At 40.7% G+C, this 132,714-nt stretch overlaps 4 protein-coding genes and 1 long non-coding RNA gene across 10 annotated transcripts; 3 read left to right on the top strand and 2 right to left on the bottom strand.

Annotated features, from left to right (window-relative positions):
* Positions 1-11,237: 11,237 nt before the first annotated feature.
* On the bottom strand, positions 11,238-45,311 carry traf2a (Tnf receptor-associated factor 2a). Its single transcript, XM_083912489.1, has 11 exons — positions 45,055-45,311; positions 31,558-31,636; positions 29,287-29,385; positions 25,820-25,981; positions 22,808-22,882; positions 22,609-22,683; positions 18,962-19,444; positions 12,930-13,107; positions 12,660-12,808; positions 11,633-11,851; positions 11,238-11,347 (listed from the first exon to the last, which is right to left on the bottom strand). Exons 1-10 carry the CDS (start codon positions 45,240-45,242, stop codon positions 11,633-11,635), a joined length of 1,707 nt encoding a protein of 568 aa, XP_083768615.1. The 5' UTR covers positions 45,243-45,311; the 3' UTR covers positions 11,238-11,347.
* A 4,588-nt stretch (positions 45,312-49,899) lies between these two features.
* On the top strand, positions 49,900-73,903 carry rabl6b (RAB, member RAS oncogene family-like 6b). Of its 5 annotated transcripts, none has more exons than XM_083912598.1 (18): positions 49,900-49,947; positions 51,587-51,682; positions 52,979-53,373; positions 53,506-53,640; positions 53,993-54,040; positions 54,146-54,217; positions 54,610-54,662; positions 56,290-56,378; positions 58,566-58,706; positions 62,004-62,109; positions 62,536-62,639; positions 63,085-63,470; positions 64,849-64,996; positions 67,626-67,829; positions 68,417-68,663; positions 68,791-68,977; positions 69,680-69,738; positions 69,823-73,903. In XM_083912598.1, the coding sequence occupies exons 3-18, from the start codon at positions 53,244-53,246 to the stop codon at positions 70,006-70,008; spliced, it is 2,295 nt and encodes a 764-aa protein (XP_083768724.1). In that variant the 5' UTR covers positions 49,900-49,947; positions 51,587-51,682; positions 52,979-53,243; the 3' UTR covers positions 70,009-73,903. The 5 variants fall into 5 exon arrangements, 3 of the variants coding, with proteins under 3 accessions (XP_083768724.1, XP_083768725.1, XP_083768726.1); XR_014593180.1 differs by lacking the exon at positions 49,900-49,947 and having other exon boundaries at positions 51,570-51,682; positions 69,823-70,129; positions 70,753-73,903; XR_014593181.1 differs by lacking the exon at positions 49,900-49,947 and having other exon boundaries at positions 51,570-51,682; positions 69,823-70,129; positions 72,076-73,903.
* Positions 73,904-74,885: 982 nt separating this feature from the next.
* imp4 (IMP U3 small nucleolar ribonucleoprotein 4) lies at positions 74,886-83,605 on the top strand. Its single transcript, XM_083911813.1, has 9 exons — positions 74,886-74,977; positions 75,568-75,676; positions 75,803-75,886; positions 76,082-76,191; positions 78,898-79,030; positions 80,688-80,842; positions 80,912-81,006; positions 81,105-81,178; positions 83,316-83,605. The coding sequence occupies exons 1-9, from the start codon at positions 74,975-74,977 to the stop codon at positions 83,426-83,428; spliced, it is 876 nt and encodes a 291-aa protein (XP_083767939.1). The 5' UTR covers positions 74,886-74,974; the 3' UTR covers positions 83,429-83,605.
* A 2,536-nt stretch (positions 83,606-86,141) lies between these two features.
* On the top strand, positions 86,142-112,393 carry zfr (zinc finger RNA binding protein). 2 transcript variants are annotated; one of them, XM_083912303.1, is made up of 20 exons: positions 86,142-86,262; positions 86,424-86,505; positions 88,291-88,567; positions 89,384-89,522; positions 90,426-90,644; positions 92,574-92,809; positions 93,906-94,109; positions 95,078-95,396; positions 97,309-97,490; positions 97,589-97,708; positions 98,113-98,258; positions 101,288-101,441; positions 101,774-101,976; positions 103,467-103,617; positions 103,910-104,051; positions 106,095-106,192; positions 107,039-107,134; positions 108,357-108,468; positions 109,471-109,568; positions 111,303-112,393. In XM_083912303.1, the coding sequence occupies exons 1-20, from the start codon at positions 86,226-86,228 to the stop codon at positions 111,483-111,485; spliced, it is 3,198 nt and encodes a 1,065-aa protein (XP_083768429.1). In that variant the 5' UTR covers positions 86,142-86,225; the 3' UTR covers positions 111,486-112,393. The 2 variants fall into 2 exon arrangements, 1 of the variants encoding a protein (XP_083768429.1); XR_014593171.1 differs by lacking the exons at positions 106,095-106,192; positions 109,471-109,568; positions 111,303-112,393 and having other exon boundaries at positions 108,357-108,396.
* Positions 99,591-100,486, bottom strand: LOC310946021. The gene is made up of 2 exons (XR_014593172.1): positions 100,138-100,486; positions 99,591-99,861 (listed from the first exon to the last, which is right to left on the bottom strand). It is a non-coding gene; the product is annotated as an uncharacterized lncRNA (long non-coding RNA).
* Positions 112,394-132,714: the final 20,321 nt, after the last annotated feature.

The following is a 132,714-nucleotide window of genomic DNA, read 5'->3' on the forward strand; positions in this document are numbered from 1 at the left end:
TGCCCGGACGGGTCCTTTCTGGCCAGATACATCCTGGATAGATGTTAAAAGTGAGATACATGACAGGTAACAAGACGGGACTGTTGCTCATCATGATGGACTAATATGGACACTATGTCTGTTGGTCTGTCTAGAGCTGGACAGCAGTTCTGACTACAGCTTGCTGTTAAAACATGTTATGTTAATGTCCTAAGAAAAATTGTATGAAGCAGATAACGTATTCTGTGGGTAACGGAGGCGTGACTAGATAAGATAAGAATAAAAAACAGGGAACTTTTAAATATAAAAATTTTAAAATAAGAATAGTACACTATTTTACATTCACATTTACGCTTACAAATTGTGCTAAACTTTATGCATTTAAATGTGTAAACAAGTTGGTAACGTTTCCCTTATATTGTATTCATCATGACGGAAGTGAAATGTGGCCCCGCCCTTATTGCCAGATAGGCACCGTGTCTTATTTTGCCTTGATTGGTCGTCTCACCACAGTTATCTCCATTACACAGGCTCAGTTATGTTGCCCAGAGTTAAGTTTCCCACTATTTTTTTATGTCAACTGATGCTGATGTTTTCTGTCTTTTTGAATTTTATTTGACCTTTTTTATGATTTCATGAGCCCATCTGCCTCTTTGTTAAGGTGACAACCAATCCACTGCCTCTCTGTAAAGGTCCTTGTGTCATGAACGGTACAGGGATATAACACAAAGAGACTGAACCTAAATGCAGACACGGACACGGGATAAAAGTACAAACAAAAACTTTAAACACTACAGGGTAACAGGAATACTAGGAACGAGACGGTTAAGGAAAACAGGAACGGGGAAACGACTGACAATCAGGGAACAGGATGAGGAAACAGGAACACGGGTACTACGGAGAAACAAAAACACAACAACGATTAATACAATTACCAACGAGGAGCGCAAAAATCACAAACGAGTAACGGGAGCCAATCCGGAGGAAACAGTTTACCAAGGGAAGGATAACAACGGTCCAGCGCTGCATGCCTGTCAGCTCAGGGTACTCCATCAGGTGATTAGTGTAACAGGCTGCAAGTGGGGGGAACACACCTACCGGACCTGGACGACAAGAAACAAGAGGGAGACACATGCAGGGAAAGACAGACAGAGGGAGACAAACTCACACAAAAGGGAGAGAGGAGGGTACTGACAGAACCGACTCTTGACACCTTGGGCCATCAGCCAAAAACTCTGTACTGTTCAATTTGGAATCCAGTTTCTTTTTTTGTTTTTTATTGTTCATTCATTTTTTCAGTCTTCACTTGTGTAATAACTTGTTTCTCAGGCCCTTCCATGGGAGCTCTCTACTTTTGTGAAGCATCCTTGGGTTTCTTGTATTGTGCTATATACAACCAAGCTACTATTATTAAGATGTACATTGTCAATAATTCCAGGTTGCTCTGTCATTTTTTAAATGTGGTGTTAAATCTCTCTCAAAACTATGGTATTTTCACAGGACTTATTGTGATTTAAAATGTGTATTTTGTAATTGAGTTACAGTTTAAGTATATGAGTGTGAGAAACCTAGAGCAGTTTTATATAGGCTATATATTACAAAAGTATTTTGTACATCTATAACCTCACCCTGAGTCTTGACAAGGTCCCTGTGCTGTGGAAGACATCCTGCCTGGTACCAGTACCAAAGAAGGTGCGTCCCAGCACCTCCGAAGACTACAGACCGGTGGCGCTGACGTTGCACCTGATGAAGTCCCTGGAGAGGCTGGTCCTTTCACTTCTTCGGCCCCTGGTCAGCTCATCACTGGACCCTCTACAGTTTGCCTACCAGCCGAGACTAGGTGTGGAGGACGCTATCATCTTCCTGCTCAACCGTGCCTTCGCCCACCTGGACAGACCGGGAACCACAGTGAGAATCTTGTTCATGGACTTCTCCAGTGCATTCAATACCATCCAGCCTGCTCTGCTGGGACGTAAGCTGACGGCAATGCAGGTGGACCCTCCCCTGGTTTCCTGGATTACGGATTACTTGACGGGTCGACCACAGTATGTCAGACTGCAGGACGGAGTGTCTGACACTGTGGTCAGCAGCACTGGAGCTCCACAGGGTACTGTCCTTTCCCCATTTCTGTTCCCCCTGTACACCTCAGACTTTCAGTTCCTCTCTGAGTCCTGCCACCTGCAGAAGTTTGCTGACGATTCTGCAATTGTTGGCCGTGTCAGTGAGGGGAAGGAGGAGGAGTACGGGGCGTTGTGGACTCCTTCGTCGACTGGTGTGCAGCTAATCACCTGATTCTAAACCCCATCAAGACTAAGGAGCTAGTGGTGGATTTCCGCAGGAGTAAATCTGCCATCACACCCATCTCCATCAACGGCGTGACTTTGGATGTTGTCCAGGATTACAAATACCTTGGAGTATACCTGGACAACAAACTGGACTGGTCCAAGAACCCTAAGGCTGTTTACAAGAAGGGCCAGAGTCGTCTCTATTTCCTGAGGAGGCTCCAGTCATTCAATTTTTGTAACACCATGCTGAGGATGTTCTGTCAGTCGGTGGTAGCCAGTGCCATCTTCTTTGCTGTTGTGTGCTGGGGCAGCAGACTGAGGGCAGCAGACGCCAAGAGGATCGGTAAGATCATCAGGAAGGCTGGCTCCGTCCTGGGGGTCAAACTGGACTCTTTGGTGGCGGGGTCTGAGAGGCGAATGCTGTCTAAACTGCACAGCATCCTGGACAACAACTCTCACCCTCTCCACCATCTGCTGACTTCCAGCAGAAGCACCTTCAGCCACAGACTCATTCTCCCCCGGTGTAATACTGAACGCCGGAGGAAGTCTTTTCTTCCGGCGGCCATCAAACTTTATAATTCATCTCCCCCTGGTCAGGTAAGGAACAGTGGAGACACTGTATCCTGAAAATGTCACTTTGTCACTTATATCATCACTGCACCACTTTATTCAGTTGTACTGTCACTTACTTCAGTAAGAAATGCTGCTATACTTTACAGTCACTTTATACCACCACTACATCACTTATTTTGTGGTACTGTAACTTACTGCTGCTACACTTTACACTGTCACTTTATATCACCACTACATCACTTAATTTAATGGTACTGTAACTATCTGCTGCTACACTTACTATGCTTTAGGACATGCTGCTACATTTCACTGTGGTTTACTGTAACTTACTTCAGTAAGAAATGCTGCTACACTCCACTGTGCCATACTGTCACTTAGTTCTGTAGGAAATGCTGCTACATTTTTAACACTTATAACTTATAGCTCCTTCTCACTTATTTAGTTTGTACTTATTTAATTTCAATCTGCTGCTTAACTGCACAGTGCGTATTGTTGTATATTGTATATGCCTACGCTTAACCACGATGTCTGTTGCACTCTGTCACACAGTTCATTGCTTGATTTATTTTACGTTAACTTTGTTTTTGATTATGTTTTATGCTTATTGTTACTCTGACCCTTTCCCACCTTTGTATTGAAACTGTTGCACAATAATTTCCCTCGGGATAAATAAAGCTTCTTGAATCTTGAATCTTGAATCTCATAACATGTTCCTATTTTGTATTATTGCACTTATTATTTATATGTGGGAATTTCATCTTATTGAGAAATGTAAATATTTCTGAGAAGATGCTGGAGCTGGCCAAGATGCTGGAGCTGGCCGAGAGTGCTGTGTGTTGAGGACTTATGAACAATGCTGTTTTTCTTCTCTCTAAAACACTGAACAGCTTGCAGCAGCAATAAATTTCCTGTGCCAAAGCCAGAGTTGCCAGTCGTCTGCTTCACACGTTAGACACAACGCAGGTAACCAGTACTGAGGCCAGGCCAGTAACAGTCACACAATGTTGCTTTACCAACTATGTTTTCTTTAGTACATGATCAGCAGAAAATAAGAATAGTCGTTATTTTGTAAGCTTCAAATGAGCTGTTTATATCTACATATGGGGTGAGTCCTCTTTCCCAGAGTCCGCCATGTTGCACCGCCATGTTTCTACAGTAGCCCAGAATGGACAAACCAAATTTTGGCTCCAGATAGGGCCTCTAACATTTTCATGTTAGTCACCTACGTAGTTCTCCTTCATGCTTGGAACACCATCTATGCTGGAAAAGTTTCACTAGATGCCACTAAATCCTACACTCTGGACTTTTAAAGTGTCATCATCCCATTGTCTTTTCAACACTTGCATACATCATATAAGCTATCGAGACAGTTTTTTTCGTGTATTAACTATTAAAGAAGAAATCCTAGAAAGTCCATAGCAGTCACTAACAGCCCGACGTGTCTATAACTGATTAGCTCGGGGCAGTACAGTGAAGGCATTAAAATGTCTTTTTTAACCACTAATACTGCTAAAAATAACAGCAAACCTCTGCAGTAGCATGAGAAGAGTCCCTACACAAAAAACAAAGCACCAACAACGTAGTTAGTGAACTCAAAGTTTATTAAAGAGTGTTTTAAAGAATTACCTACTGGCCCCTGTACCAGCTCCTCTCATAGTAAAGTCCATGTCTGCAGAGGTTTGCTGTTATATGAGCAGTATTAGTGGTTAATAAAAGACATTTTAATGCCTTCACCGTACTGCCTCGAGCTAATCAGTGTTAGCCACGTCCGGCTGTTAGCGACTCTCCTTGATTTCTTCGTTAATAGTTGTTACACGAAAAAAACTGCCTTGATAGATTATTTGATGTATTCAAACTAAAAAAGAGCTGGAGATGATTTTACGCCGGAATTATACTTTTGCAATTCATGTTTACATGTAATGGAGTGTTTTTGCATTGTTTTGTTACGTTTTACTCAAGGATCTGAACACTTCCTCCGCCAAAGGGTTTTTATGGCTTTATTTGACTGAATGTGTTCTTACCAAGTGCATTGCGGTTGCCTTAGTCTGGTAAGAACAGGTTGGCTGAAGTGATCTGTGTGCTGCAAGGCCAGTTTAAGAACATATACAGTAAAAGGTAAACTTTTTCTTAAATTGACAATGAGTTTCTCCTTTTATCAGGATGCTCAAAAAGAAACAGTGCACTAGACTTTTACTCCTGTTGCCATTGAAAGGCTGAATCTCTTAATTTAATGGAGAGTTACACCACAGCACTTTGTTTCTGTCTGTCTGATCTGTGACTTCTCCAGTACGTGATTGAAGTTTGTTCTTAAAGCGTTCACTTGTCTATACTGTATGATTGATGTTCAAATACTGATGTTTTAATAGGTAATAAGGGTTTTTACTTACTTACTACTTTAATGAAGCAGTGTAGCTTTTTTTTTTTTTCTACAAGAGAAGAAATCCAAGCCATGTAATACTTATTACATCGATGGCTCTGTGAAGTGTCCCAGGCGCCTGAAACTGAAGCAGATAAATGGAAATCAGCCTTCTCTCATTTTAACTTTTACACCAGAGGCCTCATCTTCCCACTGGAGAAGTAATTTCTAAACTCATGTCTGAGTCCTATCCTATCTCAGACCTCCTATTTTTTCTTAAGAAATCTCAACTATAACTCTAAATGGGATTCTTCAATCGGCACTCATTCTGTCATGACTTTATCCATTAGAATGTACGAGTACAAACCATAATATCAGCAGCGCTCACTTGTCCCTGGTTAGCTAGCTTGCTATAATGGACACACAGAAAAAGAAGTGATGTTCAAATTTAACTATGAGGAGTTGGATCTAAAAGAACCCCACCGACTTCTCAATTATCGTTCAGGACAAAATTAAAAGTAATTTTATCTAAATGAATTAGAATTTAAATACATTTCATTGCAAAATTAATTGAATTCAAATTAATATATATGCCCATTATGGTCTAGGAAATTTAAAGCGTCATCATGCAGTTTGAGTATCCTTCCCCAGTCCTTATATTTCAGTTTTCATGTTGTTCCCAACTCCAATGGCATTGCCATACAGACCTTACAACAGTGCTGCTTTTGGCAGTTACTTGTAATTTAGGAACGACGCTGTCATCCACTAAGATTCAATACCGAAAATCCTAAATGTCACCATAAACCAAGATAAGATAGCATTCCAGGATAGGATGTTCTCTGAAATGACAAAACATGGCATGTTGCTGCCTTATGTGTATGCATTAGCAGTGTGCGCCCCCGTGTGGTAAAACTGTGTTAACTGTGCTGTAGTCATTTTCAAGGAAATGTTCACATTACAAAATTGATAAAACATTGAACTTCTTTGCCCAGAGGGCATCTTAAAACCTTTAATAAAACAAAACTAAATACAAATATGGAACCAATTTCTGGTAGTACAAAGAGTTTACTAACACACACATTACTATCCACACAATGCAGCAGAGAGAACAAGTAGATTGCAGTTTGAGGTCATTGCTACGGATGAAAGATTTTCATCTTAATCTCAACATGGGCTTAAGAGAGGAAACAGATATGTAAATAAAGCAAACATCAAACTGACCTCTTTCAGTTGAAGTGTTATTTGAAAAACATACATCACGTCAACATACATTAATTTATTCTGTTGCAATAACAGTGAGGCAGTGTGGCATTTCCTACAAGTCAATATCGCTGATACAGCATAACATCAACTGGCTCAAGTGTGATGTGGTTTCCCCGGCTGGAGTCTTGAGAAGGTTCTGTCAGATCCATTCAACAGATCACGCTACAGACACATGTATGTATGCCATTTATGACATTTAGCAGATGGAAATGAAATGTGAAGCCCTTTTGTTATGTTAACCAGCTATGAATGATAAAGTCCACAGCCCACATCAGGTAACACATTTTACAAGAAAGAGAAAGAGAAACATCCACACAGTGTTGCAAGGCTGCGTCTGAGCACCAAGCAGCACACAGGGCCCAACAAATGTAGCAGCTAATTTATTTGAGGGCCACAGTTTCACATGCAAAATGTCGTCTACATAATGTGCAACAATAACAACAGATGCTAAAGAGAAAAATAACAGAGGACACAGGAAAACAAGCTGCACCTGCTGAGGTCAGACTTTTTACAAACCAACAAAAGCTTTTAAACCGTCTCAACATACACGATTACCTTTTTCTTTCTTCAATAAATACAATTTATATATTATTCAGATATGTTTTACTTTTTCACAGCAGCAAATCCCACTCTGAGTATCATGCTCATATGCTGTATATATTTATCATAAAATCATGAAGAAATTAAATGCTGGTCTACATTATGAACTAGTGTTTGATATATGTATTCTCCTACTGAAACCTCTCATGCACAGAGAGCTTTCAGTATTTGTTGAGAGGTTTAAAAACATGCTGGGTGTTCATGATATTCTGACCTCATTGATCACAAAGTAAAACTGTAACATTCACTGGTTTTATGTAAGCAAAGGGGAACATTCTTAGTCACTTAGATTTCATTACATCAAAGAGTTCAGAAAAAGGGGCTCCTCCAACAACAAAAGACAAAATCAAAACCTTCACATCTTGGTTCATCTTGGTTAGGTTCAAACTCACAGGAGAGTACATTCACAACTAAGTAGGCTCATGGAACATAAAAAAAATGTACAGGCACTTCATTTTCTGTAAAAAAGTAGGTCACATCAAAGCTGTAAGGAAAGCCAAAAATAGGACAATATTACAATAATATCAACCTTTCCTCTTTTAATACCTCCACTCTGCTGCCATCCAGAGGCCTCCACGTCTGTGTCTAAGCACAGCCAAAGGCTACACCCATATGGAAATAGAACTGTCTTCACAAAGGGTTTAACTTTATTACAAGTTTAATATCCACACACAGCTGACACAATTATGCACTTCTATTAAAATGGAAACATATTTGGATATGTCTCCAATGGAAAAGATTCTGTGATACATGCAGTGATTATCTGAAGAATTGGGAACTGTAACAAAGGTTGTTGTGGGAGTAACCTGTGGACATTCAAGTATGGAGTATGGAGCCCAGGACAGCAAATGATCAACCAACCCACATCACTCATTTGTATAGCCCCATGCTCTGACTGCTGAGGCACAAAAAGGTTTACACATTACAAAGACATTTGGAGAACCACATTTAGGCAACACCTTACACTGCAGAAAGAAGTGCACCCTTTGTGAAGACACAGCAGTGGAAATATTTGTATTATACATGTAGGTAGATACACAAAATCATCAGTATTCCATTTTGGCCGTTTCAATATTTTTACATATGCATCTTATTAAAGATCCCCTCCAGATATGTTTTAAGTGTATATACACTGCTCTGCTTCATTAATAATAACCATAATCATAACCATGGTGCTAATAATAATGATAATGATATTACTACTACCACTACTACTTCTACTACTAATAATAATAATAATAAAAATAATAATAATAATAATAATAAGTTCATTTCCAGATCTTCTATCTTGTTAAAATCCTTAAAATGACATCTAATCCTTTTCCTTTATTTAAAATTCAGAAGCCATGCTAGCATTGTATAAGGGCCGGAGGCTTCAAGTTTATTCATCACACATTTGCAAGTTAAATATTGCAAATATTTGTGATGCCACAAATCGAGCTTATAGGCCCAGCTCTAAAAATTTGATTTTCACTTCTAGCAGATGAATCGAACTACAAAGCAAGGAATCGCTGTCTGTCTGTCTGCCTGTGTAATTTGCATATTATAGGAATCGTCCATTCCATCTACTTCACACTTGGCAGGTGTCAAAGGTGGTGCGGTTTGTTTTTTTTAAAGATCATTTTTTGGGGACTTTTGCCTTTATCTTAGGTAAAGCTTATGGTAGACGGAGAGGACTCAGCCTTTTTGTACGTGGGTCCCCAGCTCTCTGGGGCCCAAAGGTGGTGCAATTTGGACACAGTGTTTCCCACAGAGCAGGTATCAATGTGTGGTGCAGGGCCATACGGAGACATTTGAGGGGCAGGGGCTCTGACCTCTCCCCTGTACAGACTCCTATAACAGATATGTGAACTGCTTTTATCTGAATCATAATATGTAAATATACATAACTTTATGTCTGTGGGTAAAGCAAAGGTAGTCTTTTTTTAAACTTCAATGTTTCTTGAAACTGAATAATCACAATAATCCCATTTGAAGTTTATAGCGTGATGGGGCTGACATTTATGTCATTAAGACATCTATTAGCCTATACCTGTATATACTTATGTGGTTCCTTTTGCTTTATTATCGTGTTTGTTTGGACAATCTTTAACCAGGTCAGGTGCCTGACAACAGTAACAGTAACAACGATAACAATACTGCAGCTGGACCAGAAGCCTGTTATTAAACACAGTTTAAGGAGACTGATCAGTAGGGATGGAAGGATACACTGACTCGACTCACCATTGGATTCAACAATACTGAGTTCAAAATACGATGTTTTTAACAAAAAGTGATCAAATCTACAAATTTATAGGCTATTCTCTTCTTCACATAAAAAAGAATGATTATTTCTGAGGTATAAACTGCAAAACTCCTTTTCTTTGTAAAAGTTAAACTGAGCACAAAACAAAGAAACTAAGGCTTTGCCTGTGTTCCTACACTTGTTAGGAATTTACATGTTTTTTAGAGAATATCATATCTATATTTTCAGAAGCTCTCTGCACATTCAGAGGCGCTGTTTACAGAAACAAACCGGCGTCAGGAAATATGAAACATTTACTAAAACGTAACAACTTAACTGCTATTTTCTTCTCTGCTCCAACCATCAGCAGCTACAGCTTTCTGGTTTGAGTTCATACTCCGTCTCTCTTCACCTGCACACACACAGACTAGCCTCCGTAGATTACTAAGGCATTCCTGAAATGATCTACGTAATAACTTCCTCCGCACCGCTGCCAGCCTGTGTCGCTGCCAGCCTGTGTCACTGACAGCGTGTAGGACAGGAAATCAGTGGATGAAGATACACAACTTCTTTCACTTCCAAAGGACAAAACTGAGTTAGAGCCTCAGATTAAACAGAGCGGAGTGACCTGCTGCGGCTGCCCCATCTTGAGAGACTGACGGAGAACTTCAACAAACAAAGTCAAAAGTAGGTAGCGCCATCTGATTTATTTTTCATCCCAACCTATTTGAATCGCACACACACCGCAGACTGCCAGCACACAAGCAGGCTGCAGTGAGGTGTGGGTGTGTGTGTGTGTGTGTGTGTGTGTGTGTGTGTGTGTGTGAACTAGAATGACAGGGAGAAATATGCAGATATGAATTAATGGAACAATAACTTTATTTAAAATCGCGTTGCAAAAAAAACGGAATCAATCTGTGGTGCTCAGTGTTGATTCTGTGGCGCAGCGCCACACATTGGTCTATGTATGGGAAACACTGCGGACATGTGACACCTTTAATATTAATAAACATTGCAGTGAGTAAAAAGCAAAAAAAAAGTAGAATTTGAAGCTGAGTGAAACCTCTTCCTGCAAAGCGAAAGTGTTAATATGCGGATAACAAATATTGAAAAAAAAAAAAAAAAAAAAGCCAAAGTTTAATATCAAAAGATATTTATTGGCTCTGTCAGAACTTGTATGCAAATATACCAAGTGTTATTTTTTATTTTTTTTAAATAAAATATGTCATATTTCCATTTGGGAAAATCATCTTGATTACCATCACTGTCCTGGACAAACAGAGCAGTAACTGTTGCAAGCTAAGGTGCATCTTCCACAGAGCCAACATGCAAACTAACAGCAAAGAAATGACACACAAACACACACACACCGACACACACACCCACACACACACACACACACACCCACACACACACGCACACACAGGCACACACACACACACACGCACACACACACACACGCACACGCACACACACGCACAGGTCATGGAATAAAAGCAATGTCCACCACCACAAATGATTACCATTGAACACAGGACTTGAGAGTTGGAGGCATAGACGTTCAGAAACAGTAAACTAGACAAACTGCAATACAAACTGGGAGCTGAGCGGTTCTCTGAAGGCTACATGGGTGTCACGCTGTTATTGGAACTCCATGGTGTAAATGCAAAACACAATTAAAAAAAAAAAAATGGTAACCACATGTGAAGCAGGACGATGAAAACAAGTGCAGAGACCTGCTTGATCCATCGCTGTGTTTGTAGGCTGTTTAATCTACATAGCAATGCTGTCACTGATCTGAAGCTCATCATTTTCACTTTTTCATGTAAAACAAAATCTGGAAAGTTATTGGCGTTCAAAATTTCAAACGTTAACAATACAAAAATACAAATCAGATCAGAGAAAAAGAGAATTATGGTGTGCACTTCATCTCAGCTCAGCGTTTCAGCCTCTTTTAGCTCATTGTTGATTTGATTTGACTTGACTCTTTAGGTTCACTGCTCTCATCCAACGGGCTGTTCACAGCAGCCCTCAGCTGTTTCCAGTTACAAACCAACTGTACACAACCTGCAGACAGAAAATTAGTGACTAAATGATGAATATAGTTAAGCATTTAGCAGCTAAGAAGCCAGATATTGGAGGTGGAGACCAAAACAGAACTAAAAGTAGAGAATAATGGAATTTCACTCATCAAGTTTCCATAGACACGACTGTTATTGAATGCTAATGTTACTCTGTGTATGCTGGACGTGTAAATAAGTAATAGTTTGCCAAATTGTTAGCCATATCAAACTATCAAGGCCAGAATATGTAAAACATGTCACTTTCATTAGATTTGCCCTCATCCTTTACCTAGAGTCCAGTGAGGTCGACGATGGCCTTGATGAAGATGGTGTCGTCCCGTATGTAGGAGTTCTTAGAGTCCAGTTTGGAGAGCGGACAGAAGAGTGGGCAGCCACTGGCGATGTTCATATCGCTGACGGGCCTCTGGAAGGATGAGGAGGAGATGTCGGGCCGGAAGGCATCAATGATGTGCTCCCTGTTGTTCTGGTCGAGCAGCATTAGGGTAACCTGGGCACAGATGTGAGAAGCCGTAATGTGCTCTGACACAAACACTGGAGCTGACCCACTAATACAGCTACAGTCTGCAGCAGGGGTGTCAAACTGATCCAGTAAAGGGCCGCTGTGGCTGCACGTTTTAATTCCAACCAAGCAAGAACACAGCTGACCCATGCTTGGTTGGAATGAAAACCTGCAGCCCTTTACTGGATCAGTTTAACACATGTGGTCTACAGCCTGAGGACATTGTCAATAGCATTAACAAAAATAAAAGGTTCTGTGTGTATTCATTGTTGTTTTTTTTATTGCCACTGGGCAAACAGGTTGTAACATTAATTAAAAAATGAGACCTTCCCTGACTTTTATGGTTGCCTATAACACTTCTATGTAAAGGACCCAGGACCTCACATACCACAACAGCCCCCACATGCATATGTAGTGGAGGCACAGCATGTTGTGGTCCAATAACACACTAAATCTGAAGCTAAGTATACAAATAATAATAAGTAATAAATATATATCTGTATATATGTATAAAAATGAACCAACATGTTGCTTTGGGATTTTAAAGTTAGAAACTGGCAAAAAAAATAGCCATAATATACTTTGCATTTTATGCAATTACCTGCTTTCTTTTTTTTAAAGGCTAAATGAGAAAAAAGCAATCCAATTCTTTACGTGTCAGTTTGAAGCTGGAATAAGGATGTGGTTAGCCTCACTTAAAATAAGATAACTTTTTCTTCTTTTTTTTTTTTAAAGAAATAGCATTCCTCCTAAAGTATTGATTTTATGTGGATTTTCTGTGCATAAAGAGTGTTACCTTCTGATTAAAAGGCCATTTGAGGAGTGCGTCGCTGTGTCCTCTCATCACCACAAAGAACAGAGACAGGTGGGTGCCTCGGCCTGTCCCGTCACCATTCAGGTAGATCCGCAGGCACATCTTGTAGCCGTATTTACTGGTATAAAAGGCTGGAAAACACAACACCAAAAAGTGTAATGATGTCTTTTATAAACTACGGAAGTGGAAATCCTTAATCCGACGTATACAGAGATATCTGTCTGGGTGGTAGTCATCTTATGAGGTGGTTACCAGGAGAGAACATTGCAGGAGCACGGCCTGCCACGGCGTCCTGCCTCTTCTTGGTAAAATCCGAGATCTTCCAGACAAAGATGCCGTCATACGTGGCTGCAGACATCTCCCTCATTTTCCCCTCCATCTCCACGATGGACAGGTCCCTCAGACTCACCGTCCTCTCAAGCTGACGAACCTGCAGCACAGTGACACATGAATAGACACTTTACTCATATTAAGAAAATCTCTTTGAGAGCTGTAACTGTGATGAGCAAACACCTCATCATGCTTTTAGCAGTGATTCTATTGAGCTAACTACGGTTAAAATAAATAAATGTAAATGCACTCCCGGCGTGTTTTGCTGAGGCTCCGCTGGAATGTGGCATCCTCGGTAAGTTTGAAACCACCATCTCAGCAGCAGTTAAAAGAGAGATTGTGGCAGCTTTGGAGCCCTTTGAGAACAGACTTGCTTCCTATGGCGATAGAGCTATACGACCTCCGAGCTAATGTTAGCAAGCTAACCGCCACTGTTGACTCCCTGTCGAAGAAATGTGGGAACCTCGAGGGTCGTTTAAGGTAGAATAATATTCTTCTAGTGGGCCTGCCTGAGGGCACAGAGGGTCCTCGTCCCACTGAGTTCACTGCCCAGCTCCTACAAGACATACTCGGTCTTGGCGACAAACCTACGCTGGACCGGGCTTATCGCACTCTACGCACCAAGCCCAAGAACAGCGAGCACCCTCGTCCATTGGTCATTCGAGTAAACCTGTTTCAAGACTGGAACCAAATTCTACGCTGACCCGGAGAGGCTGCCCCGCTTTCCTACATGGGCAAAAGGATCTTGATCTACCCCGACTTCACCCCGGGCAGTGGCTAAGAAGCAGGCCGCCTTTGCTACAGTAAAGCTCCATTCCTGTCCTAACGTCAAGTTTGGCCTTCTCTACCCGGCAACGCTGTGCATCACTCTGCCCAGCGGGCAGACACACAGGTTTGAGGATCCGGCCTTAGCTTCGGACTTTTTAGGGAAAACATTAAGAAGGGAATCACGCCTGATTCTATTTAGAGGACATGTTAACCTGCTATTCAGCTGCTATTGCTGATAGTAGCCTTGAGGTCTACTTTTACTACTCACCCTGGATGCCTTGTTTTCTTTAAGCGTTCAGTGGGCTGCAGCTCTGATGTGATGCTGACTTTGACTCTGTTCATTCCCTCAATTCTTGATTTCCCATAACATGGCTCATTGTGATAATTTGAGTGCAGAATACCTCAGATGAAAACGCTTTCTGCTTGCTATTGTTCAGTAAATTCTCCTTACCTACAAAGCTCATATTGGTCAGGCTCTGTCGTATCTTAAAGAGCTCATAGTACCATACCACCCGACTAGATCGATCTGAGAATGCAGGGCTACTTGTCGTTCCTAGAGTCTCCAAAAGTAGAATGGGAGGCAGAGCCTTCAGCTACCATACTCCTCTCCTGTGGAACCATCTCCCAAGTGTTATTCGGGTGGCAGACACTGTCCCCATATTTAAGAGTAAACTTAAAGCTTTCCTTTTTGATAAAGCTTACAGCTAGGACTTACGTTAAGATTTTGTTCTGCTTAATTATGCTGCTATAGGCCTAGTCTGCCGGGGGATAATACTTTTCCAGATACTCAGAGCTTCTTTCCTCTCTGTCTGTATCATTCATGTCTCATCAATGCATGTTACAAATTCAACATCTTCCCCGGAGTTGTTTGTGCTTTGTCGTCTCGCAGGTCTCTGCTGACCGTGGTGGTGCCTGCTGCCGTGGTCCTGCATGAAGCTTCCTGCTACTATTATAATCTATAACCTTAGCTGTGCTTGTTTCTACTATTCTGCTGTATTAACTGCCATAACATACAAGTCATATTCACATTACTATAGATATTATTATAGTTACTGGAAGTGTGTCTGTCTCTGTCTTTGTGTCCGTCTTTGTGTCTCTCTGTCCATCTGTCTGTCTTTTCTCTCTTTCTCTCTCCTTTTCTTCCTCCCCAACCGGTCAAGACAGATGGCCGTCCTCCATAGAGCTGGGTTTGTATGACGTTCCTGCCTGTAATAGGGAAGGTTTTCGTTGCCACCGTACTCCACCGGGGAATTGTTGGGTCTATGTAAATCATAAATAAGACATATAGTGTGGTCTTTACCTAGTTTGTAAAGTGTCCCGAAATAACTTTTGTTATGATTTGGCACTATAAATAAAATTGAATTGAATTGAATTGAATAAGACTGTTTCATGTATGGATAAATTGGTCAACCTTAGCTACCCGGCTTAGTTATAAGTACATTTATTACAGTGTAATCTCAATGACTTAACTCCATGTCACATTTCCCACGCCTAAGTAGTTGTAGTTCTTTAGTAGTTTAGCGTAGGCTCTCTTTAGAGCTATAAGAGGTGTGAAAGTTTGTTTGTCTGACGGGGCACATTGCGCTCATCCCATCTGGATATTTTTGCTAAAGTTCAACCCAAAGTTGGGTTTATAAGTGGGAGGGAAAAGGTATGCGTGTGTTCTTATGCATTTGTTTCTGTTTGTTTTCTGCACATGCATCAGTCACGTTTACCTAGCTGTAACCCCATCAAATGTAACATCACCCAGTGGGTGTGCCATTAGATTTACGAACATAAACTGTAAAGGGCTCAATAATCTGATATAACGAAGTAAGATACTGCACCATCTTTTACCATCTCTCAGTCCTTAACGGAGGAATTTGCTGATACTAACGTCTGGCGTTTTTTTGAACCCGTCTAATGTGGAATATTCATTCTTTTCTCATGTCCATCACACCTTCACCCGCATTGACTACTTTTTGGTTGATTTGGACTGCTCTCATCGGTATCTACTTGTAAATATGATGCTATTGCTATTTCTGACCACAACCCTATTTCTAAGAATATATGCTTTAAGAACTTTACTTCTACGCATGTGCCATGGCCTCTTAATACACGCCTGCTTTTAAATGATAATTTTGTTAACTTTGTTTCTCAACAAATGGATTACTTTGTGAGCTTAAATAATAAATAATAACACCCAATGTGTCTGCCTCGGTACTATGGGAGGCCTGAAAGGCATACATCAGAGGAGAGATTACAATTATGCCAGAAATCCTCATCTCACCTTATCCCACAAATTCATACTAACTCACATAATATTGCTGAACCCATGGAAATTAATAACGTGTTTAAGGGATTTACAGACACCACTCCTGACTTTTTTTTGAAGACTTGGACATTCCATCACTTGATCAATCAGCTGTGGATTAGTGAGAGAGGCCAATCACTACTGCGGAACTTAATACAGCTGCATCATCTCTGCAAAATGGGAAAAGTCCTGGGCCAGATGGCTTTCCTTCTGAATTTTTAAAAGGTTTTGGCACAAGCTTGCCTCTCTGTTATTGGACATGTTCAATGAGTCATCTGAATTGGGACGCCTTCCTCAAACTCTCAATCAGGCCTCCCATCTCCCTTCTCTTAAAAAAGGCAAGGACCCGCTAGCCTGCACCTCTTATCGCCCAATAAGTTTGTTGAATGTTGATTTTAAGTTGTTATCCAAACTATTAGCACTACGTCTGGAATCCTCCCTCCCTTATGTCATTTCCTTGGACCGAAAGGGGTTCATTCGAAATAGACACCCATTCTCTAACAGTAGACCAAACGTTCAATGTGCTTTACATTGTCCCCTCTTCCAACACCCAAGAAGCCGTAACATCACTAGACACCGAAAAGGCACTTGACAGAGTTGAGTGGGATTTACCTCTTCTATGCGTTGGAGAAATTTGTTTTTTTAGAATAACTTTTCTTTATGTATTAAGTTGCTCTATTCAGCTCTCCAAGCCTTAGTCAGGACGAACAATATCCAATCAGAGTATTTTCACCTGTATCGCTCCACTAGGCAGGGCTGCCCTTTAAGCCCCCTATTATTCACCACTGAAGCTCTCTCGATAGCCCTTCGGTCTAACCCCTCTGTTGAAGTAATATTTAGAAATGATACTCAGCTGAAAGTCTCCAACCTGTCCGTTTCGGTTCCCGCCGCTCTTGCCACCCTTTGTTCATCCGGTCAAATTTCTGGGTTCAAACTGAATTTAAATAAGGGTAAAATATTTCCCATTAACCCTGCTGCCAAGATGTATCCCCTGAAAAATTTCCCCTTTAAAGTCGCCAATTATAGTTTTGTATATCTTGGAGTCCATGTTACCCACAAATTTGAGTTAGTTAGCTAGTTTTGCCCCCTTATGGACATGAATCCAGAAAGACTTTGAACAATGGTCTCTGCTTAACCTGTCTTTAAATGCACGTGTCAACTCTCTTAAAATGAATATACTCCTAAGACTCTCCTACTTGTTCCAGTGCATGCCCCTCTTTCTCCCTCATTCTGTTTTTTGTAAAATAAATAAATTTCAGATTTCATCTGGAATAAGAAGTTTCCTAGGCCGCGCAAATAATATTTGCATAGACCAAAGCCATTGGGAGGGCTAGCCCTGCAAAATTTTAGGTTCTATTAATGGGCCACCAATATCCGGATTCTTAAACATTGGCTTCATTATGAGGATTTTGATCACCCCCCAACATGGCAAGTTATGGAGGCAAGGTCAGCAAGTCCTGTCTCCTTGAAAGCCTTAGTGCACTCCCCTATTCACTCGTCCACTCTTACACCCCTACACCAAAAATGTGATTGTTGAGACCATCTGGGTCCAGTGTTAGCGCTACTTTGGCCTACACACATTTTCCATTTACGCTCCGCTAGCAGCTAACCATGGTTTTCCTCCTTCCCTCATAGATGGTGCTTTCTTACGGTGGACAACATTTTTTATTATTCATAACTTTAAAGACCTGTATATTGTCTTTGCAACTTTTCAGCAACTTTCAGATAAATTCTTACTTTCTAAGCAAGTCCATAGCTTACCTAATTTACCTTCTGATTCAGCTGTGGACAGTTTCCTGGCACCAATCCCTACTCTTAAAGGCTCTAACTCATATATCTATAATCAAATGGATATTTTATGCTCAGAGCCCCTAGGCTTAATTAAGACACACTGGGAGGAGGACCTGGGGGTGGCAATATCTGAGAAAGTCTGGACAGAGATTTTGAGATGGGTACATAAATCTTCTATTTGTGCAAGACACAGTCTTATTCAGTGCAAAGTTGTAAACTGTACCTATTATACTACGGCTCAACTGGCTAAGATTTATGAAGGTGTGACTCCAACTTGTGATAGGTGTAAGCAATCTCCCGCAAACTTAATTCACACACTCTGGCAGTGTCCATCTCTACATAATTATTGGATTGAGATTTCCAATTCCCTGTCAGAGGTAGTTGGGGAGAAAATAAAGCCAAATGCTCTGAGTGCACTCTTTGGGACCTTTTATTTTCTTAAACTGGAGAAAATCAGACTGTCTTTATGTGGCTGCACCAGTAAATTTGGGAAATTGTGGGGACCATTCTTACAATTTGTTAAGATGAAAAATCTTCCACTCACCCCTGACTGACAAGATGGAGGCAACTTAGAGGGGAAGATATGTTTGTTGTGTTGAGGGTCACATGCTGCTAATCTGATTTAGGATGTCTGTTGCTATCTCAATTGCAGTTTATTATTACCTGACTGATGTGTCTGTTTCTCTTTTATTATTTCCTCTTCTTATTTTTAAATTTACTTTTATTTTGATTTATTTTTTTTTTCAATTTCTATTTCTGTCCCAGTCCTACCTTTTTGTTTATTTATTTATTTTTTGTATGGCTGTTCCAGTTTTGTGAGTAATACTTTTATGACCACTGTTTTCGATTGTTTGTTTTTTTCTAGAAAAAAGGACCACTTTACTCTCTGTCAATGTTTTGAGAGTTCACCTGGAAAACCCAATAAAAAAACTAAATATAAATATATATATATATATATATATATATATATATATATATATATATATATATATATATATATATATATATATATATATATAATATATCAGTACATTACAGTTGTATTATGTTACCCTTACTTAATCTGTCAGATCACAGCTGGACTGCAGAGGTCATGTGTCACCTTGTTGTTGAGGATCTCAATCTTGTCCTGGTCCAGTCTGTGTTGGCGGTTGTAGGCCTCCATGGTGGTGCAGGAGCGCTCCATCTCTCGGTTGAGGACGCAGACGATGTTCTCGAACGTGTTCACTTTGAGCTCCAGCTCCTGGCAGCGTCGGCTCAGCTCAGCTACCTTGGTCTTTTCGCTCTGGAGCTGCAGCTCTAGGGCAGCACCTATGGCACTTGGCAGCGGGGTGAAGGAGGTGGCCAGGGTCGAGGCGCATGCACCCTGCACGGAAGCCACACCACCCCCACCGAGCTGGCTCATCTTCAGCTCCAAGTCCCTGAGGGAACGGTGGAGCTCTTGTAGCTTGTGGCTGGCCACCTCCAGAGTCTGGGGCTGCAGGCTCTCCAGGCTCATCTTGATGCCCATGATGAAATGCAGGAGCAGGTTGAGGTGCTCATACGAACACTGCCGCTCATGATCGTGGATCTTCTCTTTCTCCACCTCCACTCAAAGAAAGATACAAGCAGAAACACATTTAGAACACAGACGACAGTCCTCATCCATGACATATAAACGGAAGAAAAAATGTTATTGTGCCACAGAAGAAGAAAAGAGTAAAAGCATACAGCAAAGAAAAATTGGGGCTAGTAATGGAAATATACACTATACAAAGTGTTCATCCCTGCAATTTTTCATGCTTTACCATTTAACCACACTGACACTGAACAACAGAAACAATGCTTTGACATCATAGTGAGTGCAAGTATTTAGATCTTTGATATAGATGATACAGTGTCAGAAATCACATACTAAGTATTAAGCTGAATGGATAATTACACCTGATTATTCTGTTTCCTGTCAAAAACCACAGGATGAAGACAAAGACATTGCAAAAAACAATCCAAAATACTGGTAACGAAAAGGACCATCAGTGTTTCCCACAGAGCAGGTATCAATGCGTGGTGCAGGGCCATACAGAGACATTTGAGGGGCAGGGGCTCTGACCTCTCCCCTGTACAGACTCTGTACCCTGCTTTTATCTGAATCATAATATGTAAACATACATAACTATATGTCCGTGGGTAAAGATATGTCTTTTTAAACTCCAATGTGTCTGAATAATCAGGATCCCATTTGAAATTTATAGCGTGATGGGGCTGACATTTATGTGATTAAGACATCTATTAGGCTATACCTGTATATATTTACGTGGTTCCTTTTGCTTTATTATTGTGTTTGTTTGGACACTCTTTAACCAGGCCAGGTGCCTGACAACAGTAACAGTAACACCGATAAGAATAATGCAGCTGGACCAGAAGGGATGGAAGGATACACTGACTCAATTCACCATTGGATTCAACGATACTGAGTTCACAATACAATGTTTTTAACAAAAAGTGATCAAATCTACAAATATATTGGCTATTCTCTTCTTCACATAAAAAAATAATGATTATTTCTGAGGTATAAACTGCAAAACAGTGCATAACTCTTTTCTTTGTAAAAGTTAAACTGAACAGATATATGTTTTTAAATAACAAAAGCAATAATTGAATTAAAGAAGCAAAGAAACTAAGGCTTGGCCTGTGTTCCTGCACTAGTTAGGAATTTACATGTTTTTTAAAGAATATCAGCATATTTATATTTTCAGGAGCTGAGATCTCTGCACATTCACAAATGAGTGCGTTTACATGGACATGAATATCCTGTTTATGAGGCTTATGATCATAATCAGGATATGATGTTTACATGAGCACAGAGAACTCAGGTTATTCATATTCCCCAGACACATGATGAATACCATTCTGTTAGCAGAGGCAGCTTCTGGAAATATGAAATATTTACTAAAACTTAAGTACTTAACTGCTAATTTCTTCTCTACTCCGAGGAAATCAGTGGATGAAGATACACAACTTCTTTCACTTCCAAAGGACAAAACTGAGTTAGAGCCTCAGATAAAACAGAGCGGAGAGACTGATGGAGAACTTCAACAAACAAAGTCAAAAGTAGATAGCGCCATCTGATTTATTTTTAATCTCAACTAATTTGAATCGTCAAGCATTTGAATCGATTTTAACTGTCTCAAGATGCATCGGTACATCCCTAGCTCAGATTTCAGCACCAACCAGAAGTTAGAGCAAAACTGTGCGCACGCACCGCAGACCGTCAGCACACAAGCAGGCTGCAGTGAGGTGTGTGTGTGTGTGTGTGTGTGTGTGTGTGTGTGTGTGTGTGTGTGTGTGTGTGTGTGTGTGTGTGTGTGTGTGAACGAGAATGACAGGGAGAAAGAGTGCTATGCAGAGATGAATTAACGGAACAATATCTATATTTCAAAATCGTGCTGAAACCCCCCCCCCCCCCCCCCCCAAAAAAACATGGGTCTACGTATGCGAAACACTGGACTATTCAAGGGAAGGAATCTAACTATAAAGCAAGTAATGTCTGTCTATCCATTTGTCTGTCTATCTGTCCGTCTCATATCTAGAGACTGTCAATTGGTGCAAAGTTGGTGCCATTTAGCCAATAGGTGTAGCTGTAGCAGCATCATCTAACAATAAAGGAAGGAATCTATCTGTGCGTGTACACTGGAGATCAAAATTAGAGAACAAGTTATTAATACGTTATTAATATTTTTTGTGTCTTTGTTTTTTTTTTAAACATGCTAGTACATCAGTGGTATAGCCACAGCTGATATTCCATCAAATTCTGAATAATAAAAAATAACAATATTTTTAGAATGAATCCATTTATTTTTAATTTGTAATCTTATTTTCATCTACAATGATGTATGACTGTCCTTCACATGTCTCAAAAATCTTTCATCTAATTACCTTCACACCTTACAGGTGTATTGCTAAGGACAATGGAGTGCAATGTTGAGTGTGAAGTTGATTGAATTAGCAGTCTTTCCAGAAAGCTGCACTTTAGGGGACCAGACAATTGCCACACCCCAAACGGGCACAAGCTCTTAAGAGGCACTGCACTTGTATCCTTCTGAGTACTGTAAGGTCAATCATAACTAAACTGCAAAGACGTGGCACAGGCTGTTAGACCTTCCAACAGCACTTTAGCTGGACTACAGTGGAGCCTTATGAGGCCTGTGGACGCTGTCGATTTACGGCTGCAGAAAAAACTTAAATAACCTCTGGACCAGTGTTCATGGTGGCACCTGACTGTGATTTAGTTTTTGTCTTTTGATGAAAATGGATGAAAAACTTGTTTTTGTCAAATTAGGTTTTTACTTAGTTTAATTTTTGCACTTGTTTATGTTGATCAGTGTCAAACAGACTAAACACACCTGTTCCATATGTTATTATAAAATAGTAATACTTTCAAAATTCCAAGTCAGGTGAATACTTCCCACACACGGGCTTCATACTCAACAACACAGGATTCATTTACAGGCATGCAGCAACAAATTTTATAATAACAGTTGAATTATGTGTTGCTTTTGCTAACTAAAGAAAATGTAATATAGCATCTAATTTTAGTTGATGTACTAGGACAGATCATGTCATTCATACCTTTTTAGTTAAATCATTGGTCTGAAAATGTAATCGATAAACTCTTCCTGTCCACTAGACAGTAGTTATTAGATGATCCAATGGTTATTACAAGAACCAGTTATTATTACATATATAGCAAAAACAAAAATGTCTACTTACAGATGTATCGCAGCCAACAACATGAAATCTGCATGGTGCTTTAAATTTACTGCAGAACTTAATATGGTCCGAATACTGCAAAACAACAAAAAAATGGAAAAAGCTGATGTATCGAGCACTTTGTAGAGTTTGATCCCTAGCTAAATGGTAAATGAGATCAATCCAACAGAATTATGAGAAATCACTCGATGTGCAATACCTTTTCTCTTGGGATCTTTTTCTTCGCACAGCCTTCACAAATCATCGGGTACTTTGGACAGATTTCATCATGAGCCTGAAAAAAAAACATGTAAGAGTTCACAAAAACAGAGATATCAGAGGCAGCCTTTTATTTACAACATTTGAACTAATTATATGCTGTATGTAAGTACAGTATGTATGTACATATGTATGTTTGAGTGTTGATGTATACATAAGTCTAGATGAAGAGATATATATTTTAATTTCCCTCTGTCTTGCTCTGTAGTATATGGAAGGTTGGGAGGTGTGCGATTAGTCGATTAAATGATGCTACCCTCGTTGCTAATACCAGAGATACTAGTCCGTTAAACTAAATACTATTAAGATTTTTGTGTACACATTTAAGTTAAAATATTGACATAATTGGCACTGAAACAGTGTGTCTGTCTCGTCAAATATTGCCTTGCCTAAAAAACAAGCATATGTTACCTATTAACGTTAATAATGTTTATTTATTCATAATGCCTGTGAATGTTCTCATTCGTCCAGGTCATCGTTATCCTCAAAGCAATTTCAGTCAAAAACAACTGGACTGGTTGTTTGTCTAGGAAGACGTTTCACCTCTCATCCAAGAGGCTTCATCAGTTCATGTACGCATCTGACCAGGCTGGGACTGGTCCAACTAACTGGTGTGGAGATCCAGGTATTTAACCTCTCACAAGGCCGATGATGTCACTGAAACCCTTTGTGCTCCAAGTGCCCACGCCCGTCGTTAGAGTGACAGTCGATGGTGGGCAGTTGGTTTCGACGTCGTTAGTGCTCTATTGAGTCTGAACGACAGTCGTTGGGGTCACCCGAGCCATGTGTGAACAGTTGTCCTTTGAGGTTAGATTGTTGAATCTCCTGGGAAGGGACGAAAGGGCGGCATTGTAAATTGGAGATAAGTGGTGTCTCAGACCCCCTCCTCTGTTTAGCGATGGTTTCTCCACTTTAACATAGATGGCTTCTTTTACTCCTCTTTCAAACCATCTGTCCTCTCTGTCCAAGATTTGGACATTGCTGTCATCAAAGGAGTGGGCTTTCTCCTTGAGGTGTAAGTGGACAGCCGAGTCCAGGCCTGAGGAGTTAGCTCTCCTGTGTTGGGCCATGCGTTTATGCAGTGGTTGTTTTGTTTCTCCTCCTGGAGTTTCGTCCCTTCCCAGGAGATTCAACAATCTAACCTCAAAGGACAACTGTTCACACATGGCTCGGGTGACCCCAACGACTGTCGTTCAGACTCAATAGAGCACTAACGACGTCGAAACCAACTGCCCACCACCGACTGTCACTCTAACGACGGGCGTGGGCACTTGGAGCACAAAGGGTTTCAGTGGCATCATCGGCCTTGTGAGAGGTTAAATACCTGGATCTCCACACCAGTTAGTTGGACCAGTCCCAGCCTGGTCAGATGCGTACATGAACTGATGAAGCCTCTTGGATGAGAGGTGAAACGTCTTCCTAGACAAACAACCAGTCCAGTTGTTTTTGACTGAAATTGCTTTGAGGATTTATTCATAATATATATTTTCCTTAAGAATATTGCTTTCAATAAATGATATTTGTCAACCTATTAAGTGTGTTCCTATCTTGTTGTAGGATATTGTGCAATGTACATAATGCACAGTGCCACACATTTCAGTGGCATCAGTGGTGGGAATTAACTAAGTACATTTACTCAAGTACTGTAGGTACAATTTTTACCTACTGTACTTTACCTGGGTATTTCCATTGCCTGCTTTTACTCCACTACGTCTTGGATCAACATACTTTTTCTACCATTACATTTATCTGACAGTAAAGGTTCCTTTTTATTAAAAAATGGGGAGCGTAGACATTTTATCCAAAAGCAATTCCCACATTTTGCGAACCGCCCCCCTGAAGCTGAGATGGACCAATTCCTCTCTCAACGTACAACACAAACGACTGATATCTGTCATTTATAATAAGATTGCTCTTCTGAGCCCAGTCCCCACTGTATCGCCTAGAAATGCATGGGAAATCTGTCATCTCTTTTTAAATATAAATTTACATTATAACCACCATTTTAACCTTTAACAACTGACTCAGGTCTTTTTAAGGAGATTTTTAAAGTATTCTAATGACACACAAAGTCCCCTTGTGCCCGTGCCCCCCATAGTGCCCATCTTGGGCACCACGCTTCACGCCAAAACCTAACCATAACCTCTAGCCCTAACAAAATGCTGAATTAAATCTGCATAGTCTTATTCAACCAGCGAAAATACTGTAGGACCAGGGGAACATAGAGATGACCCCCCAAAATGATAGGATGCAGTACTCTACTACACTTCCTATTTATTTATGAATCCTATAGCCCTAAAAAAACAAAACATTGTTGAAATCTTCTCCACTGACACAGGTGTTACTGTTCTTTAATTTTGATCACTGTTTTTTTCACAAAATAAAGGTTTTTGTTGAAGTGCCTTGGTTATTGAAAAAAAACATGCTAGTACAGCATAGTACATTTTTTTAAATTCTGAACTATAAAAAAGTAACAGTATTTCAGAATAAATCAAGTATTAATAACTAATTCTCTAATTTTGATCTCCAGTGTAGGTGAGGGTTTGTAACCCTTCTTCCGAGGGGGACAGTGTGGGTGATACATATCCCTTTCCAAAGTATTCAGTGGTTAGAACAACCCATTAAATAACCCCGTTAGACAGGAACTCCCCTGTTCGAGCCATTGTGTGACTGGGGAAAGATCATAGAACCTGTTATCATGACACCAAAGTTCTGTACTTCCATCATGTAATGACAAATGAGGTACATTTCCAGAGGATGGCTGTGAGATATGGCTGAATGCTTTGGGAAAGCTAATACCTGAACCTTATCTTATTACATATCCCTGGATTAAACAGGCCTGCAAGTATCATGATTCAAGTTAGGATATTTAAACACAATATGAAACCCTGAATGATATCATATATGGTGAAACACTTGAAGGTGTTTGTTTACATTGATAGCGAAGGCTGACCTTGATGTTCTTTAAGAGGAAGGGTTCTTTGCAGTATTTGCAGTTGAGTGTCCTCTCTGGACATTCTCTCTCGTTGTGGCGCTCCTGTTCGTTGGCTCTCATCAGCTCTTTGCAGGAGGGGCACAGGATGATCATGAAGTCACAGTTGCCCTCATGGCTGGCCTAAGAGGAACCAACAAAAAAACTTGAACATTTTTCATAATGTTCACTTATTGTTTGAGGAACTTGATGATGTCCAACGTATACAGATGTATCTGACCCTTTCACACCTGTAGTTGGTTTAATCTGGTCCGAATCAGTGGATGAGTTTGTAAACTTGGTTTTGCCATTCTGTTTCACCTCCTCTGATTCTCCACTATCCCTAACTAGTTTTTTACTTCCAAACTCCTTAAAGGAGCTGTCCTAGAAATACAGAAAGAAAAAAAATGGTCGACTGGGATTGCCTCCACACGGACTGCTCCCAAATACAGTGTCTATAGAAAGTCATGGTACCCTTTTGAAATAGTCACTTTTTTTGTTTTACAGCCTGAAATGACAATGCATAATAGCAGTGTTGGAAAAGTGATGAGTCCCCAGATGTAATCCTTTGTGGAGGCAGCCATCAGTCTGTTTGGATCTGTCTCTACCAGCTTTTTGCACTTAGATTGGAAATATTTCCCCATTCTTCCTGCAAAACTGTTGGAGTTCAGTCAGATTCTGTGGTGAGCGGTGATGGACTGCACTCTTCAAGTCCATCAACAGATGTTCTGTAGGATTCAGGTCAGGGCTCTGACTTGGCCACTCTAGGACATTCACCTTCCTGTCCTTTAGCCACTGTGTTGTTTTTATGGAGGTGTGTTTTGGGTCGTTGTCATGCTGTGAACCACCTGCCCATTTTCAAGAATTTGGGTGGACTTGGCAGCATCCATTTTCCCTTCAGTCCTGACCAAGTGCCGAAGTCCCTGCTGAAGAGAAACAAGCCCACAACATAATGCTGCCACCACCATGCTTCACTGTAGGGATGTGGTGTTCTGGGTGGTGTGCTGTGTTTGGTTTTTGCCAAACATAGCTCTTGTGTTGCATTCACACCAAATGCGAATACAATCGCTTCAGACACTCTAGACGCTTCATTCGCACTGCATCTTGTCACGCCAGACGCTCCATTCGCGCCGCCTCCACCTGAATCGTGTCATCGCGCCATTTACATTGATTTTCAATGTTGAGTTGTCGCTCAATTCGCGTCTATCAAGTTTGGTGTGAACGCCCCATTAGAGTTCAGCCCAAAAAGTTCAATTTTGGTCTCATCTGAACATATAACCTTTAACACATGGCATCAGAATCTTCAGTATGTTTTTTTACGAGACTCAGTGTGACATTTTTTCAGAAGAGGCTTCTTTCTTTCCACTCTGCCAAACATGTAGAACTTGTGAAATTGTTGTCACATGCACAGATTGACCAACCTCTGCCATTAAGACTTTAACTCCTTCAAGGTCACCATGGGCCTCTTGGTAGCTTCCCTGATCTTTTCCTGGCTCGGTCCTCCAGTTTGGAGGGGCCGCCCGATCTAGGCCAGGTCTGGGTGGATCCATATGTATTCCACTTCTGGACAATACTCTGAACGGTCCTCAGAGGGACAGTTAAAGCCTTTGAAATCTGTTTATATCCTTCTCCTAACTTGTTCCTATCCACAACTTTATCCTGGAGCTCTTTTGAAAGCATCTTTCCAACCATGGTGAATTCTTTGTGTTACCATGCTCTACTAGGAGTGGAATCCTCAAGGAACAGCCGATTTTATTCTGAAGTAAAATTAAAACACCACAGGTGATGTCAGGTGGAGGTCAATTAACTTGGTGTTTACTATTAATATTTTATATTTATTTACCTTTTTTTGTTATTTTTTAATCTACATGTATTTTAATAACACAAGTTGCACACAATGTTCTCGCTTTTAAAGTTAGTTATGTGCTGTGCTGAAGAATGTGTCTGTTTGAATTTATTGCATTTGACATGTCTTTTTACTCTACATGCCTCCTAATTGCCCCCTCGGGGACCAATAACGTTTTTTAATTGAATTGAATTGGTGTGTAATCTTGAAGGTGATTGGTTATACCTGAGAATTTTTATAATGGTTATTCCAAGTTGGTGTCATATAACGCAGAAATATGTTGAATAAAAGTACAGCAAATGTTGGGTTGATTGTAGGGGTGGAAAAAATAAATCAATCACTACACGTAAAAAGAAAAAAAATCGCAATTCTTATCTTCTAAGATTCCAAATCGATTTATAACTTCCAAAATTAGATTTTCCCAAACTCTTTTTCTCGTCTTACGGTGCGCACTTCGCAGCTTCTGTAGAACACCGTTGCAGAAAGCTACTGGCTAGTCAGCTCCTGCTAGCCCGCCCATCATTGCTGGAGATGACTCATTCAATATGCAAGGTTTGCTCAATGAAAGTCAAGCACTTTGGCAGCACTATGAACGGCCACTGCAGTCAAGTGAGTCTCCATTCACTTCTCCGTAATCAAACCTGCCAGCCCTATATTTTTAATTCGCTAGTATTCTGACATTTATGGTAAATGCATTAAAACGGCTCAGAGGAGCTGACATGAAGGTAAACAATTTACTGTCGTTCTGTCTCACTCTGCAGTATAAAACTCTGACATGAAGGTAAACACTTTACTGTCATTCTGTCTCACTCTGCAGTATAAAACTCTGACATGAAGGTAAACACTTTACTGTCATTCTGTCTCACTCTGCAGTATAAAACTCTGACATGAAGGTAAACACTTTACTGTCATTCTGTCTCACTCTGCAGTGAGTATATACATATACATACATATACATACATACATATACACATACATATATACATACATACATACACACATACACATATATATATATATATATATATATATATATACACACATACATACATATATATATATATACATACACATATATACACATATATATATACATACGTATATATATACATATATATACAGTATATACACATACATATATGTATAAACATATTTATTTATTGTTCATAATTTGACAGAGTAACAGCTGTGTCTATACCACTGCTATCCTAGCATGTCTTTTAAATAACCAAGGCACTTCAACAACAACCTTTATTTTGTGAGCAGTGAACAAAATTACAATACAATTACAATTAAATTAAAAACAGTAACCATTGTGTCAGAAGAGAAGATTTCACCAGTCTTTTCTTCAGTCTTAAAGATTGAAAATTGAACAGGAAGTTTAGAGGCCCTGGCTTTGAATGACTTCAGCACATTTAGTAGAAGTAGGTTCCTGCCTACTAAATCTCTTTTATATAGTCTATAGTCCCTGATCTGTCTCTCATTCAGGTAAGAGGTCAAAAAAACCATTAAAGACCCTTGCAATAAAAATAAAAATTGTTTTTAAAAAGACAAGACTAAAAGGATGGGTTAATTTCCTTTCCTGCTTTGCATAAGTGCGCACCTCAAATTCTTTGATAGTTCCCGTCCACGTGCATCCTTCATTGGGACAGACAGCTGCCAAAGCCTCCACTTCTCTTCGAGCTGCGTTGTCAGGGAAAGCCTGCATGGAGAAGCAGAGGTTGTTGTCTGGTTTGTGTCTTCAGTTACAGTCGGAGGGGTAGTGTCAGGTGGAGCTCACTTTTCTCCCCCGGCTCTAATTTCTCCAGCACAAACAGTCATTCTAGAGACACAGGACTATAGCTGCTCCATCTATTATCTATGCTGCCAAGAATTATAGTTGTATTGGCTGTATCCTCCAGCACATTGGATATGAAAACAAACAATGACGCCACAGTGCTGACTCTACAGGGTTTTTACATCCACTAAAATGTTGCAGTCAGTCAGTTACAAAGTTACAAAGTGTCAGCTGGTCAAAATAGCAGTTTTGGACGGAGACTCAACGTCGGAGTTGTTTATTGTTTATGTATGCGTTTATTCTCATGACTACTTATTATATGATTGTTTATTATTATATTATTGTTTATTATTTTACACACAGATCCCTACACAGAAAAAAGAATGTACACACGCACACATTCCTTTTTTAAGTTTTTATGTTATTATTTATAAGTTTTCATTATACCTATGAAATTTGTATAGTTGTTTAGTTTCATTGAATCTATGCTGAGAGTGAGAGAGAGAGAGAGAGAGAGAGAGAGAGAGAGAGAGAGAGAGAGAGAGAGAGAGAGAGAGAGAGACAGAGAGACAGAGAGACAGAGAGAGAGAGACAGAGAGAGACAGAGAGAGACAGAGAGAGAGAGAGAGAGAGAGAGAGAGAGAGAGAGAGAGAGAGAGAGAGAGAGAGAGAGAAGCTTGAGATCCTTGATACACGAGGGTACAACCTCCGGCACAACTTTCAAAATAAAGCCGGGTTTATTTTGAATTTTGAGAGAGTTGGTCCAGTCCCAGCCTGGTCAGTTGCGTACATGAACTGATGAAGCCTATTGGATGAGAGGTGAAACATCTTCCAAGTCCAGTTGCTTTTGGACTGAAATTGCCTTGGGGAGAGAGAGCGTGCACGGAGCCTGCACGCGCTCCATAGTTAACTTCCTTTAGTTCACTCAGTAGCTGGAAATAGAACACTGGACGCCTCTGTCGTCTTGAGAAGCTGTGGCATTTATTAGCTCAGTGCACAATACTTTATATTCACTTGGTCTAAACTTTTTCTACTAGCATTAACAAAACTCCACTCCGACCTGCATGTACACTCATTCTGCATCCAACTTCACTTTCTAAACAGCCCACCACTTACTCTACCTGCTATTTACCTAAAGACATACGCTAGTCTGAAAACAGCCGAAATCAAGAGCAAAACAGGGAAATAAACGGTATTTTCACCGTTTCATCACTGCTAGAAACGCAGCTATGTCACGTTTCTCACTGTCTCTGTCCTCATTTATATTTTATGATGCTACAAATTATATCCACCCACGAAGTTAGAACGGAAGTACAGAGATTTGTTGCCATGGAGATGTTACACCGTCTCGTCATTAACTGGCAGGTTTCAAAACGCTGCAGACCAGAAGTTTCAAGTCCAGTGCATTCTGTTTTTCCTAAGTTTTCTCTGTAAAATATCAGACAGTGATCTGATTAACATAAAGGGAATTTACGGTGTTATTCATGAAGACAATTTATTTGATCAATAATTAGTTGTGGTTTCAGAAAATAAGCAATGCATTTAAATAATATAGGAAGTGTGTGTGTGTGTGTGTGTGTGTGTGTGTGTGTGTGTGTTCTTAAATGACTTGTCATTTGCATTTTCACCTAAAAGACTATGACTCACTTTTCTATGGGTGACTCATAGCTGCTTGTTTGTCACATTACATGGTTTAATTTCCAGATGAGTAGAAATCTGGCTGATCCAAAGTAAGTGCAGTGACGACCATGGGGAGAATGAGGTTACATAGGTTAGGTCGGGTCAAGTTAGGGGGGCGTGGGGTTGTGCTGTCAGGCAACAATGTTTCCAAAGGGGGGCAAACAGACACACATGTATGGACATTACAAGTTTTAAGTAGTACGCTAGACATTTTCCCATTACTGTGCACCAAAGTACTGTATGTACTGAGGTCCAAAGAGCCCTTCCTGGCAGGGCGTGCTTTGCAGGCTCACATTTGTTTCTCACATGCACGCTTCATTCCTGCTGCTTCAAATCCATCCAAAGAAACACTGATAATGCAGTATTTAATGTAAATGTGAGAAAAAAAGATGCAATATAGTAAAAGAGTGGACTTACACCGCCTTGCTTGAGAATAGAGGTGGGTTCCTCAAACAAGTCTTCTTTGATGCAAGCATTGCATTTCTGTGGTCCAGAACTGGAAAAGAGGAAAGCAAATATGGCATTAGTATGGATACTGTCCATCTATCATGTGTCAGACAATATTATGCTTGATATTACTATGACCCCCATCCAAATACTGTTAAAGTCAGTCATGTTCACTTTCGAACCTGGAATCAGTGATTATAACAGAAAAATTTCAACTCAAGGCTTTGTCTGAGCTTTCAACCGCATCTCTTGGTGATAAAGTGATGACAAAACCAAAAAAACTATTTTTGGGGATTATTAGTTGACTGAGCAATTACTCAATCAACAAAAAATGACAATTATTAAAGCAAAATCGACAAATATTGACTGGTTCCAGCTTCAGCAGTTTAGTATCATTATAAATTGAATATCTTTGGGATTTAAGTAGTTGGAAGAACAAAACTAGTCATCTGAATGTGTGTGACTTGGCTGACATTTTAAAGACAAACGAGTGAAAGTGAAAAATATTGACAGACTAATCAATAATGAAAGTAATCTTTAGCTGCAGCTATAAACCTATATTGTTAGAGCTAGAGCCAGACCAAAATTGGCCTATCACAGACATATCGGTATCTATCAGTATTGACGTACATGTTTTTCCAATATGAAAACCTTTTTTACTGAAATAATGCAGAAAATGAAATTCAGAATTGGTATCACAGATATTTATATCTGTATTTTTTATTCTTCATGGTCAGCAATTGACTGATACTGAACATGGTGTTTATTAAGCTATTAATTTTATTTATTCTTTATTTTATTTTAGGGGCGGCTGTGGCTTGGTGGCAGAGTGGGTCGTCCTCTGTTCGAGAGATTGGTGGTTCGATCCCCATCTCCCCCTGGTCCACATGTCGAAGTATCCTTGGGCAAGACACTGAACCCCGAATTGCTCCCCGTGCTGCGCATGGGTGTGTAAATGTGGTGTGAATGGTTAGATCAGATTAGATGGTATGTAGATGTCCACTGCCATCAGTGTGAATGTCTGTGTGAATGGGTGAATGTGACAGACACTGTGAAGCGCCTTGAGTAGTCAGATGACTAGAAAGGCGCTATATAAGTACAAGTCCATTTACCATTTACCATTTTCATGTACACTGTATGTATATGTAATAATGTTGAATATTCTTTTATAAAAGTAATTTGTTTTTATTACTTATTAGTATCTTTACAGAGTCATATTGGTGCACAATCCAAAAGTAATGGTCTACTTTCATTACAGTTCAAAAAATGTATTATATCAGCCGCCATATTTGCGTTAAGTGAATTTTTCCCTCTAAACTCTGTATCGTCTAAAAAATCCCACATCTGAAGTGTCATGGTTTGGGAATGTTTCCTGCAGCAGGAGTTGGGCCTCTTGTACAGCTACATGGCAGGGTGAATGCAAATGTTTATACCTTCACTGCAACTGTCTCCAAATCAGCTGCAATTTTCATAGAAGACAATGTCCCCTGTCACACTGCAAAACAGGTTAAACAGTTCACTGAAGCTCAGAATATTAAAACAATGAAATGTCCAGAGTCCAGATCTAAACCCCATAGAGTATCTCTGGAAAACCCTTGTCTACAAAGTAATGTGTAAGAAACCCACTCCAGTTAGTGAACTGTGGAAGAGACTGAAGAAGAATGGACCAAGATCAAACCAGAGCAGTGTGAGAAACTAGTGATGACTAGTGATGATTCAAGATGGCCACAGCAAGAAACAATAGGCATGTTTCCATTAGCCCTATAAAGTGGCCTCCTGGAAAGTTTCCGGCCACGGCCTCTCAAATGGCCATTCACTCACCGTGTTTCTTTATAAAAAAAGGCCCCAGAGGGATTTAGGAGACTCTGGAGGTGATGTATCACTCTGAGGACGCACTCACACTGTCCATCCGTACCGTGCTCAAACAGGTTTCACGGCTAAAGTCTAGTTCGTTTGACCAGTGCGAGTGGAACCGTACGCTTGCCGGCCATGGCCTGTTTGGGAGAGGTGGGCTTTTGTAAAGCACGTTTGCACATGTACGAGCATGAGTGTGCGCACGTGTACGAGCACGAGGACTACGTTGGTTCTGAGGTAATTTTATATGCGCCTGTTCAGACATAGAAAAAAAGACGGACCTTGTGCGGACATTTAAAACAATGGCGGCGAAAGGTTCATGTTGATGTGATGCGGAGTTGGAGTGTTTACTGAAGATTTGGTCTGATGAAAATATTCAAAAACAGTTGAACAAAAACTCCAAGGTCTATGGAAAGATTTGTAAACAAAGCGACACATCGTGATGACGTCATCAATGCGTGTGACATGTTACGCCGTGATGACGTATAGGCAGCAAGAAGCATTCCGCCGAGGCCCAGGTAGTGTGAGTGCAAACGGGCCTGGGGAGAGGGAGGGGGGGACAAGTACCCTAAAGCACGGGGCACGGTACGGATGGACAGTGTGAGTGCACCCTGAACATTCCACCTTAAATTTTCATGGGGCTGTAAAAGTGTTTGTTTATAGACTGTCACCCTGCTGTAATACATGGTGTGTGTGTGCGCACATTTATGTGTAAATGGGAGAGAGAGTAATGGAGCATACAGCAAAGGACCACAGGTCCGAAATTCAATCCAGAATCCGTGCACAGATCATTTTCTGTGCTGTGTTCTTCTTCACCACTGGATAAAAGTGTCTACTCTACTTCACCGTGTTGTTCCGGCGTCTGTACGACCACACGTCACATCCCGCTGAGAGCTACATCCAATCAGCAATCAGGTAAATCTCAGGGGACAAAAGAGACCTTGCCTCTTTCTACCCTGTCAAACAGCCTCCTGAGCAACTAACATGCAAATTACAGGCGTTTTTGGCAAGATGGACCCACCTCATTCAGGGTAGTCCATCATAGTGGAAACGCACCTAAAAGGCTAAGAAAAGCTCAGCCAGTTTGTCCCAAATTTATCATACTAAATGGATAATTATGTCCTCTTACACACTGTCATAACAAGGGAATAATTATGACTTTGTCACAGGTGTAGAGTGAACCCAATTGCAGCACAGATGAACCAGGTATTCGTTTTTAAACAGTCTTTATTCAGCAGGCAAAAGCAGGTACCAGGGGAGAGCAGAAACAGGCCAGGCGCCAATCAGCCACAGGCAGACGAGGAACAGAAAACAGGCAGGCAATACTCATGGTCAGGGACAGAAGGCAGGCCAGGCGCCAACCAGCCACAGGCAGACGAGGATCAGAAAACAGGCAAGCAATACTCGTGGTCAGGGACAGAAGGCAGGCAGGGCGCCAACCAGCCACAGGCAGGCAGGGCGCCAACCAGCCACAGGCAGACGGGGAACAGAAAACAGGCAGGCAATACTCATGGTCAGGGACAGAAGGCTGGTGGATTTACCGGGGCTTGGACGAGAGGCGAAGATCAGAGGCAAGTCAGGTCAATACCAGGTAAGTAATCTGGGAACAAGTGCTGGAGAGTCAGGCATGAGAGCGAAGACAATCGGGCAAGGAGTGAGGCTGCATATATACTGGCTTGATTGGAGATGGTGAGCAGGTGAGAGCAGCAGGTGAAAGCTGTAGACTTATCAGGGGTGTGGCTGAGCAGCAGAGCAGGAGCTGAGCAAACTGACATACTGGCTTGATTGGAGATGGTGAGCAGGTGAGAGCAGCAGGTGAAAGCTGTAGATTGATCAGGGGTGTGGCAGAGTTGCAGAGCAGGGGAGGAGCCGAGCAGACTGACAGATTTGAACATCCTGGGGTCCGTTTCACAAAGCAGGTTCAACAAACACTGAGTCTAACCCTGAACTCTGAGTTGATCTACTCTGAGATAGGAAACTCTGAGTTTTCAGTTCCAGAACAGCAGATTTGCGTTAGGCTGATCAACTCAGAGTAGTTTGACCTGGAGATAAGCGCGTGCACCACAAGTAAAAAAAGACAGCATCAATGGAGCCCTGATTCGATGAGTCACCATAGCAACGGGGAAGGGGAGGGCTACGCTACAACTGGAACTGTAAATATTAATGCGCTCATACGGGAGTTTGAGCATGTTTTTCGCCGAAAGTGTAACATCGCTGAAGCAGCTAAAGAGAGGGAGACGGTGCGGGAGGACATTGCTGCTCGGGTCAGTGCGTAAGTTTAAATGTAGTCCTGTTGCAATCACAGTAATATCACAGGGGGAACTGCTTGAGTGGTAGCCTATTATAATTTATTTAATTTAGGTGCTTCACACGGGGGAGAAGCGCACTTGGCAGCAGCTTAAGATGAAACATAAAAACATTGTTCAAACAGGTAAAACATCGGCACAATCTCATGGTGACGCCTCATTTTGAGCATGTTTTACATGGTAAAGTAAATATTACTGTAAGTGGCTGTTTTTATATGTTGTATAAAAAACTCCCATTTGCAAAAAAACGCAGCGCAACACACAATATCTGCTGTGATATGAAACGGTACCGCTCAAAAAGAGAATTGCCTGGAAATGCAGGAACATCTATAATCAATAGTTTGATAATCATCTCCCGACGAATATTTAATTCTCTGCGCAGTAATGCTGCACCTTCATCCACGGGATCATTATCAAAAGGACATGCCATGGTAGTGAAATAGTTGCCACCTAATATAACTTCTAATGTAGGCCTACTGACTGATTTTTGCAATGATTTTCTGAAAAAAACAGACGGAACAACTGTATACTACGCCAAAACTCGCCCGCTGACTGAATGAATGAGGAAATCAAAAACCGTGTGTGGCTGAAAGAGGGCGGAGACAGAGAGAAACTCAAGGTTTTCTGAGAAAAACCTGGTCCCGACCAGGTTAGTTTCAGAGAGCATGGTAACTGACCGAGAGGTTAAGTTACCTCTCTTTGTGAAACAGGCTAGAGTTACCCCTCTGTCTCTGGTTTGAGTTACCTCCCTTTGTGAAACGGAAAACTCAGAGTTTCCCTCATTTCAGGGTTAACAGACTCAGAGTTTTCACTAAACCTGATTTGTGAAACGGACCCCTGAAGAAGTGGCAGATGAACTAATTTTAAACTCAAAACAGACAAACAAACAAAGGTGAACCCACCTGGCCTGATTAGGCTACCTGCCTGATTTCTGTTTTTCCCTTTGCTTCTTAAGACGTTGGACAATATTGCCCAGTGCCTTGTCACTAATATTTGGAGTAACATTTGGAAGAATGACTAAAAATAAGGGACAGGACTCTAAATGCATCAGAAGTGCTCTGACTTCAAGTGATTATGATGACATTACATTCACCGCGGAGGATCGGGAGATGTTACAAAATATTTCACACTAACTTCAAAAACTGGACATCCTAAAAGAATTGAAGGCTCATGTGACTGAATTAAAACAGCGGAGTACAACATGGAGCTCATGGAAGAACTTAAAAAAGAACAGACTGTGTTGAAAGAGGACGATGCTAAATTAAAACATGGAGCAACAACCCTCGCAGAGGAAAATGTTAAACCCAAAAGGTTGCTGTTGGGCCTCCAGTTCAGAAGCATGAGAGACAATTTGATAATCATGGGAATCGAAGAAGGAGAACAAGAAGATTACGAGATGTCGGAGGCCCCTGTGATGATATTTATGCGGGATCAACTTGGAATTCCAGAGGAAGAATTAAAAAAGATCCATGTAGAACGAGCCCACAGACTTGGGCATCGCAAGAAACAAGGTAAACTAAGGCCTCTTGATGTCAAGTGTGTAAGTTCAAAATGTTAGAATCACACTCTAAGTCTTACATTCTCAATATCCCGTGGAAGTGGTTGAGAATCGGCGCAGGTTATTTCCAGTTCTGAACGATCTGTGACAGACGGGACAAAACTTCGGCCTGGTGGTTGACAAAATATACAGAAACGGCAAACTTTACAGAGATGACGGACAATAACTGGGAGGAAAAATCAAAAACAACACTGGCAAAGTCGAAAAAGTTGTACTGTAATGGAAAAGTGGACGGTATTAATTAAATTTTTTGTGTGGTTTATGTGAATGTTTTTGTTTTGTGTCTATTGTGTTGGATCAGGCTTAACCATAAGGGAGAAACCACATTTTATTTTGTTTTTAATTTCTCTGAGGTGATAAATAAATATCATTTTTAGATTTTGAGCATTAATATGTATGAATAATGATGAAATAGGAATTGCTAGTTATAACTGTAATGGTCTCGCAGATAGTAAAAAAAAACAACCTTGTACTGTATAGAGTTGGATGAAAGAGTTTGGAAAGCAGCGTGGGAATGAAATGACTTTTCACATGGCCACAGAAATACAAAAGGTGTCATAATAATGTTTAGGAAGCAATTTCATTTCCAGTTAATGTTCAACATGTTTGGCTCTAAGGGAAGATGGTTACTATTAAATGTTGTAGTTCAAGGAGAAAAACTGCATTTTTATGGACCAAATATAGATGATCCATTATGATGACCCATTATGTTTTGAAGACATATCTAACAAGTTGCGAGACATATATGGTCAAATTATTTTGGTGGGAGACTTTAACATTGCTTTAAACAATAGATTAGAGAGAAAAGGAAGTTTGCGTATTAACACTCACCAACATGCCTTTTAAGAAAATTCAAAAGATTATAGACACATTTGATTTAGTTGATATTTGGAGATTTAAAAAAAAATCCCAATCTGATCAGATATACTTGGAGGAGACAAACTCAAGCAAGTTTACCTTATACCCAATGTAAGTGGTGTATCAATAGAAGATAAATTACAATCTGATCATAATATTATTGGATTAAATCTTTCAATACTGGGAAATGTACGTGGATATTGAGAGTTTAATCAGACTCTTCTTCATGATGAAGAATTTCTTAAGAAAACTAAGTTATTCATTAGTGATTTTTTTGTGTACAATATTGGTTCAACGTATCCTCGAATAGTCTGGGAAGCATTCAAATTTGGTTTTAGAGGACATGCTATTAACAAACTTTAATAGCAGGAGTTGAGCAATTAACCCACAATATAGATAATTCTACTGATGCGTCGAGAGATCAGCTGAATGATTTGAAAAGTAAAGAAAGTGAACTTCACAGTCTAGTGGAATCTATGATTCTGAATGGATGGGAAAATGAGAAAAATGTTCAAAACTCTTCAAAATAGAAATCCAAAAAAAACATCTCTAAAATCATTTGAATAACGGAGAGGTTTTGTTTCAACAGAAAGATATTATAAAGAAGATAGAAAACTCTTTTAATTTCACTCCTCCATTTCATTCAACTATGAAAAGTTCTGTCCACAGAATTACAAAAATAAACTATTGGATTTGCAAAAAGATATATGTGAAGGTTCGATTATAGATAATGAACTTTTTTTTGCAGTAATGTCCTTTAAGCATGGGAAAACACCTGTGATGGATGGAATACCCACTGAGGTGTATCAAACCTTTTTCATTTGCTTAACAAAAACATCCCTTTCTTGTTTTCATTTTTCATATCTATCAGATTCTCAGGAAGAAGGTCTGATTTCTCTTTTACTCAAACAGGAACCCAGTGGACAGTTTAAGGATCCTGGGAACCTTAAGAATTGGAGACCAATCACATTACAATGTTATGATACTAAGATACTTGCAAAATGTACCACTCATAGAATAAAGAGTGTACTAACAAATAGTATTCACCAAGATCAGTCAGGATTTATGCAAGGTCCTTATGTCGGTAATAACATTAGACAGCTGCTGGAGATAATGGAAAATGATGAGTTGAACAATAAAAATGGGTGAAAAATGATTTTCATTGCTGATTTTGAAAAAGCCTTTGATAAGGTCCGGTTAGATTTTATTTTTCAACGTATGGGTTTTTTCCAATTTTGGTGAATCCTTAATTAATTGGGTTAAAGTATTGTCTAATGAAACCAGTTGTAGAATTGTGAATAATGGTTATATTTCTAAATCTGTGCCTTTAGCAAGAGGAGTCAAGCAACCATTGTCTCCATATTTATTCATAATAGCTATGGAAATACTGGCCATAAAAGTAAGATCTAATGTAGATATAGAGGAACTTACAAACAATACGAACAAAAATATCAATGTATGCGGATAACACCAGTTTCCTACTAAATCCAAAACCTTCCTGTTTTGAAACTCTACTTGAAAATTTGGAATAATTTTCACTTTAATCTGGTTTGAAGCCAAATTATGTCAAATGTAAAATTCTTAGGATTGGGGGTCTAAAAGGGACAGATTACAAAATATCATGTAAATTACCTATTATCTGGACTGATGGGCCAGTCCATGTTTTAGGTATTGTGATTCCAAACAACTTAGAAGACCACTGCACAGTAAATTACAAGAATAAGATGGAAAAGATTTTACAAACATGGTGGGGGAAATCATTAACATTATATGGGAAAATTTCACCAATTAATTCTCTGGTTGTACCACAATTTATTTATCTCTTTATGTCCCTTCCAACTCCTGTACACTCATTCTTTAAGACACATGGAAAAACATATTATTGAGTCTGGAGGCTTTACATTTCTCTTCGAAAGCATCTTTTATTCAAAAAATGTATTTAAATTAGGGCTGGTTTTCAAGCTAAATATTAGAAAGCAGCCACCCAATATTCCAAAAAAGATTATACCCTTTTTTACAGATCCAACCTTCACATATAAAATGTTTGAATAATCTCATTGACAATGTATCCATGTTTCTAAAGGAAGCAATTCAGTGCTGGCTGTGTTTTCAGTTTCATCCTCCAGAAAGCCGGGATTAAATCTGGTACCAAATGATATGGTTAAATTCTAATATCGGAATTGAAGGAAATCCAATATTTTGGAAGAATATATTTGATCATGGTGTTTGGTTTCTAAATGATATTATTTGTGAAGAAGGGACACTTATGAATTATAACTATTTTACTGAAATGTATGGGGCAATTTGTCCCCCTCACTCATATAATCAACTGATCTCAGCTATAGGAGGAAACTGGAATAACAGTATTAACTGTGGGAGGTCTAAGTTGTTAGTGTGCCAGCCCATTACAAGAAACACAAGGTGATTAAAAGGCATGAAGATAAACAAATTGATCACAAACTTTTATTTAAGCTTAAAATCTTGCTCAAATGATTCAATATGGTGCCTTTACAAAATGGGAGGATACTTTTGACTGCCCTTTACCATGGACACACGTTCATATACAAAACAACAATTTACACTTTTATAAGATCCTTCCAATGAAAAATAATTTATAATTTTTTGTCTACTAGAAAAATGTTCAAGAATTGGGGAATTACTGATTGGGATGAGTGTCGTTTTTGTTCGATGAATCTGAGTCAACTGTACATCTTTTCTGGTATTGTCATGTTGTTTTTGCTTTTTGGAGGGAGATGCATTAGATGTGTAATTCACTGAGTTTACGTTTTAAACTGGATTTCATTTATGTTATACTTGGTGATGTAAAAGAGACAAATAGTCATATTACTCATCTGACTCTGTTAGGAAAAAGTTTTTTAAAGCTGATGGTGTGGATTCATTAAATATCAACCAATTTAACAGATTTATTAAATATTATTTTAGAAGGATTGATTGTAAACACAAGTGAAGAGATTAAAAAACATCCAGAGAGGTGAAAAGGATGTGTTGAGGTATGGGGTTGGTGAGGCTTCCTGAAGAAGGATTAGTGGGAAGTTTTCCCGTCTCGAGCTGTGTCTTATAGTTTTTAGATGGAGGTTGTTGTTCTTTCATCCCTTTTTTGTCTGGTTGTATTTGGAGACCATTGAGTTTGTCATTATTATCTTTATTGCTGGTTTTTATTTATTTTTTTATTGTCTGTAATTGTGCATTCTTTTTTCTCCTTTTTTTCCCGTTTCTTTGGTTTGCCTTGAGTCGTGATGTGTATATTATTTGTGTCTGTTTTTATTTGTAAAATACAAACAATAAAAAAATAAAAGAAACTAGTGATGTCCTGTGGGCGCAGATGTGCTGAAGTCATTCAAACTGTGGCCCCTTCACTTCCTGTTCATTTTTGAATCCTATAGAAGAAAACATTGTTGAAATCTTCTCTTCTGACACAATGGTTACTGTTCTCTCATTTGGATCACTGTTTTTTTCACTAAATAAAGGTTTTTGTTGAAGTGTCTTGGTTATTTAAAAAACATGCTAGTACAGCAGTGGTATAGACATAGACACAGCTGATATTCTATAAAATTCTGAACAGTAAAATATTTCTGTAATTGAGGAAGGGATTAGAGTCAAGCCTGATTTCTTTGCCATATGTACTTAATTTCATTTGTTTATCTTTTATGTAGTGTGTATTTATTGCAGTCACTACACTGATAATCATCACTATTAATGATATAGAGAGTTTGTCTGTTATTGTATTGTTGTTTCAGAATAAACAAAAAGAAAGAAGGAAAACCAGGTTGAATGTATTGGACAGAGCCCCTGAGGTACACATGGATAAAGGTCATCCAAAACTCCGGTCAGAAAATGCGAGTAGCATCCAGCTGCAGACCCGGAGTACAAGCCCCTCACTTGACACAGGTCCCTCACTTGACAAAGCCCCTTGCTTGACGGAAGTGAATCAGTAAGGGGGCAGGAATTTTAGCGAACTTGCTGTCACGGCTGAACATGATGGAGACGTTTAAAAACAACGTAAGCTGTGCTATGTTGATAATGTTGCTAACTACGAACTAACTAGCAATCTTTGATGCGCGGGAATTTGAGGATAGTGCTGTCACTCTGTGGCAAATACATTTCTGATAGTTTTTTTGCAACCTGTTAGATGTGTAAGGGATTTTCCTGCGCTGAGATTGTTGTGTCGGCCGCTAAAGGCTTATTAAACTGCCAGTGCTAATGAAAACCATGAGCACCACAATGATGAAAAGACAAGCCAGCCTTGGCATATTTCTCTTTAACCCGTATATGGATGCACCATTTGACTTCACTGTTGTAAGGAGACATTATCAAACAGAAATATCTCTCTGGACTCATGAGGTTACCGTACAACATAGAAAAATACAAACATGCACTTTGTATTTGTGGCAATGTTCTTCCTTTAGGATGACATGGCAGCTCTGCGGAGATGGTGGTGTGCAGTGCTAGTGGAAAACCTGCACCTGGAGGGGTCTGTGTCTGTTTTTGTCTGTGTCATATTTTGACTATTTGTTTGTTCTACAGACATGGCAGAAGGTTTGCCCATTTTTCCAAGGAGGCAGAAAGCATGCTGAATGGTCTTCTTCCACCAGTCTTTAGACTAAAACGAAAGACAGGTGAATTAATTAATTAAGTGTCCGATATTATAAAAGGCTATGTATGTTAATCACCATAACTGATTGATTTCTAACTGTTTGACATGGTAAAAAAATAAATACTTTCCTCAAAAGGACACAGCTGTTTTTAATGTCCAGGAGGAGGTGACAAGCCAAGGGGAGGACAAAAATGGAAAGGTTTGAGACATTATTTGTTTAAGAAACTAATGTGTACAATTTTAAATAGTGGTAGTAATGTAAATTTTCATGACATTACTATAAGTTCATTATATTATAAATGTGGCCAACAGGAGCCAACACAGGATGATCACGTCATCAGGGAGCACAGTGACTTAAAGAGGCCATGCACAATCAACCTGGCTCAGTTGGTTAGTATGTGATTTAGTTATTAGTATCAAGCATGCTATCTAGTCTCCCCAATTTATATCAAGCATTTACTAAACATAACTACATTTTAAAATGTTTACTTTTAGGACAATGCATCAAAGGGAGCATGAAAAGACTAGAGGTCAGTAAAAAGCCATCTAAGTATCTGGAATTAACTGTGCTTAGTATTATTTTAATATTTGCTCTATGAAATTACAGGAAATGGTAAAAGAGGCACAGGAGAAGCGTAAACAGCAGTGTTCAGTACTGATTGACTTCATAACAGGGAACACTAAACTAAGACAACACCTCGAGGTATCTATATGGCACTTAATTCATTAGCAGTTATGGCATTCACTGGATGTCCATCTTAAAGCATTTATCAGAAGCTGATCAATGCCATGTCATTTTAAAGTGATGTTTATTTGCAGGCCATCACCACCGGCCATCTGCATTTGCTGTGGGAAGGAAAAAAGCAAACGGCCACCATCTGCTTTGATGACACGCAGCTTGATGAAGTGGTCTCTTTTCTTTTTGGAATCCTTAAAGACACACCAGGAGCGAGACAACCTATAGATTCTGTTGCCTTTGTCTTTAACGTGCTTTTGCCTGAGGTAAAATGTCAGTGTTCATCATTCAGATCCAGATTGGTAGAAACTGGTATATTGCCTTACCATACATGACTATTGGTGTTAAAGATTTGAACAGTGTAGATGTGAACCCAGTGTAAACTCTGTACCATCTCACAATTTGTCTGCTTTAACATTTACAGTTTCCATTTTGTGATTTCTTTAAAATGAACTGACCTTTCACATTACATATATATAGTCATTTATTAATATAAATTTATATATTTTTCAATTTTATTAATATTTATTGGCAGTCACAGGACTGTTGTGCTCGTGGACTGACTAAGTATCGTCCTTTCCTACAGCCCACTACTTTTATTTTGAAATCTCATGTCACCCTGTTACAAAGGGCCTTAAAATTTTTGTTTATTAAAGTTGCATTTAATTGTAGTTTCCATTAAAACTTTGCAGATGTTTATCTTCACTAAAACATCCATATTGTAATATTTGATTTTAAACTTTATCTTTGGAATGTCACAATATTCAGGACTAAATCAACTGTAAAATACACTGATGAATATACACTAACTGTGTATAAAGGACTGAGACCTGACTGAGGGGAATTGTATGTTCTCTTTCAAAAAAACGAAAACTTGTTTTTTCAATAAAGTTAAAAAAACGATTTCCTTTAACTTGCTATGTTTTGTGCTTTTTCAAAAAACTTTAAATAACCTATTAAATAAAACTATTGCGTGACTTTGCATAAAGTAAAAAAAACTACATTTTCACTTCCGTCAAGCAAGGGGCTTTGTCAAGTGAGAGGCTTGTACTCCGGGTCTGCAGCTGGATGCTATTGGAAAATGCCCACTTTATTGTCGGCTCGCTTAAAGACGATACACACTGAGAGGGATGTACTGTAAAGATTTTAACATTTGCCCGACCATTATGTTAAATTCGGCATACATGTCAAATTGATAATTTAATAAAATAGCCTGTACTTCAAAGTTCATCTCTTCGGCATACACTGACATACAACCGAGGTTAGCGGGACTAGGCGACGAGGACACCTGGCCAACCCATCCCACAAATTAACATTGGATTTGGATCGAGCGCTGATTGGTGAATAACCTGTAAGCCGAATTTTCCGCTGGGTCTTTGTAATAAATACATGGTAGCTTGTCTTTGTATTCGTATAAAGCGTTACCTGTAAACGGCAGGGCAGTGTTAAATTGAAAGCTATTTAAATGAAGGCTGGTGATAAGCTCTGGTTGCTCATATAGGCTACACATCCAGTTAGCTAGCTCAATGACACCACTCACCTCACAGTTTTGTTGAAACAGAAGGAACAAAAGCGATGGCCACACTGAGCTTGCAGGGGCCTCCTCAGGACTTTCTGGCACGAATTGCACAAATGCTTGTCTTCGAGGTTGTTGGCCAGAATTTTCTTTGGGAAGCCCGGTTTGTTTCCTTCCAGGGAAGATGGTGGAGACGGCTCTTGTGCAGCCATTATTCCCCTTGAACAATACCGAGGTACTCAGTGGGGTGTGTTCAAGACAGCAAACAAAGCGGAGTAAAATCATTGTAGAAAGAATCGCCAGCAACGACCCATTGCTCTTTGGCGATGTGTTCAAACATACGGTCCTGCTTACGTTAAGCACGCATATTTAGTCTTCATATGCAGCCTATCGACAAATACGAGAAGGCGCGTTCATGTCATAAATGTGACAGCTGAGGATGCTGTGCGTGCACGTGTAAGTGTCTACGTCCACCGCCAGGCGTCGCAAGCACGATACAAGAGTACCACCAGGAAGCAGGTTAAGCTGGACCCGGACCACCAGACCACCAGGCAAAGCGGTGGTAAGCATAGACATAAAGAGTAGACGCCTCATCGAACGTTGGGCCTATTGGCGCTGACGAGCGGTGGAGCCGCCATCTTGGCCCGGTCGCCCGCTCCACTCAGTGTAAGGACAGGACACGGTTCAGCGTATTTTAATATTCACAGTGAGATTAACAGTAATAGAATATTCTGATATATGATATATGTGATGTATGATAGGTGTTTTGCAAACACTATAAATATAAACACAACAAGAGAAATCATTTATAGAGTATTAATAGGCTATATTTCATACATGAATACATAAATCTCTCTCTCACTCACTCTCTCTCTTTCTCTCTCTCTCACACACACACACACACACACACACACACACAAACACACGCAAGCACACACACACACACACACACTCAGAGAAAATTAAAATACATATAAATCAAGAGTATCAATACAATTAGGTCAGAGAGAGAGATGACATTTTGGACACATCTAAATACAAGTCAAACAGACACACTTTCATTTAAAGCACTAAAAAAAAAGCAAGAGCCGAACCCTATATGTTTATAAATATTTAGAAATGATCCATGCTCTGCCAGTCGCATAGTCGTGGTAGTGGAGAGGAGAGGGAGGGTCCACATTTGAGCGAGTGTGTGTGGTATAAAAATATATATAAAATTTTGTTAAATCGATCATTTTCACACTGTTTTGTTCTTGCACAGTTACCAATGAGAGTGTAGCTCTAATTGGTAAAGAAAGTGATGTTGTAGGAGTACTTTGTATAGTATCTAAAATGACTGTGTCCTTTGTTTTTGGGCAAGGTCTAATTATGTGAATGTCTTCTTTATTACATATTTTAATTATGTAGTAATTGTATTTAATGTGCAAACAAAAACACGGGGCATAGTTCAGTAATATCCATTTTAAATTATACAAACCATTTAAGATTTTTCCTTAGTTAAATAAATGTATGATTTTTTCTTTTCAGACTGTTTCAACTTCTGTGGTACAACTGAACCAAAAAAGCCTGGACTCATCAGTTCTGCTTTACAAACATGTGACGTTCGTCCTGCTTTAAGTGGAGATGTGGAGAACCAAGTAAAAATGTATGGAACATTTTGTTCAGCTGTGAGAATATCGGGCACAGAGTGGAAATACATGTTCACGCTTGCCTCGTAAATCTCTGATTCATTCTTTATAATAAACCCCACATCATGTTGCTCCTGTTTGATGAAACAGTTTAACAGCAAAGGATATTGGTCAGATTCTGCAACTTCTGGTGGTAAGACCATAGACATATAAAGAGTAGACGCCGCATCGAACGTTGGGCCGCGAGAAATGCGGCCGCCATCTTGGACCGGTCATCCTACCAGATAAGTTCTATGATTGACTAGTTGAGCCTATGAGTTGAGCAGCAGAAGGAACAAGATGCCAGAGCACTGTGCAGCGTATTCCTGCTCTAATCTAATATTACAATATTACAATTCATAATCAGTACGGTACAGTACAATTTTAAACAATTATACATAAATCCATGCATTTTTGAATGTTATAGTGACTCCCTCAGGCTGTGGCAGGTAGATACATATTTAGCTGCCAGAGGAGCTGCTGTCCCTTATTATATTATTATTATCTCGTCACAGTAGAGGCATGGAGATTAGCCTCTGTGGGAATGTTAGTTAATTCACCCCCCGGCCAGATGTGTGTGTGCATGCCTGTGTAGATATGAAAGGAGAAGCAGGGAGGAGAGGGGTTGTCGTACATGTGGTCTAGTGTAAATGGATTGCACATTTCCAGCAGTAGGTCAGCGGAGGATGTGCTGTGGTTTCATGAGAGGAAGACACTTCAGAGACAGTTCATCTCAGGTCACCTCAGATATTCTCAGTTTTTTTTTTTTTTTAAATTGAACATGACATTTACATGAATTATGAGATAATTTTTCATGTCATGTCACTTTTTTTTTTAAAGTTTAGACTATCAAAGGAGAAGTGACAGAATCTGATCAATATCCTTTGCTGTTAAACTGTTTCATCAAACAGGAGCAACATGATGTGGGGTTTATTATAAAGAATGAATTAGAGATTTACGAGGCAAGCGTGAACATGTATTTCCACTCTGTGCCCGATATTCTCACAGCTGAACTAAATGTTCCATACATTTTTACTTGGTTCTCCACATCTCCACTTAAAGCAGGACGAACGTCACATGTTTGTAAAGCAGAACTGATGAGTCCAGGCTTTTTTAGTTCAGTTGTACCACAGAAGTTGAAACAGTCTGAAAAGAAAAAATCATAAATTTATTTAACTAAGGAAAAATCTTAAATCGTTTGTATAATTTAAAATGGATATTACTGAACTATGCCCCGTGCTTTTGTTTGCACATTAAATACAATTACTACATAATTAAAATATGTAATAAAGAAGACATTCACATAATTAGACCTTGCCTAAAAACAAGGACACAGTCAATTTAGATACTATACAAAGTACTCCTACAACATCACTGTCTTTACCAATTAGAGCTACACTCTAATTGGTAATTGTGCAAGAACAAAACAGTGTGAAAATGATCGATTTAACAAAATGTTATATATATTTTTATACCACACACACTCGCTCAAATGTGGACCCTCCCTCTCCTCTCCACTGCCACGACTATGCGACTGGCAGAGCATGGATCATTTCTGAATATCCATTAACATATAGGGTTCGGCTCTTGTTTTTTTTTTTAGTGCTTTAAATGGAAGTGTGTCTGTTTGACTTGTATTTAGTTGTGTTCAAAATGTCATCTCTCTCTCTGACCTAATTGTATTGATACTCTTGATTTATATGTATTTTAATTTTCTCTGAGTGTGTGTGTGTGTGTGTGTGTGTGTGTGTGTGTGTGTGTGTGTGTGTGTGTGTGTGTGTGTGTGTGTGTGTGTGTGTGTGTGTGTGTGTGTGTGTGTGTGAGAGAGAGAGAAAGAGAGAGAGTGAGTGAGAGAGATTTATGTATTCATGTATGAAATATAGCCTATTAATACTCTATAAATTATTTCTATTGTTGTGTTTATATTTATAGTGTTTGTAAAACACCTATCATACATCACATATATCATATATCAGAATATTCTGTTACTGTTAATCCCACTATGAATATTAAAATACGCCGAACCGTGTCCTGTCCTTACACTGAGTGGAGCGGGCGACCGGTTCAAGATGGCACTCCTGCATTTAGCCAGTATCATGTCGGAAGTGTCGTCATGTGTCTTCAAAATAAAAGCCGGGATTTCTTTTCATCAGTTTTAGGGTGTGCCGTATCAGCATGTAGACTAAACTTTAAAAACGTTAAAGCTAGTTAGTTTAAAACTAAGGAATCAGCTGGTAGGCTGCCAACCATGTCACAGTCACCTCAGCCAGGAGGCGAAACAACGCTGCGAAGTTAGGCTAAATGTTGGCGAGGGAAAAACTGGCATGTCCATTTTCAAAGGGGTCCTTGACCTCTGACCTCAGGATATGTGAATGAAAAGGTTCTGTGGGTCCCCACGAGTCTCCTCTTTATAGACATGTCCACTTGATGATAATCCAGACAGTTTGGAGATTTTAAAAAAAACATGCAGTTTTTCTACTGAAGTACAAATGTGTTACTTTCACCTGTTCTAAATGGGAAAAAAAACAGTCTTGAATTACACAAAGCATTTTTCTTTTTTGTCTAAATTGAGCTGCTGTGACCTCCAGGATCATCACAGCCTCATGAAACTTTACAAACCAAACTACAGACCTAGAGCATTCAGAGGATGGAGGGCTTTGTAACGTATATATTCACAATAAATGGTTTTCTGAAGAGTTATACAACACAAGTGCTCGCCATCCGATCGAAGAAAATTAAATCCTTGCAGAAATCTCCAAATGTCAAGGGTTTTTTATTTCGATTCACAACATGGATTTTTCTATGGTGTCCCTCAAAGTCTGGGTGAATATGCTGCTTGCATAAGGATTCATACCCATTCACTTTGGCAAATTCTCATTAGGGGCTGAGCCCCTTCACAGGCTGATCCTAGATTCAGCCCTGAATAGGTGATTTATTGTCTTCTGTTAGAGGAAGCCTGTTTGCATGCTCATTTGCACTAAACATGTTTATATATTTGTATCTTTCATCTTGTCTTCTTTGGTAAATATTTTATTTTTATTTTGTATTCTTCTGTGCTTTTTGTATTTTTGTGTATTGAAAAAATCCGGAGTCAAATACCTTGTATGTTTGCACATACATGGCGAATAAAGCTGATTCTGATTCTGATTCTTATTTCTATATAGAGGGCAGTAATGGCAAATGGCACGAAGCTCTGACTGGGAGCAGAGGGAAGCCTGAGTTCAGCGGATGACTGCTGTCAAATGCCATGGTGAGCACTGGGCAGAGTTAATGAGAAGCGGGAGGTTGGGAGTAGGGAGACTAGGATTTGTGTGTGATTTGAAGGATTTTTTTTTCCTTTAAGTAGTATTTTAGTATAGTATATGTGGAGCAGGAGAGGACGGCTTCGAAGAAAGCTCATAGCAGTACACTATGGTAGAATTTAGGGTCTCCTATTGAAATGATGTGTTAAATGAATGAAAATGATGATGATAATGAAAGGGTCAGTTTATCCAAATTACACAAAGGCACATTTTACATTCACTGCTGGTGGTACTTATCATTTGCTATTATGTGCCAAGACTTTCAGATATCTCCCTCTGGGATTTTTGCTGCTCCTCCAATCTTCCCAAGAAGTACTTTAAAATTCCCTCATACCTTCAATCTCTTCTCTTCATCAGTCAAAAACATTTGAAATGTTGTAAAAGGCAGAAAGCTCATCAGGGCTCCAGTCCTCTCTTTCCCCCTGGAGGCGCCTCAGTCAGCCACTGCTGCTGAAAGCTGTGCAGGGAACCCATGTTACAGCTGAGGCTCAAATTTGGGTTGCACCCATTTATCGGATGAACATCAGTATTGGCCAATATAAAAAATAAAACTTTTGAAAAATGAAAAAATGTTATGTTAAATGTTGTTTTATGATTGAATTTGTGCTTATAGTTGGTACAATGAAGTTTCATATGGCTTCTTCCCTTACACATATCAAAACAATAGATAAAATCAAAGTAGAAACAAACACTAAGACAAAGGCAGTCGCCAGCAGTTGGCAAATAGTGTGTGAATGTACAAAAATGCTATAAAAAAAGGTTGTTTTAAAATGTTTTAAATATACATGCATACTAAAAAAAGGGCACATATAGCACGTCCTTGACACTGAAGAGGGCACTTAAGCACGTGTTTATGCTCCTACAGGGCACTTTAGCACACATTTTGGCTTCCAGGGGGCACTTAAGCACATGTTTTTCAACAATTGGGCCACAGGGGGGGCACGGCAGTCCAGAGAGCACAGCTCTGGGATAATGAATATTGTAGATAATAATTTATTCGAGATAGAATGCTGAATGACAAAACATCTCTATCGACATTAGCTATCGGCCAAATTGTTAAACATCGGTATTGGTATCAGTCCAGAATTTCATTATAGCTTCATCCGTAGTTCAAATATCACTTCATCTTGTGAAAATTGTGTTATACAGTCAACAGCACCAGAACATACTGAATTTATAGTGCCAAATCATAACAAAGGTTATCTCAGGACACTTTACAGACTAGGTATAGACCACACTCTATGACTTATTTAGGATTTACAGAGACTCAAGGTCAAGAATGTGAAACTTTTCTTTTGCCAATGCTCTCGTGAAAAAAACCTACTGTAGAAAAGTTCAAAATAAACCCAGCTTTATTTTGAAAGTTGTGCCGGAGGTTGTACCCTCGTGTCTCAAGGGTTTCAAGATTGACTCTCTCTCTCTCTCTCTCTCTCTCTCTCTCTCTCTCTCTCTCTCTCTCTCTCTCTCTCCCTCCCCCCTCCCCCTCTCTCTCTCTCCCCCTCCTTCACTCCCTCCCCCTCTCTCTCTCTCCCCCTCCTTCACTCCCTCCCCCTCCCTCTCCCTCTCCCTCCCTCCCTCTCCCTGCAGAGGAATGTCGCTGGTGTCTCTCTGCTGGATGGACGGCTGACAGATGTGTTGAGACAAAGATGTCGGGACTGCAGAGTCTTCTCTTTTTAAATAATCGTGAGTATTTGTTGCCGAGAGCACATAAAGAAAACACGAGTGTAGCTGCAGTCCAGTGTCACCGAGTAACGTGACAGGGGGAAGCTAAGATGGCTAACATCGGCTGGAGAGCTAACAGAGCCGGCGGATAACGTTAGCTTTGAGCCCGGGCAGGGGACAGACCGGACTGCCTCATCACCGTTTCAACCCTCACGACCACCGGACAGGATTTGGCTTCAACCGTTAAAGCGTAATTGCTTCAAATATCCCGACAAAGCCCTCTCTGCGGCGCTAGCAGCTCGGGCAGCTAATGCTAGCTTGATAACGTTAGATTGAGACTGTGTTGTTATTGACGCAATGTTACAGTGCTGAACAGCTCCACTTGAATGTGAGCTTTAAGCTGAACAAAGACAGCCACTGCACTGATGTCCCGAGCCCGAGACACTGTGACAGCTCAGGACTCCATGGACCATGGAGCCGCTGACAGCCTTCGTGTATCACTCACACATCTCTTATATTCAACCATGCAACAGCAATATAAACGGATCCAACTGTTCCTAGAGCTTTGGACAGGTTGAGACAGACTGTCATTCAGGCTAGCCACCTTATTTTGAATAAGGAAACAATGGCACGAATACAGTCAGAATCAGAACAACATGATAAATAATCTGAGGGGTGTTTTACTGATCATCGTGTAATTACTTTGTCCAATTATTTAGCAGAAAAATGGATTCTTAGCTCTGTGACTCGAATCATAGCCAGGGGCTACATCAAACTGTCTGAATGCTGTTATTTCCATCTTCATATTTATTGAGTGTTCCTTCCAAGTTACAAGGTCTGGCTGCACATTTCTTTAGAGATGGTCTAATGCAATATATCCCTAATACAATACCAGTATTTTAGACAGTATCTGAGGTATTTCTGATACTGGTGTCGGCATCAGAACCACTCTACATTTCTTTCACAACCCGTAACATTTTTATGGGCTTTTGGGTTTAACATACCTGCTTTTTTTATCCATGCCATGGAAGTACATTTCCAAGCATAACAGTTGCCAACCATTTTGAGATATTGGCAACCAATTCTTTGGTTGCCATCAGTGGCAACTTCTTTCTAATATATAAAAATGTCAAACAGTGGCAAATGTGCACCCCAAAATAAATATTTTTTGCTGTTACAGTCAGGAAATATTACAACTGCATGTGATAAAACTGCACATGCATTGGAGTGTTTGCTCACTGGCAATGGCAAAGCAAAAGTTTGAATAACCAGTCACTGTATCTCTGCTGTCTTCCTGTTTTTTGTTTTTTTTTACAGATGATGCTCAAAACAACATGATAGTCACCTCCCCCTCTCACCGGCGACCAAGAACATCTAGTCAAATTTAGGAGAACTGCTGCTAAATTCAGGCTAAATTTTTGGTAATTTGGCATCATATTTGCTTCTAAGCATGGACCCTTAACTTCCTCAGCCACCAGGACACACTGTTACACTTTTCCCTCAGTTTCTCTGTGACAAATTGTCAAGGGAGTTCCACTGCACTACTGCGTGTGATTGCTCAAGTTTGTGAATCCTCGTCAAGATGTTTTCAGCACTTAAGAAGCTGGTGGGGTCCGAGCCAGGGCAGCTCAGGGACAAGAACATTCCGGCTGGCCTGCAGTCGATGAACCAAAGTTTGCAGCGACGCTTCGCCAAAGGGGTCCAGTATAACAGTAAGTAATGCAGCCAATCAGGTGAACGACCTTCTGCAGTCTGTCCCATTAAAAATTCAATTTTATCTTCCTAGTGAAGTTGACAGAAGGGTTTCCTGATAAACTAAATATACAATCTCTTTCCCACTCAAGTGAAAATAGTGATCCGGGGAGATAGAAACACTGGAAAGAGTACTTTATGGCATCGACTGCAGGGCAAGAAGTTTGTGGAGGAGTACCTTCCCACTCAGGAGATCCAAGCCACAAGTATCCATTGGAATTACAAAAGTAAGTCATTGCAACTCATGTAATGTCTGAACATTACAACTTATTTGCTCCGGTCATGTTTTAGTTTGGTGAATATTTGACATCTGCTGTTTGTGCCTCTGTGATTGATTCCAGTGGCTCCATATCAAGGTAAAAAAACAGACTGTATTTAGATGTAGCTTAAGCTAGCCGACTTTAGAATAGGTGTCCTGTATTTGTAACAGTCATTCCATACCAAGCAAACCTTTTTCCACCACAACTTCTTCCAGTGTTTTCAGTTACTGGATCCATATTAACAGCCTGCACATCTGAATTCATTTCGTCTGTGGCCCAGGAACATGAATAATGAAAACACCATTTCTGTTTCTCTCAGCTACTGATGATGTGGTCAAAGTAGAGGTGTGGGACGTGGTAGACAAAGGTAAGTGTCGTCACACATGCCTGTCAAAGAAGCAGACTTTCCCCCGAGGATGACCTTGCTCTCAGAAGTCTATCTACTGTTGCTTGTTTCTTTTTCTGTTCTCAGTGTTGATGTTGTCTTTTTGCACCTCTCTTGCACTCATCTCAGGCCAAAAATATCCTCTTCCTGAAGGTGTAGGTGAGCGCCACCATAGTGTGTAGAAATGAAAGTGGCTTGTGTGCTGTGGGTTTGGCCCTCCTCGTTCCACTCTTATCTGAATGTCAATATATTTTCAAGGTTTGCTGCGTGGCTATGTTTCTGAGTTTGGCTGAGTTTTCTGCTGTGTAGAGCTAGAGCCTGAGTGTCTGCACCGTGTAAGCCATGACTTAATGCCAGTAGTGTGTACTTAAAGGATAATGTGTGTTAAAGTTAGGCTTCATGATGCTTTTCCTCAAGAAAAGCGGCTGTGCTGCTCTGCTTGTTTTACTCACTATAATCTAACATAAAGCAACAAACTAAGCTGTAAGCTGTAGGTTGTGATGTTTTTTTCTTTTCTGCTCGGCTAAACTTGTGAATACTTCTTGTTTCAGGCAAAGGCAAAAGGCGCGGAGAGAATTTGAAACTGGAGAATGAGCCCCAAGAGGTGATTATCACATGACTGTGATGTGTTAAGGAAACAGGCTCATTTATAGAATGTGGTCAGAGGCCAGAGGTATGCTCAGAAGCATGACATTTCTGTCCTCAGGGTTCCCACGGTCATGGCAAAACCTCATTTTCCAGGCCTGGAAAACATATGCAATAAATATAATCCTTGACAAGTCATGGGATTTTTTAGTGTTTAATGAAATTGATTGTAACAGTAATCTTCTGTGGATAACCTTCCATGAATGTCGCTGTTGATTCAAAATAGCTTTAATATGCATCAGTGCATGACATCGTTTACCTTCAAGTACGTTTCTTACTACGTCTCCCCACGTTCTGTCTTTCCCTCCATGTATGCCACTTAGCTGAAACTATGTTTGAGTTTGAAAATGGAGAGGAAGAATAACATAACACAGTAATACTGAAAATGAATGCAATGCAGGATGACTAAGCAGACTTTTTCTTTGAAAATCCTGATTACAAAAGAAAGCTGTACAAATATTCTTTAATTTCATCCACACTGTGTTCAGACTTATAAGAAGATAATAAAACATGCTGTGTAGGCCGACTTTTTTTCCACACAGAAAATTGATCAGGAATCAATAAAGAATAAAGCAAATGAGCAGAATCTATAGCAGCATTGGTATCAATAGAATCTTATCAATTCCCATCCCTAGCAGCAACACAGAGTTTCAACAATTGACATAAAAGCACGTGGATTTGAGAAATATTACATAAAACATGTGCACACAGCATGGACTCAAAAGATTTGACCATAAAACTCATTCCGTTTTTCTGTTTTGAAGCTTCATATCAGTCCATGCAGCAGGTGCAGAAAACTTAAAAGCTTTCCTTCCAAGTTCAGTTCTCAGGAACAGTAAAAAGCAGAATGTCCTGTGAACAGAGGTTGTAACTTCTGTGATTAAAAAAATAGAATATATTGTCATGTTGCCAAATTGTTTTTCAGACTTGTATCTCTCATACTTGAAAGCCAGTGCCAGACTAATATAAGGGCTCGTAAAGCTTTTAATTACACTATGTATTGACTGGGCCCTCAGTTTGAAATATTTTGAGTGAATCCGGTTGTTAAGTCTGACGTAACACCCTTTCAAAATACGATTTCCGGATCCAAATGCTCCATTGAAACAAAACAGACAACGGTCGAACATGTGAACATCACCTCAATCACCTCTTTCATTGGATCCGGAATCTTTTTCATCGATAAGAAAGAGGTAAAATGACAATTATGTTGTCTTTTTAAAAACTCTGATCTTTTCAGACAACGGGGAACACAGCACTGCAGTGTTGCAGAAATACGAGGCTCCGTACAGCTTGGACCCGGAAATCATGTTTTGAAAGGGTGTTACGTCACGTCTTAACAGCCGGATATGAACATAACCAACTATTAGAGATTGGAAAGTTTGAAGTTTATTTTCATAAAATGATTACCATTTGTAGTAAAGTAAAATATACAGTTCTGTTTGTGTCCTTTGTTGTGAATGGTCATGGGAATGTTATTATGGGACCTTGAAAAGTGATGGAAAAGTTTTGAAATGGTGATAAAAATGTGTGGGAACCCTGTTTGCTCTAGCATGTGATTAAAACATTTGTTTGATTCGATGTTGTAGTCGGATGAGGTGGCCCTGGATGCAGAGTTCCTGGACGTATACAAGAACTGTAACGGAGTCATCATGATGTTTGACATTACCAAGCAGTGGTAAGAGTCGTCTCTCTGAGCTGTGTTCTCGTCACTGAGCTCTAATGCTACAATATGCATGGGCAGATTAGGTTTCAGCTGAGAGCCTACACTGGGGGATTTTGTTCAGCTTCAGAAGCAGAAACCTTCAAAGACTTTTCAGCATTGGTATTTTAGGCATTATGTCTGCGGGAACAGATAGACTCTTCTTTTTTTAAAGACTAGACTAGACGTGACCCACCAGTGTGTGTGTGTGTGTGTGTGTGTGTGTGTGTGTGTGTGTGTGTGTGTGTGTGTGTGTGTGTGTGTGTGTGTGTGTGTGTGTGTGTGTGTGTGTGTGTGTGTGTGTGTGTGTGTGTGTGTGTGTGTGTGTGTGTGTGTGTGTGTGTGTGTGTGTGTGTGTGTGTGTGTGTGTGTGTGTGTGTGTGTGTGTGTGTGTGTGTGTGTGTGTGTGTGTGTGTGTGTGTGTGTGTGTGTGTGTGTGTGTGTGTGTGTGTGTGTGACCTACCTAGCTCCCTCCCTCCCTCCCTCTTATGTCCACATTGTTGCACTGGTGACATGTTCCTTCATAACCATGAACTCACACAATGAATGGATTGATCTGCTACTAAAAATATTCCCCAGCAAATGCACTATTTCCTCCTGTTTGTTTGGTTAAATACTACAGTGCCAGTCTTTTTAGGAAAATGATTCAGTCTTATTTAAAATGCAAGAATACTTCAGTGGGACATTTTAGAGATGTAAGTCTTCTGAAGGAATCAGTTAGAGCCACAGACAGGATAGGGAAGAACAGTTACATATTGTCAATTTTGGTCTTTTCATGAGATTTATTGACGATAATATAGAGCGTTACACAGACCACTTGGCGATATGATGATACATGTTGTCAAAAAGATCTAAAAATGTCTATCATATTTTTCAATATCGTTTCTATTACACAAAGTGTGTTTCAGCAATCTTTAAATCCTTTGAATGCTTTAAATTCTTGAATGTTAAGTTCATTTTGCACTAAAGTTGTTAATAAAATGAGAAAGATGCCATTTCATTCATACAGGAGTATACAACAAATAGGCTTTACCATGTGGTTATTTCATACTGTTGAATTACCAGAAAACACGCTATATCGTGATATATAACGTTGTCCAGATATGAGATGACCGAATTTGGGATAGAACATTTTGGCCATATCGCCCTAGCCAGACTTCTCCTCTGGCTAGGGCGATATGGTTAGTTAAGTATAGAATGTGCATATTTAGAGCTTCTTACCTTAAAGTGAAATTCCGGCATAAAATCATCCCAGGGTCTTTTTCGGCAAATACACTCATCAAATAACGAGACAAATTTTTTTGTGTATGAACTATTAACAGAGTTATCCCAGAGAGTCGCTAACAGACGGCCGTGGCTAACACTGATTAGCTCGGGGCAGTACGCTGAACGCATTAAAACAGCTTTATTAACCACTAATACTGCTCCAAATAACACCAAACCTCTGCAGCAGCATGAGAAGAGTCCCTAAACAGTAAACAAAGCACCAACAACGTAGTTAGTGAAACCAGAGTTTATTTAAATAGTGTTTTAAAGACTTACCTACTGGCCCCTGTACCAGCTCCTCTCATAGTAAAGTCCATTCAAGTGGATTACCAAAGTCAATCCCAAAGGAAGGAGCCCATTGGTGCTTTCTTCCAGCAAAACACGTAAACTTTGTGGTTTTAGGCAGTTTGGTGAAATATAAGTTAATAATAGATGTAAAAGGTTTTAAAGATCTCCATACTGGACAGACTCTGGAATGTAATCACTCGAGAAATCAAAACTGCACTTTTCAGCAACATTTTGATATTTGCACATTTAAACAGAGTGAACATATTATTCTTCACAGAATGCGGTGCAGGTGGGACAAAAAACAAAGTGCCTGAGCGTGCTTGGTAGATGATGACAGGCTTATTGTTGATATGGCACACTGATTTACATTTACACATTTAAAATTGGCACTTCAAATCAGAAAGGTTGCAGATCCATGTGTTAGGTAAATATAAATATGTACCTAGATTAAATAAGTTGTAAACAACCAAAACAAATCAAGCACATTTGGAGAATTCTTTAAATCCCTCTATTTCAACCTCCACTGAACTGAGCCGTCTCTAATTCCTGTCGAAGTTTTTCTTTACCCTCCCTCAAATCAATGTTGTGTTGTGATTGTGTCAATTACAGGACTTTTAACTACATCCTGAGGGAACTGCCCAAAGTACCTACCCATGTGCCGGTGTGTGTGTTGGGAAACCACAGAGACATGGGCGAGCATCGCGTCATCCTCCCTGATGATATTAGAGATCTGATTGCTGGACTTAACAGGTTAGAGATTAGCGCTTATCTGTATGGTAATGATGGTGGAACGAAGCCTTATGAAGCTTCAGGGCTACAAACCAAGTTTGTAAGACGTAGACTGGAGCCAAATTACTATCTCCAGGGTTCCTACCCAGGATGAAAAAGTATGGGATTTCATTTGAGTCATTTCCAGGTCTGGATAAGTTTAGAAAAAGAGAAAAGGGTTTCCAGACTATTATCTCACTTTCTAAAATAAAATATATTCATGTATACAAATCCAAACAAGTTTACTAACACAACACAGCCGACCTGTAGATGTTCTGAAACTAATCAAGCTGCTGTAGAATGGTGTCGGGTCACCACGCCTACCGTTCGCTGTGCGACTGCGATTCTCTATTAATTATTTCACAGTTATTAATTTAATTATCCATCTCTACTGTTCCTGTCTGTAGAGTTACAGGTTCACAGTTATTCATTTCACTCTTTTAGCATTTAGCTTGAATAAAATGCTGTGCATTAAACAGAGTTCATTCACTAATATGAGCTACAATACGTATGTAAAATGTCTTGTAATTACTTGGCAACATAATGGCATACATAGTCTGAATTTAACATACGTATTAAAAGTTGGAATTTAAAACCATTTATCTACATAATGAGCATCTAACAATTGGTATTCAGATGTTTAATATTGACTGAAAAATCCACAGAGAAGTCTAGAAATTTGAGTCTGAAAAAGGGACCCTGTACCTCTCTGAGTCATGGCCACAGCTTGGTAATGTTTCTGAGGTGTATGTGATAAAACTACTATTGACTGAATGAAGACCCTCAGGTGTGTTGGGATTCAGTCCCTTGATCTTCTGAAAGTCCATCTCTGTTATAGCTTGGTGGTGGAATGTTTTGTGGCATCCTTCTCTGCGGAATTGCTGCTGGTGGTAAATTCCGGATCTGTCAGCAGACACCCGGATCTGCTAATTGGTGGATCGTTTATGTAATGGTTAATCCCTGCCTGTGGACTGATATAACTGCTGAAGCTATATGACACACCTTTCCCGTTTTTCCCGGGAGCATAAAATTCAAGTAAAAATCCGGTTTAGCTCCACTTTTGAAACTAATTCAAAAGCAATAGCCAGATGTTTCTCAGTTCGCAAACAGTGAACGGACCACGTTTGCTTAACGGTCCCAGCTTTGTTTCTAGATTTTTCCAGATTTTTAACTTCTTTCATTCATTTCTGCTTGTCTTCTCCCCTTTTTTTCCTCGTCTTCTTCCAACCACTCCTCCGGGCTTAGTCCGCCCATTAAATCAAAATTTGGCACAAAATCTGACATTTTCAAACCGATGATTACAGCAATGGCAGGTCAAGACCACAACGGTGTGTGGCGGAGTGATACTGCATGCAGTTCCACCTGTAAGGTCACAGAGTATTTTACAAAGGGTTCCATCGCCTGTTTAGCCAAACAGAATCCAGGGGGAAAAAAAGACCCATTTTATAATATGCTGTTCTGTAGTCACTGATGATGCAAGTTATGATGTTACTGTTAGAAGATTCATGAAGCACAATAACAGGATTACTATATGATGTTATGTTGGTTTACTGAAGTGTATACACTGGGTTAAGTGAGAAAAACAGGCCGCCAAAAACACTAGTTAAGTCTGTTCATTGTTTTACTGTAAAGACACATTTCAGTCATTAGACTGATCCCAAAGTAGTTGCACTAAGTGATAAGCTAACTAGCTAGCTCCTTTAGCTACCTTGGAATGTTCTGGTAATGTGGTTCAATGTGTTTTTATAACATTATAAGAAGGGACATTATTCTCTTTTGTGTTTAATACTGATGCAGAAAAGATGCAGATTTAATTATTAGTCCTTAAGTGCTTATATAATGCTGGACATAACTCAGTAATAATAACTCAGTTATTCATGCATCTGTTTAGTGTTTAGTATAGTGTTTCAGAAACCGTACGTGCACCAATAAGTTTATCATTTGTACTGCTTGTATTTAGTATTACTCTGGGACTAAAAGACTTAAATCAACTAATAAACCGGTGCAGACAGATGTCCGACCTCCTCAGAGCTGGGTCTGTCTGACGTTCCTGCCTGTAATAGGGAAGGTTTTCGTTGCCACCGTACTCTACAGTGGAATTGTTGGGTCTATGTTTATCATAAATAAGTCATAGAGTGTGGTCTTTACCTAGTTTGTAAAGTGTCCTGAGATAACTTTTGTTATGATTTGGCACTATAAATAAAATTGAATTGAATTATTAATGACTCTCTCCGACCGCAGCCCACAATCACATCTCACTAACCAGTTTCAGGGGCTGTTTCCCCAACAGCCCCAGATCACAACGGAAGTCATTTAAGGATACCGTTCCTATGGAACAGTCCTTGTCCTTCTATTAAACAAACTAAATAGCCTTATGGTATTTTATTTACATGACGGCATGTCAAAACTGTATTTCCCTTGCGGGATACATAAAGGAATTCTTCTTCTTCTTCTTCTTCTTCTTCTTCTGTCTCTATGTGGTCGTGCATTTACAATTGCCCTCTGTATCACGTACGATGTAGTCCCACTATGTACACACATGAGCAAACTCCCATTAGCAGACAGAGATGTAGGAAAATGTTTTGCGTCAACCACCTAAAAAGCAGGCAAAAATATCTGCGTTTTTGAAAGAAATGTCCCGATGTTCAGTTTCAACCCAAAGCTGTTAACCTAGGGGAAACACAGAAAAAAACTCATACAGGGACTGGTAGATAAGAATGAAATGTCCATGTGAGTCGTAATAATAACTGTAGTCCACTGTGGGTTCATGTGTTTTAACGTCATTGTTGGTATTTATGTTGATGTGATTGGAGAATGATATTCATTTTATTACATTATTAGTTTGCTATCAGGTGGAAATGTTCTCATACTAGCGGTTAAGTCTTTCCAGTGCACGTGGCTGTATTTCTCAGTTATTCTCGTCTCTTCTCATCCCACTAATGTGCCCATCACAAAGCGTAGCTGTCAAACTGAATGAAGCTCTTTCTGAACAACAGTAACAGGCATCATCGGTCACAAGTAGTTAAAGTGGAAGTGGAAGTTGTTGCATTTGAAGGTAATCCCTCAGACCTGGTGCAGCAGTGGGATCTGATGTAAAGGTGGATTTTAAATTTGAAAGTGTTATAACACTAAGGCTGCACAGTTACCTGAATAAAAGTCTACAGCCACATCCTAATTACCTTTGCAGAGGAAGTTACAATTAAGAGGATTACACGGACAAATAAAGAGCATATGTTATATATGTCAGGAAAGATAACTAGTAACACTTGTGTTTTACAGACCAATGGGAGCATCTTACATCCACTATGCTGAGTCCTCAATGAAGAACGGCTTTGGCTTGAAATATCTGCATAGGTTTTTCAACATCCCCTTCTTGCAGCTTCAGGTTATTTATTCTATTTATTATTATGTGATATCAGGTTATTATTATATTTACTCGTTTGTTATCATCAGCGTCCTAGTCTTTAGCTCTTCCATACTGTACTGGGTCATAAGGGTTTGAACCTGCTTTAACTCAATGGGAGAAAATAAGATTGTGTGTGTGTGTGTGTGTGTGTGTGTGTGTGTGTGTGTGTGTGTGTGTGTGTGTGTGTGTGTGTGTGTGTGTGTGTGTGTGTGTGTGTGTGTGTGTGTGTGTGTGTGTGTGTGTGTGTGTGTGTGTGTGTGTGTGTGTGTGTGTGTGTGTGTGTGTGTGTGTGTGTGTGTGTGTGTGTGTGTGTGTGTGTGTGTGTGTGTGTGTGTGTGTGTACGTACGTTTGTGTACGTACACGTGTGTGTGTGCACGTGTGTGTGTGCACGTGTGTGTGTGTAGAGAGAGACCCTCCTGAGGCAGCTGGAGACAAACCAGCTGGACATGGATGCCACCCTGGAGGAGCTCTGTGTCCAACAAGAGACTGAAGATCAAAACTACGAGATGTACTGTCTGCTTTGTTTCTCATATATTCTCACATAGTACACTGTTATTCTGCACCTGATGAGCAAAAGAAACCTAAAAAACAAAGTGTTTGCGCTTGTCCACTCAGGGGATCCATAGTGCTGAGGCTGGGAACACATAATACAGTAGACTGTAGCTGTGCTTTCGTCCAGCTGTTAAATTTTACACTGATGTATGAACATTGGCAGTGTTGTCATAAGACACAAAGTTGTAAGTACAAACCCACATGTGTCTGGGCAGTCGATGCTAAGTCTGTAAAGTCTGCACATTTCTTGTAATGATAATGAGTTCCTCTTGACAAACATATTTGTCAAGTTGTTTTCCAGCATATAGCCAACAAGCGTTTTCTTAAGGGATTGTGTTTATTGCCTCATATTATTGCAGGTGAATCAAAGTTTTTTAATCATCCTGTTGTGATTTCTGCAGTTTCCTGGAGAACCTGGAGTCTCGCAGTAAGGGCTATGGTTCTTCTGGTCCAGCTAATGGTCAGAGTCCCTCCTCGGGCTCTCAGTCCCCCATCATCCCTCCCAGTGGGGCCTCCACAGGCAGCTCCAGCCCCAGCACCCCTCAGCCCCCTATTCCCTCCCAGGTGCTCCCACAGTCACCATCTGTGTCCACTTCCCCCCCCCCACCTCCGCCAGCAGCGGTTAGTGCGGCAGCCTCGCCTGCCGTTGAGTCAAAGCCATCAGCCCAGTCGCCCGAACACCTTCAGGCCTCAGCTGCGTCTGGAGCCTCGGCCCCCCAGAAACGCGGCTTTATCTCCCGCTGGTTTGGTTCATCTCCTGCTGCTGAGACTCCTGCTTCTGGACCAGGTGAGTCTCTTCTAGACATTACTCGAGCATTGATATATTCACATCCTCTAGTCCCTTGCCACTGTACTCCGACACTGTGGGAAAATCTATAGAAAGTATATCAGAAAGGTACCCGAAAGGCTAACACAAAGCAGGTATTCAGGGATTCATTTGTAAACTGCTGATTATTCGGTGCATTATAAATTTAAACACTATAGTGTCTTTATTTTTAAAATAATAATTAAATCATGTAGCAAAGATGGACCAGACATTCTCTGTTACAACTAGTGATGCCACAGTTCTCAATATAATATTAAACCGTAGGGTACGCCCTCCACGGTTCAATACACACTTGCAATAGATTTCATGTAACTTCATGTTTCCATGCTTGGTATTTTTCTCTTAATTGGCTCTGTCAGGGCTTTAGTGGAGCACTTGAATGGATGGGGAAAACCCTTTCTTTCGAGTAAATATCCAAAGGCTATGAGCAAGTTGGATTACCTCCAACACTAGACAGTTTATTTTGGTGTTGAATACAGTGACGAGGGAACGAAAAGAGTCAACAGAACTATTACTGTCTGAAGCATTGCTTCAAACGTGTTGCCTATGCAAATGGTAACTCTTCCACATTTGCGGCGTCACCACCGAGCAACAGTGTCTGAAAGCAGCTTGGCTGAGCAGGTAACACCGTCGGTTCAAAAACAGCTGTCTCTTCTGATGTCTTCCAACAAAACTATTCTACTGCTTCAAAAAAACACAAGAAAATAACAAGTGAAGTGGGGTGTTTATTACAAAAGATTTGCAGCCCTTCTCCGTAGTTAGAGATGTGGGCTTTGGTTATCAAATCAAAACGCTGAATCCGCACACATTTTTCAGCACTAATGTAATTCCAGACCTCTATAAAACAACAAAGGCAAGTGGAACTGGCCAAAGCACAGAGCCGAAAACTGTGAAGAAGCACTTTTGCATTTGAAAGTCTTTAAACTTTTAAACTTTGTGTTTAATCCTTTTTGAATAAATAGCAATTATTTTTCTCATTACACACAAAAAGTATACCAAAACAGAACATAAACCCAAGAAATTAGGTACATATTGAACTGTGGGCTAACTGTATTGTTACATCCCTAGTTACAAAAGAGCACCCAATGAAAAACAGCAATATTAATATCGTTAAAATAATATTGTTCTGTGTATAAATACATATAATTATATATGACATTATTATATAGTTTTGATGATATATCTCGACATGGCACCCAGACCAATATTATACTGTCCCTATTTGAAAACACTAAGATGCAGCTTTTTTCACATGATTTCTTCTAAAGCAGTCAGGGATTTAGCCAATAGCTGTTGTTTGTTATCTGATAACATACATTTGTCTCTGTGTTTTCCTCAGACGAGCCGCCTGCATCAGTGTTTCCTGCTAAGGTTCACAGTGTGGATGATTTTGTGCCTGATGAGAGACTGGATAGAAGCTTCCTGGAGGACAGCCTGACCTCAAAGACCAAGGTGCCTCAGCCTGCACAAGCTGTGGACAGCGACAGGTGAGATGTTTAGCAATACTCTGACGTCATTTTTGCTTTACTTGTTCTTCTTTTGGGACAAAGTTAGTATTAGTCTTTCTACTATATATCTACACTTGAGATTCAAAATTAGAGAACAAATTATGAATACTAGCAAAATTAGAGAACAGTAACAACCATTGTGTCAGAAGAGAAGATTTCACCAATGTTTTCTTCTCTAGGATTCAAAAATAAACAGGAAGTGTAGAGGCCACAGCTTTGACTGACTTCAGCATATCTGCGCCCACAGGACATCACTAGTTTCTCACACTGCTCCGGTTTGATCTTGGTCCATTCTGACTCAGTCTCTTCCACAGTTCACTAACTGGAGTGGGTTTCTTTGTTGCCAAGGATTTTCCAGAGATTCTCTATGGGGCTTCTCTGGCCATTTCATTGTTTCAATATTCATGAAATCACAGACTGCGAACGCCCAACTTCTCTCTGATAGCTGAGAGGGTCGTCCCTTTGGCCTTCATCTGGACAACCTGCTGTTTCAGGGTTCAGTCTCCTTAAAGAAGCTTGGTATCTTACAGAGTAACCAGGAGAGCTGGAGATAAATAGGGTGTGTCCAACAATGAGGTCACTTGTCACCAGGTGCAGATTAACACCAGTAACTGGGAGGGATCTGAAAGTGTTCTCTAGTTTTGATCACTGTTTTTTTTTTTATCACAAAATAAAGGTTTTTGTTGAAGTGCCTTGGTTATTTAAAAAAAACATGCTAGTACAGCAGTAGTATAGACAGCTGATATTCTATCAAATTCTGAACAATAAAAAATAACAATATTTCAGAATGAATCAAGAATTAATCCACTGTAATAATACCACTGTGTATTTGACCCTTTTCACGTAAACTTTGAAATCTTAACATGGATGAGAATGACAAATGATTTATTCATTGTAATCTTTTTTTAACCATTATTGTATTCTTTTTTAAGAATACATTGGGCCTCATTTATCAAATGAACGTACGGCAGAGAAACGTGCGTACGACCATTTCCTGGCAAACGTCGGCATTTATCAATTTGGACGTGAGCGGGAGCTACGATCAAATCTCACGTCTGGTCTGAGATCGTGTACGCAAATTTGAGCCTTTGTATTTGCGGTGCAGCACAGCAAAATCTGGCTGAAAATAATGAACAAACCTCAGCTGTCATCAAGCATAAGCAGTCACATATTAAGAACAGATCAAAACGGATTCTTAAAAAGAATTAAAAAAAATAAAAATTGTGGTTGGAGCGATTGATTGTACTCATGTGAGCTGAAGGCACCATCCATGAATGATTACGCATTCATCAATCGCCAAAACTACCACTCGATAAATGTACAGGTGATTTGTGATGCCAAGCTGTCGCTTTTTAACGTGGTGGCCAGGTGGCCAGGGGGGGACACACGATTCTTTTATATTTCAAAACAGCTCGGCTCCAGCCCCCCATGACCCCCACATTGAATGAATGAATGAATTTATGTGTTGACGCGCGGCTGCAGCAAGATGCACTGCAGAGCCAAAGTCATCTCCTCGGTTGGTGGCTACCCTCGATAAATTGAATTAAATCAAACAAGGTATCAGATGATTAACATCTTGGTATGGTTCTTCTAGGTGACAAAGGTATCCTCTTACGGAATACCTAATGACCCACCGATAGCGCCAGTGTTGTGCCGTATTCAGCACCCCGGCCTTGAAATGCACCCCTCGCATTATAGGTGATATTCTGGATCAGAAGGCTGTTGTTTCCACCTAAAGGAGTAATTTATATACAGGTAACCCACAACGGTCAGACCATTGGTTACTTATAGTCTTTAAACTATTTTAAAGAGTTAAAATCACAAACTTGGATAATAGCGAACACAAAACAACACCTTTTTGTATGTTCTGTGGAAATATACTGCAGCCATAATTACAAAATAAATGAAATGGATATCAGCTATAATGCAAGGGGGTGCAATTCATGGCAGGGGTGCTGAATACGGCACACCTGTCCAACAGTGCGCACAGGCGCACTCGGGTCACAGTGGAGCGCTGCTTCGGTTTGACTCCCTCCATTATTTTTTTCCATACGGTGTTTTTATGGGCCCCTTTTATTCCACTCTTAAGACTGCCAAAAAGTACGTCCTTATTTTGCTCCATCTCGGATGTCAGGATGCCGATCTGTGTGTCGGAAAAGTTTATTTTCTAACCTGCTTTCCTTCTCTCCGTGTTTGACCTCAGTGGGCGAGGCCTCCGAACCAGGAATATTTAGGGGCGTAACATGTTAATGACTATCGAATTCAACCGCCGCATTTATCAAGACCCGCTCATTCGTACGCTGAGATTGATCAGATACGAATGTTTCATAAATCACACATGGGTCCTTTCCTACGACCAATTATGCGCTCAGATTTGACCCGTTTCCACGCAAGTTTGATAAATGAGACCCAATGTGTTTTTTACTGAAAACTGAAAAGATAACCAAGTTCTATTTGTCAGCATTTAAATGTATGCACATTCAATGTCACTGAGGTTCTGGTTTCAATCCCTGCAGCCTTTCTAGCAGAGCTGCACAGGAGCTCACAATAGTAGACCCTCTCTCAGTGATTAACAGTAGGAAGTGTTCTTGTCCTTTCTCTGACCTAGTGATGGTGAAGACAGAGGAAATCCCATGGTGTCTGCTTTCCAGGATGAGCTCGATCCTGACGACACTGAGCCAAGCCTCCCCCAACCGAAGACCCTGCCCAGCAGTAAAGATATCACTCTGACTAGTGATGAGGAAGAGGGATTACCTGCAGCCCCTGCTGTCACGAAGGACCCAGACCTGGACAGTGAACCTGAGCTGAAAGCGTAAGTCCTTTCCCCCAATACATGAATAAACTATTTCTGAGGGATAATGTGGAGGAAATGTGGGAGTGTGTGTGAATAAGAGCAGGGGCCATGTGCATAAAACTTGTAAATTCACGACTAAAACAGTACTAGCATGAGTCCAGACATAAATATGCATTTATTTCATGAGATTTATAAAGCTGAATGCCGGATTCTGTTTTATAAATATCAATCATTGTGGAGCTGTGCACTCATAAGCCTTCTTTCTACTCTCACAGTTCACTATAAATGGACGTAGAAATGCCCTTAAACTCCACTTGCATAACGATACTTGTTCCCATTCATGATCATGTGGACTCCATTTACTGTGTAAGTGTATCACAGTGCAGGTACATTGCCTGAGCTGTGAATCACTTGCATGAATGTTGCTTGAAACTTGAATGTTCACCACCACTACAGCTAAAGATGTGACATCACAAAAAGAGCGTACGGATGAGAAAAGTACATGTATAGTGGAAGAACGTGACCAAATAAGTGAAAGTAAAATGAATAAAATGCTAATGTACTTATTTTAAGGTAAACAAATGTTCCATATCACCCTGTTTCAGGCCTGTGATCCACATCACCAAACCAAAGGTGGCATCGAAAAGCCAGAGCGCAGCACCAATCTCCCTCACTTTAACTCCAGCAGCAGAGCAGCCGCCCCGACATCAGGCCAAGAAGAAGGGAAGCACGCCTAAAGCTGAGGACTCTGATACTGACCCCGAGGCCCCTGTAGCCCAGCAGATGCTCTCCTTTGTCATGGATGACCCCGACTTTGAGTCTGAAGCATCAGACACTCCCAAAATAACAAAGGTAAAGAAGAGCACATTTACCATCACAAGAAATCTGAATTTCAGTGTCATTTGGAAATATCCAATCATTTCCTCATGTGATCATTCATTTTGATTCATTCATTGCTTGGCTGCCCCGTTCTTCCCAGGATGCTTTTCCAGTCAGAGATGAGCTTTTGTCTGACCTCTCTGATGATGACATGCAGTTAGTCAAGGTCCCAGAGCCTCTAAAGCCCACTGTGATCTCCTTCAAACACAAGGACGATACCGACCTGTTTGGCCTCGGCTTCCAGGAAGAGGCTCCTGTAGCCAAAGACAGCAGCGAGGAGCAGGAAGGTAAGTCATGAAAACTCAAACTCTGTTACTCAGTTTGAAAGATGAGTGACAACAATATGTCTGCCTTTTATATCTGCAGTATATGAAATACACAGGGGTGTAGTACTATATTTTGTATTACCGGAGCGCACTTATGATGCATGTGCACGTGTGCACGCACATTATTAAATGGTGCATCTTTTCTAAGGTTTTGTAACCTACTACCTACCGGTGTAACCAGAAATTTTAATCTGGAAGTGTATTCTTCATGTTATTTAGTGCACGAGTTGATGTCTTGAATCAATCGAGCCACCTTAAATATCAAAATGATGGGTGGCTGAATGTGAACCAGGAGTACACCCCTGTGCATACACACAAAGAACTGCATGTTTTTATCTCCAAAACTGTCTGGATTATCATAAAGTTGACATATCTGTAAAGAGGAGACTTGTGGGTACCCACAGAACCCATTTTCATTCACATATCTTGAGGTCAGAGGTCAAGGACCCCTTTGAAAATGAACATGCTCGTTTTCCCTCGCCATCATTTAGCCTAACTTTGGAGCGCTGTTTCGCCTCCGGTTCGCCAAACTAGCCAATAAACCAATATGAGCACTGAAAGACAAAAGGTCTGTGGGCCTGCCAGCGGACCATCGAAACATTAAGAGGTTAAACTAGAAAGAAACTGCATATTGACCGCTGTATGTATCTGTTTCTTTTGCAGAGAAAGAAAGCAAACAGTCCTCCAAAGACAAGAAGAAAAAGAAGAAGAAAAGCAAAGAGGTAAGGTTTTTCTGTTCATGGTACAATCAGTAAATAAAAAATACAGTAATATCAATACAATAAATGGTGTCCTTCTGTTTTCAGGAAGATGAAAAGACCAAGAAGAAACACAAACACAAGAAAAAGGAAAAAGACGAAGCTGCAGCAGGAGATGAAAAAAAGAAGAAGAAAGCCCGGAACAAGAAAACAGAAGTGGACGAGCTTGAGGACTTTCTGGGTGGAGGAGCAGCATCGATCAAAAGAGATGACGGTGATTATGAAGAACTATAAAAGCTACTGTTGTTTTAGGAATGGAGCTGCAGAACAGCAGCGAGGCGCATGGTCTGGTTCCTTGACTTGTAAGAGCAGAAAGCATCTCCAAGCCATATGCAAGGCTACTAACAACACCCAGGTAAAATAACTAAAGACTCTGGTACCTGTATGTTCCTTCTGATGATTTCCCCAACTGCCCTACCGCTGTCATTTCCATTCCAGCTAACAGGATACAGCGAGGAGAGCCACATGTACTGTAGTGAGTGGTTACATTAAGACGTGATGATGATTGGTGTAGCCACAGATTGGCTCTTTGTACTTTGACATGAATATGTCAGATTAATATTTTCTTTGATTTGATACAAGTGAACCACTCCAAATCACCGGCTGTAAATAGTGTTACCATTTAGTCTCGATTAGTTTGGTTGGTGTAATAATAGAGAGCATGCTTAAAGTGACGACTGACTCCTTAGAGACTCCAGTGTTGTGTCTTTTCTTTCTTTCCTGCACATTGGCTCAATGGTACATTTAGTCTTGCGTCTCCAAATATATACACTGAAGAAGAATTCAGAGGAAGTTAGTTTAAGAAGTTTGCCACAAAGGATATTACTTCCCCTTTCTCCATCTTGGAGTATGTGCACACTAAGCCAGCTACATTTGAAAACATTTAGCTTTGTTTTGGCCTCATCCACACTTAAAGGTTGAATATGTAGAATCTTTATTAAAAGCTTTTTTCTTTTCTTTTTTATAATACACCTGCAGGGCGTTTTGAGGGCTACAGAATGAAAGTATTGCTTTTCCCCTTCAGTGAAGGGGGCGTTATTTGTTCCAGCAGCTGAGTGAGCGGAGACGGGCAAAAACCAGAGTCAATATAGGCCAAGCATTCACTCCATGGACTGAAAGAAAGGAGAGAAACTCTATTTAACGCACGCCTGAATGGCTACATTTCTCCTTGATCGCTAACATCACTTTCATCTTTACTTAGCTGGAACGGCTAATGCTAACGACTAACACTAACGGGTTCAAACAGGCTCACACAGACTCTGGTCTCCTCGCTTGACACACAACAAACCTGGCAAGGCAACTACTGGAATAATTTTTCATTGTTGTGACTACGATCTTGAGACACTAGATGGCGGTGTTCTGCTCATTCTTCATATTCAACTTTTAATGAACCCGGACAATGTCATGAGACATGAGTGGGGGGGGGGCTGTCCGGGGAGTGTGCAGGATCTGGACATGGTGTGGATTACACCACAGTGACGGATCCAGTTGGTAATTTGCTCACAAACAACCGAGTCTCTTGCCGAATCTGTTGGATGATTTCAGTGTCAGTTCTTCTGACAGAAGTACCTGAGTCTCATCGTCTCTCCAGTCTGCCTTTTCTACACCTTTTTCTTCCAGTGCTGGCCACAGCATGATAGAAACGTCCATCAACTCATCCATTTGCGCACAATGAATTCTCTGGGCAACACGGGCTCACTCAGAAACTAAACACTCTTTGCACTAGGGAGCTGGCATGGAGCTGTTAGATGTAGGGTCCAGCTGATTCAGACATTTGTTGTACAGGTACACTGGCTTATGTCAAGATCATTTCAGGTTTGCAGTACATGTGTGAAAGGGGATTTAGCCAGAATTTTTCCTAAACAGTTTGAAAATACTGGCGTTACAGGGTGGACAAGGAAAAACAATGATGAGAAGAGAATTCTTTCCTTGACCTGATCACTGATTTTACATTGATTAAGCTGAACTTACAATAAGTGCATCCAACCATGAAGATCCCACCTAACAATTGCGAGAATTGTCCAAATTTGCAGTGTCAGTATAGCTGATCCCACAGTAGGAATGTGGGTTTTGTTAGGGTTAGAGTTAGAGGACAGAACAGAGATTTAACCAACTGAGACTAGTAACAGGGCTGTGTCTCTCTCACCGTATAATGGCATCAGGAGTCAAAATTAGCACTGGGCATGACAGTTGCACTTTTTATCCCTTGTAGCGTGTTTTAGTAGAAGACAACCAAGTCAGCATCTGGGAGGCCTCACAACATCGTGGAAATAACTTCTATTACGTGATGTAAACCCACAGGATCACAGCTGTGAAGATGGGGAAGCGAAGAGAAGCCATGCCAGATGTATTCTACAGTATGAATCATCAATCTGTGTCACCTCTATACACATACAGTATGTACACACTGACTGGGAGGGAAAGAGACAAAGGGAGCATGAATCCAGGCTCACTTCTGTCCTCAAACTGTTAAAATACAGTCAGTCGCAGGAACATCAGATGTGTTTTGTAGTCTGCCACGTCTCTTGGCCAAGTCACTGCCAGAAAGTGTGCCTGAGATTCCCTTATGTGACTGACAGAAGAGCTTCATGCTTGAACGTAACTGGCATTCACCGTCCAGCTTAATGCAGCTCACGAAACTGATCCAACTATTAAACTAGAATAAAATAAACATTACTGTCCAGTGGAGGCAGGAAAGCTGTCTTTGGTCTCACACAGGAACGTATAAACACATGGGTAATGTTGATGAAATAGGAATAGTCGCTCAGTGCTATGTTGTTTTGTTGCTCTGGTTGGTTGTTGGTCTATTCAGTTTGATCCAGAAGCATTTGGGTCTGCAAATACCCCCCCCTCAAAAATGAACTGAGAGGTTCCAGACTAATACACATTTGCTAATCGGTGACGGCTAGCATTTGACAAAAAGTGTGCTGCGTGTCCTTTTCAGAGCTTTTAAAAAGTGATCTGGCTTAGTGTGGACTGGTCTTGGTGTGAAATAAAGAGACATCAGCTATGCTCCCACCCCACGTCCTCCTTCAAATTCTCATGTTTTCTGCGACTGCCTTAATGGAGGTTACTACAAGAGAAGATGTGCCGCTGTCCTCATTAACCATTTTGAAGTGTTCTTACTGTAAAGTGTTGGGCAGCTCGTTTGGGTTCTGAATGTCGTCCTAGCCTTTTATTAGTGAAACCGAATCGACACCATTTCTGACGCCTATTAAATGATTGCAGTGAATCAGTACATTTGTTTGTCTTTTTGTTTGATTCTCATTGGACAGCAAAATACCATCCTTCTCAAGGAGTTTTATGGGATTTTGTTAATATTTCTCCCTAAGTGACATTTCCAAAAGTTCTTCATTGTTTTATCCTTGTGTTATTTATTGCTTGTGTTTAGTTTTGATGCAATATGTCAGGATTGAGTTGGTCTGTGATTTGTGCTGCAGCTTGTTCTGGATTCCAGTTGTTCATATCTCCTAATACATCCTCCAATGGTTTACTTCCACTTTTAGGACCTGTACGTGGTGATGTGAACCACAGTGTCTACAGTACAGTACAGTATCTTCCAGGAATCACTAACATGTTTCAAATAAGTGAAGCATCTAAGAGAAATTATGTGTATTTTTAAACTTGACAGCTGACAGATTTCATACATTTCCATCACACATACTGTTACACTCTGTTGGTTTACAAAGAAATTATGTTTGATATTCCAAAGTTGAAACTATGCAGCATTGATCCTGAATACTGTGTGCTCTTTTTGTCTTTTGTCATGTGATTGAGGATAAATGCTGAAAGCACAGTTTCAAGGGAAGCATGAGATGTAAATGTACAGCAAGAAATACAAATGTATAAAGTATAGAAATAAATAAATATATTTGAAGAGCTTTGTTCCAAAAATGAAACAGTGTGGCAACGATGCCATTGAAATCCAATGAAAATATCAGGAAACAGAGAAAAAATTCTGCTATCCACAGTAATAACACTTCTGAGAATGAAGATGCACTTTGGAAATGTTTTTTTTTTTTTCAAATGAATTTGTGACTTTTTGGAATAAAACCCTTCATTTATTTTTCACCCCAGTACATGACATGTTCCATCTTTACACTGTGTGAGTTTGGTTTGTCCAATAAATGCAAACTTATTTCTTCATAAAGAACATTTCTTGTGTCTTTTTGAAAAGAAAATAATTTGAACCTTTGAAACCATTTGAAAAAACCTGATTTGGATGATTGTGTCTCTTAATGGTGTAGGACGTGTGAGAGCACCTTTACTCCTTCCAGCTCACAGAAAGATGCTGCAATCTCATAAGGGTGATCAGCCACGGCTCTGCTCACAGGAACATTGTCATGAGGCTCCACAGCCAGAGACAGAGACTCAAGCAAGCCGCAATGTTTGAATTCAATGGGCAGTGTTCTTAGAAATATGTTTGAAACATTCACTTAAGTCGCTTTTCGCTGCCTGTTTTGTTTTTCAAACCTGGAATTAATGCCATTTTTATCAGCTGCTTTTTAAAATAATTTTTTATCTATTTTCAGGTTAAAGATAACGCTGATAGACCCAATTAATGCAGCTGTAATGCTGTTAGGCTGTTAAACTGCTATGTTGAACATGTTAGCAAACAAATGTCTGTTAACTAATCAAGCAGACAGAGCACAGAGTTTCAGGTAGTGCCTTCCTGCACAGATAGTCAGGCTACCAGTCCTCATGTTCAGAGTGTGGCTATCAAGTAACAAAGTGGCTCAATAAAGTGTCGCCAGTATTTTTTATACTCATCCTAATGATAACCTGTCGGCCAGGTGCATTTGGTGACAAAGCCCATACTGCTAAACAATTCAATTGAATTCAATTCAATTTTATTATAGTGCCAAATCTACCTAGCTCTGTGGAGGACGGCCATCTGTCTGCACCAGTTGGGGAGGAAGAAAAGGAGAAAGAAAGATAGAAAAGACAGACAGATGGACAGAGAGAGACAAGGACAGACGCAAAGACAAACAGATTGACAGAGAGAGACAGAGACAGACACTGTCTGCAAAGCTGGGTTTTGCTTGGAATTTGGGCTTTTATTTTGAAAAGCTTGTCAGTCAGTATCGAGCGCTGCTATTGGTCCTCTTTCAGCCAACTAAGAAAGCTCTTCTACGCATGTCCTCCGCTCTCCATGTGAGTGCTGCCTGCCTGTTAGCTGGGTGCTTGCTGAATAAACACCATGGTAAGTAATGAGCATTTGAAAAGTTTTCGGAGCATTAATTCTCTAAAAGCCTGGTGTGAAAGGTTAGCATTAGCAGAACGATAGTGAATGTGCGCGTGCTGCCCCCGCTGACCGTTAACATGCTCCACAGTCTCTGCTCCCTTTACATTCATTTTAGCTTTCTGAAGTTCTTTCTTAAAAAATGTGATGTATATGTAAATCTAATTGAATAGTTTTGATGTTCCTAGCATGTTTCTGAACCAAGCTGACGTGTTCCTATCAAAGGGACATGAGTGTAGGAAGAGAATATTAAGAAAATACTTACATTTTTAAGATCCAGGAAAAGTCATTTAAATTAAGGTGAGTATTTCCTCTAATACTATGTCGTCACATTCATGAGTTGGGAGCTAAACTGTGGTGGCAGGATAGTGACCAGAGGTCAAATGAAAACACTGACATGTCAGCTCTGATGCTGTGGCTGCAGACAGTCAACACTCAATCTTTTTGGTTCTGATTAGGGACAAACCTGCCTGCCTGCAGCTGAATACTGTGGGCCTACGCTGCTGTTTGAGAACCACTGGTTGAGATGATTTGGTGTCGTGTTATTACAGCTTCGTAGAGAGGTGAGACTGAGACGAGAGTACCTGTACAGGAAGGCACAGGAGGACAGGCTCCGAACAATCGAGGAGAAGAAGCAGAAGCTCAAGGGCGCACTTGATGGTAGGATGTCAGGATCAATGCGTTCCATTTTTGCTGCTGCATTTTGTATGACTCTTAATCAGCAGTGTAGATGAGCCTACTACCACAAATCCTGGTATAACACTAGTTGCTTTTTTTCCTCTGCAGAAAATCGTCTTCTTCCAACTGAGGTACGCAAAGACGCTCTGCAGCTCCAGAAACTACTCGAGTATGACGATGAAGGGGCAGAAGGCGAGTGCTGTTAATATCCTGTGCATCCTCTGTTATCGCACCAGTGTATCACTCTGAGACTTAGACTTCTCATTATTGATCCCTTTGGGACAGCTCCCGCAAGTTTTTTCTTAACAAAAGGGTACAAAAAGAACTCACTTTGTTTAATCATCAATGTATTCATTTACGCTGGTGTATGGGGTCTTATCTGTGCAGGGGTCAGCTCACACATGGATGATGAGTATAAATGGGCCGGAGTTGAAGATCCTAAAGTCATGGTGACCACATCCAGAGACCCCAGCTCCAGACTCAAGATGTTTTCCAAGGTCAGGCCACTTTCCCTGGGATGAATTGCTCAGTTAGGACTGCAGACAGCATTTAAGAATAATTTTCTTTGTTTCCTAAAAAGAGCGGTTGTTTATATATATATATATATATATATATATATATATATATATATATAGAGAGAGAGAGAGAGAGAGAGAGAGAGAGAGAGAGAGAGAGAGAGAGAGAGAGAGAGAGAGAGAGAGAGAGAGAGAGAGAGAGAGAGAGAGAGAGAGAGAGAGAGAGAGAGAGAGAGAGAGAGAGAGAGAGAGAGAGAGAGAGAGAGAGAGAGAGAGAGAGAGAGAGAGAGAGAGAGAGAGAGAGAGAGAGAGAGAGAGAGAGAGAGAGAGAGAGAGAGAGAGAGAGAAGAGAGAGAGAGGAGAGAGAGAGAGAGAGAGAGAGATTTTTTCTCTCCTCTCTAAATTTCTGAAAATTAATAAAAATAAACAAGAACAGCAGTGTTGGAAAAGTGATGAGTCCCCAGATGTAATCCTTTGTGGAGGCACCTTTTGCTTTAATCACAGCCATCAGTCTGTTTGGATTTGTCTCTACCAGCTTTGTGCACCTAGATTGGAGAATATTTCCCCATTCTGCCTGCGGAATTGTTGGAGTTCAGTCAGATTCTGTGGTGAGCGGTGATGGACTGCACTCTTCATCCACAGATGTTCTCTAGGACATTCATCTTCCTGTCCTTTAGCCACTGTGTTGTTTTTATGGAGGTGTGTTTTGGGGCGGCTGTGGCTTGGTGGAAGAGTGGGTCGTCCTCTGTTCAAGAGATTGGGGGTTCGATCCCCATCTCCCCCCGGTTCACATCTCGAAGTGTCCTTGGGCAAGACACTGAACCCCGAATTGCTCCCCGTGCTGCGCATGGGTGTGTAAATGTGGTGTGAATGTTTAGATCAGATTAGATGGTATGTAGATTTCCACTGATGTCTGTGTGAATGGGTGAATGTGACAGACACTGTGAAGCGCCTTGAGTAGTCAGATGACTAGAAAGGCGTTCTATAAGTACAAGTCCATTTACCATTTTGGTTCGTTGTCATGCTGGAAGGTGAAACCACCTGCCCATTTTCAAGTGTTGGGGCTGCAAGTTTTCCTCAAGAATTTGGGTGGACTTGGCAGCATCCATTTTAGCTTCAGTCCTGACCAAGTGCCCAGTCCCTGCTGAAGAGAAACAAGCCCACAACATAATGCTGCCACCACCATGCTTCACTGTAGGGATGGTGTGTTCTCTGGGTTGTGTGCTGTGTTTGGTTTTTGCCAAACATAGAGCTTAGAGTTCAGCCCAAAAAGTTCAGGTTTGGTCTCATCTGACCAAATAACCTTTAACACACGTATCAGAATCTTCAGTATTTTTTTTTTACGAGACTCAGTGTGAAGAGGCTTCTTTCTCTCCACTCTGCCAAACATGTAGAACTTGTGAAATTGTTGTCACATGCGCAGATGGACCAACCTCTGCCATTTAGACTTTAAATCCTTCAAGGTCACCATGGGCCTCTTGGCAGCTTCCCTGATGAATCTTTTCCTGGCTCGGTCCTCCAGTTTGGAGGGGCGGCCCGATCTAGGCCAGGTCTGGGTGGATCCATATGCCTTCCACTTCTGGACAATACTCTGAATACTCTGTGTGATCCAGAAGCTGATTGGTTAATTCTGAGAATGTTTATAATGGTTACTCTAAAGGGACTCATAACTTTTACAACACTGCTTTTCTAGTTTTTCATTTATTAATTTTCAGAGATTAAAAAAAAACAATCAAAGTGAAATACCGGTTTAAAATCATCCCAGGGTCTTTTTAGGCAACTTGGGTCATCAAATAAGAAATCGAGACCATTTTTTTGTGTATGAACAATTAACGTAGATTTTCCGGAGAGTCGCTAACATCCTGCCGCGGCTAGGAGCTACAGCTACGTGAGAGCAAATGGGTAAAGCTGACTGGCCTGCAACTTGAAGTGAAGAGAGACAGAATGGTTGGTGTTTGTATCTTTCCCGGCTGTGAAACAAAAATGAAAGTTCAAAACCCAGAAACTTTTCATAGGCTGCCATTTCCGTACTCTGGCCGTGCTCTGATAAACTAGTGGCTTATTGTTTTGAAACTGGACACTGAGACGCTCGGGCAGAGGGATTACTGTGTCTGCAGCAAACCACAAAGTTTAGGTGTTTTGCTGGAATAAATCATCAGTGGGCTCCTTGCTTTTGGATTGTTTTTGGTTATTGACTTCAAAGGACTTTACTATGAGAGGGGCTGGTACAGGGGCCAGGAGGTAAGTCTTTAAAACTCTCTTTTAATAAACTCTGGGTTCACTAACTACGTTGTTGGTGCTTCTGTTAATGTGTCAGGACTATTAACTTGCTTGCAGATGTTCGGTGTTATTTGGAGCAGTATAAGTGGTTAAAAAAAGACCTTTTAATACGTCCAACTCGCCGCCCTGAGCTTATCCGTGTTAACCAGAAAACAGGCTGTTAGCGTCTCTCCAAAAAATCGTGATTAATAGTCCATACACAAAAAAATTGTCTCGATGGCTTATTTGATGACCCAATTTGCCAGAACAGACCCTGGGATGATTTTACACCGGAATTTCACTTTAAGGTCAGTTTAAAGCTTAGTTGGGTCATGGGTCTTTAACTGTCTGTTCTTTATTACAGAATTGACAGTAGGGAGCAACAAAAGAGAGTGGAGAATAACATGAGACGTATGTAAATTGTTCCAGGAGGTAAAGCTGATGTTCCCTGGAGCCCAGCGCATGAACAGAGGAAATCACGAGATCAGTGCACTGGTGCAAGCCTGCAAAGCCAACAACGTTACAGACCTCGTCATCTTGCATGAAACAAGAGGACAGCCAGGTCCACCTTTCTTTCTCTTTACTAAGAGACAGTGGCCCTCATTTATCAAACGAACGTACGGCAGAAAAACGTGCGTACGACCATTTCCTGGCAAACGTCGGCATTTATCAATTTGGACGTGAGCGGGAGCTACGATCAAATCTCACGTCTGGTCTGAGATCGTGTACGCACATTTGAGCCTGTGTATTTGCGGTGCAGCACAGCAAAATCTGGCTGAAAATAATGAACAAACCTCAGCTGTTATTAAGCATAAGCAGTCACATATTAAGAACAGATCAAAACGGATTCTTAAAACGAATAAAAAAAAATTAAAAATCGTGGTTGATTGTACTCATGCGCGTCTGAAGGCACCATCCATGAATGATTACGCATTCATCAATCGCAAAAACTACCACTCGATAAATGTACAGGTGATTTGTGATGCCAAGCTGTCGCTTTTAAACGTGGTGGCCAGGTGACCGGGGGGGGGACACACGATTCTTTTATATTTCAAAACAGCTCGGTTCCAGCCCCCCGCGACCCCGACATTGAATGAATGAATGAATGAATGAATGAATGAATGAATGAATGAATGAATGAATGAATGAATGAATGTGTTGGCGCGTGGCTGCAGCAAGACGCACTGCAGAGCCAAAGTCATCTGCTCGGTAAGTGGCTACCCTCGATAAATTGCATTAAATCAAACAAGGTATCAGATGATTAACATCTTGGCATGGTTCTAGGTGACAAAGGTTATCCTCTTACGGAATACCTAATAACCCCGCTGGCAAACCCCGCTACAGAGCAAGTGCGCCGTATTCAGCACCCCTGCTGTGAAATGCACCCCCTCGCATTATAGGTGATATTCTGAATAAGAAGGTTGTTGTTTCGACCTATAGGAGTAGTTTATATACAGGTAACCCACAACGGTCAGAACATTGGTTACTTACAGTCTTTAAACTATTTTAAAGAGTTTAAAATCACAAACTTGGATCATAGCGAACAAAAAACACCTTGTTGTATGTTCTGTGTAAATATACTGCAGCCATAATTACAAAATGAATGAAATGGATCTTTTGAGCAAGTTGAATGTATTTGACTTAGTGTTTCCTAAATATAATCCCATCTTTTCTTGCAATTCATATGTTCAAAGGTGTGTGCTTTTAATTGGGTTACACCTGTCCAACAGTGCCCACAGGCGCACTCGGGTCACAGTGGAGCGCTGCCGTTATTTCCATACAGCTATTTTTATTGGGCCCTTTTATTCCACTCTTAAGACTGACAAAAAGCACATCTTTATTTTGCTCCATCTCGGATGTCAGGATGCCGATCTGTGTGTCGGAAAAGTTTATTTTCTAACCAGCGTTCTTCCTCTGCAGGTTTGACCTCAGTGGGCGAGGCCTCCGAACCAGGAATATTTAGGGGCGTAACATGTTAAAGACGATCGAATTCAGCCGCAGCATTTATCAAGGCCCGCTCATTCGTACGCTGAGATTGGTCAGATACGAATGTTTCATAAATCACACGTGGGTCCTGTCCTACGACCAATTCTGCGCTCAGATCTGCGCCCGTTTTCACGCAAGATTGATAAATGAGGCCCAATGTGATCTTCTTAAGCTGAGTACAGAGACACTGTACATGAAGTATCTGATGTTTCTTTGTTCTTGTATATTTACAGATGGTCTGGTGGTCTGCCACTTGCCGTTTGGACCAACTGCTTATTTCACACTGTACAACGTGGTAATGAGGCACGATGTTCCAGATATAGGCACCATGTCTGAGGCCTACCCCCACCTCATTTTCCACAACTTCTCCTCGCGACTTGGCACTAGGGTGAGTGATTGCTGGACCATGACTTGTACATATCAACTAATGTCCAACTAATTAATTCTGCTCACACAGGTATCAAATATCCTCAAGTACCTTTTCCCGGTGCCAAAGGAAGACAGTAGGCGTGTAATCACATTTGCCAACCAAGACGACTTCATCTCTTTCAGGTCAGTGTGTAAACACTACCTCAATGTAAATGCCAATCAGAGTCTGCCTTATTTGAGATAAACGGTACCAAGAGCTATAGTTTTTTTATTTATTACAGACATCACACCTACAAGAAAACAGACCACAAGAACATTGAGCTGACAGAAGTCGGACCCAGGTTTGAAATGAAACGTAAGTAAAGATAGATACAAAGACCTACCCCTTCTAGGTTCATCCAGTCCAGGGATAGGTCCAGGAGCTGTTAGCCTAGCTAAGCACTAGGACTGGAAGCAGGGGAAACAGTGTTGTAACTTATCATGAATAAAATGTGTATACCACAGCTCCACGTGGCCCGAAATCTTTTGATAGAACTAGAGGAAGGTCTTCCTGGGTGCTCCAACTGAAAACAACAGTGTGTGTTGCTTCAGGCACCAGTATGACGAATACAATCCAGGAAGGGGTTGCTTGGAGATTGGCTGCGTGTTTTTTATATGCTGACCAATAAATTAGCCAGGCAAATATATTGTACGATATTAGCTTATCACAAATCTACTGTATGTGTACCTGTATTAGGGATGTGTGCGATTAGTCAACTTGTCAATTAAACGTTGCCGTCTTCGTGAGTCGGCACCAGAAACACCAGTGGTTTAAATATTATTAAAATTATTATTATTGGGTGAATGTCACCTAACCCTCTCTCACTCCCGAGCAAAGCCTCGTCTTTCCCACCGGTCTTCAGTCTGGGATGAGCAGCAACAACGGCTCTTTACTCCGATCTGAACTCATATGCTGCTCCTGACTCACTTTCACCCTGTCACGTTCTCCCAGACACTGGGGACATATTCATCTAAAATGGGATTTGGTTGTTGAACAATGTGAAAGAAGACCCTACGCCATGTGAAAGGCCGTGCCCCCTCACGGGTGAAAACAAAGGAAAAGACGCGTGCTTGTGTGTGCGTGCGTGCGTGCGTGCGTGCGTGCGTGCGCGCGCTCTCTCTGCGGAATGTGACGTGTGGTCGTACAGATGCCCGGTTATCCAACGATGTAGTAGAACGCAGCAAAGAACATGATCTGTTCATGCCACTTGCTGTGTGCTCCCTCTCCCATTTACATACACACACACCATACTGCAGCGGGGTGACAGCCTGTCTGTAACAAACACTTTCACAGCGCCACAAATCAGTATTTCTCACTTTGAGTAAGTCGGGCGCAGTGCTGTATCACTGATTAGCCACTCTATCACTGATTGTCACCTCTGACAACTGATTGGGCTCCTTTACCCACTTCTCCTCCGGTAAGCTGTATGGACAAACATTCCCTAACTCTTTGAATTTTTCCATACAACGCTGATCATTGCTCGGCAACGACGTAATATAGCTGTCTGCCTGACTAATGGTAGCCATTGCAGGAGGTTTCCAGGCCGGTTAATGTAAAATAGACGTATTGCTGTACCGCCAGTCCAAGCCGGCAGTTTGTTTTCACCGGAATGGGTACGTGGCCTCGTGCTACTGTCATCTATTAAATGATCCTGCAAAACATGCTCTTTTCTGCTTACACCCTGAAATGCTAAATGGACTTGCATTAATATTGCACCTTTCTAGTCTTCTGACCCCTTTCGAGCGCTCTACACAACACGCCACAGTCACCCATCCACACACATATTCATACACTGATTGTAGAGGATGCCATGCAAGCTGCCACCTGCTCATCAGGATCTGACAAACTCATTCACCGATGGCACTAACCTGACTCATCAGATGGTTTGATACACAGAACCATCTGAGAAGGAGTCATTGAAAGTGATTAGGAAAAGGGCAGGTGTTTTTAAAACACATCTGGCAGGTGATTGGATGGATTACGTCTTATCAAACTCTCTCTGAATTCACTGTGAAAAGAGGAAACCTCTTTCCTATCATGAAAAACCCTCAGTGTCGTTCTCTTCTCTCAGTGAAGAAAGTTCTGATAAAACTGATGTAGTATCTAAGCTAACCTCTTTAGGACTCGCTATTTTTGTTCTGAACAAGTGGTCAACTCTCCTGTCGTCATCTCCCCCGCTCCCCCCTCAACTGCCATCGGCTCCTCACAAGACAGTCCTAACTTCTAGTTGAAACACAAACGCATTACTTGGAGCATGACAAGATAGGTTTTCTTGAACCACAGCTGCCCACATAATGAGTTTAAACTCAGTTAATTATTTATGCTTTCCAGCATTCACAGCAATAAACCGTGTGGAATGAAGATTTCTCTTTTCAGGAAATTGTAATTTCTCTGTTTTGTTCCACTTTTCTTTTGGGATGTGTAAAATGTTTACATCTGTTCTTTTGTGCAGTGTATATGATCAAACTGGGCACCCTGGAGAATGAGAGCACCGCGGATGTGGAGTGGCGGCACCATGCATATACAAACACATCAAAGAAAAGGAGGTTCCTCAGTGTGCAATAAGAGTTCATACAGCATAACTCAACTGAATTTGACAATTCTTAAAATGTGGACTTGACTTGAAATAATAACTATGTTTTCGTTAGTTCCCTACCATATATGACTAAAAGTATAATACACATACACACACTGTTCTGAGTGCATTATAACTGTTGTGTGATTTTGAAATAATAAAATATGTATCTAATGATCTAGATTTCCTCAATGGTGTTTTATTTTATGTATAATGTAGTTCATTTACATGACAAAACATGAAACAAACATAAGACCTACCTATTATTGAGCTCCAGAGGGTTTCACAACAGCATTTAAAAAATAAATACATAATCGAAAAATAGTAATAAATACATTTAAAATTAAATGAGAAAAGTTCCATTCATCCAGAGGTGGCGACGCGGTGTGGATAGTAGCATAGTAGCAGATAAAGTGAAATTCCAGCGTAAAATAATCTTTTCCGTCACTTGAATACACCAAATAAGCCATGGAGATAGTTTTTTTCATGTAGCAACTGTTAATGGAGAAATCCGGGAGAGAGTGGCTAACACTGATTAGCTCAGGGCATTAAGGTGAAGTCATTAAAATGTCTTTATTAACCACTAATACTGCTCAAACCTCAGCAGTAGCATGAGAAGAGTCCCTACAAAGAAAACAAAGCATCACCAACGTATTTAGTGAACCCAGAGTTTATTAAGTGTGTTTTAAAGACTTACCTACTGGCCCCTGTACTAGCTCCTCTCATAGTAAAGTCCATTCAAGTGGATTACCAAAGTCAATCCCAAAGGAAGGAGCCCATTGGTGCTTTGTTTTCTGTGTAGGGACTCTTCTCATGCTGCTGCAGAGATTTGCTGTTATTTTGAGCAGTATTAGCGGTTAAAAAGACGTTTGAATGCCTTCACTGTGCTGCCCCGAGCTAGTCACTGTTAGCCACGTCCGGCTGTTAGCAACTCTCCTGGATTTCTCCGTTAATAGTTGTTACACGAAAAAACTGTCTTGATGGCTTATTTGATGTGTGAAAGTGTTGAAAAAGACTGGGCTTTTGTTTTGCATCCTCCCTAAGTGAATTTTGTGCACAGAAATAAGTGCTACAGTGGGCTGGGGGCCGGAGGCTAATTTCAAATGATACGATTTAAATTCAGTTTTTGATGACACATTCTGCATATAGAATGTAGGCCTGTTACTTATCAAGCTGCCATCCCTGGTTACGGGATTATGTTTTTGGTAGTATACACATATGTGTCTAGCATAGCCGACATGCTGTACCAAGAAGTAATAAACACATTCAAATATGGACAACTGAGGCTCATCAAGTTATTTTATTCATCTAAGAGAAAATTGACAAAATTAACTCTGCACCTCTCAAAGGTATGACCTCCCTTTTCTTCAGTTTGTTTCTCCATGGTTTAACCTTCAAACTAATGCCCTGTAACTGATTCTTCTTTATTTGCCTAGAAAGCCTAATAATACTGAACTCCAAGAACCCTAACAATAATAATCACTAAATTATTTATTTAAATGAATAGTTTGTACACCATTTTCTGTAAGTTGCCCAATAGTAAACAGCTGCCCTTGTTTACTATTTTGCAACAAAGGTTCAAAAAACATTTAATGATAAGAATTTAAAAAAAAAATGCAACCGGCTTATCATCTGGGGCACATCATCAGTAATATATCTCATTCTGTCACAGCTGTTATTACCACTACTCATCATTGATCATATTTACCACCATAATTATTATCATTATCATATTCTATCACCTAAATTGTGCTTGTTTCTATTATTCTACTATATTAACTGCCATAACATATAAGTCATATTCACATTACTATAGATATTATTATAGTTACTGTTACTTTTGTGGTTGCTTGCATCTCTGGGACTGTCTCTCTGTCGGTCTTTGTGTCTGTCTTTGTCTCTCTCTGTCCATCTGTCTGTCCTTTCTCTCTTTCTCTCTCCTTTTCTTCCTCCCCAACCGGTGCAGACAGATGTCCGTCCTCCATAGAGCTGGGTCTGTACCACATTCCTGCCTGTTAAAGGGAAGGTTTTCAACTCCACTGTGTGCACAAGATTGCTGCTGCTGCTCATGGGGGAATTGTTGGGTCTCTGTAAATCATAAATAATTCATGAGTGTGATCTTTACCTTCTCCATATGTAAAGTGTCCTGAGTTAACTTTGTTATGAATTGGCACTATAAATAAAATTGAATTCAATTGAACTGAATGTCTCAAAAGGCATGTACGGTCTGAGTATTTAAGTATAATAAAGATAGTAGACGGGAACAAATAATATCAGTAGAAATGCTTGCAGGGCTGTATTGTATTTAAAGTGTAGTGCAGTCGGGTAGCCAGGTTGGTTGGCTCAAGCGATCAGCCTGCTCCATGTCAGTGAATCAATCAGGGTAACCACTCATTTCAACTAAGAAATTCACTTTACAACAGTATTTAACGTTAGCCAGTCTTCATCTGCCACCTAGTGTCTCAAGATCGTAGTCACAACAACAAAAAATAATTCCATTTTTTTTTAAAATGGAAAATCAATACTTTTTTGTCTGTACCCCTCAAAACGCTCCGTGGTTGTATTTTTTTTTAAGAAATATAGTTTTTAATAGAGATTATACATATTCAACCTCTAATTAGTATAACCTCTTTGATAACACCAGAAACTGTGCGCGTCACACGGTCACACAACGGCCCTGCTGCAGCCCCTTCTTCCGCGCATGCACCAACACGGCATTTCCGGGAACGACATGTAATATAAATACGCTGGTCTAGTACTCGGCCGTCTGTTGAATTGACAAAACCAATGATTCCCATATGTCCAGTTGTGTCCTTCACCTATGGTGAGTATTGTTAAAACCGTGAATATCATTTGATAAGCTAGAAAGACTCCAGTCACTTTATAAACTTAGAAGCAATATGAAGATTGAGATGTTAAAGGTTAGTCCTTGGACCTGCTGCTAACTGTTAGCTTAGCATGATCCTGTGTATCTGTCCTCCGCAGTGCCCAGCCGGCTTGGTGAGGATGCCAAAATGGCTACCGGCAATTACTTTGGATTTACCCACGGCGCTGCCGCCCAGTACAGGTAAGGGGACCTTCGATAACTGGCTCCAACATGCTGCACAATTTTTCTCAGCTCAGAAGGGAGTGTTTATGTGTGCAGGTATGTACCGTGTCTGGTTCCCACTGCGACCATTGTTCAAGCTGGGGGAGGAGGAGGGGGGAGGGGGCGTCATCAGTGCTGCAGTTCAATACCGGAGTTCACGCTGGAAATTGCACTGCGTTGGAAAAAACGGAAAGGCTGCGTTCATGCTAGGGGCAGCACGGTGTGTTTTTGGCCCGTATGCAACTCTACCATGCCACCATAAATCACAACTTGGTAGAGGTTCGCCATATCATTCAAAAAGTACTGTCCATGGAAATCATTGACTATGGTTACCTTTGTCCTTAACTGTTATATTAGTAAATCATCATTTTAAGGGTCATGGAATGTCTACTCACCCCCAGTTTTTCTCACCATCTTCCCTTTCTCCCCGGTTCTGAACCCAATGTTCATGTCGTGAAAAAAAACATGCTGTGGAGGAAGCCCTGTCTCAGTAATGCATGCATAAGACACCAAAAACTAACAATACAGTGGTGTAAAATAGATTCACTTATGTAAACTGTGAAAGTTGGCCAGTGATTTTTCCACCCGCAATGTACACATTTACTGTACATTTCTGTGGCCAGCACGGTGTGCATTTACGTTGATATTACATTGTGGCTAAAGGTGAGCCAAATAAAACGTATTTGTCAGAAGAATGAGCATGGAGACTGTCTTTTGTTCCAGTGTTATTGTTAGTCTGAACACTGGCCTAACAGTTCAGGGGTTCAGAAGGGGTTCATATGAAGTGTTGTTTGACCAGAGTATACCGTATATCCATTATTCATGTGATGTTTGACCATGCAGCCAGCAGTTAAAAATGACGAGGCATACTGGCGCTTTAAGGGTGGGGTTATACTACAAAATGACTTGTTTGTACAAGCATCTTGCAAAGCAAAAGTGTTACATACATATTTGAAGGCAGTATGAGAAGCTGTCAATCATAAAAAGGGGCACTAATCATTTATAGAGGGGGACAACAACGCACACTTTCAGACAGTCACTCCTGGAAGATATTCTTGCGCTCCACTGTGTCTATATTTTCTATCTTTCAGGCTTGTGTCAGGTTTAGGCTTGTGACACCATCAGCCTGATTGGTGCAACTTGACTCAATTAATTATTAATTATACCCATCTCCAAGAAATTACAAAAGCTTGGAAATGGAACTCAGAAAACATAAAATATCTTGGGGTAACCCTATTTTTGCCATATTGAGTGAATGCTCAAAAAAAGTGATTGTGGATCTGTATAACCTCAGGGCAGTATGATCCTGTTCTAAGACTGGAGAGTTTACTTGGCTATGTGTGCTGCTGCCTTCATCTGTAGCAGAATGGAGAGCTGCTGCAGGCTCTGCGCTGAATCAGAAGCATTGTAGAGTGGCAGCCACATTACGGCTGGAACACGGCACCACCGCCCCGTAGAATCTAACCATAGTCCTCTCCCCCTGCTGTATGTCCTGACAGTGCCACTCAGAGCTAATCATGCTAATTGGGGAAACCACCAACGTAGTTTTTCATCTGTGTGACTGGCTATTACTCTAAAACACACAATTTAGCACCATTTTCCTTAAGGTTTTTTCAATACCTGGTAGGACTATTTTTCATTTTTTCAATACCCAGCTCTGCACCACTAGTGTCATGGTGATGCTATCATTGTGTGAAATCGAGTGATGTCTACAACCGTCCAGCTAGCCTGACATTTCTCTCTTGGTTTGTTTTGCCCTACCAGTCAGCAGCCAGCTGCCGGGGTAGCATACACTCATCCCACCACAGTGGCGAGTTACACAGTTCATCAAGCACCTGTGGCAGCCCACACTGTGGCGGCAGCCTATGCTCCCACAGCAGCTACAGTTGTAGCCAGGCCTGCGCCCGTCTCAGTAGCAGCTGCTACTGCTGCAGCTTATGGAGGATACCAGCCAACCCACGCTGCGACTGACTACGGCTACCCTCAGCGCCAACCTGAAGTCCCCCCACCACCACCCCCAGTCACCTCACAAAACTACCAGGTACACCACAAGTTACACAACTGGTTTTTAGCATTTTGCATTTCAGAGGGTGGGGATGGGACGCTCTGCCTTCATAATCTACAGAGGACCATGGGTGTAATTTAAATATTCATACAGCATTCAGTTATAATTATTTCCATTGGATTCCATTAAAGAATTAATTGATACGGGTTCAATTAAGTTACATTGTAGGTCCTATCGCCCACCCCTATGCTGTAGTAAGGACTCTGCCTTGATTGACCAATGAAGGGATGATGGATTTTTTTCCCACACCAATATTAGGGCTATTTCAACTAACTTCCAGGAGCTCCGTTGCTCCACAAAGCACAGACATCCAAATTACTTTCAAAAGTAGTCTGTTGTTTGAATAGAGGATACATTTAGCATTGAACTACGCTCATTGTAAGTAAAATAAAACCTAAAAAGCAAATACGTGTTCAACAAGCATTAATATGTAAACATCCTACAGCAGTAGGAAATGTTCGGTTTAATGAGCACTATGAGAAATTCAAGCTCCATAACGTGGAGCGCTGTCATCACAGCCACGGCATCTCAAATGACTTTCATCAGACATTATGACCTGAGATATTTAAATATTTCGGACTTCCACAGACTTTAATTACTGGATGACATGAGCTGAGCTATGGTTCATTTCCTGAAAGGCCTTTGATCCAAACTGTTTTACAATGTGCCTCTCAGTCACCCATCCACACACACGCTGCATTGCAAGCAATTTGGGGTTCACTGTCTTCGACGTGTGGACTGGGAACCAGAACTCCTAACCCTGGAACTCTGTTTTATTGGTTTCCTTTGCAGGACTCTTACACCTATGTTCGGTCCACAGCTACTGCTGTAGCTTATGAAAATAAGCAGTATTACCAACAGCCCACTGCTACAGCGGCAGTCGCTGCTGCACAGCCACAACCCAGCGTGGCAGATTCCTACTACCAGACAGGTATGCTAAATCCATTCAATTCATTTTCATTCTCCTTTGGATCCATTCATATGAGATAACGTGTCATCCTGCCTCTCACCATTATAAGTGATTACCGTGCAAGACGCAGTCATGGAACTTTACAGGTGTGTAGATGAGCTCACCACCACCACCCACACTTTGTCCCTGGCCCAAATTGGCATCGAGGCTGTTGTGATGCCTTCCAAAGATGGTCTCTAGTTTTATGCTGCACACAGCACAAGTGTTTTCCACACAACAGTTGTACAGCTGGTTACCTTGCTGAGGGAGTTCAGCCCCGTCACCTGCAGATGTTCATCTAACTGCTTATTGGAGCCTCTCCAAGTTCCTCCTTTGCGAAAATGAATCAGTCAGTGCTAATCGTGGTGACTAATGCATTGAGTTTCTGGTGGCTGCCTCACAATAAAAAAAACGTTTTAATGTGAAGCAGAGGAAGTAGGTTATTTTTGCATCAGTAGTAAATTTATACAGTTCTGCTATGTGTAAATATGGCAAGCCGTAAGCAGTAATGCTGTTATCAATGTAATAAAATTTTGCTAGATTACATGCATTCATCCTTTTCCTGTGAATCCCTTGTATGTAGCAGACTCCACTACAATAAACACTCCTATAATAGAGAGAGAGATGGTTGTTGGTCAGCTGAACAATCCGCCATTAGTAGTTCTGGTTTCTCATTTTTGTTTGCTCTATATCTAGGGCTTTCCCTGACTAGCATGGTCTGGCTAAGAGACAAGTGTCCCACAGCAGCGTCACATGCAATTCTCGAATTAAGGCCAAAACATACACGTAGTTAGCAATTTATTTTTACAGTGCTTGGTCAACATTTTGCTGTACATTAACAATGATAATCTGAGAGGTATGTATATGCAATTTTGTATTTTTTAGCCCCTAAACCAGGATATAGCCAGGGGGTATCGTCATACACCCAGAGCCAGCAGTCGCGACAGGTGACAGTGATAAAGCCGGCTGCTCCCAGTCCAGCATCATCCACTTTCTCCATCTACCCAGTCACCTCCACTGTCCAGCCTGTGGCCGCTGCCCCCTCAGTGGTCCCTTCTTACTCCCAAAGCCCAACCTATAGCACAAATGCTGTCACCTACTCTGGTAAGCTTTAAATGTTGGTTTATAGAGTATGATACAGAAATTGGTTCACTTCATCCACAATGCTAGCCTTGCGAGACCATCCTGATCTCTGAGCTCCATTGTATTTTAGTCCAAGATCAGTCTGGTAACTTGCGGCAGAGAAAATTTGGAGAAGGTTGCCCAAGTGACCGAACTAATCAGCGTTGGTTTTGCGGCAACTCGAAGTGTGACCCAACGAAAAGCGACTGTTCAGTGTAAACAACATGATCATTCCACAGATGAGATGGGATGAGCGCAGCTATCGAGTAAGCTGCTTGCTAACTCTTTTTTTCTCTGTGATCCTTCTATTGGATATGGACCGGGCACCTGAAATTGTGCCTTTTGATCCGTAAATTCCCGTTACACACACGGCAAGTATCCTTTACTGTCATGTTGTTTACTATGCCTTGACGCTCTTAGTACCTCATGCGCTTTGTTGATCTGATTGGTTGATTTGGCCTGTCTGACAGATGATTCAGCCACCAGTATTTCCGCCTCTTTCCAACAGATCTCCAACTGAGAGTTCCTAGATGGATATGCTGAGCAAATGCGAATTATGCTAATCAATCCATCTGGCGGAGTCAGGCTACCACAATGCATCACCAGTAAAAATACAGAGTATCTGCAGCCTGTAGAGTCTTAGCACAGTGGTGCTTTGGGCTAAATGCTCTCATTAGCATGCTAACAAGTGCAAAGTGACAATCCTAACACGCTGATGTTAAGCAGGTATAATATTTACCATCATCCTCTTAGGTTAGCACCATAGCATGCTTATACTGGAATGAGGGTAAATTTGGCAGAAATTAACTGCGGTTGAGAAGAGGAATGAATATAGGTGCCGTGACAAATTAGTGAAAGGCACCTGCGATTTTTAAGCCAAAAGTCTAGGGAAACACTAGATAAAGTCTACGCAATCTGCAAGAACTATAACTGTAAACTACAACAGCAACACAGATATGCACATCCACCTCATTCGCCATCGTCCCGAGTTCGTCTCGGTGGAGAAAGCGGCTGACATTAGCACTCGTAGAAGTCAGTCAACACTTGATTTAGTTTTTAAAGCAAAGCGTCCTTTAGCGTCTCCAAGGGCTGCGAGTATTACCAAGTCTATTGCTGTGTTTTTTTGCAAGTACCTTCGGTCGTATAGTGAGGCAGGGAACAAAGGTTTTGACCAAATGCTAACAACACTGGAACTATACGAAATACCGACTCAGAGATAATTCACAGATAAAGCTAGTCCAACATTGTATTCAGAGACGAGAGCAAAGGTGGAGTATTTACTTCAATCTGCTGAAAGAGCTGCACTTACCCGCAATGCTGCTCACTTTATTAGACAGCAACTGGGAGCTGCAAGCGTGCGTACTTCAGACTCAGGTGATGCACGAGAGTCATACTGGCACTTAATGGTGTTGAAGTGTTACAGAAGGCTACAGAGTGGTCAGTGTGTGGTTTTTAAAGGGGCACTATGCAATTTGTTCTGCATTGTTTTATGTGCGATTAGCCAGTTGGTAATGCCTACTGATGAATCCGATAAGCTTTTATGTCAGTTCTCTGACTTAATACATAATGACTGCCTTATTCCTGGTAATTTTCTTCTTCAGTTACACAGATATCTTGATAAATCTATCGTTTATAGCAGATATCAAGTATCGTGATAATATCATTATCGAGGCCCAAATATCGTCACACTATTGTATCATGAGTTTCTTGTATTGTTCCACCCCTAGCTTTAGGGATTTGATGTTCCCCACAAGATGAATTGTTAAACTTGATCACACTGACCTGTTCATGATTGTTCAATATATTGGTTTATGACCACATACCAGCAACACTATAATTCCCATCAACCTTACCTGTGCTGGGTGTAGCAGTGAGTAGGTTCTAAGTCGGCCTTGCCTTATCCCTTCCCAGGAACCTCATACTCGGGCTATGAAGCAGCAGTTTACTCTGCAGCCTCCAACTACTATCAGCAGCAACAGCAACAGAAGCAGGCGGTGGCAGCTGTAGCAGCAACAGCAGCATGGACGGGGAACACTTTCACTAAGAAACCCCCCTTTCAGAGTAAGCAGCTTCGGCCCAAGCAACCACCCAAACCCCCTCAGATCCACTACTGTGATGTCTGTAAGATCAGCTGTGCCGGCCCACAGGTGAGTTTAATACAGCCCATAATGACACCATTTGTTTTAAAGTTTATGGTTGTATGAAGTATTTATCAATAGTCAGTGTGTTACCTACAGTAACAGTACTTTGAAGAAAAAGACAGGAGTACTGACGGAAGCTGCAATGAAATCAAGTAGGATGCACCTAATTATTGTATAAGTGTATTTTAAGATGCAGTATTGTTGTGGCGAAAAGCACAAAATACCCTGTCGTATTGGCTTTGGTCACCACAGTGTGTACATCTTTTCTCATCTCCATGATGATCCACTTGAAGCGATAGAATGATTTAAAGTTTTGAGATGAATTGGGCCTATAAACTATAAAGTCAAGTGAAACTTTATTTGTATGGTACATTTGAAACAACCACAGTTTACCAAACTGCTTAACAGACGAACAAAACCAACACAAATGAATACAAGATAGTAAAATAATTGCAAAAAAACAGAAGATGAGCAGGTGAGCTGTTCCAAAGATAAGAGGGCAGCCACACTAAAAGCTTGGTTGCTATTGTTTTTGTGTCTGGAAACATCCAGGAGCATCTGATTGGTTGAAAAAAAAAACAAAGCAACAAAATCTTAAAATCAATCCTGAAATTAACTGGAAGCCAGCAGAGGGCTACAACTGGTGTTTTGTGATCGCGTTTTCTTTATCCAGCAAACCCAAACAAACCTCACCTTGCTGTGAGTCAAGTATACATATCTATATCTGTACTCATTGTGGTCATAGAGTAGTCTGTCTAGTCATAATTACTCTTACTGTCAAGAGTGCCCCAGCCAGGTGGCAGGATCTGGGAAGCTATTTGTATAGATAGGTGTTGAGTACACCCTGAGCCAATCAGCTATTTGAAAATCCGCTGCAGAGTACACAAAATAAGAAGAGCAGATTTGATTCTATTAAAAAAAAGTTTCTCTTTAGCTTCTAAAGCATAGAGTAGAGAAAACCTTGGATGAAAGTAGATTATTTGTTTTTACGTTTGTTGTCCCTAAATCACATTCAGTAACAAAATCATTAGTGTCCCAAACAAATTATTGTCAACCAGTATGACTAATGGCTTCGTCTTTCTCCAAACATTGAATGCATAAGACATACAAAGAGCATCTGGAAGGCCAGAAGCACAAGAAGAAGGAAGCTGCACTGAAGGTTTCCCAGAGCTGCACCAGCAGCGGTAGTGGTGGAGGGGTATTGGCCCGCAATGCTCAAAACCAGCTCCGCTGTGAACTTTGCGATGTTTCCTGCACTGGCGCAGATGCCTATGCTGCCCACATCCGTGGAGCCAAACACCAAAAGGTATGGATATGAGTAGGAAATTGCATATCTACCCTGAATCAGTTATAAAGTGGTATTAATCCTTGTTGGGTGGTATTAACGGATTAGACAGCCCTCGGGTGTAGCTCCATCTCTCTTTGAATTAGGGATGGAAGAGGAAATTGTGAAATACTGTATCCCAAAGTCAAAGTTCAAATTGTTTTTTATTTTTTGTCTATGCTCATAGAGTTATAATTCTATTGGATACTGGACTCGCATGGATGAAAGATAGGCATACGACCATCCACGTAAACACCTATGGACAGTTAAAAGTACAACTAGCTAAACCTGCATATCTTTAGTCTTTAGTAGGAAACACATGGACACCTTCAGATCATGTTGGGGATAACGGGGACAGAAGATGAACTATAAAAACAAGAAGATAAAGTGTACAATCTAAGGGTCGACCAATAGTTTTGTATTAGGACTGTTACTGATTATTATCAGCCTCTTTTGATTATTACTAATCAAAGATAACCAATGTTCAGAATCGATATATCGCCTATATTTGAAGAAAAATTGCAGTCTTAAGCCCCTTTCACAATGTCTTTTAATAGTGGGGCTGTTGCGCCTTTATTAAGCCTCGCCGTCTGTGTGAGAGGCACAGATACGGAATTGGGGACAGATCTGCTAAGCTTCTGACCCGGCAACGGAGGTAGTCACAGAGCCGCAACACCACCGAACTGACAGCTGTGTGAAATGGAAAAGCTGGCAGGGTTGAATGACAAGGCAACATTGCGAGTAGTGAAAGTTATCAATAACTCATAGGCAGCTGGGTTCATTGCACATCAGCATGCCTGGGTTTTAAATGTGTATATACGTATAGAACTACAAAATCTGAAGTAATAGTTAAAACCTTTTTAATTTATATAGAGATTGTATATTTTGTAATTTGTAGTGTTCTGTGTTGTTAGTATGTTAAATGGAAATGTTCTTTCTGTGCTCTCCAGGTTGTGAAGCTTCATACCAAACTTGGTAAGCCCATTCCCTCCACTGAGCCCAGCATGGCCACTCAGACATCTTCCTCCACTACAGCTGCTCCCAGCAAGACCACCACAGCTACTCTGAGCAGTTCCAGCACCACTAGCTCCCTGTGTGTGGCTGTCTCCTCCAGCCCTGCAACCAGCTCCAGCACCCCCTACCTGAAACCTGTCAATGTAGTCAGCAGTGGTATGGCAGGTGTCAAGAACCAATTAGCCAACAACCTCTCTGCTGTCAACTCTGCCTCAGCTGGGAAGAAAGTCAACACCCCCAAGATAAATTTTGTTGGTCAGTAAGCACACACTGAGGGTACAGAACTTGGCTTCTTTTCAGTATTGTAGTGCTTTTTTTTTTTTTTTACTACCAGAGAGCATGCGCATTATTAAAATGTTACACCTTTTCTAAGGTTGTGTAACCTACTGTGACGAAGTATTCCCAATAGAAGTCAACCGTGTCAAGGCATTTACACAACGGGGTAGTCTTTTTCCTGCAATTAACATGCACTTCAATATTTTTTTTACTTTCACACAGAACATGAATATTGCCGTGTGAAAAAGTGACGTTATTTTTTCGGCTCAAGATACATTTTACGGGTCTTACCTCATTCATCTATGGATCAGACAGAAAACTATTTTACTTTCAACCTCGACAAAGGCAACACAGATAGCTTCACTTCTTCCTTTCTTACCTTTTCACAATAAAAGCTGTAGACACACACTATGTAGTTAACTGTATGCCAGAGGGAACTTAAATTAATTCAGAGCGTTTCTCTAAAAAACACTCAATATCTTACAGTAGCTCAGTTTTAGCTTTTCCTGCTTAGGGACTCCTCCTGAGCTGCAGTGAATATTGAAACCTTTTGTCACACATTCGCACAGCTTCCGGTGTGAATAATGCCGCTGTCATACACTCTTTCTCCGCCATAATTCAGTCTTTTACCACTCTTTAACAACTACCAGAAATGTTAAAATGGAAGTTTTTTTCTTTCATGTTAGTTCATGAGTTGAGCCACCTTAAAGGTCAAAACGATAACAAACTCTTTGTTTTCATCGTCTTTCTTGAATTACCTTTTTAATAATGGGCGGATCTTGAAGTGCTTAAAAAAAACTATGAATGTTAACTACATTGTTTAAACGCCAACTATTCAGAGCGGCAGCACTGTACCCCTGCTTATTTCTCACTTGTTTGAATTTTTTTAATTTTTTTGAACCAGTAGTAGTAGTATAATTCTGCTTTGTTATTGTTCAGGAACATTCCTGCTTATGAGACATACAGGTTTCAGTTAGTCCAGTGCTGTTGTTCATAACATATGAGTGCTGATAAATGACAAAGGAATTTGAATCTAAAATGACACAGATACAGCCACAGTGAGCTTTTTGGTTTTTTTGTGCCGTACTGTGTTAACACAGCTCGAATAGTGTTGTGGTCGTTCACTGCAGGATAAAGTATCCTACCCTTATCAAAAAACTCCCATTGGTTTTTTGTCGTTTTTGTTTTACTGCATTACTTTTTTCTGCTCCTCACTACACTATATCACTATGTGATACCATAGACTGAGGTGCGCCAATATCCAGGCTCACAATACATTTGTTACAGTTGTAAAAATAGGCAGGTATCAATGATTTTGATGCTCTTTCAAATGCATATTTGGTTGCCTTTTTTTTATTCATATGGACACTTAGTTTGTAGCAAGAATGAGTGCATCCCGGTGCAGCCAACTGGACCAGAAATGTCTGGTTTCATTCAAGCCACTTGCCACAAACATGCCATTTCTATGTTGTGAATGTTTAAGATGAAACAAAGTTTAGTGATTTCATTTTCAGTACTGTTATATGTTCTGCACATTAGGCTAGAATATAATCACGTCAAACTATGTACTTTCTTATACTGTAATAGCATTGATTTAAGGCACTTTAGTTAAATTAGGTCTTAGTATGATTCTGTTTAGGAAAACAATCCTTTGTGCAAAGACATTAATCAGTCCCAAGAAAATTGAGTTGTCAGCTGTATTATCACTGTATAGGTGGTGGTAATCCACCACATTATCCCTTATGACAACCACCAAAAATAAATAAATAAATAAATAGATAGAATGGATAATTCCTTTTTGCAGTCACCTTAGCAACATTTTTTTTTTTTTTTACCAACTACTACGTTTAATGGTCTATGATTAAACAACATTGTCATTTCTTGAACGCAGGTGGAAATAAATTGCAGACCACAGGGAAGATGGAAGAGGCCAAAGTTGAAGCTTCTAAACCTGCAACGCCCTCTTCCGCCACTCATGACCCCAAGACTGAAGTTTCCGATTGTCTGTCCACGTCAGCCTTGGCTACACTGCAGAGCGACGTCCAGCCTGTTGGTCATGACTATGTTGAAGAAGTAAGTTTTGACAGACCAATGCATAAGCTAGAGCCAACCTATACTTACCAAGCAGAAATGCATTTAAATCTTGTGTAATTTGTGTAACGCCTTTCTAGGTCAGAAACGATGAAGGCAAAGTCATCCGCTTCCATTGCAAGCTGTGTGAATGTAGTTTCAACGATCCAAATGCAAAGGAAATGCATCTGAAAGGTCGCAGGCATCGTCTGCAATACAAGGTTTGTAGCTGACCTGTCTCTCATGCTCCACAGACTTTAAATATATTCTGGTATGTTCATCAGGTGTCTCAGGACTTTTCGTTTTCTGCTCTGAGAGTAATGTGCATTCGGTCTTAGTTTACAGTTGTGGGTAAAGTGATTCTTCTTTATACACAGATACTTTGTCCTCTCTCCTTTATGGTGCACACACATCTGATCTAATCTCTTTAATGCTCTACTGTGAGGTGGAAGTCCTAGTCCAACTATCTGCCAAATGTTGAGGGATGACTGAGATGCTTGATAAATAAAGCAGTCTGCTTATGTTTAAGTCATTATTTTTCCTTTATTAACAACTTACTGAAGAGTTTATTTCTATTTTCTATATCACACCCATGAATTGGCTTTTTTACATGGTTGTTTTGTAGAAAAAGGTGAACCCAGATCTCCAGGTGGAGGTCAAGCCAAGCATCCGAGCCAGAAAGATTCAGGAAGAGAAGATGAGAAAGCAGATGCAGAAAGAGGAGTACTGGAGAAGAAGAGAGGAGGAGGAACGCTGGAGAATGGAGATGAGGTATGGTTCTTCTTGAATAGGTATTCACAGAGGACTGTTTAGGTGTTGGTTAGTTCACCTTGGGTCGTGGGTAAGAACACACAGGATGCTCTGATATACAACATTTATCTTGACTCATATCCCAGGTGAACTATTCTAACTGATTGGTAATGCCAGGCCTCGGAGCAGGTGGCTGTGGCTCCAGAAGACTGCCATTCTCTCCACATTAAAATCGCGTAAATCACGCTGTCCTTGCCCACTCCCACCTGAAACCTCAACGGCAAAATAGTGAGTGAATATTGAAACTGAAAAAATAATCCTGTCAGCTACCACCACAAATAGAATATAATGCTTTGGTTTTTGGTTTATTTTTTTACTGATGTATTGAATTGGGTATCTGCAATTGTGGAATCTTTACTCGGTGCATTTACATGTAGATCAATAATCCGAAAATGGTCTTTCCTCGGTTAAGGGAGTAATCAGATTATTGAAGTGAGCAAAATTATAGAACAGTCTAGCTTTTTATTCTTTCTGCTGATGAGAGGTTTGGTCACTGCAGAGTGGGCTTTCAGTCCAAAAAGTACCCATTGAGTCTTTTCATAATCCTGTCCTCTGGTGCACTTGTTTTACGTGAACGACCGGCCTTTTTGAGGGACTTAAATTAATCTGTGTCCTTGTAAAGTTTCAATCTTCTTCAAATCACAGAGTGTGAACGCCCAACCTCTCCCTTTGGTCTTCATCTGGACAACCTGCTGTCTTAGGGTTTCAGTCTCCTTAGAGCAACTTGGTATCTTGTAACCAGGAGTTTTATTTATTTATATATATATATATATAATCTGGCACCTGGGCCCAGTATTTCAAACGTGATCTGACAGGATTATCCTGGTCGGATTGGATTAAATCTAGATCTGATCTGAAAACTGGGTATTTCAACACAGATCAGGAGAATCCTGATCCTGAAGATCAGGGTTTCAGCTCTGGTAATCCAATCCTCCCCTGAATCCAGATAAAAGGCTGATTTGGGTATTTCAAAAGTTAAGTCAGATATCTGGATCAACTTGATACCAAAATTTCAGGATCATTTGAATCCCACCTCAGAGGTGGATTTGACTTGGATTGACAAACTCTCAGCGCATACTTCTCCTAGATATTGTTACTCAAGATGTTTGTTACACTTAAGTGTTAGTGTTGTACTTCTAACAAGTAATTTAAGTAATATCAAAAAATGTAAAGCATAGTAAAATTTTTGACCACACTGTAAAACTGCTGTAAATAAAATTACAATTATTTCTCAAATTCTAGTTCACCAAACATTGTAACTTGCATGTACCAAAACAGAGAAAGACAAAGGAATGCAGGGTCCAAACAAAGTTTTATTCCAACAAAAAATAATGTGACCACTAAGGACCATGCTATTTCAAATGTCAAGCTGTTTCTCTAACAGCTTGATTGTTAATTCTGTCTCTTTTTGCTGAAGCAGCGTCAGCTTAATTTGCCGTTTGGCCAGTTCAGTCTGTTTGACTGCCCTTTCGGTCTCCATTTTGAGGAGCCTCTCATAGGCTTCCTCATCCCCGGCATGCCTCTTCCGTCGCCGTCGCTCTGGCGCTGGCTCTGGCCCCCGTGCCTGATGTGGTAGATGGATAAGTTTATTGGTCACATGCAAAGCTAAAACCAAGGTTTAAAAACAGTGTAGTGAAATGCAAAAAAAAACAAGCTCTCACCAATGTTGGAGAGGAATTAGGATGAAGAAATGTTTCTAATTGTGTCACTGACCAATACCATGAAAGTAATGCCATTACAAATTTAAGCAGTTTCAAGCACTTTATTCAAACTCCAATTACTTGAAAGTCTTAAATGTATCAATACAATTAAAGCATTTTCAAGGATTTCCAGCACTCACCCTGTTGTAGCTGAGTGGTCCATGGCTGTGAGTGGACTCTGAAGGTAGAAGGTGTATGAGTATCTTAATCCACAATCCCAAATTGTATTTATGTAGCCTACACAAAAACATGATATCATCACCAGCATTAGGCTACTGTAGCATTCTGAACCTTCTGAACAAACCTTGTAGTTAATACTCAAACTGTGTTGCGTTGTGTTTTCTAAGCACTGAGCAGGTCTGTACACAATGCAGCCTGCTTATACTGTAAATCTGCCGTGTTGCAAATGACGTGACGCTAATGATAGCCGCTAATGATAGCCCGCTAGCTGCTTAACACACAAGTCAATGGAGCCGCGTTAGCTCCCGTTAGCACGGCCGCGTCTCAATTAGAGATCGCCACGGCCTGCTTTTAATAAGGTGACAATTCAAATAGTTGGCTTGCATGATGTGTTGGTTGCCGTTCGTATGGTATTAAAACCGCTACACAATAGACGACAGTTAACTTACACTTTTGACGTGAAAGTCGGCTCTCTGCTACTCCTTTCATGAAGTAGTCCACCATGTTTCAGATCCCGGAGGCGGAGACTTGAGATTGGGAAATCCATATCCGGCCAGGTAGGGATCACAGTGATCCGACCTGCCTGTGTTTTGAAATACTCAGATAAAGTCAGCAGGATCACCGTGATCCATGACTGAGAAAAGGAGGATTTCATTATCCGGATTATTCTGATCCAGATTACAAATTTTGAAATACTGGGCCCAGGTGACAATTGATATATATATCAATTGTCACCAGGTGCCAGATTAACACCAATAACTGGGAGGGATCTGAAAGTGTTCTTTATTTTGTGAAAAATAGTGATCAAAATTAGGTTTTTGTTGAAGTGCCTTGGTTATTAAAAAAATAAAATACAATTCTGAACATCAAAAAATAACATTATTTCAGAATAAATCAGGTATTTATAATTTTTCTAAATTAACTAATTATCTAATTTGATCTCCACTGTATAGCAAGGATACAGCGAGACTGATCTGCAATACAGAAGGTACAGAAATGGGCTAAACCGTTTAAGAAACCCTTGTACCATGGAAGAAAGCAGCTTAGGTCCCACATTCTATAGAAAGCTGAGTTCCACTGAAGATTGAAGCTTTGGCTTTATATTTTCAGACGTTATGAAGAAGACATGTACTGGAGACGTATGGAGGAGGAGCACCACTGGGATGACCGACGACGGTTGCCAGATGGAGGTTATCCACAGGGGCCTCCTGGTCTACTAGGAGTCCGGCCCGGCATGCCTGGCATGCAGCCTCAGGGTCCTGTGGTAAGGCTTTATGATTGTGCCCAGGGGTTTCAAAACTATTAATTTTTACTAGTTTCCAATAATAGTAGTCGACTAGTTGTTATTTCACGATGAGCGTTCTAGGTAACGATGAATGTATTTTGTCATGCACAAAGGTCAAGCATTCTACTGTGACATGTCACACTATGTAGGATCACAGATTATAGCCTTAAAAGACAATTAATAGTACTTTATCTTATGTAAGCGCAATAACCTCTATCACACATTATTCGGCACAAACACTGTTTGATGAAAAGACACACATGCAACCACTGATTCTGATTTAAACACATATTTGAACGTGTGTCTTTCAGCCCCAACGTCGGCCTGATTCTTCAGATGACCGCTATGTTATGACCAAGCATGCAGCCATTTACCCCTCAGAAGATGAGCTCCAGTCTATCCAGAAGATTGTGTCAATTACAGAACGTGCTCTCAAACTGGTCTCAGACATAATAACAGACCAGGACAAGACCAAGGAAGAGGACAAAGAGGAGAAAGATCCTGCTAAAGACAGGTACTGATTGCAGTAATGTTGGTTGAATGGTTAGCTTTCCTTTGTGTAGAGATACAGTCTACCAAAATGTTAAAATACTTTTAAAAGAACCGTTAACGTCCAAGTTGTCTACGGTCTTTTAATCATTTAGCCTTTTTAAAGAGGCCCTTTTATACTAGTTGGTCAGCTACAATAGGTTTAAATGCTTTGATCTTTAAGGGCGCACTCACACTGTCCGTCCGTACCGTGCCCCGTGCTTTAGGGTACTTGTCCCCCCCTCCCTCTCGCCCCACGGCCCAGGCCCGTTTGTACTCAGACCACCTGGGCCTCGGCGAATGCATCTTGCCTGCCTATACGTCATCACGCCGTAACACGTCACACGCATTGATTGACATCATCGCGATGCGTCGCTTTGTTTACAAATCTTTCCATAGATCTCGGCGTTTTTGTGCGTCTTGTCGACTGTTTTTGAATATTTTCATCCGACCAAATCTGCAGTAAACACTCCAACTCCGCATCACACCAATGTGAACCTTTCGCCGCCATTGTTTTAAATGTCCACGCATGGTCCCTCCTTCTTTTTTCTATGTCCGAACAGGCGTACATAAAATGACGTCAGAATTGCCGTAGGCCTCGTGCTCGTCAGCACGCTCGTGCTGGTACACGTGCAAACGGGCGTGGTACGGTTGCACTCACACTGGTCAAACGACCTAGACTTAAGCCTTGAAACCTGTTTGGGCACGGTACGGATGGACAGTGTGAGTGCGCCCTAAAAAAACACCCATGCAGCACCTCTGTGTGGCAGTGAACATTAAGACTGAAGCGGTTCTTGTTGTTGTTCTGTTTGTTGAAATCCCCCCTCTCCTTATTACACCTGCAGCCCGCTCACTTCTAATTCATTCTTACGAACACTCAGGAATGAATATAAGGGGCTGTCCATACGAACGTGGGTATTTTTGTATTTTTGTAACCGCAGTCCGGGGTGAACTTTTTGGAAAAGTCCGGTTTCAGCAGTTATGTGTGGACGGGAAAACTGAGGAAAACCGCAATTTCTTTTTCTTTTTTTTCCTTTAAAAGTGTGGTTTCAAAAATACCTGTTTTCGTGTGGATTAGGCCTAAATTTATTTATACTTGCCACTACACCCAGAAAAAGTTCTATTTGACTCTTAAAGTTGATGGGTTGACCTCTGTTTGTATTATGTGATCTAGATCACAGACCATACAATATGTTGGATAAATGTAGCTAACAGCAGAAGAATGTGAAATGTTGCGTCGCTCATCTCATTTGGCCATTCTTCTTAACACACCCTTCTGAGTGCTTTTAAATTTGGCTGTCTAATTTGGTCTAATTTTTTTTCCTCTTTCAAGTTGTAATATATATATATATATATTTTATTTTGACAAAAGTCTTTATTTGGTTATATGTGACTTCTCAAAATGTTAACTAATTCATTTGAATTGTTGCTTGTTCTGGGATATCTTCTCTTCCCGTCTTCCTTGTGACTGTCTAGAGCCCTGAAAGGAGTGATGAGGGTTGGAGTCCTGGCCAAAGGCTTGCTGCTTCGTGGGGACAAAAATGTCAACCTGGTCCTGCTCTGCTCTGAGAAGCCCACCAAGGACCTCCTCACCCACATTGTGGAGCACCTCCCCAAACAACTAACAGTACTATCTTTACAAATATCACACCAGACTTAATTTTATTCAGTGGCTACTTTAATAGTTACCCAGCTCCATGCTTTCTGAGACATTGTTTTGCCTTTGATTTAGTTGTAAACTCTTCTGTGCAGAAGGAGAGCACTGTCATTTACTGTGACACGAGATGTGACTCCAGCAGTATAGATGATCTCAACTAGCTATGCTTTTTATGTTACTTAGAAATTACTGTCAGCTAGTTGTATGTACAATAGACTTTGACATAATTTCAGTGCATTTGCATCTACGCCGTTTCTTACAGATTGTAACACCAGAAAAATATGAAGTCAGTGGATCAATCCAGGAAGCAGCGATCATTCTGACATCCTGTACCGAGCCAAAGATGCAAGTGACAATCACACTGACTTCACCTGTCATCCGAGAGGAAAATGGCCAGGACGGAGGTTGGGAAACCCATCACAGCCTTTCCCATTGCACCTCCTTTTTTGTCTTTCTGCTATCTCTCTCTGAAATCAGTTTCAATATGTTTGTCGACACCCTGAAGAGCGCTGTCCTGCTGGCACTCCACAAACATTTTTGTTGGACTTTAAATCAGATTATCTCACAACTTACTCTTCATGTATGATTCATTTGGATTTCAGAAAACAGAAATGATTGACAGGGCAACCAAGGAAGCACAAGCTCATCATATTTGCTAGTTTTAGATGTGGTCTCTTTCCTTCAGGGTTTGTGGTGCACAGTCTATGGGCCTGCACAAATTTCATTTTTTAACACCACTGAAACTGTTTTTTAATTAAACAAGATGGGAGCCTGTGAGAGATCCCCAACTTAGAAAAAGTATTAATTGAGAAAAATAACTAATTATGCTGGACAGATCACTTCTAGTATGAAATGAACCTGAGATGAAAGAGGAAAGTGCCAGCAGTATTGCTCTTAGGTTTTTTGCTCTTACCTCTCAAAAGCTATCTTTATCCTTGGGAAAAAAAGCATGACCAGTGTTTGCATTGTGTTAAGTCGAGTTAATCCCAGGTGAGATTCTGTTTTGTTTCCTGTGTTCCAGGGGATTCTGTTTCCATGTTATTGTAGGCTATAATCAATAGGAGGCATGCATTACAGTATCTTTTCTCCAAATTTCCTTTGAGACGAGGAGACAAAAAAGACAAGTCCTGCAGAAGATGACCAAATAGACACCAGGAGGCTCTTCTGTTCCTCAAGTTTAATTTGGAATTAATTGTGCAAATATGTTTGAATTTTGCAACCTTTTCTCAAATCCAGATTTGGCAGAGGGAATTGGATGTTATTTTCCCACAGGAAACAAATCTTCCTTTTGTGTACTGGTGAACAACAGTTCACCATGCTGAGGTCCCCTGTTCTGAAGTGCTCCCCTGAGTTGATTACACACATAGGACTCAAAAATGAAAGTCTTTTGACAAGTTTTTGTCGTTTTGATTTCACTCACAATGGAAAGATTAGGACAAATCATTTGAAGATGGCCCATTTTCTCTTTTGAGTTACTTGACAATGGAAAGACAAAGATGAACCATTTTGTTTTGAAATCCAATTATTTGCAATGAGTCTTAGGGGAGTATTGTTAAAAGTTCAGGTACAGAAGGCTATGACAGAGGAATCTTTGGTTGGACCTGAGTACAGCCTTTGGTATACAGTGATTGTTGGGGTCTTATTCAAACCTACTGATGTTAGGTATGCATGCAGTGATATCCTAACCCCTTTTGTTTGCTGGTAGTTTTCATGTTTTTTTCTCTTCTTCAGCACCCATTGCTTCCTCCTCCTTATATTGGTAGTAATATTTAAACATTTCAGCACAAAGACTCCTTTGTTTTCTTGAACAAAAAACAACAAATTGTCCAGTACATTGTCTCCCATCAGAGGTTCAGTAGGGCCCAACGGCTTCGGAAGGATTTTTGACCAAGGTTTTCTCACACACCAAAAACTTTGCCACACCTACTATTGCCAAGCCACTTTTTTATCAGGTCACTCCCTATTAGCCATTTATCTCTGCACCAAGTTCTTACTAATAACCATTAGCCATGGAATCCCTCCTCTGTCCCACTGCTTCAACAAATAAAATCTATTAAATTAAAAGATTCCATGGTGCTTACTAAGGTACTGGTAAACTTTACAACACAATTGCCTGATAAAATGGTACTGGCTTCAAAACATGTGAGCCTAAACCCAAGTAATTTAGCTAGATTGGTGCTTTCCAAACACATCAGTGTAGTCGTTGTCAGTGTTGAGTCAGAAAATTCTCATAACGCCGTACACTGTAAATGTGTTTGTATTCACATTTTTAACGTCAGTAGTTTTGTTTATTTGTTTTTTTTATGACAAAATAAGCAACCAATTGGCGGTTGTCAGGGAAAGAGACATTGGTATGTGTGGCAATGTGTTTGTTCTTTGCCAGCCTCGCTGACCTGGTCAAACACCCATTCCTCATCACCATTTTGACACTTCAAATCCATTTTTAGATGTAACTTCGGGTATGGTGAAAGACCCAGCGGACGTCTTGGACAGGCAAAAATGCCTTGACGCTCTGGCTGCTCTGCGCCACGCTAAGTGGTTCCAGGTTCGGAACATCATTTTACTTTCTTATTGTAGCCTTATGAGATGCATATATATTTGTTTATTCATTTATTTGTGTTTTACACATTTGATTTTCATTTTATAACAATGAGGAAAACTATTACTATTTGAAGTAAAAAAAAAAATATTCAAGGATGCCTCCTATTACAAGATCTGGTTATATAATGTCCATGTGTATTGATTATAAATTTTAGTTTATTTGAAGCTCTCATATGAAAAAAAGAAAACAACTCTAGCAAAGAATTGGCATCCTTGTATTACATTTTCAATTTTCCTGCATTATAGTTCCATGTAATTCCATAAGGCTGCACAATAACTTGCACAAAGTTGTGCCATCAAGAAGTGCTTTCATGTTCAACGTTTGTACTGTTTTTATTCTATATATTTTATGTAGAATAGGGATTGAGAGAAAAAGGAATATCTGAGTAGTTTCCTGTGATTCTGCTACCTGAGCAAAAGCACAGGCAAAGTAAAGCAGATTTCCTCTGCTCTTTCAGTCCCTATACTCTCCTTTCAGGTGGACTCTTGTACTTTAAGTACCTGATTGTGAGATACCTGGATAAACCAGGGGTCAGGGTTTAGAAGATGACAAGTTTTCATTTCTTGTGCATCTTGCAAACTTTGAACTCCCTTACTAACTGTGAGGTACAAGACTACTGGGAATGGCAGCTGATTGCAAGCTCTTGTGGCTCATACACACCTCAAACTATACTCAAGCTTCCATTATGCACAGTAGTGTTTGGACCTCTTTGACAGAACTGATTCATTTGTTCGGTCCACCTCTTGTCACTCTTGTTCCTTCATAATCCTAACTTTATTGCATCAAAAGGCTAGAGCAAATGGACTTCAGTCCTGTGTGATCATCATCCGAATCCTGCGAGACCTCTGTCAGCGAGTTCCTACATGGTCATCCTTCCCAGGATGGGTAAGTGTGGTATTTAAACATGCCTATAAGCACTGGTTGACTTTTGGCTGCTCCTACCATTTTTCATTAACGGCCAACGACGGCTGGAGTGGAAACTCTGACGTGTTAGCAATTTAAGAAACTCTTCTTTGGTCTTTTTTGACAACATTAACTTGCACAGGAGATCTTTTTAAAAGGTTTGTTTCCCAGACAGGTCTCCATAGCTGAAACAACCCTAATTTGCATGTGAGTTGCTCAGTCATTTGTTAACTCTGTGGGAGAACAGGCCGTCTTTTCTCCTGAGAGAGGCCTGGTTGCTGATTGGATATAACTCAGCGGGATGTGACCTGTGGTCGAGAGTAGACACTTTTATCCAGTGGTGAAGAAGAACACAGCAAAGAAAATGATCTGTGCACGTGCATCTTTGCATGGGTTAAAATGAGTGCTGCAGTGGCCGGGTGGAATTCCTGTCTGTATGGCTGTCTGTCTGTCTGATCTTTGAGTTAGGTTGTTAGAAATCTCAGAACCCTTCCTCTCTGACGGCAAATGCGCCTCTGTGGTCAACAGCTAATATTCCAGGACTGCTGGTGTAGTCAGCGGATATCCGGCCCAGACTTCTGAGCAGTGGTCATTGTTTACAATCACTATCAACTTGAGACACAAGAACGTAGTTGAAGTTGAGAGACAGTATCTCTATAAACAGATACCTGCATATGAATGCAGATAAATAATATTGAAAAAGTAAATTGTTGGCAGATGGATTCCATGATTACATGATTGCTCTCCACACTGTCTACCCACATGTTCAAATGTGATTGGTCGGTATTACTTGGACTAAAGACAGAAACCAGCCAGCTTCTGCTACCCAAATCTTCTCCTGTTGCATAACGATTCTACATTCATGCAGTACAAGATCTGACCTGTTCTTACACAGTATTCATTTTACACTACGTGTATCTATTTCTCCACAGGCTGTAAACTAACCCTCGTGGGCTGACTGTGTGCTTGTTGAGCTTTCCCAGAACATATAATGCTGGGCCCGTCTGAAATCCATAGAATATCAGCAGCTATGTTAGGGATCTTTTGTGCAGTAAGATGCAGTAAATTACTACTGAGTTCAACTATTAAACAGTTACTGTAATTCTAATGTATTCCAGCTTTAAAAACTGACTGTTGTAATGCAAGCGGAGGTTGTGTGTATCTGCCAGGCGTCTGAGCTTTCTTCACTGTTGACTCTGTTCAGGCCATGGAGCTGCTAGTTGAGAAGGCCATCAGCAGTGCGTCTGCCCCCCTCAGCCCAGGTGATGCACTCAGACGTGTCTTTGAATGTATTTCTTCTGGGATTTTACTGCCTGGTAAGATACTGTTTTTTTATTTTCCTATGCACTGGTTGTTGTTGTACTTGATTAGAGATGTTCTGTTAGCCTTTTTTTCAGCAGCTGTATATTGATGTGATATCTATCATTGTAAGCCCTGACTCAGTGTTAACATTTTTGTAAAACATTAAAAAATAAAAAGCTGAGAAGGAACAAGAAAAGTGCTCTCTAACAGATAAAAAAAATATCAGAGGAATAGGCCTTTGTGTCCATAGAAAGTTTGAGAACTTTGATTTCAGTTCATGAAAAATTGGAGCAAACACAAGTGTTGCGTTTATATTTTCTTCAGTGTTTTTTCTCCAAGTGTGGACCGTTTGGATGAAAGGCCATACAACCACAAGGGTGTAGTTGTAGTTAGCCGAAAGTTAGTTAGAATAGGATAGAAATACTTTATTGATCCCAAGCTGGGAAATTGCAGGTTGTGATTGATGATAGTATTCATATTATGTTCTGTACAAATAAAATGTTCTATATTCAGGGTTCGTCATGTGCTTGAAATCCTTGTAAATGCTTGAATTTTAATGTTGTTTTTGCAAGGTTTGAAAAGTGCTTGAAAATGCTTAAATTTCTAGCTGCATTTCTTTCACAACAAATGGCTGTAGAATATATAAATGTAATTATTTTAAATTTCTTATCCTTCTGGTATTACGAGATTTTACCTACAAGATTTTAGTTAAAAATAATCATTTTCAATATGTATGTATTTGTAGATATATTGAATTTACCAAACCTGAATCAGCAGAACCCTTCCAAAAAGCTTGAAAAGTGCTTGAATTTGACCTTGGAAAAGGTGCACAAACTCAGATGTGTGATCCAACTTCATGAAAACATCAGGCAACGCTCGATCATGTGATTTATTTAATTTGTGTACATTTGTAATTTTGGTGCATTTTCACACTTTCCAAGTCACCTGTCTGCAGAGGTCACTGAAAAACATAAAGAAATAAAACCTCATCTAATGCTGTTTCATTCCCTTCATAGGTGGGCCAGGATTGGTGGATCCCTGTGAGAAGAAGGTTGTGGATACCCTCACGTCTATGGGAGAACAACATAGAGAGGACATTACCTCCAGTGCCCAGGTACCAGCGCTTCACTTCTACATCAACTGTCCAGCTGATGAAGTCTTTAAATAGGAGAAAATGAGTGGAGAAACTCAACCTGTCATGAATGCTCTGAATCCACAGACATTCAGATAATACAGCAGTTTTTTAAGGATTTAGATGTTAAAGATGCCCTATTATACTAGTTTTCAGGGCATATTTGTATTTTTTTGGGTCAACTGCAATAGGTTTACATGCTTTGATCTTTAAAAAACATATTTCTCATGTCCATTGCTGCAGCACCTCTGTCAGGCTCTGTCTGAGAAAAAACAAGATGTTGTAAGTTCAAATGGAGATATGGAGTTTTTCTCATAAATAATATGGTGAACAGCACAAATAATATTTACACACTGTTGCTGTTATCGATGCCTCCGTCAGGCAGATTGGAGCACAGTTTTAATCTTATCATATATCACAGTTTAATACAGTCTATATTTTTATGGTTTTAGTTCATTTTTATTTCCAGTGTTTTTTATTAGAAATGAAAAATCTTTTTAGATACAATCGAATGGCTCATAAAAAGGCATGCCATAATAGTGCGTAATGACGCACACCTGTTAGAGGATGTGGTGCATGGAAGGATCGGAGGGAGCAGATCTGCAGAGATCAAGAAGATTTTTTGACAGATGAGGACGGCAGCTTCTGAGCCGCCCGCGTCAGACTGCTGCTCACTGTTCTCATGCTCCATTTGGATCTCTGGGAACAGGGAGATAAAGGAGCGCTGTCCTGTTGCTCAAACGTAGTGGGTGCTGGTGACTGCACTCATGTTGCTCTCAGAGAAAATGCTTTCATTCTTCTCTTTTCATTTTTCTTCTGACTCTGCATGAACTCTGTCTGCTTCACGTCTCCACTCTAGGGCCGTTTTGTCTTAAGTAATGTGCCCTCCAAACAACATGTTTTTTCTTTTTTCCATCTCTCCACACCAACGCCAACTTCGCATTGATTGTGGCTCTTTTTGTTTTTCTCTCTGTTTGTCATGATGTCAGTATGAATGAACATTCATTTGGGGCATTTCATTGACTAGTGATCGGCATCTATGGGCGTGACATGAAGCTGCAAAAGCTGCGACCCATTTAGAGTTGATTGGGATTTATTAAGGGAAACCGGTGTATGACATGCATGCGCACTGTTTTATAAATGGCAATCTTTTTATGCACACACATGTCCTATGTTTTGTCCATACACCACAGTTTTAGAAATGAGGCCCCTGGCCTTCAGTACCAGCTGCTGACATAATTAGTTATTGTCCTTGTGTCAATATCTATACCTTGGAGCAAGCGTAAAATCCCAAGTCTTATGATGCAATATAATATCGATTCTTTGGACGATATTTGCTGATCTCAAAATCTGCGCCATTTTTATTGAATTCAGCGGCCTGTGGTCGATATGACACGATCTGCCCACTTAACACATCACTTTAATGTATATCAACTCACTAAACTCACACTAAAATCTATATTTATGAGCTATTCCACACATTTAAATGAAAAACAATCCATAATAAATATAAAGTGGGAATTTCAAAATAAATATTGGATAGTTGATCCCTGAATTGATATCAATCCAGGTCGTCGGACTCTACTTTGTACCAGCTTTTCACCAGGATGTCATGTGTCAAATGAGTTTTGGTGATTAGTTGGTGTTCTCGTCTCTGGCTTTCACGAAAAAAGTCAATATTTTGTTTTGAGATGTTCTTTCTGTGTTTCTGTCCAGTTTGCCCTGAGGCTTCTGGCTTTCCGTCAGATCCATAAGGTTCTGGGTATGGACCCTCTACCACAGATGAACCCTCGCTTCAACATCCGCAACAGCCGCAAGCGTCGCCGTGACAACAGTGATGGGACAGACAGCTTTGAGGGTGAAGGCAAAAAGGACAAGAAGGATTATGACAGTTTCTAAGTTTCTTGTCTTTTATCAATCTCATCTCCATAGAAAAGATACTAACACGTTATATGCGCTGTCTCCTGTTTTCTGGCTAAGGCCCAGTGTTGCTGTTGTTTCTTTTCCTTTCCAAGTTCCAGATGTATCAGTGTAACTGCAGCCTCACTCTGCTCTGTATTACACAAACAGAGATGTCCATATGTATACTGTTTTAGTTGTAGATTTCTTGAAGTTGGGGTTCAGGCCTGTCATGGTAGATCACGCAGTTTTGACAATGTGCTTCTTAAATCCAAGTGTTGACAGTGGTTCCATCAGCTGAGCTGGTTCTGTTTGATTTGAAGCTGTGGGGCAAGGTGCAGATCAGTGACTTGTCAGTGTTGGGGATCAGGAGCATTGCATCAGCAATGCTAATGTATGCCTTCAGTCATCTGTATAGTTGCATTTAGAGGTGCACCGTGTTGTTACTATTGTAAAGCATTCATTTGGCCAGCACAAATTTCAAAGTTTTTCTTTTCATTATGGATAACTGTGCTTAATGCAAGTGATGTTTGATGCTGTGGTCCTGTGATGTCTCAGTGCTAGGCTACACGTAACATAAAAAAGCTCCAGGGCATTGCACAAAGATTCAGAAGTACTTTAACTGTTGATAGATCTTTGTTCCTAGTGAAGTTGTCAGCCTTAAATGTGGTTTTCTGTCTTTTCATTTTCATATATATGGAAGTATTTGTATAACCTTTGAATAGATTTAAAAAAAAAAAAAATGCTTTTGGTTTGTGGAAAAAATGACCATGTTCACGTTGCGTACTGTTTGGGGTTTTACAATTTCATTTTCTTTGTTAATGAGAAACTTTGTTGGCTTGCTTGCTTTCTAACTTAATTAGGTGCTAAATTTTGTTTAATAATGGAAATGAGAATAAAATTTCTGACTGGGAATGGGAGGGATTGGGATTGAATTGCCCTTTAGTGTAGGTCCTGCTTTGAATGCTTGTCGTGCTCTATCTTCTGCAGAATAAATCATTTCCAGACTCAACAGTTGTCATCTTTTGCTGAGTGTATTGGTTTATCTCATGGTATACAGTGTAAACACAATGTTTCAGGCTAGGATTAGCAACACATCTATTTCACAGACCAGTGCGTCCCTGTCTGTGTTGCAGCTTAAAGATTTGGGTCGTTCTTTTTTTGTCACCAGCCAAAAAGAAGAAAATGAGACTTCAGAAATGAAGTTCTGAAGTAGTGGCAGCCAGTCTGCTTCAAGCAGGGGCGGATCTAAAGTGGGCAAGTCCCCCCCCTACTATGTATAGATCATATTTGTTTCACCTCTAACCCAAGAGGCTTCATCAGTTCATTTACGAGAGGTGAAATGTCTTCCTTGACAAATAACCAAGTCCAGTTGCTTTTGACTGAAATTGCTTTGGGGATAACGATGACCTGGACAAATGAGAACATTCACAGGATTTACTAACATTAGCTAACTCCCTCCTCTTTAATCATTTAGTTTAATCTGGACTTTTGGCTTTACTTTACTAAAGTTAGCTAACTCCCTCCTCTTTAGTCATTTAGTTTAATTTGAACTTTTGACTTTACTAACGTTAGCTAACCCCCTCCTCTGTAGTCATTTAGTTTAATTTGAACTTTTGACTTTACTAACGTTAGCTAACCCCCTCCTCTTTAGTCATTTAGTTTAATCTGAAAGGGGAAATGTAGGAAGTACCGCAACAGGGATAAATGACCGAGAACAGAGCCTTGTATCATGCATGTAATGCCTCATATTCTACATCACCGGCCAAACTGCATAGTAACTTATTTATTAACACTCGCTAAAATGAATTTTTACCCCCATTTGGCGGGTGTTCATTTAGAACCCCGATATCCACATCTGGAGTGACCATCGTTATTCCTGATCACTCAGCCCTCTGAGGGTCAATCTCACAAAGTTACCTTCAGTTTTTCGGGCAATTGGAACGACACCTAAGATGGCAGTGGGGATTCCCCGAAGGGGCGAGTGCTGAGAGGAAGTGAACAAGGACGTTTTGAACCACTATTGGAACAAGACTAAGATTCACACTCGAGTATGAATCAGATCAGTGTGCAAACTGATGCAGTTGAAAAAGGATGTATTTATAAGTCTCGTGTCCAGACAGAACTAGAATTCACTAAATGGAATCTCATTTCCTCACACCATTAAACTTTAATCACCGTTTAGCATTTGTTTGTGATAGTTATATTTTTCATATGGATTAGTTAGTTTTTATTCTAATTTAAATGTGCAGCAGAGGAGCTGAATTTATTTACCATTATAAAGTTCCCGTATTGAACTGACAAGTGGGCTGAAAATGAAGCTACTTCATTGAATGTAAATTCAATTTTATTTACAGTGCCAATTCATAACAAAAGTTATCTCAGGGTACTTTACATATGGAGCAGGTAAAGACCACACTCTATGACTTATTTATGATTTACAGAGACCCAACAATTCCCCCATGAGCAGCAGCAACAATCTTGTGCACACAGTGGAGTTGAAAACCTTCCCTTTAACAGGCAGGAGAGAGAAAGGACAGAGAGAGAGACAAAGACAGACAGAGAGACAGTCCCAGAGATGCAAACAACCACAAAAGTAACAGTAACTATAATAATATATATAGTAATGTGAATATGACTTGTATGGCAGTTAATACAGTAGAATAGTAGAAACAAGCACAGCTAAGGTGATAGAATATGAAAATGATAATTATGGTGGTAAATATGATCAATGATGAGAAGTAGTTATAACAGCAGTGATATAATGAGATATATTACTGATGTTGTTTTTATGGCTACAAATGTTATAACTTATAAGACTAATGATAGTTTATATGAGTAATAGTGTTAATAGCAGCAGGAAGCGTCACGCACCACCACGATCAGCAGAGACCTGAGAGACGACAAAGCACAAACAACTCCGGGGAAGAAGTTGAATTAGTAACATGCATTGATGAGACATGAATAATACAAACAGAGAGGAGAGAAGCTCAGAGGATCAGGACCAGGATTATCCCCGGCATTGTACGTTGAAAGCTGAGGAGCAGTGCAGAAAATGGGCTCACTGGCAACAAACTGGCAACTGATGACACTGCACAAATGTGCAATGTTCGTTTTAATGTTACATAGACCACATTAAATCATTTAATAAAATACCCAAAACAGAATTTTGATCTCTATCTTCTGACATGAGCCTGTAAATGACCTGAGCTCTGATAGACTGTTGTCCAGAACAATTCTTCAGGCTCAGCACGGTGTTAGTAGACACTGGCACTCAGGATTTGTTGAAGTGTAACTGCCAGTTAGCAGGTGAGGTTTCTGTAGTCCCTGACATGACGTTAGGTGTCAGACAGTTAACATTTAAGAGCCTTTATTGCTTTCTGGAACACCACCTCGGTTGTTATCGGTTGCTATTATAGGTGGTGGGTAAAACAAAACCTCCACTGCAGTGCAAGTGCTTCATATTGTCTCGTCTGAATGCACTTGAAGCCAGTGGCAGATCTAGAAAATTCTACTTGGGGTGGCAAAGCGGTGGCGAGAGGTCTTGGCAGGGTGGCATTGGAGGACGGTACGCAGGAATTAACACCCACCAACCCGCCAAAGGTGTTAAAAATAAGTTTGGCCGGTGATGTAGAATATGAGGCATTACATGCATATAGATATGATTAACATGTCTTTATCAGCAGGTTATGTACCACAGTCTTTTAAAGTAGCTGTAATTAAACCTCTTCTTAAAAAGCCCAGTCTTGATCCAGAGGTACTAGCCGACTATAGACCTTTTTACTAGATCTTAGTGCTGCCTTCGACACTATTGACCATCGCATCCTGCTACAGGGACTGGAGCATCTAATTGGCATTAAAGGAACCGCACTGAGCTGGGTTAAGTCTTATTTATCAGATAGATCTCAATTTGTACATGTTAATGACAAATCCTCCATTCACACTAAAGTTAGTCACGGAGTCCCACAGGGTTCTGTCCTTTTCTGTCCGATTCTATTCACCTTATATTTGCTTCCCTTAGGAAATATTATAAGGAAGCACTCCATAAATTTTCATTGTTATGCTGATGATACACAATTATATTTATCGATCAAACCAGAAGACACTGATCAGTTAGCTAAACTTCAAATGTGCATGAAGGAAATAAAAAGCTGGATGACCTGCAATTTTCTGATGTTAAACTCAGATAAAACTGAAGTCATCGTACTTGCCCCGAAGGCCTCCGAAACTCAATAACTAAAGATATTGTTACTCTGGATGAGCACCACAGTAAGGAATCTGGGTGTTATTTTTGACCAGGATATGTCCTTCGATTCTCACACAAAATTAACAACAAGGACTGCATATTTTCACCTGCGTAATATTGCGAAAATTAGTAACATTGTGTCTTAGAAAGATGCAGAAAAACTAGTCCATGCATTTGTTACTTCTAGGCTGGACTACTGCAACTCCTTATTATCAGGCTGCTCCAATAAGTCTGTTAAGAGTCTCCAGTTGGTCCAAAATGCTGCAGCTCGTGTACTAACTAAAACAAATCGAAGAGAACATATTTCTCCTGTATTAGCCTATTTGCACTGGCTACCTGTAAAATCTAGAATAGAATTTAAAATCCTTCTCCTTACCTACAAAACTCTTATTTGTCAGGCTCGGTCGTATCTTAAAGAGCTCATAGTACCGTATTACCCGACTAGATCACTGCGCTCTGAGGATGAAGGGCTACTTGTTGTTCCTAGAGTCTCCAAAAATAGAATGGGAGGCAGAGCCTTCAGCTACCAAGCTCCTCTCTTGTGGAACCAACTCCCAAGTCTTATTCGGGAGGCAGACACTGTCCCCATATTTAAGAGTAAACTTAAAACTTTCCTTTTTGATAAAGCTTACAGCTAGGGCTTACGAGCCCTCAGCTATGTTGTTGTTGTTATTCTTAAAGCTGCGTTTGTTCAGCTTAATGATGCTGCTATAGGCCTAGTCTGCCAGGGGATAATACTTTTCCTAATATTCTGACCTTCTCTCCTCTCTGTCTGTCATTCATGTCTCATCACTGCATGTTATTAATTTAACTTCTTCCCGGAGTTGTTTGTGCTTTGTCATCTGGCAGGTCTCTGCTCATCGTGGTGGTGCCTACTGCCGTGGTCCTGTGGGTAGGTCTCTGCTGAGGGTGGTGGTGCCTACTGCCGTGGTCCTACTATAGATATTGTTATAGTAACTGTTACTCGCTGGCTGCTTGCATCTCTGGAAGTGTGTCAGTCTCTCTGTCTTTTGTCTATCTTTGTCTTTCTCTCTCCTTTTCTTCCTCCCCAACCGGTCAGGACAGATGGCCGACCTCCATAGAGCTGGGTCTGTCCGACGTTCCTGCTTGTTATAGGGAAGGTTTTTACCACCGTACTCTACAAGGGAATTGTTGGGTCTATGCCTACTCGGTAAAGTGTCCTGAGATAACTTTTGTTATGATTTGGCACTATAAATAAAATTGAATTGAATTTAATTGAAAAGTTCCGATTAAACTAAATGACTAAAGAGGAGGGAGTTAGCTAACGTTAGTAAAGTCAAAAATTCAGATTAAACGAAATGACTAAAGAGGAGGGAGTTAGTTAACGTTACTAAAGTAGAGTCAAAAGTTCAGATTACAGTTCAGACACACACACGCAAAACAGCGAGGGAGACTGACTTTAGGAGCAGTTTGGTGACTGGTGACTGAGAGGATGGCGTGCTGAGCGCTCCTACACACCGCTCTCCTAAAAATGTTTGATTTCGGTCATTTAATTAACAAAAGTTCGAGATTTGTGATGATAAAGCTTAACCACAAGGCTGTATGTCTAAAGCTGTGCCTTCACGTGAAACAAGATCTACAGTGAAAACTAATCAGCGGCGTGCCACAATCAAACAAATCATGGACAAAGAAGAGACACCTGCATGGGCGCAGCACTTTCTGACTGAGTTTGCAAACTTCAGATCTTCGTTTGATACTAAAATGACTGAAGTAACCAACTCAATTAAAGACCTGAAGAAAGACACATGCGCCATGAAATATAGAATCTCGAACGCGGAAACAAGGATCGGAACTCTTGAGTCTGATATTAATTCCGATAGCGAAAAGGTGAAAGCCCTGACCAAGAATGTGGGCGCTCTACAAACAAAAATGGATAATATGGAAGCTGAATTTCGGAAGAGAAATCTGATGTTTTTGGGTCTACCCGAAGGTCTAGAATCAACTCCTGGTGTGCTGGATGGCATTTTGAGATACATCCTAGATCTCAAGGACGAGGAACCGACACCTGAGGTGGAGAGCCAGAGGCGTGCCCGGCGACCACTGCCGGATCCCGGTGAGCTTCCCCGTCCTTATATCGTGCGCATTCTGAGGTGGAACGACAGACGGAGGATCCTACAGTCAGCGGCCAGGAAAAAGAAACTTGCCTGGGAAGAGAAAGCATTCTGGATACAACAAGACCTACCGATGGAGCTCAGGAAGAAACAAGCGGAATATGACAACATCAGAAAGACGCTTCAAAAGGATTCGTCTGTGCGTTATGGCATCCTGCATCCTGCTCGCTTCATTGTCACTATCAAGGGTGTGACGAGCATATACAAGAACGCAGTGGAGGCTGCTGAAGACTTGAAAATGAAACTTCCTGAAACCTTCAAGGACTGGTCCTAGGCCTACCACGAAATGACCGGTGAGGCCTTTTCAACTGCACCAGCGCTAGTAAGCCCGCCTCTCTTTATTGTAGCCTTATCTGTCATAAACTCCCTATTTAAAAAGGGATGGGAATATGTGAGGGGTTGAGTTCATTGATAACGTTGAACTGTGGGACTTTTTGTAGGCTTGCCTACTCATTTAGACCCTATTGAACACAGAACTTCATTAACGCTGGTGCTTAAGCGGATTCTCCGCAGGTCAATAATTTGAGGATACAGCGGAGTGGGTTGGAACAGCGATGCCCTCTTGTTATGCTCACGGTCTGGTGATGGACTCTGTATCCAGTGATGTTTCTATGTATTTTGTATTTTTTGTGTTTATGTTCTCTTCCCTTACCCCTCTATGTAGCTGCTGGGATGATTTAGAAGAGTTGCACATGTATAATGGGTTCTAATGGTGTCCAATTAATTAGCTGGAACGTAAATGGCATTTCCAATAAAACAAAAAGATATGGAATCCTGTCCCATCTGAAATCCTTGTCATGTGACTTGGCGATGATACAAGAGATTCACACAAATGCATTAGAGTCAGACAAGTTGAGACCAGGATGGGTGGGCCAGGTTTATTTGGCACCAGGCAATGGTGCCTCCAGAGGAGTATTGACTTTGAATTCTAAAAGAATTTCATTTCAATTAATGAAGTAAATATCTGATAAGGAAGGTAGATACTTATTTCTATTCTGTCTGTTGCAAAACGAAAAATGTGTTTTGGCAAATATCTATGCCCCAAACACGGGACAAAATACATTCTTGTCTAAAATGAATATTTTGCTGGCTGAATTTGCAGACTATCCCATCCTTATGGCTGGTGACTTCAATTTAGTTAGTAATGCTGCTATGGATAGGTCTGGACGCCCTCTCCCTGTAGACAGAACTTTGTCTGGTGCACTGAAAGAACTGCAATAATCATTTGCATTAGTTGACGTATGGCGCACAGCTAACCCTGACAATCATGAATACTCCATTTTACTCATCTACGCATCTCTCTTATTCAAGGATTGATTATATTTTATTTACACAACGTTTGGTTGGCAATGTAATTGATTGTAAGATCCATCCCATTATTTTATCTGATCATGCTCCCCTGTCTGCTCGTTTTGTTCCAAATGTAACTAATAGCAAAACAAAACAATGGAGATTGAACAACTCGCTATTCAGGGAACTTTGTATCTATGATTGAGGAAAGAACGCAAGAGTTTTTCAGCATTAGTCTTTCACCAGATGTTTCTATTCAGACTGTTTGGGAGGCCTATAAGGCAACGTGTAGGGGCTGGATCACAAGCTATGCTTCGGCTAAGAAAAAGGAGAAAATGGCCAAGAAACAATGTCTAACTAACAAACTCAAAGAGCTAGAATCTAAACACATGATGGAACCCACCAACACCCTGTTAAAAATAGCTGTTGATGGTGCTAAAACAAAACTTAAAGCCATATTACATGAAGAAAATGCATTTGCATTATTCCAGCTGCGTTGTAAAAATTATGAATCTGGTGATAAGGCAGGTAAAATGCTTGCACAAGAAAACCGCCAAGCAATTTCAAGTATTTACAATTGTAATGGGGCTTTAGTTACTGATCAGCTTAATAGTAATGAAGCTTTCACTGACTTTTACAGTTCATTATATCAAACAGAATGTTGTGGGAGTGAAGAGGAAATGGAGCGCTTTTTCAAAGATATTGAACTTCCAACTCTCTCTGTGCACGAAAAAGATTCACTTGATATTCCAACTTCCGAAAACGAAATCCAACTAGCTATTAAATCATTATCTACTGGAAAGTGCTGTGGAGATGATGGTTATAGTAGCGAATTCTTTACGTGCTTCCATGGCGCTCTAATCCCCATCATGAAAATGTTATTTAATGACATTGTTTCAAACCAATTCATGCCATTAACCATGCGGCAGGCATCCCTGATACCAAAGCCAGGCAAAGACCATCTCCAAATGGGTAGTTATAGACCACTGAGCATCCTAAACACAGATTACAAAAAAATTCGCCAAGGTTCTTGCTATGAGAATTGAAAAGGTAATTCCCTCTCTGATCCATATTGACCAAACTGGGTTTATAAAAGGCGGCTATGCATCCAACAATATGAGAAGTCTGCTTCAGATCATGTACGCGGCGGAGACCTCTGGGCACCCGGCGATAGCTGTGTCGCTGGATGCCGAGAAGGCCTTCGACCAAGTAGAATGGAAATACCTGTTTTATGCTCTACCGAAGTATGGCTTTGGCCCCTTTATCATGAATTGGATCAGGGCACTGTACCTTAAGCCAACTGCCACTGTCAAAACAAATGGAATTAAGTACAACCCTTTTGAGCTTCATAGCTCTACTCGCCAAGGCTGTACTGCGAGCCCTCTAATCTTCATCTTAGCACTTGAACCACTGGCGTGCGCAATGCAAGCTCAAAAGGGAATATATGGTGTTAGAATTCGGTGATTATGAATACAAAGCCAATCTTTTCGCCGATGATATTTTATTGACATTATCAAAACCATGCCAATCAAGTCCACAGGTGTTAAAGATCATTGACTATTTTGGAAAATTTTCTGGTTATAGAGTGAATTATTATAAAAGTGAAGCCATCCCCCTTAACAACTCAACTTTTCAATCTCATCTAGGTACCGCCCCCTTTAGCTGGCAATTAAGAGGTAAATACCTGGGATTCAAGATCCAGGCCCCTATCGATAAAATGGTTGAGTTAGATGCTTCAGATTTATTAAAGACTATGAGGGAGGACACCAAGAGATGGACCGTGCTGCCTTTATCCCTCTGGGGCAGATTGGAAATAATCAAGATGAATCTTTTACCTAGGCTGACTTTTCTAATATCTTCTATCCCACTAAAGTTCCCCTCAAGCTGGTTTCAGGTAGTTAAAATACTTTTTGGATTCCTTTGGAATTATAAAAAACCTAGGATTAGCCAGAAAAAACTAACCAAACAAGGATAGTGGTGGAATGGGGCTACCAGATATCTACCAGTATTATATTGCATTTAACTCACGATATCCTTTACAATGGGCATATAATACAGAGAGACAGACTGGAAGCTGGGATTGGCTGGAGGAACAGTTAATATCAAAATATAATAATGAATTGACAGCAACAAATTTATGGTGCAACCCCTCTAAAATTAGATTGAAGAACCCAGTGTTGAAGTTTTCATGTGAAATAGTGACCATCCTACATAAGCATCTGTCCTTTAATGGATACTCACTACCTTCATGCCCACTGTGGCATAACTCCTGTTTAAAGTCGGTGGTGAAACACTTAGAGACAGATTGCGGCAACAAAATAACTTAAGCCACGTGGGACAAATTGTAGACAATGGTAAAATTATAATCTTCAGTCATTTAAAAACACAGTTTGTTTTGCCCGATTTAAATTTTTTAACATACAATCGAATCTACTCTATTATAAAATCATTGGTGTCAAAGGGTATACAGCTGGGGACGAGTAGAGACTTGGAGAACAAACTAATAGTAGCCATAAAAAGTATAGACACTGGCCCTCATTTATCAAACGAAAGTACGGCAGAAAAACGTGCGGACGACCATTTCCTGGCAAACGTCGGCATTTATCAATTTGGACGTGAGCGGGAGCTACGATCAAATCTCACGTCTGGTCTGAGATTGTGTACGCAAATTTGAGCCTGTGTATTTGCGGTGCAGCACAGCAAAATCTGTCTGAAAATAATGAACAAACCTCAGCTGTTATTAAGCATAAGCAGTCACATACTAAGAACAGATCAAAACGGATTCTTAAAACGAATAAAAAAAATAAAAATTGTGGTTGGAGCAATTGATTGTACTCATTTGCGTCTGAAGGCACCATCCATGAATGATTACGCATTCATCAATTGCAAAAACTACCACTCGATAAATGTACAGGTGATTTGTGATGCCAAGCTGTCGCTTTTAAACGTGGCGGTCAGGTGGCCAGGGGGACACACACGATTCTTTTATATTTCAAAACAGCTCGGCTCCAGCCCCCCGCGACCCCGACATTGAATTAATGATCTCCTCGGTAAGTGGCTACCCTCGATAAAATTGCATTAAATCAAACAAGGTATCAGATGATTAACATCTTGGTATGGTTCTTCTAGGTGACAAAGGTATCCTCTAACGGTATACCTAATAACCCCGCTGGCAAACCCCGCTACAGAGCAAGAGCGCCGGTGTTGTGCCGTATTCAGCACTCCTGCCGTGAAATGCACCCCCTCGCATTATAGGTGATATTCTGGATCAGAAGGCTGTTGTTTCCACCTATAGGAGTAGTTTATATACAGCTAACCCACTTACTTACTTACAGTGTTCAAACTATTTTAAGAGTTTAAAATCACAAACTTGGATAATTGCGAACACAAAACAACACTTTTTGTATGTTCTTTGGAAATATACTGCAGCCATAATTACAAAATTAATGAAATGGATCTTTTGAGCAAGTTGAATGTATTTGACTGAGCGTTTCCTAAATATAGTGCCATTTTTTCTTGCAATTAATAGGTTCAAAAGTGTGTGCTTTTAATGTGGTTACCTGTATATAAACTACTCCTATAGGTGGAAACAACAGCCTTCTGATCCAGAATATCACCTATAATGCGAGGGGGTGCATTTCACGGCAGGGGTGCTGAATACGGCACAACACCTGTCCAACAGTGCGCACAGGCGCACTCGGGTCACAGTGGAGCGCTGCTTCGGGTTGACTGCCTCCGTTATTCTTTTCCATACAGCGTTTTTATGGGCCCCTTTTATTCCACTCTTAAGACTGCCAAAAAGCACATCTTTATTTTGCTCCATCTCGGATGTCAGGATGCCGATCTGTGTGTCGGAAAAGTGTCTTTTCTTCCCAGCGTTTCTCCTCTGCATGTTTGACCTCAGTGAGCGAGGCCTCTGAACCAGGAATATTTAAGGGCGTAACATGTTAATGACGATCGAATTCAGCCGCTGCATTTATCAAGGCCCGCTCATTCATACGCTAAGATTGGTCCGATACGAATGTTTCATAAATCACACGTGGGTCCTGTCATACGACCAATTCTGCGCTCAGATCTGCGCCAGTTTTCACGCAAGATTGATAAATGAGGCCCAATGTGTATTTAACTGCAGCTAACCTTCCCTCCCCCTGTCTTTGTTTTGTATTTTGTCTTTGTCTTGTATTTTCATTGTGTCATGATTGTGAAAAAGCAATAAAACTTAAATATGTTTTTTAAAAAAAGTTCAAATTAAACTAAATGACTAAAGAGGAGGGAGTTAGCTTACCTTAGTAAAGTAAAGTCAAAATTCAGATTAAACTAAAGGACTAAAGAGGAGGGAGTTAGCTAACGTTAGTAAAGTCAAAAGTTCAGATTAAACTAAATGACTAAAGAGGAGGGAGTTAGCTAACGTTAGTAAAGTAAAGTCAAAAGTTCAGATTAAACTAAATGACTAAAGAGGAGGGAGTTAGCTAATGTTAGTAAAGTAAAGTCAAAAGTTCAGATTAACCAAATGACTAAAGAGGAGGGAGTTAGCTTACCTTAGTAAAGTAAAGTCAAAAGTTCAGATTAAACTAAAGGACTAAAGAGGAGGGAGTTAGCTAACGTTAGTAAAGTAAAGTCAAAAGTTCAGATTAAACTAAATGTGGCGGTGGTTGGGACAAACTTCTGGGGGTGAGAAGAGGAAGAGGCAGGGGACGAGGATATCGACAGAGAAACGGAGAAAGGAAAGTTTAATGCCAAATGGTTGATGGGTCGTTGATGGCTTGTGTTTGATCACAAATATATCGTCATGTTTTACCAGGATTGCTGCATGAACGCGAAAGAAAAAAAAACAAAACAAAATGAACAATTTGGTGGTGGGAACTAGTAATTTTAAAGTGAGGGCAGTAAAGGACCATGAGAGAGCCTGAAGTCATCAGGAGAGCCTAAGGAACTTGGATGGATTATAGATCGATAGATAGATTGATCCGAAATAAAATGTTTGCACTTTTTTTGTATATTTTGTATGTATTGTAGATAGATGGGTAGATATAATTATATATATATAGATAGAAAGATATACTGTAGATATTGATCAGGGGTGGGGAGTGTAATGCTCTGCTCGTTATCAAGCAGCTGAAGCTTGTCAGGGGTTTAATAATCGTCAGAATCAGGTGTGTTAGAGCAGGGAGAAACCTAAAACATGCAGGACAGTGGCCCTCCCCACCCCTGATATAGATAGATAGATAATATATAAATATATATATATGTGTGTGTGTGTTTTTCATGCCAACAATATTACTAAAATGATCAAATGCATTCAGTGGCACTCAAAATTAATTTTATTTTCACTGGAAAAAATTTGGCTAGTGGAAATTCTGATTGGCAGGTGATTAAAGTTACTTTAGAACCCTGCCCACAATGCATTGCAGTCATGCATCACAAACAGAAGTTTCTGAGTCAAAGATAATGTAGTTGTTGACCAAATGCAGACGGTGCAGACATACTGCAGTCATCAGTAGAAAACAGCTTCATCTTATTAAAATGAGTCCATTGGTATTCGTGTTTGGAATTCTAAATAGGTGCAACCTAGGAAAAAAGACCGGTCTAATTAACTTAAACTAGCCTGACTAAAATAACCAGGGGCCTCATGTATCAATGTTGCGTACGCACAAAAACGTGGCGTACGCCATTTTCCACGCCAATGTTCAGATGTATCAAAAGTGAAATGACCGTGGAAATGTGCGGTGCGCCACGCAAACTTCATGGCTGTCGTACGCACGTTTCTACAGCTATTGTTTCGTTGGCGACACTTAGAGGTGATGCTGGGAAACTGTTAGTTATGTGAAAACAATTCATCCTCAGTGTAATGTGCGCATCAGAGACACATTAAATGAAAATTAACACACACGTGTTTGCAATCATATGGATGGTTATAAAAGCATGCGCAATTTAATGAAAAATGGCATCAACAATGGCAGCCTTGGCCTTGTTAGAGGACATCGCAAATGGTTATATCAGACGTGAGAGGGTGTTTAGAAAGCGGGAAGATCTGTTTGCAAATGACGACAACTGGCTCATGAGTCGTTTCAGGTTGCCGAGGCCAGTGTTACTGGAGCTGTGCGCGGAGCTGCGGCCAGCCCTAGAACGACACACAGCCAGGAGCCAGGGGTTGTTCGTTCCCACAAAGGTGCTGACCACTCTGGGGTTTCTGGCAACGCATGACTCGTTCAATCCAAACAATAGCATGGTTGGTAACAGGTTGGAGGCTGGCACGGTGTGTGATGGGTGGCTTCTCGGTGAGTAAATAATTTATCCGTTTAATGCGCCCCGAATTTAAACCAGTGCAATGCCCGTTTGGACATGCGCATTCAAATATGTGTATTTGTTTTTTTCCCTGGTGAAAAAAGAATGGCAGAGCTATCTTGTCTCCTTGTGTTCAGTATTTGTCTCAATAAACGCTTGCGTAAAGTAAACTTCAGTAGCCACGGCGCACCTCTGCAGTCATTCATATAAGTGTGATCAGTCTTGTCAATCCTTGTAATGAAGTTGTTTTGTCCTGTTAGTTTTCCCGCGAACAGTAGTGTGATATATATATATATATATATATATATATATATATATATATATGTGATAGATATATATATATATATATATATATATGTGATATATATATATATATATATATATATATATATATGGTTACCCCCTGAGAACGTGGCTGTTGACCCCTCTAACTAACCCCGGCACCGACCAAGACGGGAGGTACAACGACCGCCATTCCCGAACTCGGGCAGTGGTGGAGAGGGCAATTGGCCAGTTGAAGGGGGGCTGGCGCTGTCTAGACCGGTCGGGCGGGGTGCTGCTGTACACACCTGAGAAGGTGTGCCGCATCGTGCTGGCCTATGGTGTCCTGCACAACTTGGCACACCGCCATGGCATACCACTGCCAGAGCACATCCCCCCCACCAGAGGAACCGGATGCCGGACCCGTCAACCTCGACCCACCCCACGAAGCGATACGGGCCCGGCAGCGTCTGATTTCAACGATGTAAAGAGGCAAGGACACAATTTACTTTGTAAGTGCATTTATTGCATGGTAAATATCTCCCAGTGCATTGACCATTGATCTAGACGATCACTGACGCCACGGATTGCTCTCACTATTTGCTCCTGTGATTCCAGCACAGCTTGTGAAAGGACACGGCCTTTCGGGCGGACGTCAGCTGGCGTGGAGTCGCCGGGGCGCGTGGTGCTGGAGGTGCCGGTGGAGACGCCAGGGCGCACGGTGCAGAGGGAGGAGCCCTCTCCTGTCTCATCGTCTATTGAGAAATAATAAAAAAAAATTAAGTAATTAAACATGAGTCAATGTGTTTATCTCCTGGCAACTTAACGCACGAGCATGTGTAATGTGAGCAGCCTATTGTACGACCAGTATAATGACATTTCTGAGTTTAACACATTTACCTTGAGGATGATCTGTGTCGCCTTCATGGCCCCCCACAACTCCGCTTAAGAGCTGTGTCCTCCACAATAGCCGCCACTCTCTGATCAAAAGGGGGTCAGTTCCTCCCCTCCAAGGAGCTGCTTCCTGCTTTGCTACAGTGCGGACGCTTTTCTGCTTGCTCTCGCCTTTGCTTGCATTTTTTGCTACTATCTGCTACTATTTGCTTCTCCTCAATAAGAAACAAAGAGCAACAGCTCCTGGATACTTACAAAACCAGTGGGATTATATTTCTTTTAGATAACAGAGGCATTTTTCAATATTTTTACGACTTCCTCAACGCTAGGCAGGGAGGCCTACCATTCAAGATAAGCCTGAGCCTGTGCTACAGTGCTAAAGGTAATCACCAGAAGATGCCTCCCTTCTCTATGGAAGATTACCACAAACTACTACAGAAGATTTTGCTGCTGGAAACAAAAATTAATCGGTTAGAAGTATTTATAGAAGTGAATGGATATTGTGACAACAATACCACCCTAGCACTGACTGAAAACAGTGGACAGGGGCATGCCAGAACCCAGCAAACTAGCAACGATGAAGCTACGAGGAAACGGGAGGTCCCTGTACAGGGTAATAAATCTACCAACGATAATCCTCCCTGGAACACACTTGGGGCAAAGCCAAAGAGAAGACCACCTCCCTGCGACAAGGGAGAACGGATAACCGGGAGGACCCAGCGCCCCGATATCTCTGATCTGACCGGTTGGCCTGCGCTACCATCTCTATCCAGGCATAGCGCTTCATCAACTCCCCTGCCACGGAGGACACAGCAGCGGACAGCTGAGAAGAGGAAAAGTACCAAGAAACTTCCCCAGCAAGCAAGTGTTCAACTAAAGAACAGGTTTGCTCCACTGTTGTCGGACAATGGATCCCCCTCTGATTGCCTGAATAACCCACCATCACCACGCAGAAGGGTAAGACCTGCTAACTTAAAACCACCGAGAAAGCTAACAAGTGGGCCTGAAAATCTGATTGTGGGTGACTTTTCTGTAAAAGATATGAAAAGCAATAATAACACCAAAGTACTCTGCTTTCCGAAGGATACGGTGTCTGACTTGGAAAAAAGAATCCTGGATATTGTGGCTGCACACCCAAATGTGAAAAATATCATTCTGCACATTGGTTTTAATGACATTGAAAAACAACAATCAAGTGAGCTGAGAGAGCACTTCAATAAACTCTTTGAAACAGTCAGCGCTGTGAATGCTGAGGTGTTTATCAGTGGTCCTCTACCCCCGATCAGGAGAGGAGCTGAGAGATTCAGTCGACTTTACTCGCTGAATGAGTGGCTCTCCAGCGTTTTTCTTGCTCGTTCGATGCATTTTATTGACAATTTTAGCTTTTTCTGGGACCGCAGGCATCTTTTTAAGGCAGACGGACTTTGTCTAAATAAGCTGGGAGTAAAGCTTTTCATGACCAACATGTCTTACTTCCTGCGTCATCCATCTATCATCACTGCCAAGGACAGGAGACAAGAGGAACCAACGGAAAAGACAGACACAACACAGCTTATCTTGAACGTCGAAGGAGGACCGCCATTGCAAAAGGAGAGCGCTGACCATGAGAGACACCGGAGCAAAGAGGAGACGTGTCCATCCCCCTCTACCTCCCCTTTCATTTCAAATGGGCTTGAAGATCCCTCCCCCACACCCCCCCAAGCCTAAATCCAGGTCTCCATCCTTCTCCCTTCCTCAAGTAAGCCTTTCTCCCCCCTTATCCCCTTTGGTGTTCCGGGAGCTACCCCCACCCACTCCCCGCCCTACTCCTATTTTTACTCCCCTTGACCGACCTCAGCGATCCCCCCCTCAGCGTCATCTCAGTGGCACCTCCCTCCCACCTCCTCCCCCCCCTCCACGAAAGTGTGCTTCACAAACCCTCAGCCCTACTCCGCCCCTCTTACGTAAACCCCCTCTACTCCCTCAATGTCCACCTCCAGTAGTTCATTCCAGCTCTGACGCTGCCCACTCCTCCTCCCCCTCATGGCCACCCCCGCCCCGCCCTGACAGCAGTCCTGAATATTATTGATACAAAAAAGGGTTCAGCAGTAGACCACATTATCAGCTGGGCCCAAGGCTGCCTACGTCAAAGCTTGGCACCTTCTACATTCCTGTTGTGACTACCAAGAGAGAGAACATTGGGAAACGTAGACACCCTGCTAACCTAAACAATCTCATTCCTATCCTCTCCAAATCAAAGTCAACATCGAAGCCTGTCAATAACACCATCAGGATGGGTCTGCTCAATGTTAGGTCTCTGAATAACAAATCATTTTTAGTCAACGATTTTATTACCACTTCCAAACTTTTATGTTTTTAACTGAAACATGGCTGGAGCAAAATAACAGTGCAAGCATTCTGATCGAGACAGCACCCCCCAACTATAACTTTATTGATGTATGTAGATCTGGGAAAAGGGGGGGAGGGGTTGCTGCTTTATTTAAAAACATATTTCAGGGGAAACAGATGTCACTTGGTGATTTTACATCATTCGAATACCTGTGTGCTGTGTTGAAATGCTCTCCCAAAATTCTTCTGTTAATTATTTACAGGCCACCTAAATACTCAGCAAATTTTTTCGATGATTTTACCGAATTATTGTCTAGTATCTCCACTGACTTTGACTGCCTAGTTATAACTGGTGACTTTAATTTTCATATTGACGATTCGAATGGCAAGGGTGCAAAGGAACTTTTTACTATTTTAGATACATTTGACCTGTCTCAACATGTGAAAGAGGCTACTCATTGTAAAGGACACACCCTGGACCTGATTATCACAAAAGGTCTCAATGTTTCTGATGTTCTTGTGACTGATCTTTCATTGTCTGATCACTTCTGTGTTTTCTATAATATTTCTTTAATTCCGGAGACACAAACAGAATCAAAGAATGTCAAAAAGCGCTACATCAATGAACATGCTAATGTACTCTTTAAAAATGCCATCTCCTCGCTACCACCTCTAAACCCATGCCATGCTGATGATCTTGTAAACAACTTTAATTCCAAAATTGTGAATATCATAGATGTCATTGCACCGGTTACAGTTAAAACGAGTTCTGGTAAGCAAAAGGCACCCTGGAGAAAAGCTGCTGTTGTAACAGCCCAGAGAAGAGAGTGCAGGAAGGCTGAACGAATCTGGCGAAATACAAAACTTCATATTCACCATGACATCTATAAAGAGAGGCTCCAGGCCTACAATTTAGTCTTAAAAAGCGCTAGAGAAACATTCTTCTCCAATATCATAAACAGCAACACTAATAAGGCCAAAACCCTATTTGCAACTGTCGACAGACTGACCAACCCCCCAACACAAATACCAGCCGAACTCCATTCCACACAGAAATGCAATGAGTTTGCATTCTTTTATACTGATAAAATTGAAGGCATCAGACGTGCCATCAATATCTCAAACAAAAAAGTTGGATCACCACCCCGTTTAGGCCAAAATAACACAGCAATGATGGCAAGCTTTAATGCCATAGACTCTAAAACTCTAGTGGAAACAGTGACCGATCTAAAGCCAACCACGTGCTGTCTCGATGCTTTACCTACCAACTTCTTTAAGAATGTTTTTGACTGCCTACCAACAGACGTATTGCAAATAGTTAATAACTCTATTCAATCGGGCAATTTCCCAAAGGCCTTCAAAACTGCAGTCATTAAACCTCTTCTAAAAAAGCGGAGCCTAGATGCCTCTATTATCAACAACTACAGACCAATTTCAAATCTACCATTCATAAGTAAAATAATTGAGAAAGTTGTACTCCAACAACTAACTGACTTCTTGGCTTCTACTGGCTGCCACAACAACCTCCAGTCAGGATTTAGACCTTTTCATAGCACAGAGACGGCCCTTATTAAAGTTATAAATGACATCCATCTTAACACAGACTCTGGCAAAACTTCAGTACTAATGCTATTGGACCTCAGTGCTGCATTTGACACTGTCGACCACTCAATACTTTTGGACAGGTTGGAAAACTGGGTGGGGCTCTCAGGCACAGTCCTAAACTGGTTCAAGTCATATCTACAAGATAGGAACTATTTTGTTTCCATTGGCGACTTTGTATCAGAACAAACCAACGTAACGTGTGGAGTCCCCCAAGGTTCAATCTTGGGGCCGACTTTATTTAATATCTATATGCTCCCACTAGGACAAATCATGCAAAATAATAACATTGACCACCATTGCTATGCCGATGACACCCAAATCTATGTAGCGCTATCACCAAATGACTATCGCCCCATAGATCAACTGTGCCAGTGCATTGAGCAGGTCAAACACTGGATGTGCCAAAATTTCCTTCAACTAAATGAGGATAAAACTGAGATAATTGTTTTTGGTGCTAAGAAAGAAAGGTCTAAAGTCATCCAACACCTTCAATCACTGTCCCTGAAAACCTCAAATAAAGCCAGAAATCATGGGGTTATTATGGATTCTGATTTACATTTCGACAGTCACATCAAATCAGTAACAAAATCGGCCTACTATCACCTTAAAAATGTAACAAGACTTAGAGGGCTCATGTCAGCTCAAGACTTAGAAAAACTTGTCCATGCCTTTATAACCAGTAGGCTAGACTACTGTAACGGTCTCCTTGCAGGTCTTCCCAAAAAAACTGTCAGGCAGCTACAGCTTGTTCAGAACGCTGCTGCTAGAGTTCTAACAAAGACCAAAAAATGTGAGCACATTACACCAATTCTTAAATCATTGCACTGGCTTCCTGTACGTCGGAGAATTGATTTCAAAGTCCTCCTGCTCACATATAAATCACTTCATGGTCTAGGGCCCAAGTTATATCACTGATATGCTCCCACTACATAAGCCTTCTAGATCACTAAGATCCTCTGAGACCAATCTGTTAGTGGTTCGCAGAGTAAACTCAAATCAAGGGAAAGCATCTTTCAGTCATTATGCAACAAACAGCTGGAATAAACTTCCTGAAGATTTGAGACTTTCACCCACTCTGACCACTTTTAAAACTAGACTGAAAACTTTTATGTTCACCTTAGCTTTCTGCTAAATCTTCGCACTTTTTACGTCCGCACTGTTTTGATTATTGTCTATGTTTTTATTCTCTTTGTCTTCCTGTAATGCATTTGAATTCATGACATGTTGTGCTGTGAAGCACTTTGAGTCTGCCTTGTGTATGAAAAGTACTATACAAATAAAGCTACCTTGCCTTGCCTTGCCTCCTGTCCCCCCGCCCGTTGTGGTGAAACTTCGGCGGTGGGCTGAAATCCTCCTCTTCACCTCCACCTTCACGTCGGACCATTTATTTTTTAATTTCAGTGGCTGTGCGCTGCTCCGACCCCACAGCGTTCACTGCCTCACACATACACACTCTAACTCAAATGTCTTTTTCTTTGTGTTTATCACTGAAGAGAGGCTACCAAATAATACAGCTCTTCGGGTCTCCACTTCATTGAATAAAATTTAGAGCTCAGATGTGTTGAAGTTGCGCTTCTTACCTTTACTCATCGTTTAAATCTGATAGTGCAGAGAGGAAGCCCCGGTGCAGGCCCTATTTGCATATTTAAAACGAGGCGTGGACAGGGAGGAGTTTAGCACTTCTACATGTGCGCTCAATTCCACGTTGATTGGGATGTACAAAGGAAAAGTGCTTGGATCCATGCGTACGCACACTTTGATACATCTGAATTTTTTTGTGCTTACGCCACTTTCTGGATTCTAGCGTACGCCATGTTTTAGTAAGAAATCCACGCAAGTCTTAGTACATGAGGCCCCTGGTGAACAAAAGGACAAAAAGAAACAGTGAAATACATTTTTTTTCAGTAATGCTTACCTCAATATTAGGAACCTGCAAGGTATTTTGTCTTGTGTACTGTGTTTATCAGTCTATTTTGCATTCAGTAAATTGCCAGCCTTTTTGTATTTAAAGCAAAGGTCTCTTGTGTAATTATTTTTGCTCCCCACTCCTTAGAACCTAGAACTGGTCCAGTGGCGCAGCAAGTGGTGTGACACCGGTGCTACACAAAGCCCAGCATTTATCCAATGAGCATCTAGTTCGGCTGCAGTGGAACAACCCACTCTATTCTTCCCCATTGAAATCAGTAGA

The sequence above is a fragment of the Echiichthys vipera genome (genome assembly GCF_963691815.1).
Source record: "Echiichthys vipera genome assembly, chromosome: 4".
Taxonomy (NCBI): domain Eukaryota; kingdom Metazoa; phylum Chordata; class Actinopteri; order Perciformes; family Trachinidae; genus Echiichthys; species Echiichthys vipera.

Bases quoted from the DNA above. Each gene is read 5' to 3' on its own strand.
- traf2a (XM_083912489.1), bottom strand. From the start codon at position 45,242: ATGGCTGCACAAGAGCCGTCTCCACCATCTTCCCTGGAAGGAAACAAA. The intron at 22,883-25,819 runs GTCAGCCTTCGC...TTTTTTTTTCAG, and splicing joins TCCTCTTAAAGAACATCAAG to GCTCATGATGAAATCTGTCC. The intron at 22,684-22,807 runs GTATTGCACATC...GTTGTTTTGCAG, and splicing joins AAAAGATCCCAAGAGAAAAG to TATTCGGACCATATTAAGTT.
- rabl6b (XM_083912598.1), top strand. From the start codon at position 53,244: ATGTTTTCAGCACTTAAGAAGCTGGTGGGGTCCGAGCCAGGGCAGCTC. The intron at 53,641-53,992 runs GTAAGTCATTGC...TGTTTCTCTCAG, and splicing joins TATCCATTGGAATTACAAAA to CTACTGATGATGTGGTCAAA. The intron at 68,664-68,790 runs GTAAAGAAGAGC...CGTTCTTCCCAG, and splicing joins ACACTCCCAAAATAACAAAG to GATGCTTTTCCAGTCAGAGA.
- imp4 (XM_083911813.1), top strand. The intron at 75,887-76,081 runs GCGAGTGCTGTT...TTATCTGTGCAG, and splicing joins TGACGATGAAGGGGCAGAAG to GGGTCAGCTCACACATGGAT. The intron at 76,192-78,897 runs GTCAGGCCACTT...AAATTGTTCCAG, and splicing joins GACTCAAGATGTTTTCCAAG to GAGGTAAAGCTGATGTTCCC.
- zfr (XM_083912303.1), top strand. From the start codon at position 86,226: ATGATTCCCATATGTCCAGTTGTGTCCTTCACCTATG. The intron at 95,397-97,308 runs GTCAGTAAGCAC...TCTTGAACGCAG, and splicing joins CCCCAAGATAAATTTTGTTG to GTGGAAATAAATTGCAGACC. The intron at 101,442-101,773 runs GTAAGGCTTTAT...TGTGTCTTTCAG, and splicing joins TGCAGCCTCAGGGTCCTGTG to CCCCAACGTCGGCCTGATTC.